Source organism: Hippopotamus amphibius, chromosome 7, assembly GCF_030028045.1.
Source record: "Hippopotamus amphibius kiboko isolate mHipAmp2 chromosome 7, mHipAmp2.hap2, whole genome shotgun sequence".
In the NCBI taxonomy this organism is placed as follows: domain Eukaryota; kingdom Metazoa; phylum Chordata; class Mammalia; order Artiodactyla; family Hippopotamidae; genus Hippopotamus; species Hippopotamus amphibius.
Genome location: NC_080192.1, coordinates 133,722,967 through 133,866,781, shown reverse-complemented (window position 1 = coordinate 133,866,781; position 143,815 = coordinate 133,722,967). Strand labels below are relative to the sequence as shown.

Sequence of the window (143,815 nt, the reverse complement as noted above, 5' to 3'; positions counted from 1 at the left end):
AAACAGCTGGACACGCTCAGGAGGGGTTGTTAAAAAATAAAAAATTTAAGAATGGCCGGTCACCTCTGCCAGCGGGGGCGGGGCGGGGGGAGTGAATTAAGACAGGACTTTTCAGTGTCTTTCTATAGAAAATAATGCTCTCTCTCTTCATCTTTCGAGCTAAAAATTAAAATAAACGGCTTTGTGCCCAGGTGATCTCTGGCCTGCCGGTCTGAGAAGTACCACTGAGGTTTCTGCTCCTTCATGAGAGGCCCTGGACCTCAGTGTTTCCATCACCAATCTGGAACCTTGGCACAAAAAGACTATGGAAGGCCCGTGGGTGTAGTGAAAATGGCCTTGAAAGGAAAGGCAGGAGGGAGGAACTTCCCTGGGTCCAATGGTTAAGACTCCATGCTTCCACTACAGGGAAAGAAAAAGGGAAGCACCCGGAGGTTCTGCGGGCAATCTGGTAGGCAGGAGAGATGGTGCCAAACGACCTTGGACCTGGAGACCAAAGATGGAGTCTTCCCCACCCAACCGCCCCAGGCAGAGGACAAGGCCAGTCCGATTGGCCAGAACTGAAAACCAAAAAGGCCTCCTGAGGTTTCTTGGTCTCTTGGGCAGTCTGCCGTGTTTCTCTTAAACGGATTAAACATTCCTGGGTCCTGGGCTTTGCAAGTAGGGACAATTGGCTGCAGCCCCTGTATTCTTCTCCACCCATCCTGCAGGTTTGCCAGTGAGCTAAGCAACCTCCTGGGTCCCCATCTTAGCCGCTCCTCCATCAGACCACTAAAAAGTGATCCCCCCCCAAACAGCACTCAGCCCTGGTTTTGCCTCTGCTCTGTACACCTGTTTGGCATCAGGCAGCTCTCCCTTTTGGGGTCTCAGTGTCCTTGGGTCTGTCTATGAGGGACAGCAGATCCTCGTCTGAGTTCTTGGGGCCTGATGCTGGGTCCCTTAGTGCCTTGGTTTCAAGGATCGTCCAACAGCATGGCACCAGGCGGGGCTCCTCCAAGGGTAAAAGGCCCTTTTAGTAGAAGACCATGAGTGTGTCTGCCAGGGGCTGGCTCATGGTCTCAAGTCAGGTCTCTAGCCCTTTGAGCCCCATATGGAGGAAAAGTAGGTCAGTTTGGAATCTTGCCTTTCTCTGCTGCACAAAATAAAGAAAATTAGGGTCAGGGAGCATTTGATGGAGTCTTTTTATATTATGAAAATCACCAGTTCACTGTTTCTTTCAAACTGAGTAAATTTGCCCCAAATCAACGTACATTTCTTTGGGCAGATTACGAAGAGGAGGGGCCTCCACACAGAGAAGGGAAGTAGAAGGTCAGGGCTTGCCTCGACCCAGCGGATTCCTGGCCTGCTTGCTTCTCCTCCCAACCCAAATTCTACAAGAAAATCCCTTCCTCCACAAAGCTCTCTCAGAGACCCATAGTACCCAGGACGGGTGCCTCCTCAGATCCCCTACGGCCCCTGGGAATGCCACGGGGGTGTCGGGCCACATGCACTGCTGTGGCCACTCCGTCTACACTATCATCAGCCCCTTCCTTGGAATCCCCCCAGACCTTCCTGAATCTGACAACTGAAGGGTTAATGTCTGGCTAAGCAGAGGGCCTCTAGCCTCCCATCTGGAGGCACTAAGGCAAGGCCTCTGTCCTGATTTGTGTTCCTAATACGGGGTATTAAATATTTTTAATATCATCCCTGTTGAGTCACTAACTGCCTTGAATGTTGCTTCCTTTTCCTGTAAGGGAAAGAAAGTTTCTGGAAGGCAGGGCCAGTGTCTCCTCCCCTCATTTCTCTCATTCTTCCCATGGACACACAGGGCCTCGTTCCGGGAGCAAGGCAAGCTGCTGCCACCGGGGTGGCAGCTGGAGGGGAGCAGGTAGGAAGAGGCCAGCAGCTGTATGTGTGTGTGGGGTGGGGGTGGGGAGGGTACCCTGGGCATGGGGCTGCCCCTCTGATACATTAGGCACTTACACTGGCACAAACATTCTCTGGGCAAGTCAACGTCGATCTATCAAAACTTAAAATGCACTTATCCGTTAACTCAGGAATTCTGCTTCAGTGAATTCACCCTTCATAAATATTTTTCACCAGTGCCCAAAGAGGCATGTCTAAATGTTCATTGATAAAGGAAAAGTGAAATAAATGTGGGTATTCCCACACCATGGAATACTATACAACACTTTTTTAAATTAAGAAGATGGTTAAGTCCTGCCATGGAACATTTTTCAAAACCTTTTCTTAGGTAAAAAGAGCAATTTAAAGAATGATCTGTATGTAGTATGGCCAAAATCTTCTTAAAACAAAAACATGTATGTAAACATAGACTGCATATGTATGTAATAAAAAAGGTCTAGGGTAGGAAAATGGAATGGGGAGTGTGAAGGCTAACTTTGTAAGTTTTCTCTATATTCTTAAGTGTTTACAATTAGAATATACATATTACTTATCTAATTTTTTAAATTAGAAGTTATTTACTGAATCAGTGAAGATGCTTTCAACCTCAGCTAATAGCTTCCCCTCAAGTATCTTGAATGATAGGACATTTCTTGCATGTACAAGGTGGCAGGATGGCGGCATTGTTTCTAGCCATCAGAGCTAAGAGAGCCACACCCAGAAACAAGGCTACCTTCTCCTAGGGTCTTTCTTAGGAGTAAGGAAATAGTTCCCTGAAGTACCCCCCATCCCCACCGCCACCCGCACCCCCCACACACTACTTTTCCCATCGCACTGACCTGAAGTAGGTCCCACGCCTTCATGAAGCCAGCACTGGCAAGGGGAGCTTGCATACCAGTGTGGGTGTAGATTAACCCTCTAGGGGTTTTGATTTGGGGGAACCAGTGCCACATCTGCTAAATATTTTGAGTTCTTAAAGAGTATCAGATGCATGTAAGGGCATTCTTCAAGATGATAGAACATTTTTCAGAGTAACTTCCCATTATGAAGCATTTTAAAAGACCGTTAATCATCTTATTGTGAACCATTTCCAACATATAATAAAAAATAATGTTTCCTTATATATGGAATCTAACAAAATGGTACAAAGGAACTCATTTACAAAACAGAAACAGAGTCACAGCTGTAGGAAACAAACTAATGGCTGCCAAGGAGGAAAAGGGTGGGGAGGGATACATTGGGAGATTGGGATTGACATATACACACACTACTATATATTAAATAGATAACTAACAAGGACCTACTGTATGTAACACAGGGAACTCTACTCAATACTCTGTAATGACCTATATGGGAAAAGTATTTAAAAAAGAGTGGATGTATATATATGTATAACTGATTCACTTTGCTGTACAACAGAAACTAACACAACATTGTAAATCGACCATACTCCAATAAAATTTTTTTAAAAAGAAAAAAAAATAATGTTCCTCAAAAAATTAAAAATAGAATTACCATATGACCTAGCAATTCCACTTTCGGATATATACCCCCAAAGGATTAAAAGCAGGGACGAGAACAGATATTTGTACACCCATGTTCACGGCAGCATTATTCCCAATAGCCAAAATGTGGAAGCAACACAGGTGTCCATTGACAGATGTATGGATAAACAAAAGGTAGTGTATACATACAATGGAGTATTATTCAGCCCTAAAAGGGAAGGAAATTTTGGTACATGCCATAACACTGATGAACCTTGGGAAGTCCAAGGTGTTATTGTTTAATGGATACTGAGTTTCACTTCCAGAAGATGAAAGAAGTTCTGTACATAGATGGTTGCACAACAGTGTGGATGTACTTAATGCCACTGAACTGTACATGCAAAATGGTTAAGATAGGGGAATTCCCTGGCAGTCCAGTGGTTGAGACTCAGTGCTTCCATGGCAAGGGGCGCAGTTTCAATCCCTGGTTGGGGAACTGAGATCCTGCCTGCTGGCAACCAAAAAAAAAAAAAAAAAAAACAGAAGCTTAAGATGGTAAATTTTGTTATGTATATTTTACAATAAAAAAGAATGCAAAAAATAAACAAATAAACCCTTCACTTGTAATCCTGAAAAAAAGAATAATGTAGTGAACGCCTGTACAGTAATAATGATATAATGAACACCCAGTAGTTTACCAAATCTTCACATGATGTCTTTTTTTCTTTTTTAATAAAATGAAACATTGTGGATTTGACTGAGTCTTCTCAATTTATGTTCTAAGATTTATCCATGTTGATACATGTGGGTCTGGGTCATTTATCTTAATTGCTGGGTTATAAGTCATTGCATGCATATGCCACATTTTATTTATCTGTGGACATGTGGTTGTTTCCAGTTTTTCAATATTACACACAGTGCCGCAGTCAATTCTTGTACCTTTCTCCTTCAGTGCATGTGAGGCTTTCTCTAGAAGTAGATAGAGCTCCTGGGCTGTAGGTATAAATATCTTCAGCTTTCTGAGGAATTGCTCTCAGCAATCTCTCTAAACAAATGTCTAAAGCTCTCCAAAGGGCTTATAGCAATTTACACACCCAGCGGCAATTACAAGAGTTTCCATTTTTCTACATTCTATGTGACTTGACATTTATTGGACCTTTTGTACTGCGCCAATCTGATGCAGGTAAAATGATATCGCATCGTCATTTTGATTTTGAATGGCTCCCTTGTTATGAAACATTTTGCCGAGACCTTTTGTTGTTGACTGTATGGGCAGATGCTACTGGTTGCTTCCCACATCTATTTTTCTCTGCTTTTTCAGTAAAAGAACCTCTAAACTTCAACTGGGCTCATGGCCACTTGTGATAAAGACTACCTTTCCCAGCATCTCTTACAACTATGTGTAGCTACACGGTTAGTGTTTTGCCAAATAGATGTGAGCAGAAGTGGTGCACCTTCAGGGAAGTGTCAAAGGGAGGAGGCATGCCCTTCTCCTTCCCTTTTCTCTTTCCTTTTGGCTGGAATGCAGACATGATGGCTGCAACTGGAGCAGTTATCTTGGACCACAAAGTGAACTTGGGAACCGAAGCGCGCATGGCAAAGGAACAGGTTAGAAGGAGCAAGGGAAGGGAATGCAGAACAGCCGATACCTTGATTTCAGCCCAGTGAAACTGATCTTGGGCTTTTGGCTTCCAGAACTGTAAGAGAATAAAAACGTGTTATTTTAAGCAGCCAAAATTGTAGTAATTTGTTACACCAGCCACAGGAAATGAATACACTGCAAAACCCTCTTTTCATCTACGGTACAGACAAGAAACACCTTGTTGGAGTGAGGGTCTGAAGTCCGTGCAGGCCTTCTGCCTCTCTCGGGGACTGCCCTTGGGGACTGGTCTCATGGGGTGGCAGGCAGACACAGCCCCAACCTCCATGGAGGCTCAGCAAGTAGCCCCTCACCCACGCCTGTTTTGGGGCTCGGCTTGAATTGGGAGACATGAAGAATGAAAGCCATGGGACATTTTTGTTTCTTCTAAGCAACTAATGTGCTCTTTCTCATAGAAAGTGAGAAAGATGTAACAGCATGTACTCTGCTTTTACTGAAACAGAACAGTGGGTGATGACTGGGTTATTACACGTGAACTGGACTTGACATCCTGCTTCTCTGTTCTCTGGTACCATCCTCACACCCCGCCCCTCACCCCCATGCTATTCGCCCCTCCCTTCTTCCCTTCCTTCCTTCCTCTGCACTGGCTTCATTGCTGCATGCGGGCTTTCTCTAGTTGCGGTGAGCGGGGGCTGCTCTTCGTTGTGGTGCACGGGCTTCTCATTGCAGCAGCTTCTCTGGTTGTGAAGCACAGGCTCTAGGCACATGAGTTTCAGCAGTTGTGGCACAAGGCTCAGTAGCTGTGGGGCACAGGTGTAGTTGCTCCGCAGCATGTGGGATCTCCCCGGACCAGGGATCGAACCCGTGTCCCCTGCATTGGCAGGCAGATTCTTCACTACTGCACCCCTAGGGAAGTCCTACGTGTCCATTTCTAATGTATAGTTTCCCTTGCATTCTTTTTTTTTTGGTGGAGGGATGGGTGGTGAAGTAGAAAAGAATAGCTTTATTGCTTTGCCGGGCAAAGGAGGCCACAGCAGGTTAATGCCTTCTAAAACTGTGTGTCCTGACCTGGAGGGGTAATGAGGAAATTTATGGCTCAAAGAAGGTGTGATCAGCTCGTGGACATTCTTCTGATTGGTTACCTTCTGTGAGTGAGGGAAGTGGGGGTCGGCATCATTCAACCTTCTGATTCCAGCCAGTCTGGGGTCTACGTGATTGCGGGCAGCAAGCAGTTATCTTCTCCCTCCCCCCCCGCCCCCATGGGGATTTCAGTATCTGCAAAACAGCTCAAAGATACTGTGATGTATATCCCTTGATGGGGAATCCCTCACCTTCTAAGTTGCCTGTGATATTTGATAGACTGTCAGCAGGGAAGAGAGAGACTAAATACTTCCTATGTAAATATCATTGGAATTTACCCGTCCAAATCACAGTATGACGTCCCCAAAGTGGTCCCCTCTGGAGACCGCGCTCATCAACTGATGCCGTTGCTACCCAATCCCATCACCCCAGGGAGGACTAAGGACTCTTTGCCTATGAGAACAACTGTTTTTGTTTTTTTTTTTTGAGGAGGGTGGCGTGTCGTTCATGTACTTGACAAATGTGTCCAAAGTAGCAGTGTTGCCCAACTCCCCGGAAATACCATCCCCAGTGCCTTCCGGGTAAATGGTGTCCTTTGGGCTTGTGCTCCCATAGTGCCCGGCCTGAATGGTGCCCCCAGAATTAGGAAATGCACCACTGCAACAGCTACAGGAGTGCCTGCCGGAACCAGCTTCCAGATACGGTTCTCAAGTTTGAGGTGGTCACAATTTTAGGGAAGAAATAGATATACACAATCATTATAAAACAAAGAAGAATGTGTCATATCAGCCTGTTTATTGACAGCTAGAGGGAAAAATGGATTCAGAATGCAGAGAAAAGTTTCCCCAAAGTTTCATGGATGGGGGCTGAGGCTTGGGGGAGGCCATTAGAACCTGACCGTAGGTGAAAAGAGGGTTTTGCAGTGTATTCATTTCCTGTGGCTGGTGTAACAAATTACTACAATTTTGGCTGCTTAAAATAACACATTTTTATTCTCTTACAGTTCTGGAAGCCAGAAGCCCAAGATCAGTTTCACTGGGCTGAAATCAAGGTATCGGCTGTTCTGCATTCCCTCAAGAAGCTCCAGGGGAGAATCTGTTCCTTACCTCTTCCTGCTGGTGGTCGCCAGCATTGCTTGGCTTGTGCCTGCCTCACTCCAGTCTGCAAGGCCCTCTCTGCTCTGTCTTAACATCGCCTTCTCATCCGTGTGTAGTGAAATCTCCCTCTTCCCTCTTATAAGCATACAGGTGGTTGATCACCTTTAGGGCCCACCTGGATAAGCTCCCCAAACTCAACATGCTCAAACTGGATCACATCTGCAAATCTGCGAAAGACTCCTCTCTCCAATTTTTTTTTTTTTTTGCCATTTAAAGTAACATTCACAAGTTCCAGGCATCAGGACGTGGCTATTTGGGGGCCATTATTCAGCCAAGGAGAGGACATTCCCGAACAAGTTCCCAGCAAAGAACAGGCAGGGAAGCAAGAAAGAGCTTCAGAGTGTTCTGGAACCGAAGGACTCTGGACTGGCCAGAGCACAGTCCAGACTCTGGACTGGCCAGAGCTCTCCCCCTGGAGAGCTAGGTCAGAGGTCAGAGAGAGACAGCCTACACTACCTTGCCACGCCCAGGCCAGAGAAGCCACCGAGCAGAGGAGGGACTCAATCAGGGTCGAGTGTTAGAAAGACCTTTTGACCCCTGCATGGAGGACGGGCTGCAGGGGAGACTGCCAGCTGGGACACAGGGAAAGGCAGCAGAGGGAGAGGACAAGCCTGCCTAGAGAGCGTGGCCTTGAAGATGGGGGAGAGGGCAGAACAGAAAACTACGGAGGAGGTAGACTGTGAGGAGGCTCTGAGATGGAAGGGGGAGAGGAAGTGTGCGTTTCTGAAAATCAGTGGTGGCACCTTTCCACCTGGTTTATGTAAATAGCCCGCCTCTGTGTGTGAAGTGGCTGCCAGGGCTGGGGCAGCGCCGGAGCTAAGGTCAGGCCATGAACCTCTCTGTGGCTGGTGACTCAGTTCTGGGTCACCTAGGGAGCAGCCTTTGTTGGAGGCTGGGACCGGAAGCTCTCCCGCAGGCAAGTGTGCCAAAGCCAGCCACGCCCGCCCAGGTGCAGCTAGGCCGATTCATCCTGAGCCACTTCCTGGGGTGGGGCCGCTTGCCCCTGGCCCACACCAGCCCGTCCCCGCTCGCTGTCACCAAAGACCTGGTGTCTGCGAAGCCACCCGGCTCTCTGACTCAGGTGGGGAAAGGGCGCTGATGCAGCTGCGCGAAGGGCCGGGGAGCAGTGGAGCTGCAGGCCAAGTCCATCCCTCCCCAAACCCCAGCTAACAATTTCCTCCGACAAATTCTTAGCACTACTTTAGCTGTGTGACCTTGAGCAAGTGATGTAACCTCTCTGTGCTGTAAGTTGCTCCTCTGTGCATTGGGGAAATACTAGTACCTACGCTGGAGAGTTGTGAGGATTGAATGAGGAAAGCACTGTGGGGGGCTGGGCAGGGTGCCCAGCACACACACGAGTGCTCCCTGCAGGTTGGTGGTGCTGGAGATGTGACAGTGGGCCTGGGAGAAGCAGATAGACTGGAGTTCGAAATTCAGCATTATAGCCCAAGCCCCATGGGACCTGGGGCAAGTTCCTTAAGTATTCTGAACTCCAGCTGTTGGGAAGATTGAATGAGAAAATGCACACACAACCTTTAGCATCTTACCTGGTACCAGGCCATGTAAATAGAAATAATAGAGAGACTTCCCTGGTGGTCCAGTGGTTAAAACTTTGCCTTTCAATGCAGGGGGTGTGAGTTCGATGCCTGCTCAGGGAGCTAAGATCCCACATGCCTCAGGGCCAAAAAACCAAAACATAAAACAGAACCAATATTGTAACATATTCAATAAAGACTTTTAAAATGGTCCACATCAAAAAAAAAAAGAAGGAAATAATAAAGTTAAGCATTCTAAAGCCTCCCAGGCGAGCCCCAGGGGTGGGCTCTGAAGAGATTCCTGAACTCACAGCAGTTGGACTGTAGAAAACATGGTGTTATGTGTGTGCAGGTGCCCGTGTGTCCATACGTGTGCACATGTGCACACACACATGAGCCTCACGTCCTGCCCCAGGTACATATGCAGGTTCACTCCACAAATAGAAAGTGACTTCGAATTCTATTTGTTGACTGAAAAAAAAAAGCACAACCTAAAAGCTGTGAGTTATGTTTTCTTCGGCAGACTTACTGAGGACTTAAGCCTGGGACACAGCCTCTCAGGTAGCTCTGAGGGACAGTTCCAAAGAGGTAAGGGAGGAGCCAGCATATATAGGAGTTCTTGCTGAGAAAAAAAAAAAAAAAATGTAGTCAGACTTCAAAAGATTACTGCCAATCATAAAAAAACCCCAGACATCTCAAGTTAATGATTTTAGTGCTTTTCTATGTATGAAAAGATGCAAGAGTCTGGGCTCATTGAAATTGTTCCTTTTATATGCACCTTAACTACATAGGGCCAGCATCCTGTTTTTCTGAATTCCCCTCAGGGTACACCATGGGGAGCGTGGGGGAATGGCTGCAGTGGCTGATGGCTTGGTGGCCATAACATCCTTTGTTCACTGAAATGGCAGGTGACATTCTTGGTCCACATTTACAGAGACAGTATTAGGCAGAGGTAGCAAACTGATAGCTTCTAGGGCTGCATTTGGCCTGTAAAAATGTTTTGTCCTCACAGGGTTTTATTTTTTTCGTAGGGGAGGTGGCGTGCCACATGGCTTTTGGGATCTGAGTTCCATGACCAGGGATTGAACCCTGGGCCCTGCAGGGAAAACGCCAAGTCTGAACCACTGGACTGCCAGGGAAGTCCCACCCTCACAGTGTTCTAAAAGAGATTTCCATACGTGATTACACATAAGAATCCAGATTTCTGCTTTCCTAGAATGAGAAGAGCTAATAACAATGGACCCACGTCTCTTCATGGCAAAGACCAGCTGAAACCTCAAGTTGTGACGGTGCCTTTCCAGCTCATCCACCAGCTCCTGGGTCTTGCGGGATTCTGAATTCCAGACTCTGGCATCAGATTGGATTTGAACTCTGGCCCTGCCTCCCTGGACAAGTCATAGGACCTCTCTAAGCCTCAGTTTCTTCATCTGTAAAATGGGTATAATAATAGTACCTTCCTCATGTGTTGCGATGTGGGTGCAATGAGATATTATATGTGAAGCACTTCCCCCCGGCCCTTAGGAAGCGTTCTATACTTTCCAGCTAGTGCTGTTATTATTGCTTCTAGTACCAGCCCATGATTTTGGGATCAAAGCTGACTTCTATGGAGACTGGGAAGAAACGTCCTTAATTTGGATAGCTTGTTTTCCCCTGGTCTCACCGCTGCCAGTTGGTAATCCCTGGGGACCACACTGTAGGAACCAGAACGCGCTCCCCAGCCCTGATATTTCTACGTGTGTGTGTGTGTGTGTGTTGACCACCCAATACTGTCCCCTCGCATCGCTCATACTTTTCACGCTTAATTGGGAAAAACACTTACTGTTGACGCAGAACCCCGTGAGCTTTCATGGGGACCGTATTTGTTTATCTCCACACCCTCCTTTTGGAATCCCGTGGTATGGAGTGCTGATAAAGCTGAAAAGAAATTCCTTTCAGTGGATCTCAGGATGATGTTTGCTTTCTGAGACAGATGGACATGCGGGCAGACAGACACTCATTCAGGATACTCAGCCCAATAGGAGCCAGGCAGTCAGGCCAGGAGAGTTTAGAGGAGGCGCCTGAGACGGTGGGCGCCTCTAATGACAAATAGGCCTTGTCTCTGCAGAGCAGAAGGGAAGGGCCCTCCAGGCAGAGGACACCACGTGAGCAAACTGGGAGGGGCCGGAAGGTGCCTTGTTTTACTGGAAACTAGCTCACTGGACCTATGCTGAGAAGGTGCAGTGGGCTGGGGTCATGGAGGGCTGTGAAAGCCAACTCTGGGTGGTTGTCCTACACCCTCAGGTGGTGGAAAGTCCTCTCTGATGAGAAGACAATTTTCCTGCCCTTCTCCTGGCCTGTCGAGGGTAGGGGAGCAGGGCAGTCTGGGCCAGCCTCCAGTCCTCTAGACAAGTCCTCTTTGCGGAGGAGACAGGCTAGGAGTGAGAGCCTGAACCTCTGCGAAAGGGTCTTTCAATTTGTCCATCTGAGACCAATTCAATCGTTCAATTATTCATTCATCAAACCCTTCCTTAGAAAATGGGCTTTATTGTTATTTTAAGGACAATGTTAATATTTGCTGATCATAGTAAATTCGGCGTCAAAGCAAATAACATAAAACTTGAAAGTTCTTTTCCTTTAGCCCACTCCTCAGAGGTAACCACTGTAAAAGTTCATTATGGATGCTTCCAGATTTTTTCCTGTGCGTACACAGTTGCATGTGTGTGTTAATATTTAGGTTAACAATATATATTGGGCCTATTTCCAAGTCAATGTATATAGATCCATCCCATTTTTAAAAAGTACAAGTAACCCAAGTATATATTCATGCTATCAAAAATTCAAACAAACAAATTCAAGCAATACAAGAAGGGTGGGATTTATTCAGACCTTTTCCTCTGTATTTACACACATAAATGGTACTTATACAAACATCTGCAACTTGTCTTTTTGACTTAATATGTCTTAGAAATGTCAGTATCTATAACCAGACTCAGTCTTGTGGCGATTCCTTCATTTGGCTATGCGTTGATCTTTTTTTTAAAATTTATTTATTGGCTGTGTTGGGTCTTCGTTGCTGTGCACGGGCTTTCTGTAGTTGCATAGAGCGGGGGCTACTCTTTGTTGCGGTGCACAGGCTTCTCATTGCAGTGGCTTCTCTTGTTGTGGAGCATGGGCTCGGCGCACGGGCTTCAGTAGTTGTGGCACATGGGCTCATCATTTGTTGTGGCCCACGGGCTCTAGAGCCACAGGCTCAGTAGTTGTGTCACACGGGCTTTGTTGCCCTGTGGCATGTGAGATCTTCCCGGACCAGGGATCAAAGCCTTGTCCCCTGCATTGGCAGGTGGATTCTTAACCACTGTGCTACCAGGGAAGCCCCTATACATTGATCTTTAATCATCTCACTTCTGTTGGGTGTTGTTAAGACCTTGCTGTCGAAAAATGCTGCCGAGTATCCTTGCATGGGCCTCTTCATGCAGGAAACAAACCTTTCCTGGGATGGAAGTGGATGGGCTGCATGGGAGGAGATTCTGAGGACTCTGTTGAATCGGTTCCCCTATAGGCTGGGCTTCCTTGTTCCTTCCCAGGGCTGTTAAAATGGCACTGAGCACCTGTTCTGAGCCAGGTCCTGGCACAGCTCTCGGCTGGTGGGAGAGGCACACCAGGGCTACAGTCTTAGGGTCCTATGATGGGGTGATTCAGGAACCATGGGGGCCCAGTACTGGGGATGGAGCAGGGCAGGGATGGCGTCCCAAGAGTTGCTGAGTAGAGTTTTGCTGGGCAGCATCCCAAGTGGGAAAAGCTGTTCCAGGTAGCGGAGGGCTCGCCTGCCAGGCCTGGAAGGGCCAGGGCCGTCTGTGCCCTGGTGAGTATTGCTGTCCCCTCAGTGCTCAGGGCCACGGGGGAGGCGAGTGGCGGGAGGTGGTGCCAAGCTAGGGAGTGCGACTGTCACGGAGGGGATTAAGCAGAGATACTTGACCTCTCTCTCTGCCCCCCCCACCCCCGTCCCCTCCCTCTCTCCCCCTCGCTCTCTCCCCCTCTTCCCCCCCTCCCCCTCCCCCACCCTTTCACGCACAAGCGCAGGGTCAAGGCTGATCCAGGAGAGTGGGGAGGGAAAGAGGCAGGGAACTCCCGCCTGCTAAGAGCCCACCATCAAGCAGGCCCTGTGTGAAGAGAGGTGTTCTTTTGCCCCCTCCCTTCTTCCTTCTTTCCTGCCCTCCTTCCTTTCTTTTTTCTAATTATTAGACTTTTTAAGAGCAGTTTAAGGTTTACAGGAAAATTGAGGAGAAAGTGTGGAGAGTTCCCATGTACTAGCCACACTCCCCATAATTTCCCCTTGGCATTAACGCCTTGCATTGTGGGAGAAGCAGGGTTTGCATCTGTTACAATTGATGAATGAATATTGATACATTATTAGTAACTAAAGTTCACAGTTTACATTAGGATTGCCTCTGGTGTTGTACATTCTATGCATTCTGTCGAATGTATTCGGTCATGTACCCACCATTATAATATCTCACAGGGGAGTTTCACTGCCTTAAAAATCCTCTCTGCTCCACCGATTCATCCCTCCCCACCACCCAACCCCTGGTAAACCCTGATCTTTTCACTCTCTCCATAGATTGGCCTTTTCTAGAATGTCATATAGTTGGAATCACACAGCAAGTGGCCTTTTCATGTTAGCGTCTTTCACCAAGTCACATGCATTTCTGGTTCCTCTCTGTCTTTTCATAACTTGAGGTCTCTTTTCTCTTTATCTCTGAATAATAGTCCGTTGTCTGGATGCATTAATTTGTGTGTACAGTCACCTACTGAAGGACATCTTGGTTGCTTCCAAGTTTTGGTCATCATGAATGAAGCTGCTATCAACATCTCTGTGTGGTTTTTGGCATGGACATAAATTTTCAACTCATTTGCGTAAATACCTAGGAGCACAATTGCTCGGTCATGTGATAAGACTTTGAATTTCATAATACACGAATACAGTCACATCGTAAAGAATCACAAAAAATCAAACAATACTACATATAACACGAAGGTTGCACCTTGGCCCCACCCCTAACCCTGCGCTTACCTTATTTTACAAATGAAGAAAGTGTGTCTCTGAGAAGTGACTTGTTCTAGAGTCCATACCAGGAAGCTGTGGAACAAACACCTGCCCTACAGGCCCTTGGAAGAGAGTCAATTGTACTGGCCTGACTGTAGGGGTGGGGGTGATGGGGGGGGGTAGCTTATCCCCTTTCCCTCCCTTTCTCCCTCCCCTTGATGCTCCCTTTATTTTTTTTTTCCCTTTTGGATAAAGTAGGGAAGAATAGCTTCATTGCTTTGCCAGGCAAAGGGGGCCACCGTGGGCTAATGCCCTCAAGACTGTGTGACCCACCCTGGAGCGGGTAGTGAGGCGTTTTATAGTCATGGTTCAAAGAGGGCATGATCAGCTCGTGGACGTTCTTCTGATGGGTAGGCGGTGAGGGAAGTGGGAGTCAGCATCCTCAACCTTCTGGTTCCAACCGGTCTGGCGTCCACATGCTTATGGGTAACATACCGTTAATTTCTCTCACCTGGTGCGGGTTTCAGTATCCAAATTCAGAGACAGACAAACAAGATCATCTTTATTCCCCAACAGAGAATGCAGCTAACTTTCCCTTATAACTGTTACCCAACTCGGATCCGGTTGATGACCACTCAAAAATTCATACCTGAGAGAGGCAGAGGTTGGTGGAAAGGGAAGTTGCTTTTAATCAGAATGTTGCCAATCTGGGGAGGTGGTGGACGCGGTGTCTCCCTAAAACCATCTCCAAAGACTCTCGATGCTCCTTTAGAACCCAGTCATCACGACGTGAGAAAACCAGGCTATAGGAAGAGGCCTCCGTGTGTGGGTGTGCTGGCTGAGAGCTGACAGCTGGCCTCAACGGCCAGACACGGGAGGGAGCTCACTGTCCTACAATTCTAGCCCGCAGCCTTCAGGCCGCCCCAGCTGACACCAAGTACAGCAGACACCCTGCTCCGCTGATTCTGGCCCACATTGCCAATCTATGTCTTTTTCTTTCTTTCTTTCTTTTTTTTTTTTTTTTTCTGGCCGTGCTGCGAGGCTTGTGGGATCTTAGTTCCCGACCAGGGATTGAACTGGGCCCTCAGCAGTGGAAGCGTGGAGTCCTCACCACTGGACTGCCAGGGAGTTCCCCAACTAATCTACTAATTAAAAAAAAGAAGGAGAAGAAGGAGGAGGAGGAGGAGGAAGAGAAGGAAGAAGAGGAAGAAGAAGAAAAAGGAGAAGAGGAAGAAGAAAAAGAAGAAGGAGGAGGAGGGGGGAGGGGGGAGGAGGAGGAGGAGGAAGAAAAAGAAATTGCAGTCCTTTTAAGTTGCTGGATTTGGGGGTGATTTGTTTCACCGCAAAAGATAAGTACAATGCATTAGAATATGACAGAATATTCCAGGCTCATCTCCTACACTTCCTACCCTAGACCTGTAATCAGCCAATGAGAAATTGCACTTGAAGACCACAGTCTGAACTATTTGGGTGAATTGAATTTATAGCCTAATTTGAGGAGAAATAACAATTTGCAACTTCAAATCTTCCAATCCAGGAATCTGCTGTGGCTAGTTAATCCATTCTTTTCTACTATCTTTCAGTGAAAATTATTTTCTTCACATTGCAAATTTCTTATTTGCTTTTTTTCATGGTTGTTTCAGAGCTTTTGTTACTAACATGAATTTTGAAAAAACTTAGCTCTTTTGGGTGTAGAGAAAAGCTAAAACTATTAGTTGTTGTATATTAACTCTTCTTGAACTCTTAATAGTCCTAATACTATTTTAGTTGATTCTCTTGGATGTTTTAGGTAAACCATTCTATCATTTTTTCCTTTCTAATACTTATACCTCTTACGCTTTTCTTTTTTTTTTTTTAATATTTATTTATTTGACTGCGCTGGGTCTTAGTTGCGGCAGGCAGAATCTAGTTCCCTGACCAGAGATCAAACCCCAGGGCACCTGCACTGGGAGCATGGGGTCTTAACCACTGGACCACCGGGGAAGTCCTCCTTACGCTTTTCTTAATGCGTTGTCTAGGGCTGCCTGCTTTACGTGGGATAGCGGTGGCGACTGTGGACATCCTTATTTGCTTCTGTCTTTAATGGGATTACTTCTAACATTTCAGCAGGAAGTTTGCTGTTTGCTTTAAGTTTTTGCTAGATACTACTTTTCAGGTTAAGGAAGTTTCTCAACATTGTCAGCTTGTTAGGAGTTTTTATCCGAAATGGGTCTTGAGCTATACACCTGAAACTAACACAACATCGTAAATCCACTATACTTCAATAAAAACCTTAAAAAAAGAAATGGGTATTGAAATTTATCAACTGCTTTTCTTACTGTTCGACATGATTAGTTTCCTCTGCTTATGTATTAAGGTACTAAATTACATTAATAAAATTTCTAATGTTCAACTATGCTGAATTCCCGCGATAAAATTCTGCTTGGTCATGAAGTATGATGACGCTGGATTTGGCTGGTTTACATATTACTTAGGAGTTGTGTATCTATACACATAAATGAAAATAGCTCATGGTTATTGTTTGTGTGTACTATCATTCTGTTTTGTTTTCAAGGTTATCATACTTTTGTAGAATAACTTGGGAAACTTTCATTTTCCATGCTCTGTAAAATTTTATATAAACTAGGAATTATATGCTCCTTGAAGATTTACAGTAGACTTGCCCCTGAAACAGTCTGGGCTTCTGCCTTTATTTGAAGGGTATATCTTTGATACCTTCTTTTTCTTTTCTTTCTTTCCTTCCTTCTTAAGCATTTTTAAGTGTACAGTTCAGCTGCATTAAGTATACACACGTTGTTGTGCAACAGATCTCTAGAACTTTTTCATCTTGCAAAACTGAAACTCTTATTCATTAAACAGCAACTTCCATTTTCCCCCCACACCCAATTCCTGGCAACCACTATTCTGTTTCTATGAGTTTATTTACAATTCCTCATTTGAGTAGAATCATACAGTAAGTCTTTTTGTGACTAGCTTATTTCACTTAGCATAATGTCCTCAAGTTTTATTCATGTTGTACCAGGTGTCAAAATTTCAAAGGCTGAATAATATTCCATTGTATGTATATACCACATTTTTTTATTCATTCATCCATCAGTGGACACTTGGAGTATGTCTACCTTTTGGCTATCGTGAATGATGCTGCTATAAACATGGGTATGCAAATCTCTGAGATCCTACTTTCTTTTGGATATATACCCAGAAGTGGGATTGCTGGATCACATGGTAATTCTATTTTTCAGTTTTTGAGGAACCGCCGTACTGTTTTCCACAGCAGCTGCAGCCTTTTACATTCCCACCAACAGTGCACGGGGTTCCAGTTTCTGTACATCCTCACTAACATGTGCTATTTTCTGTTTGATAGTAGACATTCTAATGGGCAAGGGGTAATAAAATATCTCACTGTGGTTTTGATTTGCAGTTACCTAATGGGTAGTGATGTTGAGCATCTTCTCATATGCGTGTTGGTCATTTGTAAATCATCTTTGGAGAAACGTTTCTTCATGTCCTTCACCCATTTTTAATAGGGTTGTGTTATTTCTTCTTGAGTTGTAGCTCTTTGTATATTTTGGATATTAACCCCTTATCAGATACATGGCTTGCAAATATTTTCTCCCATTCTGTAGGCTGCTTTTTCACTCTGCTGATTGTTCCCTTTGATGTAGGCATTTTAAAGTTTGATACAGTCCCATTTATCTATTTTTGCTCTTGTTTCATGTACTTGTGGTGTTACATCCAAGATATCATTGCCAAACTCAATGTAATGAAGCTTTTCCCATATGTTTTCTTCTAAGAGTTTTATAGTTTTAGGCCTTGCATTTAGGTCTTTAATCCATTTAGAGTTAATTTTTGTATATGCTGTAAGGTCAGGGTCCAACTTCATTATTTAGCATGAGGATATCCTGTTTTCCCAACACCATTTACTGAAAAGACTGTTCTTCAGATAACGCTGGAATTAAGCCAGGTCCTCCTCTTTATGCAGCTCACGTTCGCCCAGGACAGTATGTGGATGTCACGGCCAAAACTACTGGTAAATGTTTTCAAGGTGTCATGAAAAGATCAGGATTTAAAGGCCGGCCAGCTATTCAAGGTCAAACGAAAACCCACCAGGAGGCCTGGAGCTATTTCAACTGGTGATATTTGCCAGAGCCTGGCCTGGAACTAAAATGCTGGGACAACTGGGAAACAGAGAGAGGACAGCATTGGGACTGAAAGTGTGGAAGATAAGCACAAAGTGCAATATCATCTATGTAAATGGCTCTGTACCCGGACACAGAGACTGCTTAGTGAAGATCAAAGATTCTAAATTGCCTGCATACAAGGATTTCTCTAAAAATCTACCATGCTCAACATATTTCCCTGATGGAGATGAAGAGGAGATACCAGAAGATTTGTAAGATGAAGATGTGTGTCAGCCTAGGGCACCTTCTATTACGTTTGCCTGACCTCATTGTACAGGACAGAACCCCGCACATCCTGTGAATTCTGATGCGCCAGAACAATCATGTAACCAGGAATTATGTTTCCTTTTCTCAGGTACAACATACCACACTGGTTAGCTTTGTCAGGGGCATAAAATTTATCATTTATCCTCCAACTGAATTTCATTTAAGAAATTACCACACTAAAAGCAAATCAGTTAAGTAGATTGAATATGCCAAATTTAGATGGACCAGCAGTTTGCATATTAGCAAAATCTTTGTAATTTGTGGGCTTTGTTCTTTTTTTACTATGTATTTCTCAAGTTATCATACATGTTTATAAATTTAACTTCTTTTATAAAAAAAAAAAGACTTCTTTCCTCCATTGAACATACTCGGCAGTTGTATTGAAGATAATTTGACCATATATGCGAGGATTTATTTCTGCACTCTCTCTTCTAATCTATTGGTTTATATGTTTGTCTTTATGCTAGTCCCATGCTGTTTTTGTTTGTTTTCTTTTGTCTTGTTTTGATTTTTAAGATATAATTGACATATGTTAGTTTCAGATGTACAAGATAATTGCAAAATGATCACCACAATAAGTCTAGTTAACATCCAAACACTGTTTTGATTACTGTAGCTTTACAAGAAGTTTTGAAATCAGGAAATGTGAAACTTTCCTTCAACTCTGTTGTTTTGACTACCCTCTTAATTTCTTTTATGATTATTTGTCTATTCAAGTTAATTCTTTTTTTTTTTTAAGATTTATTATTTACTTATTTACTTTTGGCTGCATTTGGTCTTTGTTGCTGCATGAGGGCTTTCTCTAGTTGCGGCGAGTGGGGCCCACTCTTCATTGCCTTACTTGGGCTTCTCATTATGGTGGCTTCCCTTGTTGCAGAGCACAGGCTCTAGGCACACGGGCTTCAGTAGTTGCAGGGGGCAGGCTTCAGTGGTTGTGGCACATGGGCTCAGTACTTGTGGCTTGTGGGCTCCAGAGCGCAGGCAGGCTCAGTAGTTGTGGCGCAGGGGCTTAGTCGCTCTGCAGAGTGGGATCTTCCTGGACCAGGGATGGAACCCATGTTCCCTGCACTGGCAGGTGGATTCTTAACCACTGCACCACCAAGGAAGTCCCAGTTTTCTATTCTTCTTGAATCAATTTTTTTTTCTAGTTAGAGTTGATTTACAAGATTGTGTTAGAAAACTGATTCAGATATATATGTGTATATATATACACACACACACACATACGTATATATTTCAGATTCTTTTCCATTATAGGTTATTATAAAATATTATTTCATGTGCTATACAGTAAATCCTTATTGCTTATCTGTTTTATGCATAGTGCTTTGTTAATCCCATATTCCTAATTTATCCCTCCCCCACTCCCTTTCCCTTTTGGTAAGCATAAGTTTGTTTCCTATGCCTGTGAGTTTGTTTCTGTTTTGTATCTCAATTCATTTGCATTATTTTTTAGATTCCACACATAAGTGATATCATGTATTTGTCTTTCTCTTCAATCAATTCTTGAGCTTTATATTGCCCTAGAGAATTATCCACTTCATTTAATTTTTAACTTACAGGGAGACTTTTAATATAAATGGTCTCTTATAATTAAAAAAATAACTTTATATCCAATTACTAATGTTTGTATCTTCCATCTTTTTTTTAAATTCATATTTGCCAAAAACATGTCTAATTCATTATTGTTTTTAACTGATTGAGTCTGTTCTTTTTTGTGGGGTTTCTTAATTCCTCCTACTTTTTTGGGGTAATTATTGTTATTTTACTAAATTATTTTCTTCAGATTTTTTTGGCTAAACATTTTTCTCAATAGCCTTTGGCTCGAATCTCCCAGGTTTTGATTTTTATTTTTTTAAGTGTTTATTTATTTGGCTGTGCTGGGTCTCAGTTGTGGCGTGCAAGCTCTTAGTTGCAGCACGCGTGTGGGATCTAGTTCCCTGACCAGGGATTGGACCCAGGCCCCCTGCACTGGGGAGCTCGGAGTCTTAACCACTGTGCCACCAGGGAAGTGCCAAATCCCCCCAGGTTTCGTATAGCACTCTCACTGTAATTAATTTAGAAGTTAGCCCAAATAGTTTATCCCAGATTAGATTAGGTCTTTTACCTAGCAGTTATTAAGAATGAATGTTATCTTAAAGATTCCTAAGATATATTTCTAGTAATAGATATATTTCTAAGATACACTTTCGGCCTTTTCTAATTCTATTCAGTGAATCCTATTGCATTCCATTCAGGGAATGTATCCTGTATGATTTCTAAAGTGAATTTCAAAGAAGTAGGTGCAGGGAGGGCTCCCAAACACTCCTCCTCTCCTCTGGGTGATCCACATGCTTTCCTCCTAAGCTTTGGTGTAAGATGGCCCACCAGATGCTGAGACCCCCTGACTTTTCAAGGCTTCTTCTCATGAAAGGCTTGAGTGAGACTGAGGCGAGAGATGGGAGTTTGCAGTTGTAATGGGAATTCTTTAACTCTGTAACTCGCAGAGCGAACTTCACCCTCCCTCCTTCTGATGCTCTGCCCATCATTTAAGTGGGTCTTTTCCAGCACTGCACGTGTCACTCTGAATTTATGACCATTCCCTACTGTTAACCACAGCATTGCTTCAAGGACCTTATTCTTTGAGGTGCTCATTAAATACAACTGTAAGAACACATACATGGTAGCTGATGCCACAGCCTCAAATCCTACATCCCCGGTCCTCCTACTCATCCTAGTGTAAGTCTGTTCATTTCTCCTTTCCAGCCCAAGGCACTGCATCCAATGTTGTGCTTTTCACCCGTATTTATCTTTGAAATCTTGATTTGTCTAGATTTAAAGCTATTGAGATAGAAACTAACTTTTCCTCAGTCTTATTCTTTCCAAACAATAAACGGGACATAATCCTTTCTCAACATGATCTTCTTTGATCATGGAATGATTTGTGGGGTATTCCTCTCCACTGTACACCATTCTTTCCATAAGCCCTGTCTGGCCATGACCTAGGTTCTGGGTACACAGTAAAGACCTGGGCTTGAACCTGAAGGGAAACTCCTACTCAACTGCAGGGGCACCAGCACTGCTCCTAAAATGTCTGCTGAGGTGGGAAAATCACTTCTCCAGCAGCTCTTGACTTGCCTAGGAAGTCAGATGGCCACGTCCGTGAGGAGCTATCGGGCAGACTCTGAAGGCTGAATTCCGTGATTGGTATCAAGAGTTGGGGGAGTTGGGGGAGACCCTCAGGGTTTCTGATTCTAAATACCTACTGATTTGAGATTTTTCCCGTTTTAACTTTGTTGGGCAGGCAGATGTTGGAGGGATTGGTTTAGAAGGACAATAGGCCTATTTTTCTCAGTTAAATGCTTTCTTTGCTGTAATAAGCCAAATCGGCAGAAATTCCTGAGGAGTGTTACTGTGGCTTCCTTCACGTCACATCAGTCGGATGGACCCATTCAGAAAGCTTTTCCTCGCTTGGCTATCACTATAACTCAGCTCTCAAAGTAAGCAGGTACCCAGTAAATGGTCTAAAGCGACTCTTTTAATCACATACTCAGCAAAACATCACTATATTGGCAGACCACTCCTTCTACTGAAGCATAATCCCAGAATCAAGGGCTCCTGAACTGCTCAGTGAAAACGATGCAAGGGATGGGTGTGAGGAATGGCAAAGACCACAATCCTCAGGGGTGAGAGAGGTCTCCATCACATTGACTTTGACTTCCTTGTGTTGCCTCCGTATTGGCAGCCATACACAACAGGACAAAGCTACTATTACCTATGTTAGTACCAAGAAAAAAAAGATTAAATGTACCAAGAAAATGAATTAAAATGCTGTAAAGTTCCTTACTTGTATCTTCAGCAGTTCTTCTACTTAGTGGTTTATCTGCAACTTGAATCGAGAGCTCATTTGCAGAAACATGAGATCCAAGCCAAATGTTTTGAGGCTGCATGTAGTCAAATTAAAAACAAAAAAAACCCTTTTCAGTTAACTGTAACAGGAGGCATCAAATACTCACTGCCCCTGCATGTCACATATATTCTCATTTCATACTTACAATTTTAGGAGGTGGGTATTTTCCCCCTTGCCTACACATGAGGAAACTCGGGCTTAAAAGATGAAACTGCTTGCCTAACAACGTAAAATTAAAGGAACCTGGGCAGTCTAGTTCCAGAGTCCAAACACTGCACAATTACACTCCAATGTCTGGGAAAATCTGAATCATAATGTAGCCAATTTCTTCCTTAAACTATCAAATACAATACAGAGCTATTTAAGTTTTGGAAAATACGAGGGTGAGTCAAAAATTACCTGCACTCTGTAGAATCTACAGTTTTAATATAACCAGAGTGTGGATAATTTTTGACTTACCCTTGTATTCAGAAAGAAAAAGTTTTATGACTGGAACATAAACAAGAAATTATCTACAGGATGTGGAGGTAATAAAGTTCAACAAGTATTCAACCTAATTTTGAGCTTCCCACAGGATCTATCCTGTAACTGTAAGGTTGTTAGCATCAAAAGTACTCTCAGATCTGAGATTCTGTGGGAAGTCGAGATTATCATTCCTACTTTACAGATAGGTAACTTAGAGGCCTAAAGGGTTACCACACAGACCACATGACTCAGGGCCCAACCTAGGCTTGCCCCACTCACTCCCTCTCCCTCAGCAGTGCCTTCTAGAGGTGCTCTGCAGCCTCTTCCAACTGAGCACTATTCCTTCTCACCTGTGTCTAGAGGTGAATTTACTGAATGTTCACAGCATCCAAATCCCATCAGATATGTTAATTCAGTCCTTCAAGTCAGATGGGTAAGGTAGACACACAGTGAACACTGCTCCTTAGGACTTTCTCTGCCTTCCCCTACTCACCCACCCCCTTCAGAGAAACCACTGACATTTGGGCAAATAATGTAGAATACTACCCAGGTCACTTTAGGAACTACTTTTCTGAAGTTGATAAGCTAGGGTGGGAAGACGTGACATTTATTTCCTTTTTAGGATCTTTAATATCATCACTGTTTAAGTAGGGTAGGTGAACAACTCCAGAAGGGCTTTCAGTATGGAATAAAACCAAACCAGGATAAAATTAAAATGGAGGATAAACAACATGTATAAATAAAAATTCCTTTTCCCATCTAGCTTTATGAAGATCATCATTTTGGATTTTACCTAATTATCTGTATAGATTTAAAAAAAGTAGCTATAGAAGGGACAGGAAAATGGAAACAGTATTAGTACAGGTTGAGAATTAGGTTCTAAGTATCTTTTTATATGCATTCTCGATTCTTACACTGAGGATTTAAAAATAATTCCATCCCATAATAAAGATGAAGGCACTGAGGCTGAGATAACACACCCAAGTTCACAAGGTTTGTAAATAGTGAGGTTAACTGTAAATCCATGCCTGAACCCAAACTGTACTTTTAAGATAACAGTCTCCTGAAGTGCATGCGGAAAGGAAACAAACACCTGTGGGTAAAGATACGTGATTTAATTTAATCCTCAAAAACAACTCTGAATAAGTATGATTTTATCAATAAGGAAACAGGCTTAATAAAGTTTTGTCATATGAGGTGTGTAATCACGCTATGTAATTAGATAGATTACAAATATTAAAAGATAGGATTAACACCATCAGCGTAATCAGTGGCCCCAGACTAGCATCCATGTGATAAAGATATTTCTGTTTTCCTTAAATCAGAGTAAACCTGAATGGTCAATGTGAATTGTAATTGAGGTACAGAGGGGTATTTTATCTAGAGAAAAACACAAGACCAGGTTTATTTCATACAGTGTTATTCACACATTTTTCATTGTCTAATTTATACATAATATACAAAGAAGTGAAGATAACATTATTTCATATGAATCAATAAGAGCCAGGACTTAGACAAACTGGTCCAAAACAATCCATATCAAAAGAAGACACCCAAGAGTAAAGCCTAAGTGGTTCTGCCCAATTAAGTTTATTCTGAAATGTCGCTTTCAGATTATACCAAAACTCCATGCCATTCATTAAAAGGTGGAATCAGAGAGGTGGGCACCAAAAATGGGAGACCACAAAATTTCTAGATTAACAGATATTTTTTTCTAAAATAAGCCCTAAAATACTGGGAAGGCTGGGTTGTCAACATTGGGACAAATGGGAACATCAGGAACCCCAGACAATGGTTCAGTTTCCCAATGTGCCATATTCTCTAGGACTTGCTAAATTTGCAGAAATAATTAGCCTGTGTGAACAGAAGATACAGGATAAAGGAAAACCAGGAATTCAACAACTGTGCAAATCCAGGAACGTCTCCACCAATCTCCAACAAGGACAACGCTCATCCTGAAACCATGAGCTGATACTGGGAACAAAAGTTCAACACAGGGCCAAGACATTCTGAGGCTGGCAAAACAAAGTGGGAAAGGGTGGCAGAAAGCAGCTCTCTATGGAGGGAAAAAAGCTCTGTCACTGTGACTGGGACATGCTGATGAACAAGTGTGACTATGAAAAGGGACAGTGACAAGTGTTTAAATTTAATGGCCTCAACACGGAATGTTGGGTTAGAAAACCAGAATAACTCAACATCAAACATGAAAAAGTATGCCTGGCACCCCAAACTTTATGCCGTTATTCTTAGGTTCATGATATGAACAACTGTGTGAAAAAACCTTTATATTCAATATTGTGCTCAGAAGATTGCTTTTCTTCTGCAGACTTCTAATAAAAAAATCCCTTACAAGTTCAATTGAAAGAGATAGCATGGTTCATTAGTTTTTAGCACTAAACATAAGTGGGTCAACATAAAAGTTTTATACAAAATACTGACTTCAACAAAATACAAAGCACTTTCTTTATCTTTCAGAAACTGAATATACAAAGCAAGTTTTTTTTTCCAAAATATTTTCATAGGCAAAGGATTAAAAACGATTTTAATTATACACATATGGTCACAATTTTGCCTTAAAAAGATTGTTGGGAAATGTACATAAGGCCGCTTGTAAATGTACATCATGTTACTGTTATGTCTTATGTCCAGAGAAAAAATGTTATCATACAGATTTGCTATTACTTGGGAGTAGGCTATTCAAAAATACAGTACTCTTCTTTACAAAGAAAAAAAGTCACCTCACATTTAATAAGATGGAAAAAGCATTGGCCTCCATGGTAACCAAATATCTCAGTCCAATACTTTCTATTATGCACAATACCCTGACTTCTTGAAAGTGATCCAAATCCTAGCATGTCGATATTAACAGAGTCAACAACCATGTTATAAAACAAAATGTTTTTCACAATAATAAAAAGAAAGCTGGTTCATACTTCTGAAACCATATAAAGATAAAAAATTTTTAAAAAATCACTCTCGATTTGGAGAAATAAATTTACATTATACAACACTATATGCCAGGTCAGAGGGCAGGGACATAAATGTACACTAAAATGCAAATGTTTCCCAAAGAGATAAAACAAATTCCATTTACAGCATTAAGGTTTACAAATGTACACCTGTACAACCAAAGAAAGCATCACTACTAAATTAGCAAGTCTTTTATAATAAACATTGAAACAAGATTTGCTTTCAAAGTGTAAACTTACATCTATTACTACACACACAATGCATATATTTATAGGAAGCAAAAAAAGCTATCTGAATATGTAATCATGCTTAAATGTTGAGCTATCAAATTTTACTTTTCAGTGGCCCCTTTTCACCTCTATCTGTTTCCTACTTTCTGAATCTACTATGAAAAAGCAAAATAAAGCTCAACACTTCCTTAACATGTCCTTGTAATTCTATAAGTGAAACAATATACAAATCTCTACTCTTTCTCACCGCAAACCAAACTGAAAAGTTAAAATGGAACTTAACTTTTCGTTTAGCGTACTTAACTGGATGGAAGTGTCACCATGATTTTGTTTTTTCTATCTCTTACAACAATTACATATGTAAGTACATACAATACTTCTGTACATTGCCAGAGACATTTTAGGGCAGTATTTGTATTAAAACCACATCTACTGTAAATAATGTTAAGTTCTTTTCATTTCAAATCATTTAATTCTTTTCTTGCGGAGTTTTTATTTGCATGATAGTTTGTGAATTACCAAAATACAACTTAACTTTCTTTTTAAAATATTAATAATATTTATGCAGTTGATTGTTATTCTGTTATAAAAGGCTTCACACAAAGGACAAAAAAAAAAAATAAGGACTATATTTCTATATACATCTCTATAAACCTGTTGTGCTATGGGGTCCGCAGACCTACCAGACTGCAAGCCAGTTTATTAAAAGAATACTGTACTTTCTCCCTTAAAAACTATTTTTGTGACTTTACAAGGTAAAAATTTACAAAATATGTGACAGCATTTTTTGATACAGTTACATCATATACAGGCATTCTGTGCTTTGCCGGCAATCCAATCTGATAGGTCTCCACTCAGGGATGAATATAATTTATAGTTCACCACCCCCCACCCCCAAATATACACAAGAACCTTAAAAAATTTACAAATGGATGAATAAAGTCAATAAATAGTTTTGCTTTAAAAAAAATTTGAAGATTCATAGTTGAGTTGTGTTTTGATAATTCACAAAGGAAACGTTCCTCTCACATGGTTACATCATCTTCTCTTTTTTCTTTACAGCATTCCATTTGGTGGTCCTCCAATAGGCCCTAGATCTGGGCTATTTTTCAAATAATATTTTTCCAACTTGGCCAGTATATGCTTCCCATATGTGTATTTGCGCAAAGTAGTAATGTGAGGTCGAATCTGAAAAATAAATAACATACTTAGGAAATCTAAGTTATTTTAGTTTCTGATTTCTTAAAAAAGCACCCCCAAAGTTGGGTGATTTGGAAGAATAACTGAAATTTTAAAATTCTAATCCAAAGAAAGTTGTTTGCAAAACCAGTTTTGTTCCACTCAATCTCTCCAAACTTCTGCTCTCAAAATTGTTCAATGAATAAACAAACCACTATTCCTATACACTATTACACATGCAAATAGTAGAGGGGCTCCAAACATAACAGAGAAGCACCACAAATGAGCTATTACATTCTTATAAAGTTTACGAGCGCAGAATTCTATAACTCTAAGCAACTGGACAAAAAGTCAATACAAAGTGGAGCAAAAGGCATGAACAAGCAATCAGATGTGTGAGAGCTGATAATATATTTAAGATGTCCAATATCTCCCTAATAGGTTTAAAAATGCAAATAAGAAGAATCATATCATTATCTTTCCATTCAGACTGGCAAAGATTTTATAAATAATAGCTGGTATTGATGAGATAATGATAAAACAGGCACTCTTCTCAAATATTAGACAGATGTGCAAACTTGTACAAGATTTTTGGAGAGCAATCTGGCAGAATCTATTAAAATGTAAAATGTCCACATACTTTGTGCTAGCAATTCTACATCTAGGGATTTACCTTACAAAAACAATTACGCAAAGATGTTCATATAAAACACTGTTAAGAACAGTTTTTAAAAAATAATTGAAATGCCCTAAATATGATACTGGTTAAATAATGTAGCTGTTAAAAATAAGACTGAAAAAAATGTTATATGTATATACTTTTAAGCAGAAATATTAAATTTTTAAAAATGCAGACAATCAATAGGGCAAAAATACTACCAGTATTCTTTTTAACAGTAAGTTTTCCTGTGAAAATTAATGATTTCTTAAAAAAATCATTTGATTCTAGGAGGATAAAGAGAGAAAACACTAATTTAAAAAATCAAACCAATGTAAATTTTCTCTTTAAGAAAATTTACTAGGTTTGTGAGAAAATTTACTTAGATTTTAAAATCCATGTTCAGCCAATGTATTATGGCAAATCAAATATACCAAAATAAGATGGTGAAGGGAAAAACAATGCTAACGATAGGTAAATAGATGAGAAATTAATCTGATTTTATCGAGTTGATTACCTTAAGAATTTAATAAAAGGGCATACCACACCTACATATCTGCCTAAAGTTTTCCACTGATTTAAAATTTTTTTCTGCAGTTTTAACATTTCTGAGGAAATTAAAGCCTAGGGAAGTTAAATGAGTAGCCCGAAGTCACACAAATGGAATATTACCTTGTGCATGATTATCTTTCTCTGAGCAGGTTCAGCCATGTCAATCATCTTCTGAACTACATAGTTGGCATACTGGTCCTTCATCATGGTGTATAAGGCACTGTGAGGACCATCATTCTGGCAGCAAACTTCATCAATCAGTAAAGCTCTCTCAGCACGGGAGGCATGAGTAACACACTTTTCTACTACATTGCTAAAAAATTAACGTACATACACAAAAAATTATTTTGTTATTTTTTTATAGAAAAATTTCCATGGCTTTCGAAGGAATTTACTCAATGCATTAGAAGACAGAAGAGTCAAAATAGGGTTCTCTTGTAATTCTCTTACATTTACTTTTAAAAGAGAAATTAATATCATAGAAGAACTCATATTGGACATCTGCAAGTTTAATTACAGGCCTCTTAAAATTCAAAGGGGGGGAACTAGGTCATTAATAAGGTCTGAGGCTTTCATAAACATGCACTAAATAAAATTTGCATTTATTCACACATCTTGCAGAGAAATAATTTCCTAAATACATATTCCAAAAATGGAATATATTGATATATGGGCAAACCAACTTGTCATGGAGATTCTTTAAGAACAAGACCAACATTCTATATGTACTTTTTTGTCTCTACTAAAAAAAAAAAAAGGAAAAAGAAAAAGATTATATTCCAATGCTATAGTCTATATGCATTTCTGTGCTTACTAATAAAGGTCAGAGAGTTACAAGACTTGATCCTCGAAATTAGAAAATTATGCAATACCTGGCAAATTTGTGTTGACTCAGGGCTAAGACCTTGCCTCTGATTTCAGAAACAATTTTGCTCTTGTCTTCAGGTCGACCATGTTCCAGTACATGCTGAATAACATAATTGCCATACTGATCCTAAGTGCAGATATTAAAAAATTACTTTCCTTAAAGTCATTCCTTAAGAATAATGGTAATTCTTTAAAGAGATGTTCATCATTTTTCTAAAAATTCAATAGTACAATCAGGAGAATACAACAGGCTTTTGTCTTCCTATGTGCTTCTATAGTGTGCCAACAATAAATTATATTTCCTTTAAAAAAAAATCTGAACCATTTTCAAAAATTATATATAAATAATTTCAAAATATTAGGAAGTTTATACCTGTACCAACTGCTCTGTATGTTGGTGAAGTTCTTCTAAGATAGGTAAGGTCTGTTCTGCAGTGCAATGCTCTAGGATGCGTTGGATTACTCTGCAGCCATAAGGATGAGTTGAAAGTACAAACACCTTGAAACAATTAGACGAAATAAATTTCCATTTTGTGACATTTTTGGAAAGACAGCTTTCTGATAACATGCTGAATTAATTTAAAATAGAAGAAAAGGGAATTCACATTTACTGATAACATGCCAACTGTCATGTGGCAAAGACTGGGAAGCAGGGTACTCAATTTAGGAGCTAATGGATATTTTGTTTGTTTTTATAAACTTTCTATTTTATATTGGCTTATAGCTGATTAACAATGTTGTGATAGTTTCAGGTGCACAGCAAAGGGACTCGGCCATACATATACATGTATCCATTCTCCTCCAAACTCCCCTCCCTTCCAGGCTGCCAAATAACATCGAGCAGAATTCCCGATGTCATACAGTAGGTCCTCGTTGGTTATCCATTTTATATACAGCAGTGTGTACATATCAATTCCACACTCCCTAACTAGCCCTTCTCCCCCACCCTTCCCCTCTGGTGACTATAAATTTGTTAACAGATATTTCGATCAAAAGGAACCTAAACAGAAGATGGAAGGCATGCAATAATGACAAGAAATGGACTGTGGGGTAGGGGAAGTGCGTGTTGTAATTAGAAGCTATTAATTATTATGTATTAGTTATTAATTGATATTTATTTTGTCTTTTATTATACTGTCTTAAGTCTTCTCTTCTTCCCTCCTCTTCCTCTCCCAGGAAATTTGGAAAACATTGTTGGGCTTACAATTCTAACAGCAGTTATCTTTACTTCTTAAGAGTAATATAATTAGACTCATATTTCTACATTTTTTAACTGCAAAAAATGAAGCTATCTATTGGCTCACTCTACGAAAGAGGCAGAAATTAACACACATTCAGTATTTATCTCCTACTTTTTAATGAAAGTACTGGGTATTATCTTGTGATTTATAAAAAATGTGTTAACACTCAAATTCTAACAAATTAGAAGCCAAAAATCAATCTTACTTGTCCTTTGAAAGCATCAATGATGAACTGTAGTGACTGTGGCTGAACACATTCAATACATTTTTGTACAACATGGTTTCCATTTTGATCTTTCACACATTTGAGTACATGACCATCTAGCTCCTTTACCATTTCACTCTGAAAAAGAGAACACATTTAAATTACCTCACAAAACAACAGAAAAGGAGTAAAAGTACTGAGATGGGAACAAAAGTATACTCAAAAATTTGTTTCATTTTCATACATCAAAGTTTAAAGTTCCCATCCCCCAAAGCATAATAAACAGAAGCCACTGAAGGTGAGGATTACTAAAACATTTTACAGGAGTACAATGTAAATGATACTTGAAATATAACCTAGTGATGCTCAATGTGCTCTATTTAAGCTATCTTCACTGTGTACATCGTCCATGCAGCTTTCTCAGCTGACAACTCATAATGACTTCAGAATTCTACACTTTTTCTCTACTTAGCATATCCTTTCCCCCAAATAATAGTTATTATTATCATTATTATTTTTTGGCTGCGTTGTGCAGCATGTGGGACCCCGGTTCCCCAATGAGGGATCAAACCTTTGCTCCCTGCAGTGGAAGTGCGGAATCCTAACCACTGGGGCTGCCAGGGAACTTCCCCCAAAGAACATATTTTTGATGGCCCCTTGAGTTTATCAAGTGCACGGAAAAGGGTAAGGAACTGACTGAGCACTGATGGGCCACGTGATTTTCATGTAATATCTCAATTATGAGAAGAAATTGTTGAGCACTTTTACTCTTCTTTTTAATAATCTTATAATAAAGAACTTGATTCAAGGAATTTCCTGGCGATCCAGTCATTAGGACTCTGAGCTTCCACTGCTGGGGGCTTGGGTTCGATCCCTGGTCAGGAACTAAGATCCCACAAGCTGTGTGGTGTGGTCAAAAAAACAAAACAATGAACAAAGACGAAAAACCCTGATTCAATATAACTTTCCTTTATCATTTGCTACTTTCCTCAGAGACAGCGTCTCAGGAGATTTTAGAGCTTTGCTCATTTAATGGGCAAAAATGACATCTTTCAACTCATATATGATTACTAATAAGGTTAAACTTATTTACAGTAAGGTTTATTTATTAACTGCATTTTCTTTTAACTAACAATCTTAACATTTTCCTCATAAGTTTGTAAGACTTCATTAAATAAACACCTTAATCCTTAGGGAAAAATACAGGTAGCCACACAATAATATGTGTGCCTTAGTGCAATAAGAAATAGCATTGTGAAGAAATGGAGTACACCTAGTGTAAAGGTATTCACATTTTTTGGGGGGGGCCTTGCAGAGGGGCATGCTGGATTTTAAGTTCCCCGACCGGGAACTAACTGAACCATGTCGCCTGCAGTGGAAGCACAGAGAGCCCTAGCCACTGGACAACCAGGGAATTCCCAGTATTCACATTTGAAATCTCACCCAAAAAACTCTCAACTGTATTATGACATAACTCTAAAGGAATCCTTGAAGTCAAGGTCACACAGATGTTAGTTATAAACTAAATATGGACTAAATTACAAAATCAAATGTACTTAAGAATTCAAACAGTAGGGAATTCCCTGGTGGTCCAGAAGTTAGGACTCTGTGCTCTCACTGCTGAGGGCCTGGGTTCGATCCATGGTTGGGGAACTAAAATTCCACACGCCATGCGGAGTGGCCAAAAAAAAAAAAAAAAAAAAATTCAAACGGGGAATGTAAAACCATTATTCATGAACTGGTTCATCCGAAACTTACTCCCAATGCTTTATATTTTCAAATATTAAAGACACGTAAAATATCATTTTTTTAAAAGAAAGAATTGGAAAATTCAAGCTAAACTTGGGGAGTATAACCCAGGAAGGGCTTCTCAGAAAGCTCAGAGAACTGTTCCCAAAATATCTTTAAAGTCTCTATACCAGTCTGAGAGTTAAGAGTAGAGAAGTTCGAGGCATCTATACAAACTGTTGATCATTCTCCATTATGACACATCTTCAATGACTCTTAAAATTCGGGATTTCCTCAAGAGGAACAATGCTCTTTTCTCACAGATGTTCATGGCTGTGATTAATGTATACACAACACATACATATCCATCCATCCATATATATTACTGTTTTTAATTCTGGAATTTATTGTATGTATGTAGGTTGAGAGTCAAAGTCAATTTCTTTCCAAACTTACTAATTACCAATACTTTTTAAGAAATTATTTTCTTTACTCTTTTATATTTCATTGTAATACATAAACCAGTTACATACAAAACCGTACCTATGGGAGGTTATGAATTTCATGTTAAAAGTCTGTTTATCTCATGTGCAAACCATACTAATTCACTAGTGATGCTTCACAGTTTATTTAAAAAATCTAGTGAATTAGCAGTTATCCTCATCCCCTACTCTCCTTAATATCTTTGTCTATTTAAAATAATACTTACATCTTTCTATCCAAGAACACAGTGTATTTCCCATTTAATTTATATGTACTCTCTTTTAAAGAACTGTAAGTCTTGTTAGAGGATGCTTAGGCTACTTTTCCTGTTGAGTGAAATTTTTAAAACTTTGTATATACAATTTTTCCCCCCCTTGGCCACGCTGCGCGGCTTGTGGGATCATAGTTCCCCGACCAGGGACTGAAACTGCTCCCTTGGCAAGTAAAAGCATGGAGTCCTAACCACTGGATCACCAGGGAATTCCCTGTATATACATTTTTAACTGGCATATAGGAATGCAATTGGATTTTAAATATTTATTCTTATGACAGAAATATAAGTGCAATCCAAATAAACATTGGAAATAGTAAAATGTATTCCTGATACTACAGAAAATCAAATGAGTTAAGTGGTAGCAAAAACACCCACCACCTAGCACTCTGCTTGACATATAGTAGGTACTCAAATATTTTCATTCAGAAATGAAAAGATGTTGAAGAAAATGAATAGAGGACAAAGATCTGTTGTATAGCTCTCAATTAATTATATACTGCTTGAGATAGATTTTTAAAAATATTTTAGTCTGTGGAAATATTTAACATTTCACTCCAAGGTTATTGTAAGATAAAATGTAAAAATTGGATAAAATAATACAAAAATTTTGTCTTAACTTACAATTACCTGCTGGTCAGATGAAATTGACTCTAATGCTTTCTGAATAACACGGCAGCCATACATCTGCAATGCTAAGGGTAGAACATGACCACGAATCCGAGTAGCCAGGGCTAATTTTTGATCCAAACTCCCAAACTGAGAAAAAAAAAAAAGACTATAATATTACTTTATTAAACTTGAATAACCCACTGTTTGCAGTCTATTGAATCTATTTTTAAAATATCATATTTGGCAAGTATGCAGGGAGAGGGCATTTAGGTAAAAGTTAATTAAGATAGACCCACAGATGCTTAAAATAACAATATTACTTTTTAGTGGGTAAGTCATTCTATTGTTTCCTTTTTAAAACTAACATATTAACTACCTCTTATTCTTCTAAAGTAAACCTCTTCACTCTACATTTTAAACAAACAACATCCCCACTATTTCTAATAAAATGAATTTCTTAGCCATACATTCAGACCAGGTAATTCTCAACTATATTCTGACTGTGGAGGAAATCTGTTAACTCAAGCTACAACATAGATGTTTAGTTATAAACTAAAAAATTTGCTAAATTACAAAATAAATGACACCTAACAAATCCACATAAAGACTGTACTACTATTCATTAATTTCTTCATATAAGACTCCTAACGCTTTATATTTTCAAATATTTCAAATATATTTCAAATATTAATCAGGATTGGTATTAAATTTCTCATTTAATGTTAGACCATACACTTAAAAAATAAATACCATAAAACATGGCATTTTAACCATTTTTAATTCAGTGGCATTGACTATATTCTCACCATGTGCAATCACCACCACAATCTGATTCCAAGTCTTTTCCATTGCTCTAAACAGAAACACTGTACTCATTAAGCAATAACCCCCTACTCCCCCTCTTACCCCTACCCATCTATAAGTAGACTAGGAAACCTTAGTCGACTTTATGTCTCTACGAATTTGCATATTCTATTTCACATAAATGGAGTCCTATAATGTTTCTCCTTTTGTATCCTGCTTATTCCACTTAGTTTTATCCATGTGTAAGCACGTACCGAAGCTTCATTCCTTCTTATGGCTAAACAATATTCTATTGCATGTATACACCACATTTTGTTTATACATTCATCTGTTGGGCATTTAGATTGTTTCCACCTTTTGGCTATTATAAATAATGCTGAAATGAACACTGGTATTTAAGTCCTTGTTTTCAATCCTTCTGGGTATATACCTAGAATGGAATTACTGGGTTATATAGTAATTTTATGTTTACTTTTTTGAGGAACTGCCAAACTGTTTTCTACAGTGGCTGCGCCATTTTACATTCCCACCAACAGTGTACAAGGGTTCTCATTTCTCCACATCTTTACCAACATTTGTTATTTTCTATTTTTTAAATTACAGCCATCCTACTAGATGTAAAGTAGACTCTCCTTGTGGTTTTGATTTGCATTTCTCTAATGACTAAAGGTGCTGAGTTTCTTTTTATATGCTATTGCACATTTGAAGATCTCCTACTGAGAAATGTCTGTTCAAGTCCTTTGTCCATTTTTTAATTGAGCTTTTTGTTGTTGAGTTTCAGGAGTTTTTCATATATTCTGGGTATAAAACCTTTATCAGATACATGATCTGTAAATATTTTCTCCCAAGCTCATATATTTTTACATGAAAATAAACTCACCCAACTTTCAGAGCTTTTCTAAGCATTAAGCATATACAAACATGCATGTGTGCTTACCTCAAAAAATTTCTGTATAACATAGTTGCCAAAAACATCTGTCATTAGTTGATAGGCTGCTTGTAGAATTTCATTAAATACCATCTGTCGCTCAGCTGGAGTAGCTCTCTCTAGCTTTTGCTGTATGAATCTATGTGGGAAAAATTTTAATGCCGTGACAGTATATTGATAATAAGCTCCTGCAAAATCTGTTTCTGACTCGAGTATTACAACAGCCCAACATATATCCACATAAATAAAATCATTTCCAGAAATAGTACTAATACATTTTATACAATTTAAAATAAAAAGAACAAAAGTTATGAAGCATTTCTTTGTTAACATCTTAATTTAAAATAAATTCTAGTTAGACTGGCAAAAAATCTGGACATGAAGATGTTTAATGCTTCCTATTTCTGGTTGTATTATAATCAATGAAAAAAACTACAAAGATATTACTGGTTATTCATTTATTTTTAATAATCATACTATTACTAAGTATTTTTAGAACATAATAAAAGAAAGTCTTAGAAATAAAATTCATCAAACACAATTTAATTCCTAACTAAGCCAGCCACTGTGGACTTCCCTGGTGGTCCAGCGGTTATGACTCTGTGCTCCTAATGCAGGGGGCATGGGTTCCATCCCTGGTCAGGGAAGATCCCACATGTTGCATGGCCAGGCCAAAAAAAAAAGCGCTAGCCATTGTGAGTAACACAGGTCTATTTGCTACTCTTAAGGAAATTTCAACCACAGGGAGGTAAAATTTGTATGCAACCATGCAATCAAAAACTACTTAAAAAAGTTTCAGATTTACTTTAAAACTATAAAAAGACACCTCGAATTTAATAAATGTGTTGGAACTCTACTATCATCCTTTCTGTATTATCTTGAGAACACTAATTTGAATGTACCTCAAGCATTACAGTACACGTATTCTGTTTAATGTAAAGGAACACAAAGCATTTAACTTCGTTTTAAACATTTTTTTAGACAAAGCATACATCAGGAACGCAAGTCCAATAAATGTAATTTGGAGCATTATTTTCAAAAAGAAATTTAAAGAAATTAAGTGTATTCGGTCACTGTAGTAAAAATAATCCAGTAAAAGGGCACTGCTATATTTTTATTATAGAAAACTGAAGAACCATAAAAAATGAATTAAAAACCTGTATTTTTATAGTTTGTCCTAACATGAAAGAAAAATCCATACTGGATATTTATTTTTTAAACAATTCCAACTTTTATAAAGGTTAAATAATTCCAGTCAAGAAAAATTTTGGCTCTTTCAAACGCAAAAATGCAGTGGAAAGTATCATAAAAGCATAATCACCTACCTAGAACCATGCTGGTCTTGAGAAAACTCAACTATGTGTCCAATCAAGTCTCTAAGTTGAAGGTTTGGGAAGCGGTTGTTTCTGAAATCTTCCAATAATCTACTTCGGCCAGAAGGCATAATATCAGACCTATTATACCGAAGCCGAGAAGGAGGAAAGAGCTGGCTGCTGGAGCTAAATAGACTGGAAGTGCCTGAAGCACTTCGATATTTTGCTTCTGCTCCAGGTGCTGCAGAGATATATCGACCACTACCATTTGTCAGTCCTCCTACAACAAAGCAGCTGTGGTCAGCAAACATTTTTAACAAAGTTATTCCTCAAATAAAAGTCACAAACTAAAAAGTCAGTCAATAAGAAATATTCACCCCACTAACTCCTCTATGGTATAACAGAAAATTAAAGTTGAAAGGGAAATCTCACACATTTATGCAATGTGTGTGGTATAATGTATGGGGGGGAAAGAGACTAGAAAACATGGGAAAAATAAACCTGTATTTGTTCTTGGCAGTTTAGTTTAAAAACAACTGTCCTACACAAAACCTGTATTTGTTCTTAGAAGCTTTAGTTTAAAACATAATTATAACAACTGATGTCATAAATGCTAGCATCAATACCAGAATACTGAAACCAACAAAATTTTTAGTATTAACATGCAAGTTACAAACAGCTAGCAAACTCAGATTTTAAGCCACTAAAATAGTTTGACTGAAATTTACTCACAATGTTAATAGAACACCAACAACTACATATGTACTTTTTTGGAATATGTAAACATTCATTAAGTCATATATACTTGTATGTAAAGAAAAATGATTTCTTAGTTAATCTGATTAAATTTCAAATTTAAAACCCCCACAATATCAGATAATAAAGCCAAATTACACACTATTTAAATTCTCTTATTTAAAAAATACTCTCCATAAAATACTATTGTTTTACCGACAAGAAATAGTAGCAGTATTAAACATAGTTATTATTCCTAGAGCTTTACTGTTGATCATTAAACAAATGAATAAAAAAGCCTCTAATTTATATCCCATTCCAAAGAAGAATACCAAAGGGCAGTTGATAAAAACAAAAATAAACATAAGTAGGTAAATGTTCTTATTACAAATAACCATTTAAAAGTACTTGACAGTGTCCTTTTAAAAAAGAAAAATGTATAGAAAATTGTAAAATGCAGACTTAGTAGTTCAGATAAACAAAACCCACTGCCAGCTATATACTACTGTATATCACTTCTACTTAGATTAGTGCTGTATGTACAATCAGGCCACAGGGTATAGATGGTGCCAAGGACACACTGTCAGTGCAAAGTTATAGAGAGGCATTAAAGGCCAAAAAGAGTTACAGGGACAAGGAGCAGTAAAAGAGTTATAATCCTGGAGAGTGAAGTGGGTTAGAATATTCCTCTTTTCACTTTCAGTCCCCACTGCCCTAGCTTCATTAAATTTCCCATCATCCAGTATATTATGCACATTTATTAGTTACTTGCATCCTCAGCCCCATCTCCAATCTAAGTGCCATAGAATTATATTCACCTACATGCGAGATACCTGGTACCTAAAACAATCTCTCATAGTGAGTACACAAATATTTATGAATATTTAATGTAATATCAACTGCCTAAGGTCTAGTTCTGTAATATCTTTCTTAAAAGTGTGTAATCTTAACAAGCCATATTTTATACACCAAAGTCATTAACATCAAATTCTCATGTTCATTCCAGCTCTACACAAACTCATGCTCATGTATAAAAAGTCTAAAAAAAACAAAAGAATTCAGTGTTTTAATACTATCTCGATCTCTTCACTACTGTTAATCCTTCTAGTCCCCTATTTTTACTTCTATTCATAGTACCATCAACTGTTCACAGCAATAAATGATCATGTAGCCCATTCAAGTCTCTAACAATTCTTCAACCTTTTTGTAGGGTAGGGGTGCTCTGCTTATCATCCACTTAGATGTCATTTTATGTGAAAAACCTACAGCATCCTGCTAAAGTGCCTCCTCTAAATTCTGCAGCTTACTTTTCAAGTCATTATTCCAAACCTACTTTTCACACAAATTTCCTAATAGTACCCTAATTGTTCACTTCTCTCCTTATTCGTTACTACTTCGGCACCACTGCTTACCATTATCTGAAACAATAAAAAGGTAATTCTACCTTTTTATTCTTAATGCATTAAAGATTTCAATACCAAATCCAAAATACATACTTAGCCCAGAAAATTACAATTTTATTTGGTACCTTCCGAGTAGTCCTATCAATATCCAACAGGAATTCCTCCCGCGTCTAGATATTTCTTGATTATATTCTATCAGCTCCTAATACACCAAACTCCTGATGCACTCTTGAACAACTTAAAATGTGTGATAATGCCAAACTGCCTTGTGTTTTAAAAATCTTGGAATTTCAGTTCTAGACTAATTATAATTAGCACTTTCATTTATGAAGTTGAAAATTTAATTTCACAAAGGGCCAGGATACCATTGTTTCCTTAAAAATTAAATAAGCATTTCAACTCAATATAAAATATACATTAAACATTTAAAATTTGGTTGCTTTTAGGGAATTCCCTTGCAGTCCAGTGGTTAGGACTCCTTGCTTTCACTGCCTAGGGCCTGGGTTCAATCCCTGGTCAGGGAAATAAGATCCCACAAGCCACGAGTCAAAAACAAAACAAAGCAAAAAAACCAAAAACAAACAAAAAAAACAAACCCAAACAAACCCCCAAAACAGGTTGTTTTTAAACACTGAAAGCATGTCATCCAAAACCTACTTTGGGATTGTGGGACATTTTACAAAATTGGCCTATACCTTTCAAAAATGTTGAGGTCATAAAAGACAGAAATAGTTCAAGATTAAGAAAAGTCATGACAAATAAATGTCATGTGTGAGCCCCCAAATCAATCTCCCTCTCTGCCCCAACGTGCCCCCCAAGCCTGGCCTATCTTATAAAGAACATCAATGAGATGGCAAAGTTTGAATAAAGTCAGCTGACTGGAAAGTAGTACTGTTAAATTTCCTGACTTTAATAAAAGAATGTCCTTATTTTCAGGACAGCACACTGATACGTTTATGAGTAAGGGACATTATGTCTGCAACTTCCTTTCAAAAATATCAGGAAAAAAAAATGGGTGTGAAGGGACAGGCAAATGCAGAGACAGGGAGAAAGGAGAGGGAAAGAATGATAAAGCAAATCCAGTTACATAACACTGGGAGAATCTGGGAGAGGGATAAGCTGGATTTTTTTTTTAAACTGTTAATGACTTTCTCTCAAGTCTGAAATTATTTCAAAATTAGTTAAAGACAAACATACAAATTGGTCTCCTATATTCATACCATTGCTACTGGTCACGTAAAAGCAGATGTGTTCTGGGTCTTCCCTGGTGGTGTAGTGGTTAAGAATCTGCCTGTCAATGGGGACACAGGTTTGAGCCTTCGTCCGGGAAGATCCCACGTGCAGCGAAGCAACTAAGCCGTGCGCCACAATTAATGAGGCTGCGCTCTAGAGTCCGCAAGCCACAGCTACTGAAGCCCTTGTACCACAGCTACTGAAGCCTGCGTGCCTAGAGCCCCACGCTCCGCAAGAGAGGCTACCGCAATGAGAAGCCTAAGCACTGCAACGAAGAGTAGGCAATGAAGAGTAGCCTCTTGTTAGCGGCAACTAGAGGAAGCTTGCACACAGCAACAAAGACCCAACACAGCCATAAATAAATAAATAAATAAATGAATAAATAAATAGGTAGGTAGGTAGATAAGTAAATAAATTAAAAAAATAAAAATAATAAAAGCAGATGTGTTCTGCACCAAATGTGTTAAAGGGACAACAGTCCCTTCAATTTACCACTGACCTCATCCCTATCATCTATCATTTCTTAATCACTAGCTTAAGAGTGTATGGGACATGGAGATCTGTACTATAATTTCACAGATGAAGTCACTATGGTCCAAAAGTGATGTGACATGCAGCTAGGCAGCTAGGACTTCTAGGCCAGAGCTTATCACAATGTAGTATGCTGCCCCTTATATGCTATTTACATAGGTATCTATCAAGTTCATTCAATGAAGGCAAATGCCTAATAACTACCCTAATAAAAATAATATGATTTTATAAGTTTTCATTAATTTCTGTGAGAAGTCCATTGTTTTAGAATCCCTCCCTACTAAATACCAGAAATCAAAAAGATCTTAAAATACTGGGAAAAACACAGGGGAGAAAAATATATAACAACTGAAACCACCATAAAATAAATCTCACAAATTTTTTCTTTTCATTATTTTTCACCTCCCAGGGATCTGGGACTCCTGAACTTATTCTTTTATTTACTTCTTCTATTTTTTAAAAAATACAGATTCTTGAATCTTTCCCGGTGGATAGTAATTAAAAAAAAAAACACAAAAGTCTACCTGAATTTTATTCTGATAAAGGTCTGGAGGCTAATGAACTTGAATCAAGATAAATTAAGGTTTCATTTTAGAGCAGGCTGTCAGCGACTAATTTCAAATAAAAATGGTAATCCGAGTGGATTCCGGGTCCTGAAAAGGGTACAACTACATATAGGCCACTAAGACAGAGTCCATTTCAGAAGGCGAGGCTCTGGAAATCTCAAGAATGATAAGATGACAATGAAAGATGACTAGTTAGTAGGAGTAGGTAAAGAATAAATAATAAAGAATGCATAGCTGGAAAAGTCTAAAATGAGGATGGCCTATTTCACTTTTAAAGTATTACCTTTAGTTACTTCTAACCCACAGCCCATCCACTTAGTACTTTCAGTTCATTATTTTTTTCTCTGACTGCTTTTCAAGAGAAGTATACAGAACATTCAGAGTGGACTGTAACAACCATGGACAATCTGACTTATTAGTACACTTATCTGAATGTTGCTAGGCTTTAGCAGGAAAAAGACTTAAGAGCAGTGCTTCTCAACATGCACATAAATCACTTTGGGATACTGGTTTCACATTTCTGACAACACACATCAGTCAAGACCTCCACCCTGAGTTCCGGTGTCTTAAACAGGTTTTAGGTGTTCAACATAATCAGTTTCTTCACCTACTTTAGAAAGCCCATTCAATGACTTAATATTCATATAGTTGATATTATACACTAGATCCTAAGGGTCCATGGCATGCATTATTTTGTTGAGTACCAGAAAGGCAACTACCTGTGAGCCTAACTCAACCCAGGACATGAACATTAATATGGACTTATTATCATCCTGTACACAGTAACTCTAAAGAGGGAGCTACCCCTTATTGAGCATTCTTTACTGGACACTGAGATAGTGAACTCTATAGAAAATGTACTGAACTGTGTTCCCCAAAAGTTTGTCTTAAGCCACTGAGCTGTGGGAATTTGCCACAGCAGCCCTAGGAAATGCATACAGATTTTGGTACCAAGAATGAGGTGCTACTATAACAAATACCTAAAAATGTGGGAGTGGCACTGGAATAGGATAATGAGTAGAGGATAGAAGAATTTTGAGGTGCATAATAGAAAAAGCTCAGGTAGCCTTGAATAGATGCTTGGTAGAAACATGGATATTAAAGGCAGTTCTGGTGAGGGCTCAAACAGATATGAGGAGCACAATAAAGAAAGCTTGGAGAATACATACATCATCACGAATAATGTTGGTGGAAATACAAATGCTAAAGATGTTCCAAGTGAGGTTTCAGAAGGAAACGAGAAACATGTTACTGGAAACTGAAGGAAAGGCAACCTTTGTTATAGAGTGACAGAAAACTTGGCTGAAATGTGTAATGTTGGGTGGAAAGCAGAATTTTGTATGGGATATTAAACTTAGGAGATTTCCAAGCAAAGTACTGAAGGTGTGGCTTGGTTTCTCCTCGTTGCTTATGATACGATAAGAGAAAAGAGAGATAATTTGAAGAAGGAACTGTTAAGCAAAAGAAAAACCAGCACATCATGATATGAAAAAAATCTCAGCTTATCTAGTTTAAGTGCTGAGAAAACAGCCAGTGGGTGTGGCTAGACATTTCTTTGACATTAATGGAAGACCAACAATGTTTCTGAGAATTTCTATCAGCAGAAACACCGCTGGCCCGGACTAAGAGGAAAGAGATGGGACAAAATGAAGAATGACTCTCAGGGCAGAGCCACAAATGCAGAGGCCAGAAGGGTGGAGCTACTGCCCCAGAAGATCCAGAGGTCAGAGTAGCTAGCCACAGATGATTATTCTCAGGCCTTGAAACAACAGAATTCACTCTGCTGGCTTTCAGACTTGCTTTAATTAGTAACTCCTTTCTTCCTTCCAATTTCTGCCTTTTGCAAATGACAATGTCCAACCTATGCCTGTCCCATGATTGTATCTTGGAGGCAGATAACTTATTTTCTAGGTTTCACAGGTCCAAAGATGGAGGAATTCTGCCCTAGGATGGACCATATTCAGAATCTCACCTGATTTAGAAAATGAGATTTGGGATTTTTGGAATGGTTTAAGACTCTTGGGGATGCTGGAATGGGATGAATGTATTTTGCATGTGGGCCAAAAATGAATTTTGGGGGACCAGAGTACAGACTGTACTGGGCTGAACTGGGTCTCCCCAAAAGATATGTTCAAGTCTTAACTCCTGGTACTTGTAGATTTGACTTTATTTGAAAATAAGGTCTTTGCATATGTAATCAAGTTAAAATGAGGTGTCATGCTGGAGTAGGTTGGGCTCTCATCCAATGACTGGTGTCCTTATAAGAGAAGGAAAATTACGACAGACACATAGGGGGAATGCCAGGTAATGATGGAGGCGGAGACTGGAGTGCTGTGTCTACAAGCCAAAGAATGTTAAGGATTATCAGCAACCACCAGCAGCCAAAAAGAGGCTTGTGCTCACAGCCTTCAAAGGGAGTATGGTCCTGCTGACACCTGAATTTGAATTCTCACCTTCAGAACTGTGAGACAATAAGTCTGTTTCAAGCCACTTAGCTGTAGTAGTTTGTAACTGCAGCCTTAGAACACTGATATATAATGCTATCTTAACAACACTCTGAGACAAAGATATTATCTCTATTTTACTTATGACACAATAGGCTTAGCGAAGCTAAATCCTTAATAAATCCTTATTCAAGGATGCATAGCTAATAATGACTGAGGTTTTTTTTATCTATTATATCTGAATAATTCACTTAAAGCTTTCAGTTATATTCTGCTATACCTCATGAAGAACATTTAAAGCCATATACCATTCTTAAATCTGGGATATGCTTGAGGTTACATGGGAGAATAAACCATGTGAGTTTAACTATAAAATTTAACTATATATCTGTCATATAAAGACATAAAATTTTTACTGGGGAGAAACCAAGGCTTCAATGAACTTAAAAACCAACATAATTCTAGTTAAAAGTATAATCGTCCACCCAACATAATTCTAGTTAAAAGTACAATCTTCCACATCATCGTAACAGACTAATATAAAAAGCAAAAAGCATAAATACGTCAAGCATGCTACCGTAAATCTGTACATTTTATGACAATATGTAAGCAAACAACATCAGGTGCAAACTACAAACCAAAATAAAAATCTGTTGTTTCCATTTCTATTTCTTGTAATTTTTTTCTAAAAGCAGCTAAGTAATTAACCGAACTTCTGGCATTTAGAGCTTAAACTTTTTAAAAACATAAAGGTAAGAGGGAGACCATCTTCACAGAAGATATTTAATGATCTTCCCTCATTTATCAAAGAGCATTTAAACAGACTTTTTTAACATATGAACTATGTAGCTCAGACTAGTATTATATCTCATTTCTATCTCTACTCATCTAGCCAATTTCCATTATTCCATCAAAAAGGCTTGTATGATTTCAAGAACTGCCCGAATCTTACATCTTTAGTGAAAATTTAACTACCTTTGTGATTACTGAACATGAGGACACTCTAAAAACTTACCCCTACCCCAAACCAAAAAAACAACATACACATGCAAAAATAAAAACTCACAACTGAATGTCATAAAAATTTTCAAAGTACAAAATTCTACAGAGTATGATCTTAACACATTGACAGGAGAACACACTGACTACCAGTCAAATAATGCTCTAATGGAGAAATCCATGTAGGATGTAAAATAATGTTTTTAAACAAGAAAGCAGCCAGTGTCCAAAAATAAATTTGTCACTAAAACAGAAAGAAACAAAGCCACTCAAATTAAATTACTCAAACATTGTGTTGAGATCTGAATACAGTTAACAACATGGAGGTTAGGAACATCAACCCCCACCTCACCAAAGTATATGTATAAATTATGACTCCCCCCCCGAACTTATATACTAATAGCCAGCCTACTGTTGACCGGAAGCCTTACCAGTAACATATAAAGTCGATTAACACATGTTTCATGCTATATACATATATAATTTTATGCATTTGTGATATACCTTTTTAATTTTTCGATATTTCTATGCAGTTTGTCTGCAAATTTTTTTTTGGGGGGGGGGGGGACAAACTACATATATGTGGACCCGGGTTCAAACCTGTGTTGCTCAAGGGTTAACTGCACTCTTAAAGCTGTGGAGAATGGTCTCAGCTTTCTTGTTTCTAATCTAGTGGGGAGAAAAAACCCAGAAACAACTAATATAATCTAGTCTGTGGTTAATTTGGTACAAAAAAAAAAAAAACCATAAAGGAAAGATAATAATTCTAATGGAGAGAATCACTATACTAAATAAAGTACAATAAGGCAACAGCATTACAATCATTATACTGAAACTGCTGGTTTACGTGTCTGTAGTCACCACAAAAAAATCAAACTTGATGATCGTGGGCAGAATGATGTTTCCTTCGACAGTGTCTCTCAAGTGAAGCACAATCTGGCATGTAGGTATTTGACATTGGTTGAATAAATTAAGTGAATTAAGTAAAATAAATTAAGTAAAAATTTTGATCAGATCCCAAAACTCTTAAATGGAGGCCAATAAAACTACACATAAAAGATAAACATAAAATGGGCATTAGTTTCAGTATAAATTAAGCTTGTTACTATTCTATTTAGAATATCATGTAAAGGTGCATATCTGATCAGTTTTACTTTAAAAATTAGTAATAAAATATTTTAAGAGATGCTTGAAGAAAAAAGTACTTAATTTAGATTAGAAGTCATTTGCAGGGCTTCCCTGGTGGCGCAGTGGTTGGGAATCCACCTGCCAATGCGGGGGACACGAGTTCGATCCCTAGGGCAGGAAGATCCCACATGCTGCGGAGCAACTAGACTCATGTACCACAATTACTGAGCCCACGTACCACAACTACTGCAGCCCTCGAGCCTAGAACCCATGCTCTGCAACAAGAGAAGCCACTGCCATGAGAAATCCATGCACCACAATGAATAACTAATGCAGCCAAAAATAAAATAAATAATAAAAATAAATCTTAAAAAAAAAAAGTCAACTGCAGGCAAGTGAAAAATGCCAGTATACTGACATTCAAACTCACTTTCCCCATCAACTCACAATAGGCTAAGTTATATTTGACCACAACTTTATAAAAAATTCACAAAAATTCTAAATTTAGGATATAGAAAAAGATCCTTTATTTATTTAGAATGATAGTAGACAGAAATAAAAACATTCTTTGAGAAGCAGTGTGACATCTTGGAATGAACCACACAGACCTGGGCTCAAAATTGTTCCTTACTAATTTATGACTATAAAGCAAGTTACTTGATTGCTTTGAGAATAAAGTTTTATCTGTGTGTGTGTGTGTGTGTGTGTGTGTGTGTGTGTAGTGTGAAGAACTGAAGTTAATTTCTCCCCATTTGGATATTCAATTGCTCCAGTCCAACTTACTGAAAAAACCATCCTTCCCAAATATATCAGAGTGACACTGTGGCCACAAATCAGGTAACTAAACAAGCAGGTCTATTTCTGGATCCTCTAGTTCTAGCAATCTATTTCTCTACTCTTGTGCCAATACCACAATTTTAGTTACTGTAGTTTTAATAAAGTTTGATATCTGCCAAAGTTATTAAATTCTAAATTTGTTCTTCAAGACTGTCTTCACTACTCTTGGCTCTGTTTTTCAATTTACATTAAAATAAGCCAGTTTGTCAATTTCTTTCAAAAGCCTGAAAAGTTCTTACTGAGATTGTGCTAAATCTATACATCAATTAGAAGACAGTTGGTATCTTTATAATACTGAGTCTTTCAAACCACAAACATGATGTGTCCTCTCATTTATTTGTCTTTAACTTCAGTCAGTGCTTTATAGTTTACAGTGTAAAGATCTTGCCCTTCTTCCAATGGACTTATTCCTGGTTAAGGAAACAGTCTCACGTAAAAATATTCTAAACATATAAGTCAATTTTCAATATTATCCCATGAGACCCATGCTGCTTTCATTTTTAAAGGTTATTTGGCTAAAGCTGCAGGTCTCTCATGAAGCACATCTGCCTATATTTTAAGAGTTAGTTTTTTGATCCTATGTTTACTTAATGTACATTATTTAGTGTATAAACAGTGCAGTGATGTGAGTTAAGTTCTTGGTGAATTCTTGATAGATTAAAATAATTTTTAAGGCACATGAAGACTTATTGATATCAGTTAAGAAGGAAAAGGTAGAGAAACAATTGAGGAGCTGTAATGCAAATATGAAGCAACGTAGAGCCAATGAATAAAAAGTAAAATAACCAACTGACAGTAGATAAAGATATACAGAATTATCGTCAACAACATTAAAGGCTCCAATTTGCAAAATACATACCAGGGAAAAAAGTATTTAAAAACATATACAATAAGAGATGAAACATTTCTGTTTTTTATCATCCCACAAGCTTTTTTTCAAAAGCTTAAAATATGCAATGGCAAGCAAACTTCACGTCAGTGGAAGGAAAGAAGGTAGGAAGGAAAAAATCCATCAGAGAGATGATGGGGGACAAGATCAAAGGCTCATATAACACACTGGGGATCCAGGAATAATGAGTTAAAAAGAAGTGTGAACTGGAATAACGTCTTATATAAACTCTGAATTGTTCCAAGGTGTCTTTCTCCACATGAGTGCTACTGGAAATTTCAGTGGGATAATTCTTTTTAAAATGAGAAGTTTAGCATCTGGCTGCTGGGTATTTAATGTTAACAGAATCTCCAATCATCATGACAAGCAAAAACTATTGTCACACATTCACCTCCTCATTCTAGGTATTGTAAACAAGTACTCCAAGTGATTCTGATATGGTAAAACACTGAATCGGATCATCAAGTATTTTTTAGTCTCAAATCTAAGATTATCTTAACTGAATTAACTGGTGAAAACATTTTCAGTCATGAGAAACACAAAGTCATAGACAACATTGTTAAAGGGTAATGAATAAACCATAAGGGCAAAAATTAATCACTGTGACCCCAACCCAAACTAAGACCAATGAACTAAGACCAATGTATACAGAAGTGAGACATAAAATAAAATAATAAATTCTTCCATACAAGTAATAGTATTAGAATTTCTTCACAATGTATTTCATACTTCACAACAAATAAATGACTTTTAGACACACCAATGGGTTGAAGCAGTGCTTTCATTTACCCCATCATGAACTCCTGTAAATAATACTCTGTTGAGAGCTGAATATGTTGTCCTATCTATTCAGCTCTATATTGCCCAACATATTTGGTCCCTGAGTTGCCTGCCTTATGAGAAACACATATTCTTATTTCATACAGTAGATAATATATTTGGACTTCAAAAACGTCTAGACAAGAGCTTTTCTATAAATCTCAAGAATAACTGAGAAAGAAAAGAAGAAGATTACTAGTAATCTTCTTAATAGAAGTCTAGTAATCTTACACACACATTTTAAAAACACATAACCTATGCCATTATGAGGTAAAATGTGAGAGGCTGATAAGAAATATTGTTATTGATATATTTTATAAAATTGTTCAGCTCATTACAGAAGAGCAGAACAGAAAAAGAAAAGATAGTATCAGGAGTAGGAACAGTGTTCTAGCTTCAATTCTGTCATTTACTGGTTTGGGTAAGTCTCTTGGGCTCTTATGACCTGTAATTGTCTCATCTTTAGTGGGTGTGTCATTCAGCCAGTCTATGTTAACAATTAGGATGAAATGAAATAATGAATATGAAGGTGCTCTAGAAAACTCTCAAATGTTACTCAGTTACAGGGAACTTTCTACTTAAAGGATACGAGTGCTCTCAATGAAAACTTCAAAATAATTTATATTGTTTTCTGCTTTAAGGACCACATATGAAACTCAGAAAAACTGCACATAGTCTTGCAACCAATTTGGCCATACTTGTTTTAATTCTTAAGCATCTCATTCTAAGAGAAGTGGATAACCAAATCTTCCGAAAGTCAACAATTTCATTAGATAAACTGCTAAACAGGAAAATGGCCCTAAAAGTTAATATTAGCCTGTCTACATTTCATATAAAATTTTCTGTGACTAGGAGAGAAGATAGGTTATAAAGTTTTTTTAAATACAAGTTAAAGCACTATTTGATTACTGAATACATGACATTAAGGAATCTTCAAAACTGATAGCCACCTTTGAATTAACTAATTTCACTGAGTTCAAAGCTGGAATTAGACTTTTTAGTACCTTTTCCTTAAGAAAAAAATAAGCCAGTTCAAATACGAAGAGGTACAAGGGAAAAAGTCATTAGTTTGTCAAACCCTAAGTTAAATAAAAATACTGAATACTACTTTATACCAAGAAGTTCCATATCAATCTAATTATTATGAGCATAAAGATTAAATAAGAAATCGCTAACATATTGTAAACATTTACTCAAAGAAGAAAAAGAAAGGAAACAAGGAAGGAAAGAACCAGTTAGCTAGCTCCAGGTAGATGAATACAATAATACTGGAAATACTTAATCTTCTTTTACTACGAGTAAAAGATCTCAAAATAAGAGAATAATTTAAAAAACAACTACGGGTAGAAGACTTTTCCCCCCAACTCTATAAATCAATATAACATGAGAAAATAATTCTCTCAATATTCAATGCTGAACTTGAAGCCCAGAATTTGACAAAGCTCTTTGCATTTCAAGATAAAAACCACTAATCTTAAAGTTGTTCTCTTTCCTTGTTCTTTTCCACTTGTTTCTCTGACCAGTATTTTAAGTGCTGCTTTAACAAATTGTAGTCAATGTGGGAACCAATCTGAATGGAGTCAAAATGGCCAAAGACAGTAACATTTTAGGATCAAGAAAAGGTATAAAAAGTGTTACATCCCAGATAGTTGAAACATATCAACTATCCTAAAATCTATCATTTTACTCTACAGGGAACAATGATGATTTAAACACAAAAACAAAAAAACCCTGCGAGTCACCTTTGGAAGTTGTTGCTAAGCTGTTAGGTGGATTTGGCTGACAACCTCACAATGGGAATAACCAGACATGTCTCCCGATATGGTGCAGCAGAAATACAGAACCAAATAACAAAGCAAACAAACAACCAGATCGAACCCCTAAATTTAATTCTATTTTACAGGAAATTCAGAGAAAAGAGGAACATGTTAAATACCACCATGGGGAAGAAATCATCAAAGTCAAGAATGTGGGATATTCAACAGGACAAAATTTCTTCAACAAATAAATGTAAAGAAAAAAAAAAGGATGCGGAAATGGTTCCATATTAAAAGACATATCAAACAAAAGACAGACCTCATTTGAACCCTGATGCAAACACAACAACTGTAAAAGGACATTTAAGTTAATTAGGGAAATTAGAGTAATGAGAATTTATAAATTTAAAAGGTATGATAATGATATTGTGGCTATAATTGTTTTTAAAAAAGGAATCTCTATCTCTTAGAAATTTCATACTAGAACATGGAAGATAAAATTACTTTTTCATGTTTCTGACTTGAATATATTTAAAAAGTAACAAGGTTGCAAATCTTAAAAATATTTTAGGTTATAAAAAATGAACAACCAAAATCTATCGGTTGAAATACTTGTTCTTCAATCACAAAGTGACTACTAGTTATCCTGCTAAAAATATTTAAGTTGATCAAAAGACAGCTATTTTAAAAAATGAAACATCTTTGTTGGAAAGCCAGAAGCGCACAGCGTTGCTATTCACTTTTTCTGTGAATCAAGTAGCTGGCACGAGCAAAGGCACAGGTGGTTTTAAAAAAAAAAAATAAAGTTACCTGTTTCATCCAATATTTTAAGAATGCAGATATCCAGACCTACCAGTAACTATAATGGTTACGTGTCTTAAAAATCTCAGAAGAAAATCAGCTGAAACTAATTAATGAAACTGAGAACTTATCCCTATTTTACTATATTCTTAATATGTGAGCAGAGTAAGATTATTTTTTAAGTGGCTATGCAAATTCGTTTTCATAGGTATTTTATAAATCAGCAGCCTTGATAACATGATTCATGAAGAAACCCACTACAGGGATATACAATTTAAAATACATATATTTTTATATCAGAGAGCATTTAAGTCACATTGTGATTCAATGTCATGCAAGTGGAGGATAGATTATTTCCATCAACACCATGCAAAGAGCAAATTTATGAAATCTACTGAATTATTTTCAACTTGGCAGGGTCTATTCCTTGTTAACAAACAAGGTTGTTAGTTATAAGACGACTAAAGCTAAAAGAAACTGTGGAATCACAAAAGAAAATAACCTACAGACAATTTCAATAAGAGGTGTATTTAAATACTAGATTTCAAGGTGAAGCTAAACTAAGGAGTTTAGCTTAAACTATGGGTACAAAAGTATCAGGCTACAATGTAGAACTACTGGCCCATACGATGATTACTTCTCATAACTGACTAGAATTCCTTCTATAAGCATCTATATGCCTGGGTTGTTTATAGTTAAAAAAAAAATCTAGATTGCTATTTAGAGATATCTAAAAAGTCATTTATAATCCACTTTCTAAGCAAACTATGTAGAATATTTAATGCCACTTATACAGGCACTAAAGCACAACATAAGCAGTAACAGTTGACAGAAATCTGATCTGAAAGTTACCTATGAAAAAAATGACAAGACATGACAAATATAATCTTAACAAATAAAACACAAAATTACTATGAAAGGTCTATTCTTAGGTTTGTTCTGTTTCAAATTTTGGTGTCAATTTCAAAGCTTCAAAGGCATGTTTTATATGGGAGTGGTAGAAGTGGGTCTGAATAGAAATAATAAAAATCAGGAATTGAGTAGCTCCTGTGACTAAGAAGAGATAAATGAAGGAAGGTGGTAGGCTAAAAACTGGCAAGTTTACACAAATAGTGTTGCAAAGCAGATCTTAAGACCCCAAATAAATTAACTGGTTGTATATAGTCAATATTCCCAAAAGAGCAAAGGCCCAGAATTTGGGGTGGAGGACCAGTCTTTAAAAAAGAAAGCTAGCCACTGTGTAATAACATAAATCTAAATGATGATCACTATAAAATATTCCTTTGTTACACGGACACTTACCACATTACTGAGCTTTAGGAAAAAATAGCTAAAGCCTTATGATGGGGGTGGGGGGTCAAACATAATCACTAACTTATATCTGCTTACAAAAGCAACATTACTTTTCAAATCACAAGCTGATTTAAAACTTCCCAAGAACATAAAAATCAGCAATAGAATCCCTCAGTTTTAGTTGAAATGACTAGAATTACAAAAATCCAAAATCTAATTTTAACAAAATACTTTCTTTGAAGAGAAAGGGATTCATATACAGCCTCTGAAATTCAAAAACCCTTCAAAATATACTGTTACTACATGGCTAAATACTTCCTGAAGAGGGAAAAAGGTCACCACCAATTCAAACAATCTTGGGGTGGGGGCAATTTTAATATACAGATACGAATCAAAGTTCCAAATGTTCCAACTTCAAGGGTACAACAAGCCTATAACATTTTTTTCTTAAACAGCATGTTCAAAAAGAGAAGTACATGGACCAAACCCCATACATTATAAGATTCTCTAACTCACAAACACACTCATTTTATATACCCTGATATAACCCTTTGGTAAAATAGCCATTCAAAGGCCAAAGCAGAAACCATCATACTAAACTAAATTATTTAAAATTCAATAACTATGTGACTTATGTTTTGCTTTTGGTGTGCACAAACTTTTGATCGTGAAATTTCTTTCACTATCATGTATAAATAATTGACTTTTCAGATGATCTAAAACACACACAAATCAAAAGCACAGACAAGAAAAAACACAGCACTGTATTTCATAAAAGGAACATACGATACAATAGGGGTCTTTACCTTACTGTACATTAGACCCTCACTTTGAATTTTCACAAAAGTAGAACTTTTTCAAAAGGCTATTATCTAAAAGCAAAAGCAATTTGGCATGTTTTATTCAACATTAAATATTTTACACATATTATAAAACACACACACAAACACACTTACATGTATACATACAAATAAAAAGGGTTTTGGTTTTTTTTTTTACCTAAATGCAAACTGGATGAGGATCCATGTGATGAAAGTGATGGCGGTGGCGTAAGTGAATGTCCTGGAGTTTGGCTTGGCAGAGGCATGCCTATTGGACTTGGAGAGGAGGAAAATCCCAGACTATTGTAAAATGGTTGCCCTATGGGTGCTAGGCTGCTACTAGATCTTTTGTACAAGTCAGAGCTAGTAGATAGAGACTCTCTCCTTGTGGCACTACTACTTGCAGAACTGCCAACTGAAGAAGAAATAAAAAAAACCCTAATTACATACAGTGTTAACTGAATAAAACCTATCCCCAACTCTTGCTGGGAAATAACAGAAGTGATCACAATAATTATTTTTAGAAACATTATAGAGAAGATAATTACTGTGATAACTATATATACTAACTTATTAATCATAAAAGGGTATAAATGCACCCCAAGAAAATAACCAAATATTTAAGAGCAGTCAGATGTTCATTATTTCACACATATTTACCATTGACACATTATGATTACTGTGCTTTAATACCCTGGTATGATTTATAAACCCTGAAATTGTAAGTTGTCCGCTTCAGGATATGTTAGAGATTAAATTCCAGTAAGTTTAAATTTTGGTAGTATCCTAATCTCTGGAACCAAGTTCTTAGACTTCAACCCAATGCCAAGAAAAGATTATACTGATAAACAGAATATTAATACATTTCCCTCGCCATTCACATTTGATTTGGCTTCCAGCTTATGTTCAAACCATACTCCTTTAAGTTCATATTGGCCCGAATATTAGTCAGCTGTGAAATAAAGATGGCAGCTTACTTCTCAGTACTTTTCACACTACATTCTCCCTATCTTTCAACAACTAAATTACAATATATGTATGGAAAAAAATCAAACTTTCTCTCATTACTGTTATCAACCAAAGACATGTGTTCACTTACCCCTCAGGATCGTCCATTCCTAAGATTCTATTTCTGGTCTCATGAACCCCTTACTCAGGTAAAGACTAATCAGCCTTTGTTTTCTTATATGGTATACAATTATATCACCTCCCTTACTGTACTATATACCGATTTTTTTGTTTGTTTTTCACTTAATCCCCAATGTTAACCTTCTAGTCCTTTTTTTCTTTTGTGCTTCATAAAATCATAAAAGAATGGTAGGTTCATATTACAATGTAGCTATGCATGCTCAGAAGAGCAACCCAAGCTCTGGCTGTTAATCAACATATTTTGGATAATCAAATTCTTTACCAAGTGTTTAAAAGGGTTGTCCAAAACTCCCAATTCATAAGTCTCACTTAGAGCCCGTATTTTGAAGTATGTTTTTTTACTATTTCTAAACCTTTTTAAACTGAAGTCTTTTACATCCAAAATAATTTCATATTACACTTCTTAACCTGTCAAGGTTTTTAAGAACAAGCTCTATATTCGGACCAATATGGTAATTCTTTTCAAGAGAATTTTAAAGTTTCTATTAGGTCGTGGTTTTCTAATAGCAAGTCAATTATATATAGGTCACAGGGATACAGATTAAAGAGAAAATTAAGCAGAGCACGTGATGGTAGACCAAGTTAAGCTTATTAATACAGATAGGAAACTTAATTACATTGTTTTACCAAATAAAAAATTCTATAAAGGAAAAATACCAGGCTCACACTACTGTATTAAGCAAAATATTATATAAACAGTATCAACCTTTTTAAACCAGTGAGTGCAGTTTCTGACTGATCATGTTTTATTGAAATTCTCACTTTTTAAGATATATTACAGGGAAATACTAAATAACTATATGCAATTTTAATAGCAAAAAATAAACACCATTGTAAGAATGGTTTTGGCAAAATTGTCAATGTATGCTACATTAACTATGCTAATTTAAAAGGACACTGTCAAAGTGATTTTTCTAAAACATGGCTACATTTAAAATTCCTATTTATTTCAGAAAACAATTTAACTGACAAAGAAAAAGACAACAGCTCTCTAATGAGAGCAGCAGCACTATCATTCCCCTGGCAAATAATCAAAGAAACCATAGTTTTGACACATGCAATATTATTTTCCTCTAAAAAGGAAAAGCCAAGCCAAACATTTAAAAGTAATTCAGAAATAGCTTTACTTTAAACATAACAAGCTGGCTCTTTGAATTTTACTATATGCCTAAATTATCTGCAACAGTATGACTATAAAATATAAAACAAAGTGTACCTAAAATATCTAAGAGGCTAGACAGACAGTGGAGTCACTAATCATTTATCAACTGTGGATAAAATGTTAAGTTACAAACTTTCAATTGTAAAAGAACATTCTAAATAATGGGTCATAGAAATAGTGATTTAACTACTATATTACAATGGATATGCTTCCTGGAGAGCTGACTTATAAACTGGGGTATTTAACACTGCTAAGCATTAATAATGTCATCATATGGGTAAGAGAATGACGTTACTGTGTGTGTACATGAGCACATAAACATATTATATTTTAGATTTCATCTAGGTATGGAATTGCCATAATGTGAAACGGCAATGGGTAGACTTTGAAGAGAACGTAAGTGCAGCACTTGAATCAACACTCATGAAATGTCCAAGAGGAGGAAGATGATAAGTTATTTACTGGTATTTAGGGGTGGCAATCGTTAATGTTCTCTGAAGCAAGGTAAAACAGAGGTCCCTCAGACTGGAAACCAGAATGGAGTAAGCAATGCTCATAAATAAGGGAGGAATGAAGACGATCAGTTTTGGGGAAAGAGGCACCTGCAGGGGACAACTACAGAGAACAGAATGTTCACGACTAACCAGTTCCTGAATGCAGGGGGAAGGGTCTTTACAACTAAGAGACAAATGGGAACTTGGGGGTCCTACACATCTATACCAGACCATCAGTGACATTTTATCAGAAAAGGGAACACGAGATTTGTCAAGTCTTTTCTCTATTTTTCCTCGACTATTTAGAGTCTACAATCTATAGAAACTAGTTATTTCCACAAAGCTTTTTTTTTTTTTAAGTTATATATATGCTCTTTTGATTTTCTTCAGTAATCTAGGATTATTTGGGGAAAATGTTTGTCAATTGTGTTGGAAACAAAAATGAAAAAATGAGCCTATGGGAGCGCTTGGGCTAGAGACAAAAACACTTAAGCTCCAAAAGGAATGAAAAAAATCAAACAGGAAAATTAAGACTCAGTAGTCTCTATGTTCACTAGGTATTTCCTCAGAAGTTCCCGTGTCCATTCTTGAGGCAATTTTGTATCAGGCAAATATATTTCCCTTTGTATTTCATTATTACAAAAAAGCATTCTGCACCTAAAAGTTTATAGCTATCCTAGACCATCTCTGTTATAAATATGAATGTTGAAAAACTTCAGAAGATACTTTCTTAGAAAATTGGCAAGCATAGTTAGTAATGACTGGCATGTGTTAGTTCTGCCATTCTTCACATCAGAAAAGAATATAATTTAATGTGGTGGGAAAACAGATGAGAACTAGATTTTAAAACTCAAGGACACCAGAGAAATAAAAAAAATCTCTTGAGGTGTGAATAAATGGCCCTACCCCTCATAAAGAAAAGGCTGTTAACTGTACCAAGAGAATGAGAGTAAGCTGTTTTTTCCCTAATGATTCTTGAATACTCTGGAAACACCAGAGACTGATAATACAATGTGTGTCAACAGGGTGTCAATGTGGGCCTCTTCTGATTTCAGTTTTTCCTCAGTGACAAAATCAGTTTGTGTGGGTAAATTATTTATTTTGTGAAGCTATTTAAAATTTGGATTTCTTAAATATTATATATAAAACTAGGATATGAGGGGAAAAAGTCTTTTTAAATGAATTTTTAGTGATAATGGCTACACTGTTTAAAATAAAGATAGGCATACTTAGGGGCTTCTGTTTAGAATATTCCATTATATTTTATTTTTATATACTATGCCAAATAAAGACCATAAACAACAATTAGCATTTAATAAGAATAAATCATCTTATGAGCACATAAAAATAATTATTACTTTAAAACACCAGAAACTTAAAGATGGCAAAATATTTACTTCCTCAAACATTAATATCATAGAAAAAGGGAAGAGCTAGTAATTAGCATAATATATATTATCCCAAACAAACCTTACTAAAACAAAAATTACAGTAATATAATTCTTAAAGCCAGGGGAAAATGTATTATATTTGAGTAAAGGATGGGCTGCTGAAAATGTGTTAAACATTCATAAATGTTGCAGGAGGTGGTTTTTCATCTACAAAACTAAACCAATAAACCAGTATCTTATTCCTGTCCTTTCTATACTACAAGCTATTATTATTTATATTTATATTAAAAACAAATACATATACCTCATGTCCACTTAGCAGAGTACACTCAACTTAAAAAGACACTTACCTGATGAACCAAATCCAGTGAGGGCTGAGCCTATAGCAGCACCCAAAGAGCTACTGCTTCCAAAGCCAAGAGATGTACCTCCAGGTTGGCCAGGTCCGTGAGAAAATAAAGAACTGCTCTGGGAGCTATTAGTCAAAGAAGTGCTCCCATAAAATGAATTAGACTGCAGATTAGTGCTTGGCTGCTGCTGCTGCTGCTGCTGCGGTGGTGGCTGAGTGCCAATTGGCCGGAACAGACCATTTGTGCTGCCTGTGAGACTATTTGCAGTTCCTCCAGCTGCTGCTGCCGCTGCTGTAAAATAAATTTCAGACTCTTCTTAAAACTACCCAGAAAACCATTTTCTATTTTTAAAATATCTCAAACAACACCAGAAAAACATTATCCCTGAAAATGTCAGTTACACTTACCAGCTTGTGCTGCTGCTGAACTAATTAAAACAGGTGTTGGAGCCATTAATCGAACTGGAGCTCCAAGGCCAGTTCTTGCTCCAGGGCCAACCACTAAGGCACCAGTCTGATCATAATAGGCAGCTGGAGTTAGTACTTGATAGCCTAGATAATATTAAAATAAATGTTTGCCAATGAAAACATTTATTATAGAAAACTTGTATTTATTTTCTCCTGCATTTGTGTTTTTATCAACCAGAAAACACAGCTATTTATACTGTTAATGTAAAACTGCTAGTTACCATATAAAAAGCAAACACATATGAGAAGGTATTACTAAATGTATGAAAATGTAATAAAGCATAAGTATTTTTTCACCCTAAATTTTAACAGAGATGCCTCTCACTTATGGACCACAAAACGATGAGATATATTCCTTGATATTGAAACTATAGGTAAATCAAGGGCTGATGCTTGAAAATTATTACCATTTAGTCAGTGCTCCTGAGAGGAGAATGGATAGAATGACTAAGGGAAGAAAACTGTAAGATTTATTACGCAATAAATTTAGCAGATTTCTAAGCCAAATGCCTCATTACCAGCATTCCCTTAGATTTTCATTAGTAAGCAGCCCTTTAAAAATTAAATCATGATATAAACAGATAAAACCACATGGTTTAACAGTCAACTTGTAAAGGTTTTCAAGCTGGAGTGTGAATAAAAATAACATAGGCATTAGTTTTATTAACAGCCTTGACCACAAGGCAGGTGACAATTTGCATTATTCAGAATTACGCGTGAGTGAAGTTTCTCTCTTCACAGACCTTCTCAGTTGGGATTCCTCATCTGAACCACAGAACAGAAAATGACTATTTTGAACAGAAAAGTGACTATTTTGCCAATTTTCTCAACAAAGACCACTCAAGTGCATAATAAGGACCACTCAAGATGCATGGGAGAGAACTGTAAATGTATATATGTGTGTGTGTGTATATATGTGTATATATATATATACACACACACACACACAGAGGATATATATATTTAAGGCAATAGGGCTTATTCTCTCCCAGAAGTCAGGTTGAGAAAGGCTGTATACAGTAACAAAGACTCAGGCTCAAAAGTCTGAGGATCACTTCCAAAAATGTACTGGCAACCTCAGATACTTTTAAAGACTACCTTCCCCACTAAGACCAAAACTTTCACATGCAAAGGCTGTTTTAATTAAGTGCAGTAATTCTGCTTCACAATTACTGTTTGATTAATACAATGGATATGAATTAGGAGGACCAGCCAAGTGAAGAGAAGCACAGGGCAAAACCTAGGAGGGAATATAGAGCTTTCAAGCCCTCTCCTTCCTCATGAAATGAACATGATAAACTTGAGATTATTAGATATTCAACTGTAACTGTCACATAGGATATGCAAGTCTAGAGTTTAGAAGAGAGATTCAGGCTGGAATTATAAATATGGGAGTGGTCAAAATAAGGATGGTATAAGCTGAAAAGGATGAAATCACCAAGAAAATAAAAGGGCAGGGCCTATGGCCTGAGGGTACTTCACATTAAGAGGTTGGAGAGAGGAGGAACCAGGGAAGAGACTGAGAGGAATTAGCCAGTAAGGAAGAAAGAAAATTCAAATAATGTGGTCTCTTGGAGGCCAAAGAAAAAAGAATTTTTGTTAATTTCTTTTTTTAAAACCTTCATTCATTCATTTATTTATGGCTGCGTCAGGTCTTAGTTGTGGCCTGCAGGCTTCTCTCTAGTTGTGGTGCATGGGCTCCAGAGCACGTGGGCTCTGTAGTTGTAGCACACGGGCTCTCTAGTTGTGGCCCAGGGTGCTCAGTAGTTGCGGTGCATGGGTTTAGTTGTCCCAAGGCATGTGGGATCTTAGTTTCCTGACCAGGGATCAAACCCACATCCCCTGCATTGGAAGGCAGACTCTTAACCAACTGGACCACCAGGGAAATCCCAAAAGAAAAAAGAATCTGAATAAAGACTAAGTGACCAACAATGTCAAATGCTGCTAAAAGCCAGAGTTGAGAACCTGACCAATGAATTTAGCAACATGGAAGTCACTCTGGTAAGGATGGAAGCCAAACTGTGGTGTATTCAATAAAGAATGGAAGAACCATAAATAAGTACAGAAATGCTTTTGAAGAGTTTTGCTGTAAAAATGACCAGAGGGGAGCTACAGAAAGGGTGCTAAGAGTAATTTTTTTCTTAACCAGAAAATGTACTTGGTTAGCAGAGCATGATACTTCTGAAGTGTTTAAAAATTGTATTGTTATTGTGAAATAAAACATATAAAAAGTACAAAAAACAAAAGTACATTATAATGACTACAACACAAAAAAGTACAACTGCCATCCAAGTCAAGAAATAGAAAACTGCCCGGCACCACCTCTCGAAAGTCCCTCCTTTATCACAATCTTCTCTTTCCCTTAGAGTTACACTTGTGTAACTCCCATAAATGCCTCTCTCTAAACAATCATTTGGCTTGAATTATTTAAAAATTATGTACGATTCATCCATGTGTTTATATACAGACCTTCTAGTTCCCATCTTCATTACTGCATAGCACCTCACTGGACAAACGCCACAATTAATTTATCCATCCTACATTTACACTGTTACCAGTTTGGGGCCACTGCCAACAGTACTGCCATGAATACTTCTGTACAAGTATGCTGGTGTGTTGTATATACACATTTCTCTAATCTGATATCTAGTTGACACCCTGAGTCAAAGGGTATGTATGTTTTCAAACTGGTAAATAATGCCAAACTGCCTTCAAAGTGGTTGTGCAAATTTACACACTCACCACCTTGGTATTAGAGCTCCCATTGCTCTATGACTTTAATAATACTTGATGTTGTCAGACTTTTAAAAACTGGCCAATCTGAAAGATAGGCAGAAGCATTCTGCTGTGGTTTTGTAAGGAGGCTGAGCATCTTTTCATATGCTAATTGGGCATCTGGATTTCCCCTTGGGGAATAGCTGTTCAAATCTCTTTCACCCATTTTCCTATTGGGCTGCCTTTTCTTATTGATTTATAATTCTTTATGCATGTTGGATTCAAGTGTTTCTCCGTTTTAATGTATTGCTAGTATCTTCTTCCATTCTTAGCCTGACCTGTCATTCTCCTTGCGGTGACTTTTGAAGTAACGGGTTCAAATTTATTATTTCCTTAATTTTCACAACAAAATTTCCCTATATTATCTTCTAATAGCTTTAAAATTCCACCTTTTTACACTTCAGTCCAAATGGAGTTGAGTACTGAACACAGGGTAAGGCAGGGGTTCAATTTGTTGCCCCCAAAAACCAATTTTCTTCATTTCATCTTATTTATAACACAAGTCATTCCTCCTTACTGCTTTTTGCTGTTTTCTTTGCTATTAATTAGGTGTCTATTTCCTTTGGAATCTCACTTTTGGGGTATCTATTCTGTTCCATTGGTCTGTCTCTCCATGCAGTAATTCAATCACAGCTTTAAAGTAAATCTTACTCTATAGAGTGTAAGTCAGAATAGAGCAAGTCCTTCTATTTATTTTTGTTCTTTAAAAGCGTTTTGGCTAATATCGACTCTTTGAATTTTCATTAAATTTTAGTATCGGCTGCCAAAAAGAAACACAGGAAGAATCCAATGGGATTTTTTATTGGAAATGCACTAAAACTACAGGTTGACATGGGGAGAACTGGCATGTTTAAAACACTGAGTTGCCCAATGGTATCTGTTTATTTAGGTCTCCTTTAATGCCTAAACAAAGCTATTCCCCATAGGAATAGTGCACATTTTTTGTTAGATTTATTCCTAGGTACTTCTACTGCTGTAAATAATACTCTTCAAATTTTTCATTTCAAAACACTATGTTGGGAGTTCCATGGCGGTCCAGTGGTTAGCACTCCATGCTTTCACTGCTGTGGGCTTGAGTTCAATCCCTGAGTGCAGAACTAAGATCCCACAAGCCACACAGCGTGGCAAAAAAAAAAAAAAAAAAAAAAAAGGCTGTTGGTTAACAGAAAATTTTTAACCTGATTTTTATATACAAAAACCTTAACAAAAACATATTAGTTTTAATACTTAATCTGCAGATTCAGTTAATATGATCATTTTTCTGCAAATGACAGTTGTGTTTCTCTCTTTACAGAACTTTTTCATTTGATTAGAATTTCTCTCGTGTTATAGCACTGGCTAGGATCTTTAATATAATGTTGAAGAGAAATATCATTAGCAGAAATCCTTGTCTTATTCCCAGTCTTAGATGGAAAACTTTCAAATATTTCCTATAAATATGAAGTTTGTCATCCTTGGGAAGTGGGGTGGGGTGTTTAATTCCCTCCCAACTCCCCAGCATATTAAAGATGTTATCTTCTGGTTCATATTTGTTAGAGGTTTTTTTTTTTTTAAGCCAACGTATAAATTTATTATGCTTTTCCTGCATCTTTTGAGAAGTTCTTATGATTACTATCTTTCAATCGTTTAATGTGTCAAATTACACTGTGTGATTTACTAATGCCCATCTTGCATTCTTGGGACAAAAGCAACTTGTTCATGATATATTATCCTGCTAGATTCTTGCTAGATCTGGTTTGCTAATATTTGAGGATTTCTAAATCCATATTCATTAGTCTGATTAGCCTACAATTTTTCTTTTCTGCACTGTCTGACAGGTCTTAATATCAAGATTATGTTAGCACCATAAAATGGCATGGGGAAAACACCCTCTTTTTCTCTAGAATTTTAAAAATTGGAATTTTTGGAATTATTTCTTCCTTGAATGCCTGGTATCATTCACCACTGAAGTTGTGTTAGCCTGGAATTTTCTTGGAAGATTTTTGATTACTCAATTGATTTAATGGTAATGAACTTCAAATTTTCTATATATCCTTGAGTCTGGTTGCATTTTTCTACATATTTGTCCATTTTGTCTACAATTGCCAATTTCTTACATGAGATTGGATCCTAACATCCTCTTATGATTCAATTTTCTGATATTGAAAATTGAATACCTTTTTTTTTTGGATGAAACTCTCTACCTTTTTTTTTTTGGATGAAACTCTCAGAGGTTTATCAATTTTATTAGTCTTTTCAAAGAAGTAACTTTTGGGATAACCCTTTCAACTGTATGTTTGTCTTATACTGCATCCACATCAGTTTCTATCTTCATTATTTGGCTTCCTTCTACAATTCTTTGGGTTTATTCTCTCCCTTTTATGGTTCCCAGATAGAAACTTATTTTCTAATGTGCATTCAAGCCTATGTACTCATGCCATTTGCAGCAATATGAATCGACCTAGAGATTATCATACAAAGTGAAGTAAGCCAGACAAAGACAACTATCATATGATATTGTTTATATGTGGAATCTAAAAAAAAAAAAAAAGATACAAATGAATTTATGTACAAAACAGGAATAGACCCACAGACATAGAAAACAAATTTATGGTTACCAAAAGGGAAGTGGGGGAATAAATTAGACAAGTTTTGGATTAACATATACACACTACTATATATATAGTAGATAACCAACAAGGACCTACTCAATAGCACAGGGAACTATACTCGATATTTTATAATAACCTATGAGGGGAAAGAATCTGAAAAAGTCAGTTTATATATATATAAACTGACTCTACTGTACACCTGAAACTAACAACACTGTAAATCAACTATACTTCAATTAAAAAAAAAGCCTATATACTCCTCTTCTGTTTTGTTTTCAAGTGTAGCCTACAAGTTTAAATATGCAGCATTTTCATAATCATTCAGTTAAAAAGTTTCTAATTTTTATTGTATTATCTTTTTGTTACTTAGCTTGATAAAACAGAAGGGATTAAAAAAGAAGAAATGGTTCCCACACTTAAGAATTATACAACTTGTAGAGAAGGTAATGTACTATATTCTTAATTCTAAGGTGTCATTCATTTTCAGACATGACATTGATCAAATAACTTCCCTTATGGAGAAATACATAATTCTTCCACTTTAATTTTCAGACACTTTCTACCTCCAAACATGGTAAAATAAGCAAATTAAGAAAACAAATCACAAATAGCTAGATGAAATGCAAGGCAGACAGAAGTACTAAAGAAAGGAGCAAGCTGTGTGTCACAAGAATGGCACAGGAGGAATGATTATTATTATTTTTCTTTTTTTCTGCCGTGCCACTCGGTGTGTAGGATTTTAGTTCCTCGACCAGGAATTGAACCTACATCACCTGCACTGAAGTGCTACATCTTAATCACTGGACCACCATGGAAGTCCCAGGAGGAATAATTATTAATGAACAAGCACTGGGAAAGATTTGGGAAGGCTTCATGGAAAGGGTCAAATTAAAAGATGTAAAGGAAAGTTAATCACTAAGTACAAAGCAAGGCTTTAAAAAAGGAAAATGTAAAACTATACATTCCAATTTTGCTTAAAAATTTCTAGAAGAGTATTCTAAACTAAAAATATTAGCTAGGACTAAAGGCATAGAAGGGTGTTTGTGGAACAGTATCTGGTCTAGCGTGTTAAAGCATAGGACCAGGACACTACTGATTAGATTAAAAGGTATCAGTAGTTTGGAGCTACATTAATGACAATGTTAAGAACCAGAATGGTATAAACTAACCTGGATTTTTGACAGGTAACTGAGAGGAGAATAAAAAGATGAAATAACAGAAGAGAATGGAGGCAGACAGAGTTAGTGGGAGGATATAGGAGAGGCTGAACAAGAATAGCAGAGATGAAAAGAAGTGAACATGAGATAATCAAGAATTGGCAAGTCAGTGAATGCAGAGCACAGAAGAAAACTAAGAGTTAAAGATCACACTGAGGATGAAGCCAAAAATTTCTGGCTCCAGGGGATAGTGCGGGAAATAGTGAAGTTGGGTAAACAATAAGATAAGCAAATTTAGGAGAGGAGAGTTCATTTTTGGACATTTTCAGTTTAAGGAGTGGCAGGAACATACACATGGTAATATCTTGTACAAAGGTAGACATGTGTTAAGTGTTGAGAAGAGAATCCAAGATACAGATGTAAACTCACTGGTTTACTGGTATTGGCATGATAGGTGAAAAGATAAAAGTAGTTAAGACTCTCCCACAGAAAAAATATAAAATACCTCTATTTTTCCAATACTAAAACTGCGGTTCAAAGATGAAAGTAACTTGGCCAAGGTCGCACAATTAAGTAGCAGAGCAATATAGCAGATCTGACTCCAAAGCATCTAGTCACTAAGCCAAACTGTCTTTTACGTTTAAGTGACATACAGAGGAAAGGGAGACTGACAAAAAGCAGTAAGAAAGATAGGAAAGCCAGGAGAGTAAAATATCACACAAATGTAGTAGAGAGGAGCTGCAGAAAGCTGGGCATATAACAAAGTTGTATAACACAATAAAGAATTAAGAAAAATAAGGATGGAGGAGAGAAGTCATACTTTGGCACTGAGTTACATTAGAGCTACTAAAAAGGAATCATGGAGGCAGGGCTCAAAAGAAGTGTGGGACAGAATATAAATTCTGAAAGGTAAGCAGACTAGTATTGCAGTTATAGAAAAGGAGGTGGCAGAGGGAGAAAGACTGAAAGGAGAGACTAATAAACAATGGATGGCATATATAATCAAGCAGAAGGAGTGACAGTCTATAATCAATATAGTACAAGGAACAGGGATTTGATGGATGAGAAGTGAAGGACAGAAGGTGGAAAAGCTAAGGACTGTATGAGATTTGAAGAAATAAACATTAATTTTCTTAAGCAAGCTTTTGTATTAGCACATAAAACTTTGTAACTATTTGAATAAGGGAGAATTATTTCATCACAGTCCTGGGCAGAATACAGTACAGAAGGTATCAGAGAAAGGCTTTTCAGTGAGGGAATCATGTGAAGTCAACAAGTCACTTAGGTACACACATTATTTCTAGTAATGCCCTTTTTATGAGAATGTTTTTTACACTTATAGTTGTAAAGGGAGTAAATGTTGTGGCTCAGAAGGTTAGGTAAAACAATCTGTTTTTTTCCTAAAAGTTTTACCTGCTTTTAATTTGCTCATCACTCCAAAGATACTGCCAATTGTTTTTAGATATAGTGTAAAAAGTGGTTTTCTTTTAGGATTACCACGTAGAGTTCATTGATAAATGAAACAAAACCAAAAAAGCAATAAGGAGCTTTCTTATAGAATGAAAAGAAGTGAACATAAAAATAAATTGAGAAGACCAAAGTTGATAAAATTCACAGCAAAATACCTTGATGTTTTTAGTAAATAAGAACATGAGTTGAATATGAGGAAGAGGAGCAAAGGCATGTATACGAAATGAATAATAGGACCAGCACCAAAATTCTAAAAAGATAAGCAATAGTTAAAGGGAGAAGCAAATACACACAGGCCAGAAGCATTCTCTTCAATCCAAGTCCTACTTAGAATCTAGTAAGACAGTACTGTTGTACTCCGTGACTCTTCTCCCTTTTCTATTTATAGCTAAAACTCAAGAGGGACCCAGAATGGTCTTAGCAATGGCTGCCATAAACTCCCAGCTCAGTTCTTTTCAGTCCTGTTCCAAGTCACTCCACATGCCTACAACTTCAGCTTCATAGTCCATTTCACAAAGGGCTGCTTTTTCCAGGGTCTCTCATCTACAGCAGCTCTGGGACAGTAGCTTCCATGAAGCAAGTATACAGCTTGGGTAAAAAAGGAAAATAATGAGAATGCTCCCATTCTATTATCATCTGTGCTTCAGGGACAGCAATACTAACATCCTTTTTTCATCCAGTGGGCTAAACAAGACGATAAACTCAGACCTTAAAATTTCAGAGAGAATAGAATGAATGTAATTGATATAGAAATCCTCAAAACAATATACAGAAATATTTAGTAGCATGTAAAAAAAAAAACTCCTCAATCACGTAAGTCAGGATCATTTCCAATGCATTAAACACATCTCCTAAATGATATGAATAGAAAATTTACTTTCAGTAAATGGTAAATTAATGGAAACTGGAACACGTATTTCATTAATAAGTATAGTTGACTCTTGAACAACACAGGGGTTAGGGGCACTGACACTCTGTGTAATTGAAAATCTGCTTATAACTTTATAGTCAGCCTTCCATATCCACTATTTTGAACCCTCAGAATTGAACCAACCATAGATTGTATAGTACTATAGTACATGTTTACTGAAAAATCCACATATAAGTGGACCCACGCAGTTCAAACCTGTGGTTGTTCAAGGGTCAGCTGTAATCTATATAGTTAAAGGAGTAACTAGCATATACTAAAAGTGAAAAGATAGCATGCTTAAGAGTGAGACTTCAGGAATGGAGAGAAATGAAGGAACAGAATGGGAAGTGATGCATTATCTACGGATATTCAAAAGTAGCCTTTAAATTTCATTTTAAAAACATAACAAGTGCTGCTTTATTAGCTTAAGAAAAATACCTTCCTTCCATCTTCCACTATTATTAAAGTAGTAATTCTGTATTTAGTTTCACACAAATTTACTTCATGAAAAATGTATTTTGTTGGTCTTTTCTAAAAGGTGTACTGTGGCAGTGGGCAGAAAATTTTAGTAAATACTGATCCCATAGGTTACAAATACCAATAAGTTAAAATACTATAAATGTGCTAAACAAGACTGAACTATGTTCTAAATGGAAAAACGTTAATTAGCTGTACACTTCTCAAAATTAAATGACTAAATATCCTTGTAAGGCAGGAATGGCAAATAGGTTTTGTCTTACATGTACCAAATGGTTTTGTTTCTTAAAGCACTGCATTAAGAATTCTGGGCTACACTCCATTGGCAAGATGCTATGATTTACACCATAGAGACTAAGAAAAAAATGTTTTTGAGAATCCTAATACATATTTGCCATCCGTCATTAAGTCTCACAAACAATACTGATTTCAATTACTGGCACCTGAGTTCTAAATAATTTATTGCAGGGTAGGCAAGATTTTAAAGACAGTTCTTGATTTTTCTCACCCCTCAGTGTGAGAATCTACATTTAACATTTTAAATCTATTCAAATTTCCACAATTAACCAACTATATACCTGGCATGCCGGTAGCAAGACCCTGACCAAAAGCCAAAGTTGGATTTGCTGCTGCAAGTGATTCAGCTTGCTGCCCTTGCTGGCCCTGATTGGGAGTAAGAGGGCGCTGACCTGCTCCAGCACGGAGAACCTACAAAGGACAAATGATTTCCTTAAAAATGAAATTATAAAATAACAGATAAATTTATCTTGGACAACTTTGTATATATCACACATAGCCTTTGGATATTCTGTGAACATATTTATATTAAATGAAATGTCAATTTACCATAAAAAAAAAAATTACTTAACATCAAAAACATAATCTATTAAGCAACAAGGAGATTCCAGAAGGTGTTCAGGAAAAATTATTTCTAGTATTTGTGTTCTTTAACTTACCAAAGTAGTAGTAAAATGAGAGCGATATATTTGGAGGGTGAGGGGGGAATGGCAAAATCTTAGATGAAGACAAAAGTTTTAAATTTTATTATTTTCTAAGACTGAAAGCTATAATTAAGTATGATTATTCAATTAGTCTGGTATGAGACTGAGGTGCAGGGTGAAAACTTCAAATTGAACCAAGTTTTAAGAATTCAGAAGCCTTTAATAAGAGTAAAAAGCTGCTTTTTACTGTAAAACCTTAGGGTGAAAAAAAGTAACACAAGATTTCATCAAAAAGTGTGAAAACTCGTAAGGCTGGTCAAGATTTACTACTTTGTAATATGTAGTTGTTGTAGTGATTATACATGAGTGTGATACACATTAATTTCACAAAGGTAAATACTTAAACAATTTAGGACAAGCGGGATTCATCTTTAGTCCATCTGTGTGAGTAAGCATCACACACAAGTATATGTAACGTTTAGGCAATGTGATATTTTTATTTGCCCGAAGAAGCTACAGATTTAAAAAGAATCTATTAAATCGTGCTGTGGTATAATCTATAAGGACTGAGTCAAAGGACAGCTTTAACAGAACATCAATATAGTTTAAAAGAAAATTCAACTGCCAAGTAACAAACACTATACTAATCATAAAGTTGCTTCTATGATATAAATATGATAAATCTGACAACCAGAATTCTGGCATTTTTATCATAATTTTTCTTTTACACATTTATAAAAATAGTTCCAGAAAAGTGGCTGAAATTAAAAAAAAAAAAATCTTCAAGATAAACATTTTCTTTATTAAGAAATTAAATCCAATAACCTTTAGTGAAAATATTTCATCTTTCCTTGCTTAAAAACAAAGTACCAGGATGGATGATGCCTTAGAGGACTGGGACGGGAAGGGTGGGAGGGAGTCGAGGGAGGGAGGGAATACGGGGATATGTGTATAAATACAGATGATTGAACTTGGTGTACCTCAAAAATAAATAAGTAAATAAATAAATAAATAAATAAATAAAATGAGAAAAAAAAAACACAAAAAACCAAAGTACCCAATAATCTTTTTCTGGTCAGAAATTAAGTTAATATTTAAAATAGTAATTTAAATATCCAGAAGAAAATGAAATGACAATTACTTTGATAGAAACATTATGAGCACACTTAAAGAAGTGATGAAAAGGAAAGGTTCATATAATTACAATGAGAGGAAAAAAAAAACCACACAATCAATACTTGTATACCAACTGTATGATAGGTACTATGCTACACACTGGGGGAAAAAAAGACCAAAAGCCAAAAAATAGATCTTGTACGCAGGAGCTCATACAATTTCAAAGACTCTTGAGGTAAAATGTAATGAAGGTAGGCCTATACCTGTTGCTGTCCAGGCTGAGCTTGTGATGCTGCTTGCTGACTTGCTGTGTTGTTTGCCGCAGCTGCAGCTTGCTGCTGAAATAAATTGGCTGGATACACCCCCCACGGAACACCATAATACTGAGGTGGAACCACTGCCGGACCTAAACCCCACATCCCACCCCCCCAAAAAAAAAAAAAAAGTCACTACATTTTATAGATAAATAAGGTCAGTTACCGTTAGATAAAAAAGGGACAGTGTGTAAGACATAGAGAGCAGATGTCCTTACAATCTTCTATCCACACACAGCTAACTGCTTTCCCTTTTCCCTTTTCCTCAATTCTAGTAGAGAAGAAGTCTCACTGAGGTATGGATTATTAAAAAAAGAAGTATTCAGAGGTGACAGCAGTGGTCTTAATGAAAAGATGTGAACTACACTCAAGAGGAACAATGAATTGACAGGACACAACCATCTATTCAACATGTACTGAATGCTAGTTTATGCATTTGATACTGGCAAATAGGAACATCAGACACCATAAAACTAAGATTTTCTATACTCAGTTTATCATTTTCTTTAAAAAGGAATTTTTAAAAATTTAAAACAAAACATTTTGGGCTTTTAATTTGTAACATATTGGGTTGGCCAAAAGGTTCATTCAGTTTTTCCCATAAGCACTTGTCTTTTAACTTCATTTGAAACAATTTTGTTAGATTGTATGTGACAGCTGTCACATCAGCATGCATTTAAAAACAGACATCAAAACTGGTGAATTTTTGTGTAGCCATTTTAATACTGAAGATGGAAGAAAAAAAGCAACATTTTCAGCAATTATTATTTCAAAAAAGGTAAAAATGCAACTGAAATGCAAAAAAAAAGATTTGTGCAGTGTATGGAGAAGGTGCTGGTACTGACAGAATGTGTCAAAAGTGGTTTGCAAAGTTCCGTGCTAGAGATTTCTCGCTGGATGATGCTCCACAGTTAGGTAGACCAGTTGAAGTTGACAGTGATCAAATTGAGACACCAATGTTATACCACATGGGAGATAGCCAAAATATCCAAATCAAGCATTGAAAACCATTTGCATCAGCTTGGTTATGTGAATCACTTTGAAAGTGGAAAAAAAAATCTTGACCATATTTCCACAAGCGATTCTCTACTGAAACATAATGAAAACATACCATTTTTAAAACAAATTGTGACAGGGGATGAAAAGTGGATACTGTACAATAATGTGGAACTGAAGAAATCGTGGGGCAAGCGAAATGAACCAGCACCAACCACACCAAAGGCCGGTCTTCATCCAAAGGCGGCGATGTTATGTGTATGCTGGGATTGTAAGGGAGTCTATTATGAGCTCCTTCCAGAAAACCAAACAATTAGTTCGAACAAGTACTGCTCCCAATTAGACAAACTGAAAGCAGCATTCAACGAAAAGTGTCCAGAATTAGTCAAAAGAAAACGCATAATCTTCCATCAGGATAACACAAGACCATATGTTTCTTTGATGACCAGGCAAAAACTGTTACAGTTTGGCTGGGAAGTTCTGATTCATCTGCCCTATTCATCAGACATTGCACATTCAGATTTCCATTTATTTCGGTCTTAACAAAATTCTCTTAATGGAAAAAATTTCAACCCCCTGGAAGACTGTAAAAGGCACCTGGAACAGTTCTTTGCTCAAAAAAGATAAAAAATTTTGGGAAGACAGAATTATGAAGTTGCCTGAAAAATGACAGAAGGTGAATATGTTGTTCAATAAAGTTCTTGGTGAAAATGAAAAATGTCTTTTACGTTTACTTAAAAACTGAAGGCATTTTTTGGCCAACCCAACATAACATAAAACCGGGGAACACTTTGGTGCTAAGCTTGCTATAACTGTATTTTAATTGTAAACTGTGAATTTTAAAATATTCTTTATATCTGAACAGAATTAGTTATAATTCTCACAAAGCAATTGAAAAATCACATAAAAACACATGAAACATCAGTGTTTATGTGGTTAGGAAAATGGAACTAGTGAGTTAGGAAAGAACTATGTAATATAATCATAGAGGGATACAGATATAAGAAAGCAAACCAGGAAAAACAGAATGAATTCTTGTTCTATTCTACTTTAATCAAGATAAAGTTTGATTTCTGGATAGTAAATAGTATCACGCAAAATAAGCCCCACCATTAAACTAATAATTAAGATGTCATGTTTCCTGACTGATGTAACAAACATGTCCTAAATTCCACTGATATGATCTCAGTATACCTAATTTGTATATTTTAGAAAGTCAAACTCTTGGTTTCACTTTGTTCTGGAAGAAAATAAAGCCCAATGTAACTAACTGAACCACTAAAATGAAAAGCTTTAAAAAGTTTAAAGGTAAAATATATTTCTAAAGATAGTTTAAGCACAATCTACAATGAAGACTCTTAAAACACAGAAAAGGACTCACTGTCAAAACCAAAGAATCAGACATCCATCCAGAACCTCTCTGTCCAAAAGTAGCCAGAAAAAAAAGTCATCTGTGGCTAAACAATTAAAAGTTGGACAGCCTGAATTGAGATGTACTGTAAGTATGTAATACACACAGGATTCTGAAGACTCAGCATTAAAAAAAATAATAATATAGTATCTTAATAATTTTAAAAATACTGATTACATGACATACTGGGCTAAATCTAACATACTGAAATTAATTTCACCTGTTTTTTTACTTTTATGATATGGTTACTAGAAAAATCTAAGTTGCATTATCTGGCTCACGTTCTACTTCTACTGGAGAGTGCTGATCTTAGAAAGCCTAAGTAAGTCCAGAATGCCAGGAATCCTTATCTCAAAACTAATGACCTCTTAAAGTTGCTTCTTTCAATTCCACAGATTAATGATTCTCCGCATGTACGATATACTACCACTTTACATACTAACATTCAGTTAAATGGTACCAGGAAAGCTCATATCCTTATGGAATCATATGCAGATCTATACCCAAAACTACTCAATGTGACAGGTTAATTTCAGTCTGCTAATAACTAAGATATCAAATAAGAATTTGAAATTAACATTTTTTTCACATTTTAAAGGCTTGAGTGTAAAAAAACAACACCTAGGAAAAGTAATTGTTCTGCAGTCATGATAAAAAATAACTATCAGAAGTGGACTTTAATTGATCAGTGATAATTCAGTGAACTTATGAGTGACAGCTTAAAGTTATAAAAAGTTAGCCAATCTACAGACTCAACCCAAGGAACACACTTCTATGGTTGACATTTCCCTGTTCCTGCCTTGGTAACCAACATAAATCATGCTTAAGGCTAATTCATTCCTGTCTCTGTAACTAACTCAATGTAAAACCACCTTCCCCCCAAATCCTACAGAAGATCAGCAAATCACTTTGCTCAGGAAGACTGTGCCTAACCAGTACACAATTCTCCCTTACTTAAATAAAAAATAAATACAGTTTGGTTTAAAAAAGTTTTTTTCCCATCTTTACTGTAATAAAATTGATATGTGACATTGTGTACTTTTGGTTTTTACTTCAGATTTTCAGTGGTGGTTACCAGGCTTTGACAGTTATTAATAAGTTCTTTCCAACTCAATCCCACCTTTTTGTCCCTCAGCTTGCCTGCACATTTTAACACAGCTAATTAAATTTTACTTTTTAGATACTCATTCCCTCAAGACTGCTGAACCTCTTTACCTTGTACTATCCCTGACCTGGGTATTTATAGCAGCCACCCCCAGTTTATTTTCTGAGAAGTAACTTTATTTGCATTGTCTCTGTGGGTAATGGGATAAGCCACAAGAATAAAGATTTGTGGTTGCTAATGTTAGATTTTTCAAACTACAAAACTAAAATGTAGACCAACTATGTATAGAAGGAAAAGACTTATCAGACTTAGGTTTTCTCCTGTAGCATTACAGTTGAAAAATTAACTCTCTGGAAACTTCATTCTGGATAAATGTTTCAATTTTTCCTAGGAACTTCAAATTGCCCAAATAGACAAAAATAAAGCTTATCACAAAATTAAAACTAAATCCATAACAAGCAACAAGTATGAACAATAAGTTACCTGCTAATGTTGCTGCTGCAGCCAATCCTGCTGCAGTATACGGATCAGTCCCTGGAGGAGCAGCACTAATAATATATGGATTTGGCACAAATGCAGCTGGAGCAAGGCCTGCTGAGAATACACCAGCTGTATTTTAAAGGGGGAGAAATAATAAATAAAAACATATGTATGATTTTCTTCATTAGGTAAAAAAAAATTTCTATTCTGAAATTAGGGTTGGGGCGGGGAGGGTATAATGATTCTAATTCTTACTATGTGACCTTGGGCATGTAACACAATCTGACTCTGGGGCTCTTTGTTTATGAAACAGGTGTATCACCAGTGATTTCTGTTAGAATTAAATATAAATGACTGTATGGTACTAGCACATAACAGGCACACAGTGTATGTTTAGAGCTAGAATTACTATTGTTCAATAGTGGTTTTTCATTCAATCTTTATTAAGCCATACTATACGCTAGGGATTCAACACTGAGGAAGTCAGATATGATCTGCCCTCACAAATCACTCCATCTAGTGAAAAAATAAACAAGTAAATTGACAATTAGAGTATAGTGTTTAAGTGCTATATGAGCACAGAGAGGAGGAATATCCCATGAGCTTTTGGTAGGATGGAGTGGGGTTGTGGTGAATAAGATAAAACTGGAGCTGTAATCAGAATGAAGACTCATGAAGAGCTTCCTGGGTCATGTTAAGTAGTTTGGACTTTACCCTGAAAGTAAAAGGAAAACAATGAAGAGTTTTAAGTGGGAGAGAAAACCCACTTCTGAGTCTAATATATACCAGTATAGATCTGGTAAAGGCTAAGAAAGATTTAAAAATATTCATTTGCAGTACTCATCAGAGAAAGAAGTAAGCTGCTGGTATTGAGCAGGAATCAGTATGTAGACCTTTTACCATAAGGTACTAAAAATTACTTTGAAAATGTACTGCTAGAGCTTCCTCTTCTGGAAAATAACTGTGACAAGTACAAGGTAGGGAAATAATTAAAGAGAATGTGTTTGAAGTTGAAGGAGCTCAAAAAGGTTCAAGTTCAGAAGATGAAGGTAAGGGGATATGGGTACAAAAGCAGGTAGACTTAAAGCGACTTTTAAAAAAGTATTCAAAAGGAGCATTTATCTTAAAATCTAGGCCTTAAAATCAAGATTCAGAAACTTAATTCTAACTATATTATAGTGGCTTTCACATTTTTCGACTGTGACCCACAATGTAAAATATAATTCACAAGGACCTATCCACACACACACAAGCCACAAACAAAAATCTCAAAAAAAAAAAATCCTTATGAAGTTCCAATGTATTCCATTTTCTATTTAATTTTTCTCTTTATTAATTTCCAAATTATTTAATTTTAAGAAATGTTGGCCACAACCTACAACACTGATTTCATGCCCAGGTGTAACATGGCCGTTTGAAAAATCTGCTTTTAACAAAAGAAATAAGAATTAAACAGAGAGCTCAATAAAATCCTTGCACTATTTAAAAAATCATTTGCTCAAAGTTACTTTCTTAGCTATGCCCTTAGGTCAAAGGTTTCAAGATTTGCCTCTGGTTCCTCTATAATTATCTTTATGACAAGAATAAAGATGTACTGATATCCATGTTCTACTCTTCTAACTACAAATCAAAAAGTTAGGACCTTATTTTATATTCTATATTTTTATGATTAAAAAAGATTGCTTTTAAAACTCAAATACTAATGAAGTATATAAAGTGGAAAGCCAAAGTCCTCATGTAATCTTTACTGACAGTTGGTTTAGAGCCTTCTAAAATTTTTTTCAATTTTAGAAATTATTTTGATATAGCTCTCTCCATATTTGTATTACAAGGCAGATAAAAAGCAGGAAGGTTTCAAATTTTTGACATCAAACCATATGCTTGTGTGTGTACACATAAATATGTATATGTTTGCATGTATACATACCTACGTATGTATACATACCTAAATCTATGCATTTACATATGCACATATGTATAAATACATATCCTTCTAAATTTCTTAATGAATATATATACACACATACTCATTTTATATCATAGAGTATAATGGTACTTTAATATGCTTTTTTCACTTGCCAATTAACCACAGATCCCCTTCTATATCAACAGATACCTATCTAGTTCATTGTTTTTGGTAGTGGTGGTAGGGAATTGAGCTGCTGAGCCCTGGCCCTTGGCAATGAAAGCTAAGTCCTAACCACTAGACCACCAAGGAATTTCCTAGTTCATTTTTTTTAAAATAGCTGCATAGTTTTGTATCCCACTACATAGAAGGAATATGATTTAATCAGTCTACATATTTAGATGATTCACAACTTTTTGCTATAAATAATGCTGCTATTCTTCTTTAAGTATATTACCATTATATCCTTATAAAAATTCACTTAAATGGACAAATATATATAAATTCTTGATCCACATTTCCAGATTACCCTCCAGGAAAGTTTTACCAATTTATATTACTGCCATGAGTATAAGAGAACACCACTTACACTCCCACTGAAATAGGATATTATTAAACTTTTTAAAGTTGTCAATGTGATAAGTAAAATAAAGGATTAAAATTTTTTGGATTTAATCTATGGTTCTTTGGCTATCAAAGAGACAAAACATATCAAATCTTTATACCTTTATTTTTCTCACTAAAATTTTTTAACCCATTAGGAATATGACCCAATTATCTCCAAGTTATTCTCCAAAGATATTCCTTTATAATTAATTTGCAACGTCAGGGTTAAAAATCACCCTACCACTGCACCCCAAACACACACACCCCCATTTCAGAGTGTTCTTGTTTACTGATCTACTTGTGTATTTCTAGGCCAATGTCACACTGTTTTAACTGCTGTGGATAATGATTGTTTTGAAACATGGTTGCGTATGTCCATCTCTCATTTTAGTGTTCTATTAACTTTCTGGTTTCACTTTCCTGAGATAAACATCAAAAGCAAACTTTCAAGTTCAAAAAAAAAGTCCTGTTGAGATTCTAATCAATATATTAAATTCACAATTTAATTAAGGAGAATTGACATCTTTATAGTAATGAGCTTCCCCCAAAGGGCACGTGCCCCCATTTATTTAAGCCTTCAGAAGAAGTTTACAGTTTTCTTTACATAGGCCTTGCACTAATTTAGTTACTCCCTACTCCACTTCACATCCTGATTACTATGTGTTATACTTCACTGTTCTAAGAGATTTCCTCAGTTTTATCTTCTGGTTCATTTCCTCCTAGGTGACAGCTAGTAAATTATGCAGCCCACTTATGTCTTTTTATTTACAAGGTTCTGAAATGGTCTGTTTTCACATCAGTTTGTTGTTTTAAGACCTCTGATCTTTGATGGCTTAAGTCCTTCATCTCTTAATATTTTAAATAAATATTTTACAGTTCTTTTCAGAACTTTAAAGTTCTCTTATTTCTATATCTTGGGTGTAAACTATATGTCATATGACTACCTTCTGCCTGTTCTTTCTTGTTTGCACTGTAAAATTTCTGTTTTAGACACTATCTTATATAAGAGATTCTCTTAGCCCTACTCATCCCAATTCCTACTACACACCATAAGGTGACATCTCCAAATTATGTCTTTATTAGTGACTTGGGGCTCTAACCCTCCGACCCCAATCCTGGCAATAGGCAGGCCCTCTGTTAATTTCTCCTTCTTGCAGCTCTCTGCAGGCCTCATAGTTCACTTCCAATTTATTCCTATGGATCACCTCTCAATTTCCTATCCTACAGAAATTTCCCAGCCATTAAAACAACCCCACCTTCTTCTTTTCTTCTCTCTCCCCCTTTTGAGTGTGGATGTATATTTTAAAACATAAAATATATTGTATCTATCACCTCTTTCTGGTCCAGTCCATGGGCCGAGTTCTAGCCCGCTATCTATTTTTGTATGAATTAGCTAAGAATAGTTTAAACATTTTTAAATGGTTGGAAATAATAATTTGTAACAAATGAAAATAATACAAAATTCAAATAACAGTGTCCATAGTAAAGTTTAATAGAACACAGGTGTACTCATTTATGTATTGTCTATGACTGCTTTGTGCTATAACAGCAGAGTTGACTGAAACCATATGGCTTGCAAAATTTAAAATATTTACTATCTGGGACTTTATGGAAAAAGTTTGTCAACTCCCACTCTAGAACATGCATTGTCCGTTAGGGCAGGTATCATCACATATAGCTACTGAGGAGTTAAAATGTGACTAGTCTAAAGTGAGATCTGCCAGAAGTGGGAAAATGCACACCTGATTTCAAAGACTTTATACGAAGAGAATTTAAAATTTCTTATCAGTAAGCTTTATACTGATTACATTTGAAATGATATTTTGGATATAATGGGTTAAATAAAATATTATTCAAATTAATTTCATCTTCTTTCTTTTTACTTTTTAAAATGTGGCTACTAAAGAATTTTAAATTCTCTGTGGCACATATTATATTTCTTTTGGGACAGTGCTGTTCTAAATGAACTATCAGCCAGTTAAGAGATGATTCAGCAAACCTGGATAAAAGGACTAATGATCAACTCTCTTTCTCTCTCTGTGGAACAAAGATGAAAAGATGGGATCAATTTTGGTAAGTTATGTTTTCTTAGAAATTTCCATTTTATTCAGGTTTTCAAATTTATGAGCATGCTTTCCCAGATGGGTTCACAAAGAAGTTCTAAGTTCTGCCAAATCTTTAAAGATCATATAAGACCAAATATAATTGAAAATACTCCAAGGCATTAAAAAAAAAGGAACATTTCTAAATTATTTTTATGTAGCAAGTATATTGATATCAAAATCTAACAACAAATGCAAAAATGTACACACACAAACTTAAAGACTAACTTCATTATCTGTAGATTAAAAAATCCTAAATAAAACATTAGCAAATTAAAAGCAAATTAAAAGAGCTCATTAAAATAATTATATACAATTCTTTTACATTTTAAGGACAAAGGAATAATTCAATTATCATAAAATATCATTCATAAAATTAATAAATACTAATCAAGAGCATTCATAGATAACAATTTAAAGATATAATGATGAACGATAGGAAGCCATTTACAATGACAGCAAGAGATAAAATACCAAAGAACAAACTTATCGAGAAATATACAAACTTACATGAGAAAAACTTTAAAGCAATCATAAACAACACAGAAGCAGACTTGAACAAAATTAAAGATACACTAGGTCCTGGATAAGAATACTTAATGTTATAAAGATGTTGATTTTCCTAAGTTAAGACTTTAACCTGATCTGGAAGTAAATAAGAGGATTCTAAAGTTCATACAAAAAAGCAAATAAGAACCAAAAATTTAAAACTCCCAAAAGGAAGAGCAATAATGGGTATCCTAGCCTGCCACATATAAATCATACCATAACGTGTCAAGAAATAATATGTGTTGTACTGACCCATGAGTAGACAGGAATCGGTGTTTCTAACAATGAGTAAGAAGGACCATGTACAAGGATGAAGGAGGCTGAAGGAAAGTGGAAAAGACAGGTCCAGAGTGCATGCTGCTATTAGAAGTTATCTAGAAATGTGCTGTCATCTTTGATTAAAACCAAAAATAAAATTCGGGACCTGGAAAGACTTCTTGGATTGACACAGAACAACACAAAGTTAAGGGAACAGAATACCAACTTAGTACATCCCATCCCTTGCCCCCAAACATACTGATGCTGAGAGTGTTCACAACTTTTCCAATCAGGAAATAAAACAAGGTCAGCCGAAATCAGGTATAAAAAAGGTTCCACGCATCTACACACATAACAAAATGATATAAATACACACACACACATTTACCAATGTCACATACCTGGCTTTGGTACCGTACTATAATTATGTTAAGATGTGGTCACGTAGGGAAAACTGGGTGGGGAGTCTCTTTGTACTCTCCTTGCAATCTCATATGAATCAGTAATTATTTCAAAACAAGTCAAAACCCCCCCAAAAATCAAAAACCAAAACACAAAAACCCCCAACACAAAAAACAAGTACTAATGCCTGAAGTCTACCCGTAACATATGTAATTATAATAATTCACATTATAGTAAAGACTAAAGGTCAGGGACTTCCCTGGTGGCACAGTGGTTTAAGAATCTGCCTGCCAATGCAGGGGACATGGATTTTGAGCCCTGATCTGGGAAGATCCCACACGCCATGGAGCAACTAAGCCTGTGCGCCACAACTTCTGAGCCTGCACTTTAGAGCCCGCATGCCACAAATTCTGAGGCCACGTGCCACAACGGCTGAAGCCTGCGTGCCTCGAGCCCGTGCTCCACAAGAGAAGCCACTGCAATGAGAAGCCTGTACACCACAGTGAAGATAGTCCCCCCAACCACCACCTCCACTAGAGAAAGTCCGCACGCAGCAACAAAGACCCAACGCAGCCAAAAAGAAAAATAATAATAATAAAAAAAGACTAAAGGTCAAAGACTAAATAGCTTAATGAAGAAAGAAAAGAAATTTTCTTGGGATTCCTACTTCCAATACACTTTAAAAATAAACATTCTGACTTGATATGAACACTCATAAGTACACCTGAATTTCCAAGTGTTTGACACTTTCGACTTCACACAGAAAAAAACTTATGTGCTGGGACTTCCCTGGTGGTCCAGTGGTTAGGACTTTGCCTTCCAGTGCAGGGGGTGCCAGTTCAATCCCTGGTCAGGGCTCTAAGATCCCACTAAGATCCCACATGCCTCATGGCCAAAACAAAAAACACCCCAAAACATAAAACAGAAGCAATACTGTAACGAATTCAATACAGACTTTAAAAATGGTCCACATCAAAAAAAACTTTAAAAACAAACTTATGTGCTAACAGCTTTTATTAAGCTATAGACTTTTATTTCCCAAGGATACAAGTAAAAAGCCAAATTGTTCTTCCCTAGTTAATCTATCTCTTGCCATGTAATCTACTACTGTCTTATCTCAGTGAGATGTTTCAAAAAGTAATGAATTAACACCAATAAATATGAAAGGAACACTCTAAACACTTTAACACAAGACTTTCTAACAGTGTAACCAAAATGGTAACTTATAAAGACTCACCTATATGTGGCTGCTGAGCTGTGGCTAACGCATACTGCTGCTGTTGAGCTGCAGTTAACTGCTGAACTGTTAGCGCATTAGTCCTCTGAAAGAGCTATTAAGAAAAACATTTAATATAAAGATTAGTCTCAAAGTATTTCATTTTTGTTTAGAAAGTTAAGAACAGAATATTATAAATACATATTTGAATTATTTTCTCAACTACAAGGACATTTTATTCAATAAAACATTAAATGTTCAAGAACACACCTACTATTTATGTCAATGCCTCACAGCACTTCAGGCTATACTGGTACGTAAGAGGAACTTCTTTAAGAGAGAGGCATGTTTTACCTGCTGCTGGGAATTGTAGTCAAAAAGGCCTACAGTAGCTCCTGAAGAGTCCATTGGTACCTGATTACCAGGATAGTCAAACTGTAAGGAATCCAGACCAACTTGTTCCATGGCATCCAGATTCTGAGTTTCAGGATTTGAAAATTCTTCAACAAGTGGTTTATTAGCTGTAGGATTAGGAAGAGGCCCCAATCCTTCTGGGGGATTAGTACTGGGGCCCAGGCGCTCAACTACTTCAGTTGGAGAGGCTTGACGACTTCCAGGAGTACGACTATGTACAGAAAACAGAAATGAGTAAAAGTAACAAGTATGTCAAAAGGTGAAATAGGAAAGTAGGAAAATCATGAAAAACAAATGGCTGTAAAATACAAAGGGCAAATTAGGCACCCTAGGTCACTAACCATTCTACTTTATCACTTTTTTTTCTGTTTAATCTAGCTTCCTCTTAAGAGCTGACATAGCTCCATTTTTTAAATATTATTAGTGACCATTGTCCCTAATTTGAATAGCATAAAGATATAACTCAATTTTACAGATAAGGAAATTGGCCAATATCATGATTTTGGCTTACACTACCCGAAGCTTTTGTCTCAAGTCATATACAAAATAAATTGTAGGTATGAATTGCAGACTATCAAGTGACAAATATGGGAAGGCTCAAAACCAAAACCCACCTACCATACTTCCATCCTGTCCACCAGGACATAATTGCCCTAACATCTTGCTCAATATTTCAGGGGGGAAAAAAAAAAAACTGGCCATAAAGAATCATATGGACTTCATGATTTAAGGGTGTAAAATATAGACTACAACTTTCAGAAAAGGGCGGTGAACCAAGAGAGAAAGCTAATCCTGACTCTAAATATTATTTTGAGCAAATCACTTCATTTTCCAGGCCTCAGTTTCCTTACTGAGACTAAGAGGGGACCTTGTGATTTCAAATAATAAGAACAAAAAGACCATCTGTGAAAACCCTCTCTGAGCTCTCCAAAAATCATCTTTACCATACTAAATTGTTTCAGTTTCAATCATCATAAATAGAAATGGATAACATATTTATCAAAAATTAAGTATGCACATCAATGAAAAGTATAATTCTACACACAAAAAAGGCAACTTTCTCCACTAACTAACCTTAATTTTCTGAAGAAATTTATTAACATTTATTAAATTTTAAGCACTGACTCTTCTCTTTTTATCAACATCCTTCACAGTCTAAACTTTATTTTCTCTTTACTTCTTGACATAGCTGATCCTCCTTTAGTCTCTTTCCTTCTATAGAAATATTTTATATGATTCTTTTCCTCACAAGAAATAAATTTGTTCTGAGGAACCATCAGTTCGTAGTATTTTCAAATATAAGTACATTAAATAAATGCCAATAACTATTTACCTGGCTTTCAATGTCAGTTGTTACACCTACATAACTGCCCCCAACTTCAGGTGCTTCGCATTGGGATAAATTCGCTAACATGTACAGAACGTTTCACAAAGCAATTGCTTCAGTACAAGAATTGTTTTCCAGGTATTTAGGAGGACTTACATTTTATTTCAAAATTAACCATTGACCATGCAACATTAGAAGAAATGCCAAACTCCTTTCCCTTTATCCACACCTAATTTTTCATGTGAATAATTCCAAGGCTTGTTTTTCATTCAGAATATATGGGAAGAAAAAAATAAAACTGAAAGGATCTTCTTTAAAATGAGCCAACTTAAAAAAAGAAAACCTGCTATAGTTGTTTCATTCCTTTCACTTCTACTCCAATAATATATATATATGTTGATGATGTATCAGTTAATGTGCATAATAATTATATGCCACCATAGTGACAATGTGACCACAGCTTGAAATGTTTTCATACTGCTGAGGACAATATTGTATCTGGAACATTTTATAAACAATTTTAAATACATACCCCAAACTTAACGGAATGTAATTAGAATGCTACTGAATGTAAAGTTCATATTAATATGGAGAAGTACAACCTTTCTATACTTCTCTAACACAGCATACAAAACAACTCTAATGTAGCAAAAAGTAGAGGATACAACAGAAAAAGTCATTATTCTATGAGTGGTGCTATTTTCTTGCTATAGTTAATGGTGTATTAACACTTCAATTATAAATGTATACTCTGAAGGGTTTACAATCAACTCAGTTTTAAATGCATGCCCCTGACTAAAACACAGATTAAGTAACAGCAAAAGAGCAAAATCAGAATAAGGTTCTAAAACAAACTGAATAGCATTAACTTCTTGCCAAAAGAGGTTTACTGGTTTTGGATGCTTTTTTGCATTTAGAACATTGTTACTCTGCTTTTGATAATTAAAGGCAATAAACATAAACATGTACCTACAACTAAATGATATTCCATGGTTCACAAGATTGCAAAGAAACAGCTTATTTTCAGATATAGGCCCCAAAGCATCTGACTACTGAAGTATAAAGTATAGGAAATCAGTATGAAGAAACAACTCCCTAAAATTTAGATAAATGTGCACCGCCTAATCTAAATTCAAAGGCTAGAAGAAAAGAAATAATTAACTGCCACAAAGAGACACAAGAAACCTATAACTGAACTTAAATCCTAAACTTAAACTTTTGGAAGTCTCTAATGTATTCCCCCCTTTCTAATTTCAGGAATATTAAGTATTAGCACAAACTGAGAGTAAAAGGGGGGATAGGAGATATAACACAGAGATAGAAGGAAGAGGAGACACTACAGAAAGGTGCTCAAGAGCAAACCCAAGAAAAATTTGCCAAGAAAAATTATAGATTAAACCTAAAATTCACTAGATTTTAGCAGGAGGAAAACAATTAAAATTTAGTCTAACATATTAGCAGAAAGGTAACAGCAGCTTCTAACATTACTCCTTCAATGGAATGCATTGTTTTAGAGACCTTTGAAGAATTATTTTTTTTAAAAATGGCACATAATCATTAACTAATATTCCTTACAAAAATTTTTAAATCTTCCTCCAGATTAGTACAAGATACAAAGGAAAATAAAAATACCAAAATTGGAAAAATGTCTAAATCAGTCACATCAGCTAGTAGCAATAATCCCTAAAGAGATATGCTTTTCTTCTTGAGAAAAGTTAAAATCTTACTTAAAATCTTTGCAATCGGCATCCATTCCATTTGGCAAACCTCTGCCATTTACTTTAGAATCATCATCATCTCCTTGTTTAAGATCTCTGTTTTGGTCCTCCTCAAATGGAGAAGCCTTGCCTTTTTGATCTCCTTTCTCAGGTCCATCTGTTTCAGCATCTCTAGTGCCCTGAGGAAAAAGAATCTGTTTGATTCTGAATATTTAATAGAACACACAAAAAAGGCACCATAAGGTGACCTAAAACTACACTATAGTGCATGTAATCAATAAAAACAATGAATCTTATTTTAATTTCGTTGTCAACTAATTTATAAAAGGCCAAAAAAACTGAGTACAAACCAGTGATTTATAACAGAAGGGCTAAGGCAACCTTAACTATAGCGGTGCTGGAAAAGCAGTAACACCACAAATGAGATGAAGATTCTACTTAATGCATAGATGATTTTGTTTTTTTACTTTCATATAAAATACTACCACAAATAAGCAATTTTAATCTTACAAATTTTGTTTTTTAATGGGTTTTTTTTTTTTTGGTAACATGGTTAAGATTACAAACATTCCCAGTGGTTCTAACATTTCACGTATTTCAAGAAGTGGCCAAGGGAAGAAAACAAGAGTACCCATAGCTACAAAATTTCTTTTAGTTCTAGGAAGGGTCAGAAAAAGAAACTGACTTAAAGACAACCAAATAACCATCCAGCAATTTTAAAATATTTCTTTATTCAAAATACTTACAAAAGTTCCCTTCCTAAATCGAGAATCCAATTTATCAGCAGGAGAAGAACTTAATACATATTCTACCATGCTCACACCAAGGCCTCCACTTTCTGATCGCGGAGACAATATTGCATTTACTTCACTGTTTCCATGAAAACCCTGTCCAGATCTTCTCTGTACCATAATAGGCTGGGACATTGAATGGTCTATTTGGAAGAAAGAATACAATTACAAATTTGTACTTTTAAGCAAACCAAAATGTATTTACATAAATTAATATATGAAAGTAAGAAAAATCAGCATATTGTTTTATTTTGAATATTACTGTAATCTTTATAAAAAGGTCTTCAATCTGTTGAGACTCACTGGCCTGGGCACATTTCTTGAGAATACAGATTAAGAAAGCCATTTGGTAAAAAGCAGGTAAAAGCCTGTGTGAAGAACAGTCAAACCTGAAGTCAACGGAGACAGAAACCAACTTGAAGTCTCCACTGCCTATAAGCATCTTATTAAAAAGTTCTAAACAATTCAAAACAAAAAACTTTATAGAGATAAAACCTGAAATAAAAATAACTCCTCCAAAAATAACTCCTCTCCTCCGCAGAGGCACTTCTCAAGCTCACAGTTACATACTAGACAGATTCAGAACATATGGCTGTACTGCTATAAACACAAATGACTAAGTTTGGAAAAACCAGTAATATCACAGAATTTTCTATTCTTGGTATAAAAACTAAGTATCACTTAAAGATTTTTTAAAAATCCCTTCTAGTCTAAAAGTTTTTTAAACAAATTCATCCATCTGGTACGAATACTTTTTCTACATATTTTTGTGACAAAAAGAAAAAGCAATACTTAAGATCTGAAAGCAAAATAAAGAAAGAAAATACAAACAATAAAACATTTGAGGCAAGATTCATAGATTTGCAGGAAAAAATTTTAAAAAGGAACCAATTTTTATTTATCTCTGATGGCTCATACATGAACATGTATAAGAGTAAATATTAGGCATCATCCTTGAAGGGGTGAACTATCATAGAGGTATACTCACTCATCATTTTATTAACTGAAGTAATTTTTAAATGACTGGTACTTTTGTTAAACTATATTAAAACATTTCCCTATCAGTACCTTTATCCACGAGAGACTAGTCATTATATTTTTTCACTCAATCATTCACCCATTCATTCACAGTTTAAATGCTGATTTACTGTCTCTCCCATGCTAGGCACTGTGCTATGTATGGGGAATCCAAGAACAAAACATGACAGTACTTGACCTTCAAAGAGATTATAGGTTTAACAGGAGGCAATCATAATAGAGTAAAAGCTATTCAATAAAAATAATTCAGGATACTATGGGGAACAGAAAGAAAGGGTATCTATCAATTCTTCCCAGTCTTCGAGTGAATCCCAAGGAGTTATATGAAGAGTAGAGAGCAAACAGGTGAAAATGGGTGGAAAGAGCATTTCGGTTAGAGAAACCAGTATGTTCAAAGGCCTAAAAGTGCCAGGAGAACACAATGAAATTAACAATCACAAGTAATTTCATTCAGCTGAGAAGGAAATATGTGTATGATAAAATCTCCTGTAGTCATGGAAAGAATCATAGAATGACAATTCCTTTAGGAGAAGGAATATGTTATTCATATTTGTACAGCTTGGCATTCAATAAATGTTTGTTCAGTAAACAAAATAATCCATTCATTTCTATTTTTCTCATTTTTCCTGGTAAAGACTAATATTCAACTTCAAAATTGTATCCATACAACTAAAAAAGTTAAATTGGAAGAGGGAGTGATACAAGGAATTAATTAAAATTATAAACTTGACACTAAAAAGATATATCAGGAATATATAAACAGTTGCTTAAATGTTTTATTACTGGTACTAGCTGTCCTTCAAATATAACACACCAAAAATATTTCCCTACCATCCATCTTGAAAATACCTCTCATTGCCATGTTGTATGCAAGATGTTTTGCTTCAGAATGCTTCAAAAAATATTTGCTTCTGGTAAATAAAGCAATTAACCATTCAACTTTCAAAGCAAAAATCAAAACATGTCTATCAACCAAGTGTTTCAAGCACATTATTTTAGCAAAGAAAGTGCTTTTGTGGGAAAAATGAATCCTAGTGCAAATAACTGAATAATTTAAATTATGAGTCCAATCTATATAGGTTAATACAAATCTAGAAAAAAAAAATACCTTAAGGGCAGGGATCGATCATATATCTCATTTATCTTTGTATTCTCCAGATCTGGCATATTATACTACATGTTGTTTGAGCTCAAAGAAAATTCCTAGTATTTTAGTCTAATTTAGTAGTTAGCAAAAGTTTTCAATCTTTTTCAATTTTGACTATAAAACAGTACAAATCACTAAAATTTTCTAGCTTTTCCTTTTTAACAATTATTTTACTGTTAAGAACAAAATTTAAAACTATAAAGGACTTAAAAATCTTTTTAATAATTTGGAGAATAAAAAAGTACCTGGTAATTTACTCAAAATTTAAGGTTAATCTGATAATTATCATCCAAAAATTTGTTTTTATATTACTTTAATCATTTTGTATAGCTTTAGTAAGCTGCATTAAACTTATTTACAAAGAGAAAACTTATTTGTAAAATGCATGTTGAAAGTTCCATGTGTACATCTCAAATTTTACTAATCAGAAACATTTAAAAATATAATCAATACTATTTTAAGAATATAACTATGCTCTTTAATTTACCAATAAATACTGTCACCCCTGTCAGTTACACTACTTATATCCCAGTTCCTTTTCTCTTAAGAGTTTCTTGGACCTTAGTCTCTCTTCACTACTTATGCATATCAAAAACATTCAAAGTCTGCTCCCCTTCTGGGAATTCTACCTTACTAAGGGGGTTTACTTCTTTTGTGGGTGTGGCTAATGTCTAATAAAGCTCAAATGAGCTGCAATTAGATAACATAGTCACGTCCATTCATACAATTCAAGCTTAAAAATTCCTATGGTTAAATTAATGTGTCCTCCATTTTAATTGAAATTCAGAATTTTATAATCAGTTTAACTTCAAATAAAACTTCTTAATAAAATCTTATTCCGACAAACATTTCTAATCAATAAGTGGACCATTAGATATGGGTTATTTTACATAAGAAATGCACATTATAAGAATACATGAAATCCTCAAAGATATCACGAAGTTTCTCCAAATATTGTCCAAGGGCGGCAAGGTTAAAAAAAAATTCAAGTATTCAATAAATTCAGAATGCCCACACGTACACCGATAACTTACGAGAAGTTCCCCACGCAGTCTCTCTCCACTCATCATCCCCAAGAAATATGCCTTTTTGTCCATCTTTTGTTGAATCATCAGGTTCCCAAAATTTTTTGGTAGGCAAAAGCTATTAGGAAGGGAAAAAATATTACATTTAAATTTTATTCTAACTACAAAGAGCTAAAACATAGAGGAAAGTAAACTTACCACCGATAGGCACAAGTTAGTTTTCAATGCTAATGAAAATTCAGAGTGACCTATTTCCTACTTTGTCTAGTTAATAATAACTCCCCACTTATGCTTGGATACTGGCTCTAATAATTCTAGACCAGACTTTTCTACATTTTTCAAATGGTTTTACTGTCATGTGGTATTTTTAATAAATTTTTTCAAAAGACTCACTAAACTTCTTAATACAGATAATACAATAAAAATATCTATGCAAATGATTAAAATTTTTCCTTTACTTCCAAGTACTGCCCTTGGATCACCTCCTATCCTACAGCTTCAACGATAGAAAATTTTCATTCTTACTTCACAATTCAATGGAGATGAACTTCACAATTCTTCCTAGGTCCTAAATACTACTGATCCCAAATCAGGAAGTTACGGATGGTGGAAGAGACACATAGAAAAGACCCTTAAATACTTTTTGAGATAACAATCTCAAAGCCCTGTGCCCTATCCTGTATAATCACACACACAGCATACAAAATTGTGTTGATATAACCATTCGATAATTATTCAAAATGTACATTTTGTCATTTCCTAATGAGACTTTAATGTTCATCCACATCTCTCCTCTCTACCTTTCCTGACACTCAGAGGAGGCCGACTGGGGATATGCTTGTTTGAAAAGAACAGACTGGTTTCTAAAACATGCATTTGACATTTAAGTAAGCACTTGTAAGACATCCATCCCTCTCAGCCCATAATTAGGTCCTCATAATTAAACCTGTATACACTTCTATTACTACACTTATCACACTAAATTACCTGTGTTTGCCTCAAGGGTCTGGTGACCTTATCTTTAGAGAGCTCACAAATATAAACCAACCATAATAAAATGAACTTTGTGAAACCTGAACTGGATCTGAGAGATAAGATTGTGTGTGTGTGCTGGGGGTTTAAAGTGTGAATGGAAGGTGGGGAGGACACAAGAAATTATGAACAAAGGCACAACTTGAGAAAATGCATAGTTTTGTAGAATAGGGTGTGAGACGGAGGAACAGATGTGGAAGTTTATGCTGTTAAAGCTACCTAGGCAAATTAGGAGGAACCTCAAAGACATGCTAAAGAAATATCAATAGTATATTATTACACTGAAGCAACAGGGACTCAAGAGTGGAAGGCAAGAGCAACATTTTGTTTCAGAAAACAATTCAAGTTGCAAGTTCAAAGAATAACGGATATTCTAGACTAGAGGCAAAGAAGTCCTTAAGGATAATTACAACAGAGCCAAGAGGACAAGAATTGAAACAAGGTACTGGTAGAAAGAACTGAAAAAACAAAACGGATTTCAGAGACATTCAGGAGAGTCAATAAGATATGAATAAAAATAACGGAAGGCTTGGGACTTCCCTGGTGGTCCAGTAGCTAAGACTGCGCTCCCAATGCATGGGGGTCGGGTTCGATCCCTGGTCTGGAAACTAGATCCCACATGCTGCAACTAAGAGTTTGAGTGTCACAACTAAACGATTCCGCATGCAGCAACTAAAAAATTCCACACGCAGCACTGAAGATCCTGCGTGCCACAACCAAGACCTGGCGCAGCCAAATAAATAATTTTTTTTTAAAAAAAGGGGGAGGCTGATAAAAAGAATAAAACTTTAAAATCTGGGTAACGAGGTAATTAATAGTAATATTGACCAAAACAGGAAAAAAAAAAAAAAAACCAGGATAAGCAGCTTTGGAGGAAAGCAGGGAGGGAATTCAATTTGGGCGTATCCCTAGGATCTTTTGCTAAACTATTGTTAATTTTAAAGGAAACTAACTTCTGCTATTTAAAAAAAGAAAACTCTTTGTATGTTAGGATCTTCCTTAGCTGCAAATGATTTGTATTTAAAGTAGAGACTTTTATTTATATATTTATTTATTTATATTATTTTTAAAGATCTGCTTATTTATTTATTTTGGCCACACTGCATGCCTTGCAGGATCCTAGTTCCCTGACCAGGGATTAAACCTGTGTCCCCTGTAGTAGAAGGGCTGAGCCCTAACCACTAGACCGCCAGGGAATTCCCTAAAGTATAGACATTTTAAACAATAACCTGCTCCAACAAAGATCACAGTAAAATACAACCTCTGTTGTTGTGATTTTTAAAAATCTCACTATAAAAGTTTCATGTAAATATCCAAACAAAATGTAAAGTTGATAATACAATACTAAAACACTGTACTTGATATATTTAAATAACTGAACATTTATTCATAGTAAAACCCAAGTTAATCCCTTTAAAGTACTGTATAAATAAGCCATTTCAGGCAGAAGGAAATGGTTCTTGAGAGAATAATGCTTTTATCCCATAAGTTCACAAAGAAAAATGTTTTAATATCAAAATAAAGATAATAAGGAATCAAAAATGAAGCTGTAACAACTTAGAAGTATTTATTACAGACATAGAAGTGGCTGAAACAAACTAATCTTCTGAGGTAGTAGAAATGATAGAATCTTTTTGAGGAGACTATTCCAGTCTTTTGGGATAAGATACCATGTAGTGCAGTAGTAGTTCACTGCTTTCACACCCAAACTTTAAAACTGGGGGGTTGTCTATGTCAAGCACTTATCCAGTGTGGCTACTTTAGGCCAAGCACTGTGCTATACGTCTCTTCATTTTGCAAACATTTATAAATTATCTTGGACAGGCAAACAATTTAGCAGTTAATAAAATTAACACTATTTCTAACAAAGACCTTTACCACCATTCTAGAAACAGCTGTGACAGTGTAGACACAGATTTCAAAAATTTTTAGAGAAACTACTGGCTTGTGACCATGAATTAAGCGAAAATGGACTAAACATAGGGGAAAGCAACAATTCACGATAGAACAGAACAGTTAAAAAAAAAAAAGATTAAGTGGTGTAATGGTTGGAATAGCAATAAAAATAGTGTTTTGCCCCTGGAGACTCTTTTACTATAGTAGAAATGGGAGAAAACAAAAACAAGGGATAAAAGATCTTATTATTTGTAAAACATATTATCCAATAATGCTTCATATTAGTTCCCTCATTCACATAAGCTCTAAACCAAGGTCAAGCAACTCAGTATTTCTTGTCAACCTACTTCTCTGCCCTTCCAACTCAGAAATGATTGGGTGGACATACAAATTCATCCCCCCCCCGCTATCCACCATTTTATTAGTTCTTTCCTTCAAGAAGCACTTATGGCTTGCCCTTTCCATCTCCAAAGAATTCAGTCAACATCCTAGTACACTGCCTCAAAATATATAACAAATACAATTCCTGCTAGAATTTATACTATGAGGTGCACTTACACTTCAGATTTTTCTAATACAATTATTATGTAAAATCATCAAACCAACCAAATTAATATAATACTAAGAATTAAAAGAACTTGAAGCCTCTATGTCTACATTATAGTGTTCATGTAACATCCAAACTGAGACACTTTTGAGAAAGGGGGTACTATTAACTATTATGCCATGATAACACGTATCTGGACTGTCTGGGCAAATTAGGATGTAAGGTGACTCTATTTACAATGGAAGTTCATAAAAGATAGGCATAGATGCTAATAACTAAGTGTGCAGAAAACAAAAGCCACAAGGCAACTCCAGAATGGTGCTTTCCCAGACTAATATTTTCTGTTAATGAAAGATATCAATACTTAATATTTTCAAATCATACTACTTCCCTAAATCTTCTACATTCCCAATATCCCTTAATATCACCAGCAAATATCGTCAGATGTCATCACTACCAATGGGAAGCAGTACTGTAATCGTCAAGGCACTCCAGAGTTCTAACTGCTGTTCAAGCACTGTTACATGGTATTGGGCCAGTTAATAACTGTTCTGAGCCTCAGTTTCTTCATCTGTAGAGTAAGGATATAATAAAGCTACTGTTATAGTGTTTCTGTGAGGCTAGAATGAAATAAGTGGACTATTTAGAATAGCATCTAGCATGTGGCAAACATAAATATTACATATCTTCACTACTAAAAGTGTGACTCCTTTAATACTATAAAACATGAGTAACACACTGGCCAGCAACATTTAACTGGCTGATTATTTCAAATGATTATAATAGTACTCATTAAAAAAACCTTGTCTATAGCTGTTTGCCTTCTTTATTTGAGTATCCTAGGGGGACTGTGAAACTACACTACTTATATCAACAAAAAACAGCTGCCTAATAAAGTCACATTTTGCATAAGGAAACAGAATCAGAGGTTAAACAAACTGTCCAAGATTACATATAAGATTATATATAGCCAGTAAGTGGCAGCATTAGGAGTTGAACCCATTAACTGTTTAATCCTAAAGCCCATTTTCTTTACACTTAACTACCACAGAAGATGGTTCTTTCCAATCATAGTCTAGTTCATCAATATTTCTAAAAATATTCAGTTATTAGACCACAACTAGCCATAACAAAAAAAATACAACAGTTTAAGATGTTATCATGATATTCAGACCACATGATGTGGTATTCATTAGAGTGGATAAAGTTCAAGATAGAATGTCTAAGACAGACATAACTATAATCAGCTATTTAAAACAGCTGGCTTCCATTCCCATTATCCCTAACAGTTCAGATCAGAGATAGAGCATTTGGGAGATATATGTGATTCATACAAAAGGCTATTCTTATTACTACCTTCAAAGAAGTCAGTCTATCTCAAGGTCATATAGCACTAGTGATAGATCTGAGAGAAAACAGAAGTCTCCTTACTCTTCTCTCCAGTACATTTTCCACTTCACCATACTACCTGGGATCTTAGTACATAAATTTTCTCTAATGTTTTCTTTAAATATTACTGTGTCAGACAAGAAAGGAGGGAGCTTCATCATAACTAAACTATGAAAATACTCCCCCAAAACACATTAACTCAGTAATTAAAAGTTCTAGATTCCCTAAAAAAGTTCAGGCAGGAGCCTCTTTTTCCTTATTTAAAAGTGTATGGGTGTGTATATATACATATCCACACAGAAAGTTCCTGTTTAATTTTTATATATAAAAATAAATAGGCATGTGTCTCTGCAGTATAGTTTTTAAACACCATACTGATGAAGCTGAGTTCAACCTCCTATGGGTTAGTTTTGCTCTTTTTAAGCCATGTGACATAATACAAATTGATAGGCCTTTTGACAAAAATGAGCTATGAAAAAAATTGGAAAGGATGAGTTTATGAATGAATAAAAACCTGTTCCAATTTTGGATTAACAACTAGAAGAAACTGGCCTTCTGATGATGAGTCAGTAAAAGCTTTCAAGATCTATATAACCCAGTACATTTGAAAATTATGTAATGCAGTGCTTTGTACATCACAGATTTACAACTTAAGACATAATAAGTAAAGCTTTATTTTTAAAGTAGAAGTCAAGATAGGGCAATATATTAGAAAAGTATGTCACATTAAAAAAAAACAAGCAATTTTAGAAAACTCAAGCGCCAGAAACTCAAGGCTGCTTTTAGGTTATTAAAATGAATGAATTCTGGGATAAAACAAAAAACCTCACCTGTCAGGAAAGGAGGAGAAGACTGGTGAGAGAGAGACAGGCAAAGAAGGAAATCCCAGAAGGTTCCCTGCTGCCTGTGAGATGAGGAAAGATAGAAAGGCTTGTGGGAGAGAGAACCCAGAGACAGAAACCTCAACAGGTTTCTTAGCTATCTCTTAGAGGTAACAGAATTAGTTGGTAAACTGTTAAGAAAAAAACTTAATTAGTGAATAACAGCTTATTTAAAAATACATTTTTAATAGATGAAAGTCACAGAAGCACTGACCTGCTGCTACCTGCCAAACTAGATAGCCTAACCCTAGCTACTTTTATTCTGCATTTCTGACAGTTCCATTAAGAAAAGTCCAGATTTAAGCTTAGATCATTTAACATACGATTCAACCCAGCCGCTGTTCTCCAAAAACCTCAAATACCCCTCCCTCCAACCCCCAAATAACGAAACTTTCTCAACTACTTTTCTGATCATGAAATTTTTTGAAAAACTGCAAAGATGTCTTTGGGTTTATCAAATACTACTTAGAAAGGGAGGGGGGGAAGAGCCAATTTGTAAATACATACACAATGTAGATTTGGAAAGTAAAGTGTCATGGGGTCTAAGAAGAATTAAGCTTAAGGGTTTGACTTCACTTGGTCTTAAAAAAAAAAATCAAGTTTGTCACAGAGTAAGCTGAAACACTGTTCAAACCTGCTTTTAAGATATGTTATTCTGCTTTCTAAAGACCAAAAAAAAAAAAAAAAAAAAGGTAACAGGGAAAAAAACAAAAGCCCTTTTCAACTGCTTCTTTTTATTCACCCATAGTGTAAATAATGCCTAAGCAGCCACTGCACTGCAGTGAAGCTGCAAGGTTTTTTTTTAACTAAAAAATTATTCCCTCTCAAATTTTCTTAGGGCCCAGACTTTTACCTTAAGCGCTGGACTAACAAGTTTATGTTGGCAATACTTATGCTTAAGCACCTTAACTCACCCTTAAATCAGTCCTCTGAAAATGACAAACTCTTTGGAAAACGCTGTTCTGAAGAAGGGGAGGGTTAGCTAGCTGCAGGGTGCCCTCTTGTGGCCCAGAGGAGTGACTGGACTCTTTTTCTGCATCTGAAGAGCACAGCAGTGGATGGAGTGAGTCTCATGAAGGTCTACCAAAGTAAAATAATCTCCAGGAGCAAGCAGTTAATTACACATCTTAGGTCTGTTCATGGTTATTTTCTATTATCAAAGTCCACACTATGTTAGTACTACAGAACATGACAAAATAAAAATGTGACCACAAGGGTTTTCATAATCAATAAAAGTTTTCTAAATATTCATTAGGTATATGGAAAACTAAGTATTTTTGATGCCTTAAATTATGTAATGGTGAGGTTAAATGGAATACCCCAATGAAAATCATAGATTAACAGGACTGATAAAATCCATTCAAAATTTCAGAGTACCCACTGTGTGCTAGTCATTCAAAGCTAACAATCTACAGAAGACTAATATAAAACAAACTGTAACCAGTATTATATTAAAAGTATGTACAAAGATCCATAAGAAGTCAGACGAGGAAGTAATTAATCACTGCAGATAGCAATGGGACAACAGATAGAGTCTTTTTCAGTAGAGTCCTGCAGAGGATTAGAAGTTTATTAAGCAAACAATGAACAAGCAGAAATTTTTGTAAGAGAGAATAGTGAACAATTAAGTGTGGCTAAGCAAACATAGCATACATATATAAAACAGCAGGACAAAGATTAAGGAAGCCTCTTCAGATCAAAGTAATTATGGTCCATTACCAAAATATAAGACATTATCTAACCAGGTGAATCAACTAGACACAATCTCACTGAAATTACTAAAAGTTAAAAAAAAAAAGGCTGAAAATCCCATAACTATAGATTTTAAAAGTCACGTCATTTGGAAGATATATATAAACACTTTCCAAGAAGATGTATGGTTAAAAAACAAGTCTCAATGGCTCATATAATCAAACTGAGGCATACATTCTTAGTGTTGATAAATATTTACCTCTCCCATTCCCCGAGATTCTAATGCAAGAGCTTGAAAATCATGATTCATTTCATCCACAGATCAAACCTGTTGAATAACAAAAACAAATATTAGTTGAAAGAACAATCTGAACAACAGACTGCATCAACTATTTCTATATTACATTGCTGCTATTACTGATGTTATAGCATGAGCTGAGACAGACAAGAATCCATTTCTCTAGAAAGACAGGTTTTCCTAAATAGAGCACCACAGCAATCTACACTAAAATCTGTGGGAAAACCTGGGGACAAGGGTTCTTGAATTGTTCCGTGTGCCAAAAAAAACCCTACTAGTTTCTTAAGCAAAAGAATAGATGAGAAGTAAAGAATAGAAGAGGTGAGCTCAAGTACTAAAATACATGTATCTTCTCTTTTTTTTTTTGGCCGTGCCACACAGCATGTAGGATCTTAGTTCCCAGACCAGGGACTGAACCCCCACCCCCTGCAGTGGAAGCGCAGAGTCTTAACCACTAGACTGCCAGGGAAATCCCAACAGTTGCTTTCTTTTTAAAAAAATGTTGTAGTTCCTATTACAAAATTATTACTTTGCACTACTTCTTTCAGTTAAGATTTCTCAGAATTTCATTATTTGTAGACCTTACACCAATGGTAAAAAAAAAATTTTAAGTGGTGATCCAGTTCTACCTCAAAGCAACAAATAATCAGCTGTGAGAGTAATTATAATATTCAGAGGTTTCCTTAAGAATAATTCCTTTCCCTACAATAATCAAAACAGCATGGAAATGGCACAAACACACAGACCAATGGAACAGAATAGAGAGCCCAGAAATAAACCCATGCACTTATGGTCAATTAATTTACAACAAAGGAGGCAAGGGTACATAAGGAAAGAAGACAGTCTCTCCAACAAGTGGCGCTGGGAAAACTGCACAGTTGCATGTATTATAAAACAGTAAGATTAGAACATTATCTCACGCCGTATTAAAAAATAAGCTCAAAATGGATTAAAGACCTAAAAGTAAGACTTCAAACCATAAAACTCTTAGAAGAGGACACAGGCAGAACACTGACATAAAGCGCAGCAATATTTTTTGGATCTGTCTCCTAAGACAAAGTAAAAGCAAAAATAAACAAATGGGACCTAATTAAACTTAACTTAAATTAAAAGCTTTGCGTAGCAAAAGAAATCACTGACAAACTGAAAAGACAACCAACAAAATAGGAGAAAATATTTGCAAATGATAATGTCTGACAAAGGGTTAATATCAAAAATAAACAGCTCATTCAACTCAACACACACACACACACACACACACACACACACACACCCCAAACAAAAAATGGGCAGAAGACCTGAATAGACATTTTTCCAAAGAAGAAATACAGATGGCTAACAGGCACATGAAAAGATGCTGAACATCACTAATTGTTAGAAAAATGGAAATCAAAACGAGATATCACCTCACAACTATCAGAATGGCTATCATCAAAAAAATCTACAAATAACAAGTGTTGGAGAGGATGTGGAGAAAAGGGAACCCTTTGCACACTGTTGGTGGAAATGTAAATTGGTACAGCCCCTATGGAAACAGTATGGAGGCTTCTCGAAACACTAAAAATAGAACCATCATATGATTCAGCAATTTCACTCCAGGGCATCTAACTAGAAAACACTAATTCGAAAAGATACTTGCACCTCAATGTTCACAGAAGTACTATTTACAATAGCCAAGATATGGAAGCAATGCAAATGCCCATAAACAGACAAATGGACAAAGATGATGTGGTATTTACATACAATGGAATTAACCATAAAAGAACAAAATTCTGCCACTTGTAGCAATGTGGATATGCACAGAGACTATTACGCTTAGTGAAACAAGTCAGAGAAAGTACTGTATGATATCACTTATATGTGGAATCTAAAAAAATAATACAAATGAGTGTACATGCAAAACAGAAACAGACTCACAGACACAGAAAACAAAGTATTGGTTACCAAAGGGGGGTGTGTGCAAATTTGGGGGATGAGATTAAGGGATACAAACTACTATGTGTAAAGTAGATAAGCAACAAAGATATACTGTATAGCACAGGGAATTATAGCCATTATCTTCTAATAACTTTCAGTGGAGCATAATTTGTAAAAATAATGAATTACTATGCTATACACTTAAAACCAATATTGACATTAATACTGTAAATCAACCATACTCCAATTTAAAAAAAGAATAATTATTTTCCCTTCTCCTCAAACTAAAACATATTTTTCTACTTTTCCATTTCTAATCAAGAGTTTAAATTGCTTTTTACCTTTCATGTGACAATGTGTTCTTGAGTCATAGGCTCTTTGCCTCCTAGTGTTAAGTACTGCTGGAGAAGCCATTCAAAACTGAAGTCACTACAAATTCATAGCCTTCAAACTTTTGGGCCTTACAATATAACCCTATTTATTATCTTCCCCAGCCAGTTCTCTCTACAATTTCATAGTATTTGATATTACAAAGTACTTCCTCATTTCCTATAATACTGTTCTCTGTTGTTAGGCTTTCTCTTACAATTCTTTTTACTTTCCTATGTGTCTAGTTGCTTCTTCTCAGGCTTCTTCACAGACTCCTATCTGTCTACTCAACTCTTAAATGTTAGTGTTCCTAAGAATTCTATCCTCTATCCCAAGCAATCTCATCCACTCTCAGTGCTTTGAGGCCTATATGGTATATGCATAGGACCTCACTCCTATTTATATTTAATAGTTTGTATTTATAAACCAAATCTCTTTCCTCTTCAGTATTCCCAATTATCTCCTTCCTCTCATTCTCCTGAGGTACCATAGGAAATTCCAACCTATTCTTTATTCTCCACTTCTAAATTAATTCTTTCCTTTCTTACACCAATATCCAATCACTAAAGTCAACCTCCTACCTCACTTAAATCTATTCATTTTCCAGTTCTCTGGTCAGACCACCACTATCTCTTACCACCATCACCTCCTGTAATCTTCTACCTTTCCATCCTACGATCTAATCTCCAAAACGTAATTAGGCCATTTTTCTAAATTGTACTCTGATCATATGCCTCCCATATTTTAATCCTTGTCTTCTCCTTAATGTGGCTTACAGGGGGACAGAACTGGATTCAAATTATAGTTCTGACAGGTAGTGGTTCTACAACTCTGGACAACTAATCTAAATTATTTTTTCTCAACTTCCTCATGGAAAACAGCAGCAGAAGCTTCCAGATAGTATGCTGTGAAAACTGAGTTAGGCAATGTAAAACAATTAAAATAGGGTTGGGTACATAAGCATTCAAAAGTTAGTTATTAGAAAAAGCTCTTCAATCTTTTCATCAAATGGCACTTGAACTGGATGTCCACATGCAAGAAAATGAACCTTAACACACACCATGATATAAAAATTAACTCAAAATGGATTATACACCTAAATGCAACACCTGACATTATAAAACTTCTAGGAAAACAGCAAAGCTGTGTGACCTTGTGTTTGGTAGTGAGGTTTCAGATCAACATCAAAAGCAGAGCCCACAGGGATTTCTCCAGGGGCACAGCGGTTAAGAATCTGCCTTCCAGGGCTTCCTAGGTGGCGCAGTGGTTAAGAATCCGCCTGCCAATGCAGAGGTCACGGGTTCGATCCCAGCTCCAGGAAGATCCCACATGCCGCGGAGCAACTAAGCCCGTGTGCCAAAAAAAAAAAAAAAAGAATCTGCCTTCCAATGCAGGGGACACAGGTTCAATTCCCTGGTCTGGGAAGATTCCACATGCTGTGGAGCAACTAAGCCGGTGTGCCACAACTACTGAAGCCCACATGCCTAAAGCCCATGCTCCACAATAAGAGAAGCCACTGGAATGGGAAGCCTGCACACCACAACGAGGAGTAGCCCCTGCCCCTCGGCAACTAGAGAAAGCCCACGTGCAGCAATGAACACCCAACACAGCCAATAAATAAATAAATAAATAAATAAATAAATAAATAAGTAAATAAAATGGGTGAAAAAATTTAAACAGATACTACATCAAAGATAGCAAATAAGCTATTTTCTCTTGCTAGAAGAACTAGATTCATTAACAGTTCTCATAAAGTGATAATTTCATTCATCCTTCCATTAATTCAGTAAGCTTCTACTGGGCATCTTCAATGTTTAAGATTTTACAGAGAAAAAAATGAATTAAAAATGGTCACTGTTCTCAAAGAGTTTAAACCAGTCTAACACGTTTCCTGGTAATAGGAGGAGTAGCTCCTATCAAGCCAAACCCTCCTGCACATAACTATAAACTCTGGACAAAATATAAAAACAACTTGAAGGCAATAGAAAACAACTAACAAACTGGAGGAGAGTCTACAAGTAAATTCTGCACATAAATTCTTCTCAGATTTTTAAATAATCCCTAAATTGCATATGTGTAGGGCTGATTCCAAGCAGCCCAATTACAGCTAAAAGGACTAAGCAGAAAGATCTGCTGCTGACCTCCACAGATGTCACAGGAATTTGGAGTTTGAGTTCCATGAGAAAAAAACAAACCAATATTCACCATAGAAACATAACAGAATCTAGAGTATTTTCAGTGTGTCAATCACAGAGACTGGAACACAATCCAAAATTACTAGACATATATATATATATATAAACAGGAAAGTGTAACCTAGACCAAAGGAAAAAAATCAATTAATAAAGACCAACTCCAAGAAGACCTAGAGGTTAGAATTAGCTAAGATCTTAAAGTAACTATTATAACTGTGCTCAAAGATGAAAGGAGAAATATGCTAATAAATGAAAAAATTAAAAATTCCAGCAAAGAAAAAAGCCAAACTATAAATAATCAAATGGAAATTCTAAAACTGAAAAATATCTTTATAAAACTTCACTGGATGCACTTAACAGTAAGTTGGAGATAAAAAGTGAATTTGAACACAGATCAATAGGGATTCCCAATTCGATAAGGAAAGAATGAGGTGGAAAAATTATTTGAAGAAACAATGACCAGAAATCCCCCTAAAACTTGATGAAAGCAAAATTTACAAATTCAAGATGCTCGGGGAACCCCAGGCAAGATAAATAGGAAAGGCAAAAACAAGACCCCCACATCCACACACACCATAATAAAAGTGCTGAAAACCAAAAAGAAAATCCTGAAAGCAGCTAGAGGAAGGGGAAAAATGATGAGTGACCACTGACTTTGCTCTAGAAACAATGGGGACCAGAATAAAAGACTGACTTCAGAGGGCTGAAAGAAGAAAAAATGCTAACCTAGAATTTTTATTTGGTGGAAACATCCTTCAAGAATAAAGGCTGAAAGGCAGAAACACACAGATGGGGGGGGGGGGGGCGGCGACACATGAATTGGGAGATTGGGATTGCCATATATACATTACTAATAAGAAAAAAAGTATCAAATTGTATGCTTTAAATATATGCAGTTTATTGTATGTCAATTGTATCTCAATAAAAGTTCTTAAAGAAAAAAAAATAAAGGCTAAAAGGCATTTTTAGATAAAAAGAAAATAAAATTTGTTAAACAGACTCCCACCTCAGAAAATCCCTTAAAAAAATTCTTAGGTTGGGACTTCCCTGGTGGTGCAGTGGTTAAGAATCTGCCTGTCAATGCAGGTGACACAGGTTTGAGCCCTGGTGTGGAAGATCCCACATGCCACAGAGCAACTAAGCCCACGCACCACAACTACTGAGCCTGTGCTCTAGAGCCTGCATGCCACAGTCACTGAAGCCCACTCACCTAGAGCCCACGCTCCGCAACAAAAGAAGCCACCTCAATGAGAAGCCTGTGCACCACAATGAAGAGTAGCCCCTGCCCCGCGGCAACTAGAGAAAGCCCACGCACAGCAATGAACACCCAACACAGCCAATAAATTAATTAATTTAAAAAATTCTTAGGCTAAAGGGAAAGGGTACCAGATGGAGACTCAGATCAGGAAGGAATTAAGAGCACCAGAAATGCTAAGTACGAGGGTGAGTTAAAAATTATCTACACTCCGGTTATAGTAAAACTTCTGTTGGCTGCACTGTCCTATCAGCACTTTCCGTTCAAGGCTACTGACTCCCCAGTCACTGCTGTGCAGGTGTGAACGTGTTACATCGGTTCATTTGTAACTGCGGTAAGAGCAAACATGGATGCCCCATTTCTGATCTGCACAAAAGAAAAGCAGCGTGCAGTGATTTGTTTTTTGTGGTTGCAGGGTGTGCACGTCTGCACACTTCTGCCCACACTGTCAACACTGCAAAAACTTCATTTTGAGGTGTTAAAGCATCCTCCCTATAGTCCTGATCTTGTTCCATTGGACCTTCGCCTGTTTGGTCCCCTGAAAGCAGCCCTAGGAGGACAAAGATTCACTTCTGATGAAGTGAAGACAGTGGTGCATTCGTGGCTTGCAGCTCAGCCTAAAATATTTTTAATGAGGGAATTCAAAAGCTTGTTGAGAGATGGACAAAGTGTACTGAAAAACAAGGAGATTATGTCAAAAAATGATGTATTTGTCTTTTCTAAGTTAATTAAAATAAATTCTACAGCCAGAGTGCAGATAATTTTTGACTCACCCACGTACGTGCTTAAGTACAAAGGACTATTTTTTCCTCTTAATTTCTTCAAAATATATATGCCCATTTAAAGCAAAAATTTCATTATGGGTTTGATAACTTTATACGTAGATGAACAAATTTACATGTACAACCAATACCTACTATAATAAATATCTCTAGCCATACCATCATGACACTTAGGGATTTAAAGTAAAACCCAGTTTGAGATCAAAACATTCTTTTATCACACAACAAAAAGCAGGGAATTAAATTCCCTGAGGGCTGGCAACTACTTAACATAGCATTGACACTGTATTTACAACTGTTTACAAAGCATTTACATTGTATTACGTATGTTATCTAGAAATGATTTAAAGGATACCCTAGTATGCACCCAGGTTATATGCAAATACTGCACCATTTCATACAAGGAACTTGAACATCCTCAGTTTTGGCATTGGGCTGGAACCAATGTCCTGCAGATACTGAGGAACAACTGTATATCCATAAATATATATAAATTTTTATACATATCTATTTTGGAGGGGCCCCCAATTATCTGACAAGTAAAGGAATCTTGGTCCAAATGTGTCTTACACTTCTCAGTCATGCAATCAAAATTACACATCTTACTATGACACAATTCATTTTAATGTTTAGTGTGGTCTGCTCAAACCACCTTTAATTTCCATTACTTCTTTAAAATTTCCTAAATTTTGGCAGGGTCCACTTTCTTTTTCTATAAGTACTTCACAGGATCTCCATATTGCCCTAGATTTGATATCCTTTATATTCTTTTTCTTAGATGATTTACATTTGTGATTTCACTTTCTCTTAAACCTTATATTTTATAGACCTTGTATTTTCTAGATCTCCCATCCCATTACAGCCTCAACTTCTTCCAAGCATCAACTGTTTACCAAACCTAATAGCCAATCATCTGAAAGCTTTGAGATACTGCCGACATGTTATCAGGAATCATGTATTGATATTTTCAATCACCTAAAGAGGTGTTCTTCTAATTTGTTAAGAATGCTTCAAATTTAAATCCTACCAACTTGATATAATTTTGACTTCATAATTCAATTTATGAACATACATTAAATGATATTAAGCCCTGAAGTCTGGGCTCAACACACAAAGATCATATTAATTACAGTTATTTAAAAAAAATCTTCCATGTGACATCTTACTTACTTTTATCCTCTGAGGACAGATTGTCCTTATTAAGATAATTATTCCACTAGGGCCAAAAACATAAGATTCTTATTATTTACGAAGGAAATAGTTCTAAAATGGATTCATTATTCTGCAATCCTAAAAAAGAGTTGACAAATTTTATACATAAGATAATGTGGTAGAGTACAAATAGCATGACTTAGATTCAGAATATAAGAATTCCAAGTTTTAACTTTTGTCAGTTGTCTAACCTTTAAATCTTACTTATCTGTTGTGAAGATCAAACAAGATAATGTATCCAAAAGTGTTTTGTGAGCAAGTAATAAAAAGTGCTCAACAAATAACAAGTTATTATTAAGAGCATCTTTACATACTACTCCAGAAAGAACTGATACTTTCTAAAACTCTTGGGGTGCTCAATGTTTGTGTCTCTTGTACACTTCTGTTAGTACTTCAGCCTCCTGCCTTGTTGTCAGGTTAAGTATCACCTGACTCGAACATGACAGTATCACTTCTGACCTTTCTAATTAGGTTGCTTGTAATCTGCAGTAATCTGTAGCATCAGATAAGTATGGTAAGAGTAAACATGCTCTAAGAAGGAAACTACCTCTAACAAACACAAAAACACATTCTAAAGTTACAATCCTTTCTTAGGAAAGCAATTTGGCATCATATATATAGGTTTACATCTTGTGACCCAGTCTTCCTTTGAAAATCAATCCTAAGAAGAAAACCTAAATATAAAAGTTTTATGCTGAAAGATGTTTGTGGTAGTGTTGCTTGTAGATCCTGAAATTACAAGCTGCATAACTGTCTCACAATAGTTAAGTGGTATAACATCTGTAAAATACGGTGTAACTATTAATATTTGAGTTTATATGAAAATGCTTATAATTGCAATGTTAAGGAAGAACAAAAGGAAATAAACCCAATATCTATAGTCCTTAAGTGATCAGAGCATGCCAATTTTTTCCATAAATTTTTATTTTATTATAGTAAATCTGTATAATCTATGAATGAGAAAAAGAAGATTTTCATTAAAAAAAAAAAAAAAGGAAAAGAATGACAGACTTAAGAAATCTTCTCAGGAGTAAAAGCACCAGAGCTTTCCCAAAGTCCCCTTTTTGCTTACTTCCAGGTTTTCATCTGTGGTCCAAATAGATGAGGTCAAAAGTTAAAGAAACTCTGGGTAAATGAGAGAGGTCTCTTAGCTCTATGGATTCACATACTTTTGTAGTGAATCATGCTCTAGTGCAGGGGTCAACAAACTTTTTCTCTAAAGGGCAGAACAGTATATATTTTAGGCTTTACAGGCCATACGGCCCCTCAACTTCTCAACTATGCATTTGTAGCACAAAAGCAGCCACAGACAATAAGAAAATGAATGAGCACGGCTGCGTTCTAATAAAACTTTATTTATGAACAGTGATGTCTGAATTCCATATTTTTTATGTCACAAAATATTATTTTTCTTTTGATTTTTCCCCAACCATTAAAAATTCTAAAAGCCAATCCTAGAGAGCAGCTCAAACAAAAACAGGTGGTGGGCCAGATATGGCCTATATGCCAAAGTTTGCTGACCTCTGCTCGAGTTCATTTAACTCTCGACTGCTTCACAAAAAATCAAATGCAGATAATTCACTCAAAATCGAGCAAACCCAAAGTTAAGCATCAGGGCTTTGCTTTCAACCTTTTCACTTATATTCTCACCATGCACATTTTTTATTTTAATAATGAATGAGAATTTCAGGTTACATTTAAATGGAAGTCATTTTATCGTTTCTTTCAATGACCAGCGTGGGTCAGAGGGAAAAAGACAAAACAAAACCCACAAAAAAGACTCAAGCTCAGCTTTTCAGCTTAGGGTGTTATTATTTTTTTCAATCATGAGAAAGAGAATGGAGGAGAAAGTGGGCAAAACAATGGAATAGAAAAAAATAAACTTTCAATTCTTCTGCAATAACCTGCATATTAATAACAATGAAACTGCAGGGGTGGGGGTCACACATATGCTACTAAGGAGGATTCCAAAACTTTTGCAAAATGCCAAACATTATGTCAAACCACTATGTCCTATGCAGCTACAAATGCTGGTATCATCCGACAGGAAGGGAAAAGAATCTGGACATAATTTAACAACTTTCCCCTGCGTAGTAAGATCTAAGGGAGAAAGAGAACCACCTCTTCTTTCAACAAGCAATGGAGTATCTAGCTATCAGTTATATACTATTGAACTATATTTCCTTGAAAAAAATGTATCCAAGAATTACAGCACACACTATACTGCTTGCAGTTGTAAAGTCTGTCTTCAATTTTTTTGGTCTGCATTATTAAGCCATGAAGCTTGCCAAAATTATTTCCTTAAACAATGAGAATTTGCTAACATAGAAAATACATAATAGAAACTTTTCTATGGCCAAGACCCTGTGTAATCTTGAGGTAAATCTAAATTAAAAAGTTATAGTTTTTGAGGTTATGATTCTTTGTTTCCTAGCAAGAGTGTCTTATTAAGTTCTAAAATTTAACAGTATTAGCTAATTTTTCTGTAGACAGCATTATTACTAGTTATATGAGAAAAATAAAGTACCTCAAATAACAACTTGGTTAAGTTTTGTGAGTTTTCATATTTACAAAGGCATAATCCAAAAGGTTTACAAATAGTTTGTGTAATGAACTAAGAATATGCATTATTTTCTCAGGTAACATCTGATCCAATTCCTTAACATATGCCCACACCATAAAAAATAGGTTGGGGGACAAAAACCATTTTAAGCTACAATAAATGGTATTAAAGCACCAGCACATAATACCAATCACATTTTCACAGTATTATAATTAGTTCTGTTTTAAAGCCATAGTAGTAATTAAACTCTGAAGTTAAAGGGATTAGAAACCGTGTCTTAGCCGCCAAAATGCTCAATATATATTGAATGAAAAAATATATATTTTACGAAATGTAAATTCAGACCACGAAATCATCTAATATCTGGATAGTGACTGTTTATAAATACCTTCACATATATTAACACACAACGTTCATTTTAATAGAGACATGAACAAGGCTCTTCCTCAGACTTTTTGTACAACTGAAAACATTTACCAACATAAAGTGAGTGCAACTTCCCACTGGCCCTACTTCTCCAAACCTCTAATACCTTGAGGCTATTGCTACTTCGTGCATCAATTACAAAAACAACAAAATTACATAAAAACTGGGACTTCCCTGGTGGTCCAGTGGGTAAGACTCCGAGCTCCCAACGGAGGGAGCCCAGGTGCGATCCGGTGAACTAGATCCTACATGCGTGTCCCAACTAAAGAGTCCTTGCACCACAACTAAGACCCAAAATAGCCAAAATAAATAAATGAATATTAAAAACAAATTACACGAAAACTTGATGGATTCACATAAGTCAATACACACAAAGAATAACTTAAGCTGCTTAAAAAATATTCTTAGTAGTCAAATTCCTTGGACTGTTTTTAATGAACATAATCACTGAGCATTAGTGGTATCCACAGAAACAGGTGCTAAAGTCCTTAAGAATACCTTCGTCTCTTCAGCATAGTAAATCACTTTTGCAAATTTTCCAACAAAATCAATTTGCTTAGCAATGCCTTTTCTTATCCATATGACAAAGGTAAACCTAAATCCAGGTTTAATTATTTCTGGTAGACCATTAGCCTTCACAGATTTAATATTAGAAGTCTCTAGGAATCACCATCAACACCTAGTAATTTGTTATTTTTCTGGGGGTACAAATTGAGTCATACACTTTTCTAGTGGTGTTGAACAAGTCACCTAGGTGGTGGTTGAACCAAGAGCCATAAATATTTTTTTGGATATTTGCTATTCATTTGTCCGTATACTCCATGGGGGAATTACATACTTGTTTTACTAGCATTAAGAACAGTACTGTATAACTGACTCGACTATATTAAGGAAAAGTCAAATTTTACGTTTTGAATAAAGCTTGGCAGAAAATGTATTATCAGTATACAGACTCCCAGAAACTAGAAGTCTTCAGAGACTCTAGCTCAAATCCTCTAAGATTAGAAATTAAGATTGTTTCAGCATCGCCATGAAGACATTAAATTCACCAAATATTTATGTGCAAGAATACTTTACCTCTGAGGCTCAATCTCAGATATCATATTCTCAAGAAGGCAAAATAGGGTAAATATATACTTACATATTTGCAAATATAAGGCGAGGTATTTTTTCCTTAGAATTCTCTCAAAGGAGAATCACCACATTTGAGTCCTTACAAAGTCTCTTGTTTTACAAGGCATTCTCTCAATTGGTTTAGTTTAAGAAATAAAATACTGCTTACGGAAATATTTTTTTTTTGAGAAACAAAACACTGCTTAGAGAAGCTCTATACACTAAAAGAGCCTCAATCAATGCTGGTTTTTGATGCTTATATATATTACCTGAGAGAAGTAGGTCAAATAACTTAGGTGGAAATGAATATAACTATTAGATAACAGAAAGCGGCTCTAATGAGTCCAAGATACGTACGAAATACCCACAATATATTATGAAATGAGTTCCCCCAAAAGCAGTGTTTCTAAATTAATGTTCTTAAATGTAATTTAATATGCATCATCCTAAAAGTGGAACAAGCAGATATCATATGCCTCATGACATAATGTAGTACGAAACAGCACCACCACTGATGAAGAATTATTACCTAAAAAAACAAAAACAAAAAAACTCCACTAAACATTAACCTAATAAAGCTGCTAGACCTAAGTACTGATTTATCAGAAATATGACAGAGAGAGACCAAAGTCAATAGATAACACAAGGAAGCAACTGCCCAATCCAGAATATGGAAAAAAGAAAAAATTCACCTCATTTCACTATCAATGAATTTTTAAAAGAAGAGGAAAGAGGGAGGACTATTATATACACCACAAGGCTTAAATGTCAAATATAGTGTACAAACCTTGCTTGAATCATTACTGTAATAAACCAACTATAAAAAAGAATTTTGAAAAAATCAGGGACATCTGGATATAGAATGGGTATTAGAAAATACTAAGGAATTTTGTTAGCTGTGATAATAGCAAGAAGACTGCATTTTTAAATACGTTCTCTTCAGTAAGAGAATTTATGCTTAAACTGGCTATTGTCTGGGATTAGCTTTGAAATACTTTAAAAAAGTAAAATATGGGTATAAAGATTTCGCACGATGTTGAATATGGATGATAGATCTCCAAGGGTGTACTGTACTATTCTACTTCTGTTTGAAAACTTCCATAATGAGTTTAACAAAATAATAATATGACAAGCAGCCATGTGAAGCAGCAGGTGGTATTTAAGCTGAGCCCTGAAGGATAGGTACCAATTTGGACACCCCCCCACCCACCCACACACACTTTTAAACAAAATATTTATAAACTGCAGCTTGTAAAGGGGATTCCTCTCCACAAGATTAACTGACTTAGGATCCAAGCTGTTGTTTAAACCTAACATCACTTACTGTTTCCTCAACAATATTTTTGACAAGTAGTATATGAAATTAAAAAAAAAAAAAGATTTTCAAATGAGCATAAACCTCTCTGGACTAATTTCTATCAGATACCATCCCCCAAAGAGAACAACAGAAATTATTGAGCACTTGATTTTATGCCAGAGATCATACTAGGCACATCATATTTAATTCTCTCTACAATTCAGCAAGGTAGGTACTGTACTACTACTTTACAAATAAGGAAATTCTGGTCAATTTCCCTACCTTAATAGACAAAGCTACTAAAATGGTAGATGATTCAATACTATCAAGACTCCAAAAGCTCCATGCTCTTTTCCATACCAACCAAGCATAAACTATCACTCTTTTCCCCAATCTTCCTTTTGCTAAACTATTCCAGTCCCCTGGACAGCTCCTTGCCATTTATTTATCTCTTTATGTGCGAATCCTACAAATCCCTTAAAGTCTGGCTCAAATGCCACTTTCTCCACTAAAACCTCCCCAAAGTAATCTTTTCCTCATTTCTCAAAGCATTTAATTTGTATTTTTCAATGTATTAATATCATTGTATCCATCAGACTTTAAAACTTCTCTAAATCAAAATTATGATAGAAAAAACGTGATATAATAGAAAAAACCCACAATTTTGCATACTTTCTCGTTGTGCCAGTGTTCTGTGAAATGTTAACAGTCATGAGGGAGGAGACCAAGAGAATGATACTAAATACTGTAACAGGGAGGGAGGGAAAATGATAAAATTATCAACTAAACACCCATTAAAAAGCATGAGATGGATATATTTATGTATATGTGGGAAAATTCTAAGATACTAAGTGAAAAGGCATGGTGAAAAACAATGTTTCTATAATTCCACTTTTGTAAAAACAGGACACAAGCATACATATGTATGTGCACATGGAAAACAATTGGGAGTGACAACCATTAACAGTGGTCACATCAGGAAAATTGTATGCGTGCTTATCTTATATTTTACAGATCTATACTATGAGTATTTCTCATTTGTTACTTACATTTTAAAAATATTTAAAAGATATATGTGCTAAAAATCACTGAAGTTAGCTCAGAAATCAATGGTTTTATATGGTAGAACTCAAATATATATACACCTATACATAAGAGAGGTATCATGACTTATAAAGAAACATAACAGAAAAACATCTTTTCAATAAATTAAGTATCACTTAAAAGAAAAATACTCTCTGGAATTCCCTGGTGGTCCAGTGGTTAGGACTCAGTGCTTTCACTGCCATGGGCCCAGGTTCAATCCCGCCCCTTATCTGTAAACTTCTACGGGTTTATAAGATGTTATAAAGGAATTTACATGTATACCAATACCTACTATAGTAACTATCTCTAGCTACACCTTCATGACACTTTGGGTTAAAAAAAATCCAAATTTTAGATCTAAATATTCTATCATCATCCGGTTTAAAGGAATTGCGCTTGTGGTTAGCACTTAGTTTTTTTAATCTGTTAGTTCTACCTTACTCTTTGATATACTCCTCCAAAGTGTTAAAAAAAAATGAAGCCAACCAAATCATACATTTAAACTCAATATATTTGACAATATGCTATAATAAATGTGACTTTCAAAGTATTTCAAAGTTCTTTGTTTGCTTTGTAAGTATTCTTTGACAAAAGGTTAGGGAAGAAGAGGTGAACTGGTTTAAAAAAAAATTTACCATTACTGGGACATCCACAGTGGCTCACTGGTTAAGAATCTGCCGGTCAATGCAGGGGACACAGGTTTGATCCCTCTTCCGGGAAGATCCCACATGCCGCGGAGCAACTAAGCCCATGCACCGCAGCTACTGAGGCTGTGCTCTGGAGCCCACAAGCCACAACTACTGAAGCCCATACGCCTTCTCCACAAGAGAAGCCACAGCAATGAGGAGGAACAAAGAGTTGCCCCACTAGGGGCAACTAGGGGAAACCTGCGCACAGCAACAAAGACCCAATGCAGCCATAAATAAAGAAATAAAGAAATATTTTACCATTACTCCTACCACTCAAGACTATCACTGATCTGAATTCAGAAAATCCCAATAGAAGCCAAGATACTCTAGTTCTAGGTTATGTTTCATTCCTAACAGCAATGTGAATCAATAAGATTAATCACCACAGGACACTAACTCCAAGTTTGTTGCCCTGAAAGTTTAATTACCTGGGGTAAAATACACCACATTAAGATTTGGGATGGATCAAAGATGTGCCTTTCTTAGTACACAGAGTGAGGACCTGTTAATTGATCCTTGGGAAACTAAATGTGCTAACATTTTGGAAACTCTTCACTTACCCCTCAGGGATATTAGCACCTCAATTTTAAGGTCACTGGTTCTCAAATTCTCACAGTGCATCAGAATCTAGATAGGAGATTTGAAAACTACAAACACTCAGATCTCACCTATCTAAGACTTATTTAAATTAGTCTGGGCAGGCAGAAAGGCATAGATTTTTATTTGTATTTTTTAAGCTCTCCAGGTAATGCTTCTCTGTGCAGACAGGATTGAGACCCTTATAGACACCATACCACCTATAGTGAAGGGATATATTCACAAGCACTCTAATGGTTTTCCAACTAAAAAATTTTATAATCATTCATCATGGTGTAATAGAAACAGAAACCAGAACCAAAAGATCTGGAGTATGGTACCATGTTTGCCTCTAACTCGCTGAATGAACTCTGACCACTTGAACTCTCTGGTTCTGTTTCCCCATTTGCAAATGAGAATAACAGTGCTTCCCCCATAAGGTTATTGTGAAGACTAAATTAGATAATATGTGAAATTGCAATATAAGTCCTTTCTAGAGTATTAACTCACCATAATGAGTGAATGTATTTTTTTCTGTTTAAGACTCAATATATAATTCTCTGACACAGTAACTTCTCTTCTGGTAATTTACCTTACATAAACAACAGCAATGACATAAAAGAATGAACTGAATAATAATATTTACTGCAGCATTGCTTGCAGGGCTTCAAAAATAGAGAGTGAGGGACTTCCCCGGTGGTCCAGGGCTTAAGACTCTGCCTTCCAATGCAAAAATAGAGAATGAACAACCTAAACTCAACAAAAATGGGTTAGCAAAATAAAAAGTCATACACTAAACATTACAAATTATTAACATGAATGTTATATGTACTAATACAATAAAATGTCCATGATATTAAATAAAAATACCAAGTTGCCTAAAGTGTGTAACCTGATTCCAGCTTTGTTTAACAAAAGAAGAGGGGCAATATATATGTTTGTGTGGAGTATGAAAAAACAGGGTAGGAAGGGGGTACTGTTGGCTTCATCTTTTTACATTTCTGTGTTGTAAGGCTCGCTGACGTTAGCAAAATAAAGGGTTTTTTTTTAAGCTCCTGTATTAATACAGTTTAAACGCATTACAGTTTAGACGCTTTATTGCATAATAGAGTATGAGCAATCTTGTGCTATTTTCAGTTCATTTTAGTACTAGATTGAATGCCCAGCTACAGAAGACTTGCAGCAAATGGCTGTCTATAGTAATTTTCAATTGTTACACATTTTCAATTAGAATCAATATAGCACCAAGGAGAAATAACTTAAGAAATGTTAACTAGGTTGTAACAGAGAACTAAAGGAAATCATTTGAATTCATGGTCTGAGACAACTGGAAAAAGTAAAAACCATTTTAAGCAGCAGACTTCAGTGCTGCTTTTAAAAGAATTTCTCCTTCAGACAAAAATTTTCCAAAGTGTGTTCCTTAATCACTAACGTACAGTGTTCTTTAAAATAAGAGGTTCCTTGTCCAATACATTTAGGGTGTGCTATTCCCCAGCACCCACTTGTTCTTTTACAAGCTGAGCACATGGTCATTCTGGAATTCATTCTCTGTGATATTAGCATAGTAAAGGCTCTGAGAAGTCCCACAATTAAAACTGCTTAACTGGGAATTCCCTGGCAGTCCAGTTATTACAACCCCCCCTTCACTGCTGAGGGCCTGGGTTCCATACCTGGTTGGGGAACTAAGATCCCACAAGCCTCACATTGTGCAGCCTAAAGTACATACATACATACATACATACATACACCTGTTCAACTTTAACTCAGTATTATTGTAACTTTCTGTAAACATGTTAACACAAAATAGAAGCAGTTATTTCTAGTCATTTCCAAGAAAAAGAAAACTGAATGAGTTATCTATTTCAACTTTCTTGAACTTTCGTCTAGGAAAAGCCATAACCTATGACATATGACAGTTGAAAGTTTTTTTAAACGTTTAGTTTATAAGGCCTATCAAGATAGTCTACAAAAAATATGAGCAGTACAAGTCTTTGAATTAGATAAATATGAGGAAATCTTTTAGATGATGAGTATGAACTGTGATTTTTTTTTTAAGTTCCTCAAATATTCAAGAACAAGCCTAGAGTTGGCGATCTGTTTCCCAATGACTTTAAAGTGAGATGACCAAACCAATTTCCTAAAGATACAGAAGTTTAAAAAAAAATCTAAGTTGTTGCTTAGAAAACAACAAAAAACCAAACACCTAAACTACAGTGTCTGAAAACAGAAATCAAATCTAAGTCAGTTTCAAGTACTAAATTATATACCCAAAAAAAGTGTCTACGGTAGAAAATCTTGAGTATAATCTAAATGAAATTTACTCTTTATTCATTTAAACAAAAATTTTTGGAAGAAGGCACACCAAATAACTCATAGGAAATGCACATAATAAAACAAAAACTAATCTTAGGAAAATAAGCAAATATTAAATAACAAAAAGAGTAAGTAAACTCTAACTTCTGAAGACACAAATATGGGGGGAGGACACAGTACATTACATAAAATTCTCATTTATCCAATTCCTTGCAGACAACCTTATTTCTAACATTAAACCTTAAAAGAAATTTCTTACATGGGGTATTATAGAGAACACAGAGTTGTAATCGAAAATATACCGAACGACTCTCTTAGTAGATGCAAGGTTTCATAATCTCATTTTTTAGAGTCAATCCCTGAAGGAAAGTCATGTGTCTAACTCCTCTAACACAATCCAGGGACAGTGATTCACAGTAATTACGTTAAGGGTTCCTGGACAATATGGTCTAAATCTTCCCAAGATACAATCTTAGATCTCCAAAGTCTTCTTCAAAATTGTTTGAAATAAAAAAGGCCCTTAAATCTAGTGGGCCCCTACTTACACCTCCAGTCAAATCTTTTCAATTCTCCTTGGTACCTCCACTTTAAGCTCTGCCATTCTCCCCTATCTGGGTCACTATACATAATAATCCCTCTGGTTAAATGCCATTTCACCCATCTATTGACTAAATTAACTTTTCTAAGTATTTTTTATAGTCAACTTTACCTCTTCTGGAAAGCTTTTCCTGACCCCCTGCAGTGTCTACCTCCCTGAGTCCACAGCACTTTTGTAACCACCTCGGTGGCACTTAGTGTACTGCACTGTGTTAACATGAATTTAATCATCTTCCTCTCCACTATAAACATAAGCTTATAGTTATAGTAAAACTATAAGAACAGGGGTCACTATACCATCAACACCTAAGGACAGTCTGGTACATGACAGGCCTGCAAACCTCAAAAAATGAATTTAAGTTTCTGATAGTCAGAAATGATATAACTTAGAATATCCAGAGCGACAAACGGACTGAATGTCAAATAATACTTTATGAGTATATTCTCAACTCGTCTTAGGATAAAAACCAGCAAACAGTTTATCTTTGGCAAGATCCTCAAGTACTCCTATTTTTGCTAGTGTAGGAGCCACATGATTTAGAGATTAAATGAAGGCACCTTTGGATGAAAAGCAATCAATTATATTTCAACTGCAAGGTGGTCCACAAAAACATCTATAGGCAAAACCTGGAGCCATCAACCCCTCCACACTTCAAATCTTAATTCTGTTTATGTTGAATAGGTTTTAAATGAGTCAGGTTTTGCCACAGAATATGTAAATTTTTCATTTAATCATGCTAAAAGTGCTAACAAAATACTACATAGTTGTTAAATAAATGACCTGGTCAACAAAATGGAAGACACAAGCACCTCCTTCCTGTATACAATTCTTTGTTGGTAAGTAACAAAATCATTCAACATAGTCCATATAGTCTCTACCAACAATTTGCCTCATTTGACTGCTTAGCAAAGACCTATACTTAAGAGTCAGCCTGCCTCTACCATTTATTTACCTTCTTTTAATGTCAGAACAAATAAAACCATCTTATACAGTTAGTTAAGACTATCTCCCACTGATCCCTAATAAGCCTTTCAGAAACAGTGCCTAAAATCAGAAATTACCACTTTGAGATCTAGTACTTGCTACTCTTGACATAAAATGTCCAGTAAAACAGGAACCACAGATTTCTCTAATACCAGTCTCTCTACATACTTTTTTTGGAGGGGACTAAAAAAAAAAAAAAGTACCCCCCCTCCCCCATACTACTTTTTACGTATTCTGGCAGTCACCTACAGGTTTTATTCTCCCAGGCAGGTATTGTAGTGTCACTTTATGGTCAATTTCACCAAATCCCTTCTAGGAAGCACATTTTTGGAGATTTTTGTGGTCCAAATACACTTATCACCTACGCAGGTGAAAATGACTGCCTTTTTTCTCTGTCCCATTTGCAGTCAAAGTATTCTGACATCCTATCCCTTCTCCCTTCACACTTCTTCCCCTTTTGTATTTGGTAGCTAGTGAAATTCTGGAGTATGTATATAAGGTGTACACAATCTGGATGCTTTCTAGTACTCTAAAATCCTTTCTCTCTCCATAACAGTAAGAGAATAAGAAGTGAAAATCTGTGATATGTAAACTGAAAATGGATGGGATTACAGAAGCTATATTTGCAGAGGTGGTATATACTAAAGAAACTTTTTGCCAACATGCTTGAGTAACCATCCTTTTTAAATTCTTTAATGCGCTTTAGAAAAATATGAGTCAGGCAAGGGCCAAATAAAACTTTTCATTTAAAAAAAGTCAATGAAAGAAAACTTTCTGCAATTTCGTTAAGAATTAAATTGACCCTCTGTGGGAATTTCCTGGAGGTCCAGTGGTTAGGACTCAGTGCTTTCACTGCTGTGGGCCCAGGGTTCAATCCCTGGTTGGGGAAGTAAGACCCCTGAAAGCCTTGCAGCATGCTCTGCGCCCCCCCGCCCCCCCCCGCCACCAAAAGACCCTTTGGAAGGTGACACTTGTGTTCAATTAGGCAAGCCTTAATTTTTCATTTGTAAATAAGTTTGATCTTTTTAGTTACTGAAAGGAAAAGTCACTAAAGGAAAAAATACTATTAAACATGTCTCTAAGCATACTGCTACGTGAAAATCTGAGAAGAAAAAGCACATACCATGCACCTACCTATGTAATAATTCTATAGTGTTTCACTGGAAAAGTGTGAAAACAGTATTTCTCTGTAAATTCATTTCTTTCCACTACAAAAGCAATAATTTTTAAATAAAAAATGACTTCTATCTACATTGCTAAATATAAAAATCACTATCCAATATTAGCTTCTAAATGATAGGGTTTGAAGAAAGCTTTTTCCTATCACATCAGAATTCAGGAGTGAGAGACATAGGAGTTAGACTGATGGTAATCCAAATAGCTCCTTTATTACTGGAAAGCATAATCTAGACCTAGACCAACACGCTCCCTAACACCATACCCCATAATTATCCTAACCCAGGCAAAGGTAGCACTGGACAACCATGGTGGTCCTCCAGAAAGGGACAGAGTCTAACCCTGGTAGTCTCAAGAAGAAGCAAAGTGCTTTCTGCAGGGGGCAGACTCCCAAAGACTCCCATAGTTCATCAGTTCCTTCTTATAAACTCATCAAAGGGAAGAGTGAGAAGGTGGGACAACAGGAGCAAGTCAAACTATTTTTATGCTTTCTTAAGAACAGCAAAAAATCTAATATGTCACAAACCAATTTACACTATTATAAGTACAATTATTACCTTAATCACACCTGTCAGTAAAATGGCCTTAAACTGTGAATGCAAGTTAGACAAAGCCATTTAAGGTACAAACATTCAGATGTTTAAAATACGTATCCACAAGTCTTAAAAACATAAGAAAATACAGAATATTTTCCTATCTTAGAAACCCAACAAATTCAAAGGTCACTGAGTTAGAAAGTACAAAGAACTTGAGTCCAGGAGACAGAACCAACCCCCACTTAAAATTATGAAGATCCTATCTGTATCTATATAAAGGGGACAGTCTGGTCACTGAGAAGACGGGGTTTGGATGTCACACCTGGCCCAAATCTCTGATAACTTGTTAACTAGTATAAGTACCTACACAGGAAGATAAATTATCTTCCAACACCAGAAAGACTTATAGACAAGTATGGAAGGTTTAAGAAAAACAAAATCCTAATATCTGTATCTGTATCAAGACTGCATTAGTTGGCTTATATACTTGTAATGCCTAAGAAAAACTGGCCTATTAAAATGACAACCTTGTAAGACCAATTTAAATATGGCAGTAATTAATTTAGACTTTTAAAAAAGCTGAAATCTTATTAATATCAGAACATCTAAGAGATCTTCAGACTCAAATTAAGAAAACCAGGTATTAAAATTAAACAGTTTAAATTGTTTGAAGATATTTAAGTTTGTTAATCGCAAATCTAACTCGAAGATAAAAGAGACTTGTGCAAGTAACAAAAACGAACTTTACAAAAAACAACTTTAAAAGCTTAAGAACCAGCATTCTGAAATATAACTAATTTTTTAAAAATATGGCTTACTTCATATAAAAATCGCCCTCAATGACACCAAAAGACAATTCTAAATAACTTAATTTCACCAAAAATTGGCCTTTTAAAGACATTCTGGAAATAAGGGAAATGCCAGCAACTATTTAGGAAGACTGTGCACATAAAGCAAATCATTTTTTAAAAGCAGGATATTAAAAAACTAAGAACAGAAACTTAGCCAATTAAAACTATCTCTGTGTTTTTAACCGGATTCCTAGCCAGAAATCCTTAAATCATCCTCCAATGCTCCAGGTCACATGGTGAAGAGTCACCTGTTAAACACGAATCCAAGCAGCAAACAAGCTTTCAAAATTCTTAGGTAACACCCTTTATTAAAATTTTCTTGATTTACAATACCTTTACAAGTATTACACTTCTCTCAAGCATTTAAAAGCATTTTTCTAATAACTGCTTTCCCCAAAAACCCTCACCCCAAAAAACCTGTCACCAGTTTTCTTAAATTAAAATCTCACTAAGTACTAAATCCAGATTTTAACACGATTGTCTTATTATACCTAACACGTCCGCAATTCCCATCCCACTCAGGTGTTTAAATACGTGCTAGAATGAAAAGCCAAGAAAAGTCGGTTTTCCCTAGCTATGTTCTCAGAAGTAACACTAACGTTTACACGCGTGTTTGGGCGTAAAACTTTAACAATGTATTTCCCCCAAATGTGGCCCAGTTCGGATACAAAAAGATTGCTACAATGTTTCAAGCCCCTAATCTCTTCTTTGGTTTTAATGTACACATTTCCCTGAGTATCGAAATCTGTCCCGGTAACAAAAACACAGTATTCCTTACTAATGACACCTAACACACACACCGAACCCGAGTCGCCGTTTCTTGCACACCCACACCTGTCTCCCGGAAGCTCTCCCCGGGCACACGCGGGCCCTCCAGCATTCCCGCACTTGTTTCCATAAATCCACTCCCTCCTCTTCGCCCGCTGCCAAGTCGCACGCTCCTCCGGATCCACCCGGCCTCTCCCCTCACCCCCGTTCCCAGCCCCAGCGCCGGGCGGGCGGACAGCTGGGTCTCTAAGCCCAAGCGCGCCGAAACCAGGGAAGAGGCGGCTGGGCCCCGCGGCGCCGCGACGCCGAGGCGCGGGGAGGGAAGGGAGCCGGAGAGCCGAGAGCACCCCCCCCCCACCGCCCCGCGCGGCGCACGCCCCCTTCCGGCACCCCTCCCCCTGCATTGTGCGAGCGGGCCCCAGGCCGCAACCTTCCCGGCCAGCCCGCGGGCCCCGTCCGCCCTCCCGCCGGCGGGCTGTCCCCGCCGAGGCCGCCACACAAAGCCCGGGGAGCCAGCGCCGCGGCGCCAGAGCACGGGGAGAGGGTGCAAGCGCGACTGACTTACGGGGCTGCTGCGGCCGCGCTGCCTCAGCCGGGGACACCGACCGTTGGGCACACGGCGGCGTCGCTCTTGGCCGTCCTCCCCTCCTCCTCCGCCTTCGGTGGCGGCAATATCTTCTTTCTCCACCTACCTCCCTCCCCCCCACCCCACCTCCTCCTTCTCCTCCCCCTCCTCCTCCGAACCACCGAAGTACCGAGGGTGAGACACAGAGACTCACAACAACATGGCTGCCACCGCCGCCTCCCCTCCCCTCCCCTCCCCCCCGCCCACCGGGTGCGCGCAAGGCACTCCGGGAGGAAAGGGAGGGGGAGCGCTCACCGAGGCGCCGCTCCTCTCAGGGGCTTCCGACGTTTCTCCCGCGCTCCGGGCGCCGGCTGGCGGGATCTCTGCGCGTGCGCACGCTCTCTGCGCTCGCTTCGGCCGCCGCTCCGGCGTGTGCTCCCCTGCCCTCCCTTTGCAGGCTCGCCGCTGCTTCTGGGCTCGGCTGCGGCGCCAGGCGGGTACGCGCGCCGGGTTCGGGCGGCGCGGGCGTGGCGTTTCCGAACGCTGCTTGCGTCTGTGTCTTCCCGCGTGGGGCCTCGTCTTCCGAATTCGCTCACCCTCCGCTTCCTGCCCCGTAGCTCATTGTTCTCCCACAGCTGCCTCTGCGGGTGTCAGTGCCCCCGACCGCGGTGTGCTCCTGGCACTTGGCTTTCGGGATGCTGGCACTCACAAGAGCCGGACAGCAATCCAGGCCTTTAGGTTTCACCCTTACCCTCTCCCCGAAGCAAGACGGTGGAGACACAAGTTGGGTGGAAGAGTGAACCCCTTAAGTGGACTGTCATTCTCTTAGTCGTTGCTCAGCGGATGGGCAAGTGGAGCCAGCTCAGCGGATTGCCGCCCACCCCACCCCACCTTCCATGCTTGGCCCAGTAAACACAAAGGAAACTCAGGTGGTTCTCCTGCTAGGCCTGCGATTCTCACTCGCGATTGCTTCCCGGGTCTGGATTTCTGTAGCAGCCTCTAAATTAGCCTTCCTGTATTAGGTCTCACTACCTCCGGTCAGTTCTGGTCCCTGCCATCTAACGAGAAAATCTGATTCCTGGCATTCATCTTCAGCTTCAGCTTCATGCTTTCCGTTACCCACACCGCATTTCCCAAGAGTGTTCTGTTCAATGCTAATAGGTGTCCCTATAAAAAATGTCCTATAATCAAGTAAGTAAATATGTACACTAGGATGTACATATCTTGCCTGCTTTTTCCTTTCCCGCCATTGAGCTGATAATAGCAAAGAGTCTTTATGTACAGTTGCTTAGTCCGGGTAAAAATAGGTGCAGCCGTCGGAGGCCCTCCCTCAGAATTCGGAATTGAGACTCAAGAGACCCCAGTCTCCCCCTAAGAAGTCTCTTAAACCTGGGATCTCTGGGCTGATTTGTCCCACTGTGTGGATAGGAAACCCATAGAGACGAGTGGACTTCAGAGAGAAGAGGACATTCTGACAATGTTTCTCTTCCCCTTTGTTGCTGAACCTTGTTGCCTGGCCTCTTGGATTCTGAAACAAATGTCTTGATTCATATAATAAAATCTACTTTTTTGCTTAAGCCAGGTAGAGTTTTTGTTACAACCAAGACTTCTAACGAAAAGCCATGTGTATACCATAGTTATTATTTATTTAGTGCTTATAGGATGCAAGCACTAAAGCATATTCCTTGTTTCATTTAATATATCCATAAGCAGGGTGCTTTACTGGCATGGCACGTGACCTGTGCAGTTCCACAAAGCCTCAAGCTTTAGAAGCCTTCCGCAGTTGGTTTAATACCTTGTTGTTGCCATCTAGAAAGTCTTAGTTTTTGGAAAAGAGAGTACCCTGGTTTTCATTTTGTACTGGGCTCTGCAAGTTATATAGCCCGTCTGATCTATGAGGTATTATCACTGTTTAACAAAAGGCTTCTCTACTACCAGACTGCTTAGCACCTTTAAAATCAACATATGCTTTGCAAATATCGAAGCGAGGGACATGGTATACAACATTTCCCAAACAAATTTAACTCTAGAAGACTTTTTTCCATGGTAAATCTCTTAGAGGTTTTGTGTTCTGCAAAACACGGATCAAAGCCCAGCCTTTCAGTGATCTGACTGCCTATCTCCGGCTCCTGAGCAGTTTCTTGCCTCTGTACCTTCACATATGCTTTGCAATCTGGCCTTGCTCATTAAGCACCTTCTGACCATAATTGGCTTCTCTTGTAGATTTACCTACAGGGAAAGAATGCATGCCTCAGCTACTATAAATATCAGGTGTGCTTGATATTTAAGGTGGACATTGTAAATGTCATTGACATCGTTGCCTGACAGCTATTTTAATCACCTGGGAGCTTATTGCAAATGCAGAATCTTGGCCTTGCGCCGGACTTAATGAATCACAATCTGCATTTTAACAAGATTCCCAGGCAGTTCTTCCACACAATAAAGTTTAAGAAGCATTGATGATCCAGTCACAATAATTCCATCTCACTTAATAGGAACTGTTTCTGTAATGGGTGTGTCATCCATTTTGAGCCAATGAGACACAAAGGTGCCAACTCAGAGCATCTGGGTGGTGGGCAGGAGAGCCTGTCTCTCTCTCCTTCTGGAGATAAAAAAGACAACAAGAACGTGTGTTGCCTCAGTTCCTGCTGTCAGGCATCTTATGACCACAAGGGAACCTAGGCTGTGGTCCAGTAGCATACCCAGAGTATTCATTCTCCCATTCTTGAGTAACGAACAAGCCCAGTGGATGTTCCCGTGGGAAGCAGGAGGCATAGGATGGAATGAGTGCCCTAGACTTTCTAGCAACATGCATTGCACCTTCGGAATGTGTCTATATGACCTGTTGAGACAGGTGGTTCTCAACCAGAGTTGCATATCAGAATCACCCAGGCAACATTTTAAAGATACCAATTGCGAGACCCCATCCCAGGATTTGTATTTAATGAGTCTGGGCAGAAATCTGGACACTGATGTTTTTAAAAAGCTCCTCAGTGGTTATACTGTGTAGCCACTGAGAACCACCAGCTTAGACAGATCACATCTTACAGCATAATGCCATTCCAATATTCCCTATGCAAATGTCCCCTTCCCACTGGGACTGCTCAAGAAACTTCTTGGAAACTCCATTTTATAACTTTGTCATTTATATAAAAATAATTTAAGCCTTTTATAAAATCTTCAAGAAGTAAAAGTTCAAATCACCTCAACTTTAATATCACAGAAATACTACAAATACCCATAATGGTGAACACCATTATTACATAGATAGATACAGATAAAAGGATAGGTAGAGAGCTACATAGAGTGACCGAAACAGGAAAAGGCTCAACTTGCACGTGCTGTTTTCTGTTGATGTTTTTTACAGATTTATTTTATTATTTACTTATTTTATTTTTGGCTGTGTTGAGTCTTTGTTGCTGCACACGGGCTTTCTTTCACAACTAGAGTTGTGGAGAGCGAGAGCTATTCTTCGTTGTGGTGCATTGGCTGCTCATTGTGGTGGCTTCTCTTGTTGCAGAGCATGGGCTCTAGGTGCTTGGGCTTAAGTAGTTGCAGTGCATGGGCTCAGTAGTTGTGGCTTGCAGCCTCTAGAGAGCAGGCTCAGTAGTTGTGGCGCACGGGCTTAATTATTCTGCAGCATGTGGGATCTTCCCGGCCCAGGGCTCGAACCCCTGTGCCCTGCATTGGCAGGCAGATTCTTAACCACTGCACCACCAGGGAAGCCCATACATGCTGTTTTTAAAGTACAGTGTTGAATTGTCTTACTTGAATTTAACAAAAGAAATAAATGAAGGAAATAGTCAGCTTCATGTTTCTTCATTGCAGGAGAAATTGACTCCTAAAGGGTTTCTCAAAGGTTAAACACAATTATAAAAATCGTTAGTAGGACAGAGTTCAAACTAGGTGCTTCAATATTGGTCAGTTCTGAGTTCCCTGCTATGAAAGATAGATCTGAACACTTTCACTTCCTTCTACTTCTTTCTTGTACTTCCTAATTTTTTGCTCATATTATTTTTCATTTTGTCAGGGTTTATAACATTTACATTCTATTTTAATCCATCATTTCATATTGATTTGTCTTAATTTCAGTATTTAAATGTATTTTTATTTATTTTTTATTGAAGTATTGTGTTAGTTTCTGGTGTACAGCAAAGTGACTCAGATGTAGATACATATATATATGTATCCTTTTCAGATTCTTTTCCATTATAGTATATTTCAAGATACCAAATATAATTCCCTGTGCTATACAGTAGGACCTTGTTGTTTATCTATTTTATATATAGTAGCACGTATCTGCTAATCATAAACTCTTAATTTATCCCTCTGCACCACCTCTGTTTCCCCTTTGGTAACTGTAAGTTTCTTTTCTATGTCTATGAGTCTATTTCTCTTTTGTAAATAAGTTCATTTGTATCTTTTTTTTAGATTCCACATATAAGTGACATCATGATATTTGTCTTTGACTTACTTCACTTAGTTTGATAATCTCTAGGTCCATCCATGTTGCTGCAAATGGCAATATTTTATTCTTTTTTTATGGTTGAGTAATATTCCATTGTGTATATCTTCTTTATCCATTCATCTGTTGATAGACACTTAGATTTCTTCCATGTTCTGTCTGTTGTATATAGTGCTCCTATGAACATTGGGGTGCAGGTATCTTTTTGAATTAGAGTTTTCTCCGAATATATGCCCGGAGTGGGATTGCCGGATCATATGGTAACTCTACTTTTAGTTTTTTGAGAACCCTCCATAGTGTTCTCCTTAGTGGCTGCCCCAATTTACATTCCCACCAACAGTGTAAGAGGGTTCCCTTTTCTCCACACCCTTTCCAGCTAAATGTATTTTTTGTTTATTGCTTCTTCATTTCTGACTTCATTTTAATTTGGTTATATGCATTTCATCATGTCTCAGCCTCTACATGGGTTACAAACCTCCGGCAACAATCATTCCCTAGATCCCAATTCTGTGGGTTAGTCAGCTGGGCTGCATTCAACTGGGAGTTTCATCTGGTCTCTCCTGGGTTCATGTATGCATTGCAGTTGGCTGGTGGTTTGGCAGGGGGCTTTGGCTCCGGACTGGCGGTCAGCCAAGACCTTTTGTAGCCCCTCCAGCAGGCTTGTTCAGGCCTGTTCATGTGGTGGCAGAGAGGGAAATTGGAAGCTGCAATGTCCCCTGAGGCCTAGGCTCGGACCTCATACAGTGTTCCCTTCCATTACAAGTCATTGGCCAAAGTGTCCAATCATAAGGCCAGTATGGATTTAAAAAGAAACATACTTTATCTTTTGATGACAGAAGCTTCAAAGAATTTGTGTCCACTTGCAGTCTTTCATGAGAGCTTCATCTTCCCTAAGTTATTTCATGCTTGAAAATGCCTTCCTGTTTTATTTAAACTCAAGCAATAACTATTCTCGGGGCTTGCTGTTTTTCCTCTCAGGACTTTGTGAACATTGCTTTTAGGGAAAAGTCTTATGGAAAATCGGAGGCTGATTTGATTTTAACCTATTTAAGATTTTTTTCTCTACTTTTGAACTTCAGTATCTTAACCACACTATGTCTCACTGTCAATCAGTCTCTAACAGATTTTCCTGGTATTAAAATATAACCTTGATATTTGAAAATTAAGCGTTTTTTAAAATAAGTAATTTCAGGGAAATTTTTCTGTATAGTAGCTCTGAATATTTTTTTCTCTGAACTTTGATAGATTCTCTACTTCAGGGACAATGACTATTCTTATTTGAAACATTTTGTGCAACCACTATGGTAAAGCTAATGAAAAGATACTATTCAAAAGAATTTTTTTTTTTTTTTTTTTTTGCCACGCTGTGCAGCTTGTGGGATCTTAGTTCCCCGGCCAGGGATCAAACGCGCACCCCCTACAGTGGAAGCCGCTGGACTGCCAGGGAATTCTGTAAAAAGAATTTTGGGGGGGGGGGGGAAGAGAACTTTTGTCCCCCACGTGTATCATCTCCTTACTAATTGCTTTAATATCTTCGTCTTTTTCTTGAGAATTCACTATATTTGAATCAAGCCTTTTCACTGAACTATTAATTCAGTTTTCAGCCACATTGTACAATGGTACAATATCACAGTGCTGTTTTGGTTTCAATGTTTCCTCAGCCCTCCAAACTTCCTTTTTATCTCATTTTGATGTGTTACTCTCATCTGTACTAATTATTAATCTACTGTCTTTCAGCTCCAAACTTTGTGATGCTTAGGTTGGGTTTCTGCAAACACTTCTTTACCAGCTGGCTCCTGGGTAGATTGCCAGTTGTGGGCACTTGGAGAGAGATTAGAAGGCAGAAGAAAGAAGCTTCTTGCCCCTTCCAAGTTGCATGCAATTCCTGTCAAAATGATCTCAAAAGGGCACTTCAGCCCAACTGTAACAGTTGGTTCTAGTTTCTAACTTCTGTTCACACTCCCAGAACTAGCCTGATGGTACCCCCTCAGAGGAGTAAGCACTGGCTGGGCAGGGCCCCTCCTGAGACAGAGATCTAAGGCCCAGTTCCTGGGGCCTCTTTTCTAAACTCCTGAGGTAGGAACAACTGGGATATACCCTCCAAAGAGGTCCAAGTCCCAAGTATTTATAACTTCGTGCTACCTCACTTACACTTTCACCTCTTGAATGCCAGTTAACACAATTCCCTGTGTTAAATTCTCTCTGTTAAAATAACTAATGTGGTCTCTATTTTCCTGACTGGACCTGCATTGAGACATCATCTTCTGGAACTTTTCTTTCTTTCTTTCTTCCTTTCTTCCTTCCTTTCTTTCTTTTCTTTCTTTCTTTCTTTTTCTTTCTTTCTTTCTTTCTTTCTTTCTTTCTTTCTTTCTTTCTTTCTTTCTTTCTTTCTTTCCTTTCTTTCTTTCTTTCTTTCTTTCTTTCTTTCTTTCTTTCTTTTTCTTTCTTTCTTTCTTTCAAGATTTTTTTGATGTGGACCATTTTTTAAGTCTTTACTGAATTTCTTACAACATTGCTTCTGTTTTATGTTTTATTTTTTTGGCCACAATGCATGTGGGATCCTAGCTCCCTGACCAGGGAGCAAACTGGTACCCCCTGCACTGGAAGATGAAGTCTTAAGCACTGGACAGCCAGGGAAGTCCCTGGAACTAATTTTTTTTTGAAGTCATATTATTAAAGTATATTATAGCATAAGAATTTGCAGAAAATGTGGCTGTTTCTTTTCTTTCTTTTTCTTTTTTTAACTCTTTTCACATGCCTTCATTGTCAAATTTTCCTGCATCTTATTTTTTGCTTAAATGAGTCTCTTTTTGGACAACTTTGCTGGCTCTTATTTTTAAAACAGAATCATTGAGGTATGACTTACAGGCCATACATGTTGTTCATTTAATGTGTACAATTCAGTGGGTTTTAGTTTATCCACAGATATATGCAACCATCAGCACAGTCAAATTTAGAATATTTTCATCACTTTAAAAAGAAAACAGAGTTTAGAGGAGCACTCTAAGAAGATGATGGATTAGAAGGACATGTGCTTACTCCCTCTTGTGAGAGCACTGGAATCACAACTAACTGCTGAACAATCATTAAGAGGAAGACACTGTAACTCACCAAAAAGGATACCCTATATCCAAAGACAAAGGAGAAGCCACAGTGAGATGGTAGGAGGGGTGCAACTGAGATAAAATCAAATCCCATAACTGCTGGGTGGGCAACTCACAAACTGGAGAACAATTATACCACAGAAGTCCACTAACTGCAGTGAAGGTTCTGAGCCCCATGTCAGCTTTCCCAACCTGGGGGTCTGGCAATGGGAGGAGGAATCCCCAAAGAATCAGACTTTGAAGGCCAGCACGATTTGATTGCAGGACTTCCACAGGACTGGGAGAAACAGAGACTCCACTCTTGGAGGGCACACACAACATAGTGTGCACACCAGGACCCAGGGGGAAGGAGCAGTGACCTCATAGGAGACTGAACCAGACCTACCTGGTAGTGTTGGAGGGTCTCCTGCAGAGGCAGGGGTTGGCTGCAGCTTGCCTTGGGGACAAGGACACTGGCAGCAAAAGTTCTGGGAAGTACTCATTGGCATGAGTCTGCTCTCAGCCCTGCCAAATAGCCTGTAGGCTCCAGTTCTGGGTCACCTCAGGCCAAATAACAGCCCCACCCATTAGCAGACAAGCAGATTAAAGTTTTAAAGTTTTACTGAGCTCTACCCACCAGAGCAACACCCAGCTCTACTCACCACCAGGCCCTCCCATCAGGAAGCCTGCACAAGCCTCTTAGATAGCATCCTCCACCAGAGGGCAGACAGCAGTAGCAAGAAGAACTATAATCCTGCAGCCTGCAGAACAAAAACCACAATCACAGAAAGATAGATAAAATGAAAAGGCAGAGAACTTTGTGCCAGATGAAGGAACAACATAAAACCTCAGAAAAACAATGAAATGAAGTAGAAATAGGCAACCTTCCAGAAAAAGAATTCAGAATAATGATAGTGAAGATGATCCAGGACCTCAGAAAAAGACTGGATGCAAAGATTGAAAAGATGCAAGAAATTTTTAACAAAGACCTAGAAGAATTAAAGAACAAAAAAACAGAGATAAGCAATAAAATAACTGAAATGAAAAATACACTAGAAGGAACCAATAGCAGAATAACCGAGGCAGAAGAATGGATAAGTGACCTGGAAGATGGAATGGTGGAAATCACTGCTGCGGAACAGAATAAAGAAAAAAGAATGAAAAGAACTGAAGACAGCCTAAGAGAGCTCTGGGACAATATTAAATGTAACAACATTCACGTTACAGGGGTCCCAGAAGGAGAAGAGAGAGAAAGGACCTGAGAAAATATTTGAAGAGATTATACTTGAAAACTTCCCTAACATGGGAAAGGAAATAGCCACCCAAGTCCAGGAAGTGCAGAGAGTCTCAGGCAGGATAAACCCAAGGAGAAATTGACAAGACACATAGTAATCAAATTGACAAAAATTAAAGACAAAGAAAAAGTGTTAAAAGCAACAAGAGAAAAATGACAAATAACATACAAGGGAACTCCCACAAGGGTAACAGCTGATTTCTCAGCAGAAACTCTGCAAGCCAGAAGGGAGTAGCATGATATATTTAAAGTGGTAAAAGGGAAGAACCTACAACCAAGAATACTCTACCCAGCAAGGATCTCATTCAGAGTCAACAGAGAGATCAAAAGATGTACAGACAAGCAAAAGTTAAGAGAATTCAGCACTACCAAACCAGCCCTACAACAAATGCTAAAGGAACTTCTCTAAGTGGAAAACACAAGAGAAGACAACGACCTACAAAAACAAACCCAAACAATTAAGAAAATGCTAATAGGAACATACATATGATAATTACCTTGAATGTAAATGGATTAAATGTTCCAACCAAAAGACACAGACTGCCACAATGGATACAAAAATAAGATCCATATATGTGCTGCCTCCAAGAGACCCACTTCAGACCTAGGGACACATACAGACTGAAAGTGAGGGGATGGAAAAACATATTCCATGCAAATGGAAATCAAAAGAAAACTGGAGTAGCAATACTCATATCAGATAAAGTAGATTTTAAAATAGAGAACATTGTAAGAGATAAGGAAGGACTACATAATGATCAAGGGATCAATCCAAGAAGAAGCTATAACAATTATAAATATATATGCACCCAATATAGGAGCACCTCAATACATAAGGCAAACGCTAACAACTATAAAAGAGGAAATCGAGAGTAACACAATAATAGTGGGGGACTTTAACACCCCACTTACACCAATGGACAGATCATCCAGACAGAAAATAAATAAGGACACACAAGCTTTAAATGACACAATAGACCAGATAGATTTAATTGATATTTATAGGACATTCCATTCGAAAAGAGCAGATTACACTTTCTTCTCAAGTGCACATGGAACATTCTCCGGGATAGATCATATCTTGGGTCACAAATCAAGCCTTGGTAAATTTAAGAAGATTGACATTGTATCAAGCTTCTTTTCTGACCACAATACTATGAGATTAGAAATCAATTTCAGGAAAAAAACTGTAAAAAAACACATGGAGGCTAAACAATACACTACTAAATAACCAAGAGATTACTGAAGAAATCAAAGAGGAAATCAAAAAATACCTAGAGATAAATAACAAGGAAAACACGATAATCCAAAACCTATGGGGTGCAGCAAAAGCAGTTCTAAGAGGGAAGTTTATAACAATACAATCCTACCTCAAGAAACAAGAAAAAAACCAAATAAACAATCTAACCTTACTCCTAAAGAAACTAGAGAAAGAAGAACAAACAAAACCCAAAATTGGTATAAGGAAAGAAATCATAAAGATCAGAGCAGATATAAATGAAATAGAAACAAAGAAAGCAATAGCAAAGATCAATAAAACTAAAAGCTGGCTCCTGGAGAAGATAAACAGAATTGATAAAACTTTACCAGACTTATCAAAAAAAAGAGGGAGAGGACTCAAATCAATAAAATTAGAAATGAAACAGGGCATCATAAGAGACTACTACAAACAACTATATGCCAATAAAATAGATAACCTGAAATAAATGGACAAATTCATAGAAAGGTTTAACCTTGCAAGACTGAATCAGGAAGAAATAGAAAATATGAACAGACCAATCACAAGTAATGAAATTGAAACTGTGATTAAAAATCTTTCAACAAACAAAAGTCCAGGATCAGATGGCTTCACAGGTGAATTCTATCAAACATTTTGAGAAGAACTGACACCCATCCTTCTCAAACTCTTCCAAAAATTTGCAGAGGAAGGAGCACTCCCAAACTCATCCTATGAGGCCACCATCACCCTGATATCAAAACTAGACAAAGATACTACAAAATGAGAAAATTACAGATGAATATCACTGTTAAAAATAGATGCAAAAGTCCTCAACAAAATACTAGCTAACAGAATCCAACAACACATTAAGAGGATCATACACTATGATCAAGTGGGATTTATCACAGGGAAGCAAGGATTCTTCAATATACACAAATCAATCAATGCGATACACCATACTAACAAATTGAAGAATAAAAGCCATATGATCATCTCAATAGATGGAGAAAAAGCTTTTGACAAAATTCAACACCCATTTATGATAAAAACTCTCCAGAAGGTGGGCATAGAGGGAACCTACCTCAACATAATAAAGGCCATATACAACAAACCCATGGCAAACATCATTCTCAATGGTGAAAAACTGAAAGCATTCCCTCTAAGGTCAGGAACAAGACAAGGATGTCCACTCTCGCCACTACTATTCAACATAGGTTTGGAAGTCCTTGCCACAGCAATCAGAGAAGAAAAAGAAATAAAAGGAATCCAAACTGGAAAGAAGAAGCAAAACTGTCACTGCTTGCAGGTGACTTGATACTATACATAGAAAATCCTAAAGATACTACCAGAAAACTACTAGAGGTAATCAATGAATTCGGTAAAGTTGCAGGATACAAAATTAACACACAGAAATCTCTTGCATTCCTATACACTAACAACAAAAGATCTGAAAGAGAAATTAAGGAAACAATCCCATTAACCATTGCAGCAAAAAGAATAAAATACCTAAGAATAAACCTACCTGAGGAGGTAAAAGACCTGTACTCAGAAAACTATAAGACGCTGATCAAAGATGGCACAAACAGATGGAGAGATATACCATGTTCTTGGATTGGAAGAATCAATATTGCAAAAATGACTATACTACCCAAAGCAATCTACAGATTCAATGCAACCCTATCAAGTTACTAATATCATTTTTACAGAACTAGAACAAAAAATGCTAAAATTTGTATGGAGAGAAAACCCCCCCTGAATAGCCAAAGCAATCTTGAGGGAAAAAAAACAAAAAAATGAAAAAACAGCACTGAAGGAATCAGACTTCCTGACTTCAGACTATACTACAAACTTATGGTAGTCAAGACAATATGGTACTGGCACAAAAACAGAAATATAGATCAATGAAACAGGGTAGAAAGCCCAGAGATGAACCCATGCACCTATGGTCAACTAATCCATGACAAAGGAGGCAAGGGTATACAATGGAGAAAAGACAGCCTCTTCAATAAGTTGTGCTGGGAAAACTGGACAGCTACATGTAAAAGAATGAAATTAGTACCCTCCCTAACACTATACACAAAAATAAACTCAAAGTGGATTAAAGACCTAAATGTGAGGCCAGACACTACAAAACTCTTAGAGGAAAACATAAGAAGAATACTCTGCCATAAATCACAGCAAGATCTTTTTTGACCCACCTCCTAGAGTAATGGAAATAAAAAAAATAAATAAACAAATGGGGGACTTCCTAGGTGGCACAGTGGTTAAGAATCTTCCTGCCAATGCAGGGGACATGGGTTCCATCCCTGTTCCAGGAAGATCCCATGTGCCGCAGAGCAACTAAGCCCCTGCGCCACAACTATTGAACCTTTGCTCTAGAGCCTGTGAGCCACAACTATTGAGCCTGTGTGCAGCAACTACCGAAGCCCATGTGCCTAGAGCCTGTGGTCTGCAAGAAGAGAAGCCATGGCAATGAGGAGCTTGCACACCACAATGAAGAGTAGCCCCTGCTCTCCACAGCTAAAGCCTGTGTGCAGCTGCGAAGACCTAATGCAACCAATAAATAGATAAATAAATAAATTTATTAAAACAAAACAAAACAAAACAAAAAACAAATGGGACCTAACGAAACCTAAAAGCTTTTGCACAACAAAGGAAACTATAAACAAAAAGAAAAGACAACCCTCAGAATGGCAGAAAATATTTGCACATGAATCAGCAAAGGATTAACCTCCAAAATATATAAACAGTTCTTCAACTCAATATAAAACCAACAACCAACCCTATCAAAAAATGGGCAGAAGACCTAAATAGGCATTTCTCCAAAGAAGACATACAGATGGCCAACAAACACATGAAAAGATGCTCAAAGTCACTAATCATTAGAGAAATGCAAGTCAAAGCTGCAATGAGGTATCACCTCACACCAGTTAGGATGGGCATTATTAGAAAATCTACAAACAATAAATGCTGCACAGGGTGTGGAGGAAAGGGAACCCTCCTACACTGTTGGTGGGAATGTAAATTGATACAGCCACTGTGGAGAATGGTATGGAGTTTCCTTAAAAGCCTAAAAATAGAATTACCAAATGACCCAGCAATCCCACTACTGGGCATATACCCAGAGAACACCATAATTCAAAAAGACATATGCACCCCAGTGTTCATTGCAGCACTATTTTTTTTATATATAAATTTATTTACTTATTTTATTGGCTGTGTTGGATCTTCGTTGCTGCACACAGGCTTTCTCTAGTTGCGGCGAGTGGGGGCTACTCTTCGTTGTGGTGTGTGGGCTTCTCATTGTGGTGGCCTTTCTTGTTGTAGAGCATGGGCTCCAGGCGCGTGGGCTTCAGTAGTTGCAGCACATGGGCTCAACAGTTGTGGCTCACAGGCTCTAGAGCACAGTCTCAATAGCTGCAGCTCATGGGCCTAGTTGCTCCACAGCATGTGGTATCCTCCTGGGGCAGGGCTCAAACCTGTGTCCCCTGCATTGGCAGGTGGATTTGCACCCACGGTGCCACCTAGGAAGTCCCATTGCAGCACTATTTACAATTGCCAGGTCATGGAACCAACCTAAATGTCCATTGACCGATGAATGCATAAAGATGATGTGGTACATATATACAATGTAATATTAGCCATGAAAAGGAACAAAATTGGATCATTTGTAGAGACATGGATGGACTTAGAGACTGTCATACAGAGTGAAGGAAGTCAGAAAGAGAAAAACAAATATGGTATATTAACACATATATGTGGAATCTAGGAAAATGGTGCAGATCAACTGGTTTGCAAGGCAGAAATAGAGACACAGTTGTAGAGAACAAACATATGGACACCAAAGGGGGAAAGTGTGTGTGTGGCGGGGGGAGGTTGGGGTGGGATGAACTGGGGGATTGGGATTACCATATATACATTAATACGTATTAAACAGATGACTAATAAGAAAAAAATACCAAATTGTATATTTTAAATATGTGCAGTTCATTGTGTCAATTATATCTCAATAAAACTGTTTTTAAAAGAAAAAAAAAGAAAAGAAAACATACCCTAAGGCTATCACTCTACTGTCCCTGATAACTCCTAGTCCTAAGCAATCACTAATTTACTTTTTTTCTGTGTAGATAATTTGCCTATTCTGGACATTTTATATAAATGGAATCATATTAGATGTGGGTTTTTGGTGACTGGCTTCTTTCACTTAGCATAAGGTCTCAAGGGGCATCTAAGGGATGGCATGTATCCATATATTTCTTTCCTTTTTCTGGCCAAATAGTATGCCATTGCACAGATATACCACATTTTGTTTATCCATTCAATTGATAGACATTTGGATTGTTTCCACCTTGTGGCTTTTATGAGCACTGCTGTGAACATTCATGTACAAGTTTTTGTGAGGAGTGCTTTTGTTCTTTGCTTGTAGTTTCTTTCAGAGCAGATTTGCTGTCTTTTGTGTGATGTATTCATCCCCGCCCCCCACCCGCCTTGTAGTATGTTTGCCTAATGGAAAGGCCACTTTTATTTTCCTGCTACTCAAGGTCACCGTGGGCAGACCTGGCATGCTTTCTTTCTGCTTTGAGCGACTGGCAGTAAAATCTCTGATAGCGTTCTCATTCATCTGGGACCAATGTGTCTTCCCTTCAAAGCATTAGTTTGACTGCTGGGTATAGTTTGGAGCCACTTTTCCGTAGCCCGAGAAAACCATGGTAGGAAAGGGAAGAGCTTAGTCCACACTAAGTTGATTTCTTACTGGATTACCTAGATTTTGGTCACTCAGTAGAGATTCTTTTGAATGTTCTTTGCCAAGGGCCATGACCCCCGTCAAAGGTCTGTTCCACTCCCCTGAGCTTCAGCTTGTTGTGTCAACTAAGAGTGTCCTGCAGATGGCAAACTATGGTGACATCCACTTGGCTTCCTGGCTTGTCCCATCATAGCAGTGCCGTCTGTTAGGGTCCTATCTTACTATTAAAGTGAAGCAAGAGCCCTGACCAGCCTGTGCATAGCGGCCATAAGCCTCCTTCCCCTTCTAGAACAGAGCTTGATTTCTTAAGGTATTGTATATTTGTAGAGGCTTGGTTTATAACAATTTTCCATTTTCAAAATTACGAGGAGAAATTTTTCTTAGATGTTCTTAGCCTGGTGAGTTTCCGTAACATGGAATAATCCCTTGTTCTCAGAGGGAAACATCCGGTCTCAAGTATAGCATTGCTCCAAAGCTTTTACTTCCAATCTTAAAGTGGTTTCCACAATTTCCTTCTGTGATTTTGGTGGTATGAACACATGGCTTGAATTCCACTCCGTTACCCTAAAGCCTGTACAAAATAAAGACCCCCGCTGTTAGCTAAACCCTGATGACCACTGCTCTTCCATGGCAGACAATTAAATAATGCGGATCTGGGCTGTGGTATGGTTTGCATTCTGGGAACAGTTGTTCTAGCCTGGACAAGCTGTGGTGGCTGTGGGTTTATTTGTTTGTGTTCTCTAAATGTTTGTTCCTAAATCCAGGGCTGTTTTGATCTTATACATTCCCTTGCCCCTGAAGGAGAGGCGACTGAATGTTAGAGGCAGAACCAGAGACATTTCCCTGAATATAAACATGCCTGAACAGGGTGAGGTTCTCCCAGCTTTTTATGCTTTCTCAGGGGGAAAACCCTGGCCATTTGGGCACAGTGGAGAGTAATGGTTTCCTTGGCTTGAAATAAGAAAAGTAGGTCCTAGAGACCAGGAGATCTATGACTTTGTCCAATGTCTCTGACCAAGGCAAGGGCAAAACTGGAACAAGAGACTGTACCATCTCAGACACGCCAAACTTCCATAATTCTCAAAATCTGACTTGCATACCATTGCGGTGATTTCTGAGGCTGTGAGGTGAGTCAAGGTGTCAAATTATACTCATAAATTTAAAAATAAATCACCATCAGTCCATGTCTAGGAAAATCTGCTAGTATCTTCTGCTTTATAGACTGCCAGGGATGGAGATTTTGAAAGTAGGTTGTATTTTCTCATTTTGACATTAGAGATGCATTCCCATGAGAAAAAATATATACAAAATATTATTGGAAACTTCCTAATCGTGTAGCCGGCTCACTGTGAAACTGTGGTTTATAATAAAATATGTGTATTTGGTCATAGGCCCCGTTCCTGGCACAGGACTCCTAAAAACCTTGGAACTTTCTATGTGAAAAGAGAAACAAAGGTGTCTCTTGCTATTCATAACAAGTCTCTTTCAACGGCACCTGAGTTTATGTTAAGGAGGTGACTTTTGGAAAATCTCTCAGGATGGGGACTGGTTGCCAGGGGAACCGACGGGGTAATTAAAAGACTGGAACTCTCAGCCCCACCCCTTAACCTCCAGCAGAGCAAGGAGGGGCTGGAGATTGAGTTCAGTCACCAACTCCAACAATCATGTCTACAAATGAAGCCTCCAAAAGCCCTTAACAACTGGAGTTCAGAGAGCTTCTGGGTTGGTGAACATGTGGGAGTGCCAGGAAGATGGCACATGTGGAGAGGGCATGGAAACCCTGCACCCCTTTCCTGGTGCCTTGTCCTATGCGTCTCTGGCATCTAGCTGTTCTGAGTGGTATTCCTTTATAGTAAACCGGTAATCCAGATTACCGGTTTACTATAAGTAAGTAAGCCATTTTCCTGACTTCTGTAAGCCTCTCTAGCAAACTACAGAAACCAAGAAAGTCATTGTGGGAAGCTGGGAACCTCTGATTTACACCCAGTAGGTCAGAAGCACAGGTGACAATCCAGACTTATGATTGGCATTTGAAGTAGGGAAGGGTGTGGCAAGTCTCCTGGGACTGGACCTTAACCTGTGGGGTCTGCTCTAACCTCAGGTAGATAGTATCAGAATTGAATTGAATTATTAGACACTCAGTTAATTTCCACAGAGAACTGGAGAACTGCTGGGTGTGGGACCTGCCGTCGCCCCCATCCCCCTACATATTTGGTGTCAAGAAGTGAAATATTGAGAGTAGCAGAGGAAAAAAAGTTTTTTCCATTCGTTGGTACATAGAGGAATCAAAGAGTTTTTCCAATTCACTTACCCTCAGTGTTCATGGTCCCCCATGTGCTGTATGTATCAAAGGGGCTTTACAATATCCCTCCCATCACTGATGCTCACAGAAAAGGCTGATCCTAGAAAGAAAACAGCATTGCCAGGAAAACCCAGCTGCCCAGTTGTGTAGTCTTCTTGGGTTAACAAGTAGAGCCAACATTCAGCATTTTATGGAGCATATTAGAGAGAAGCAAGTCCTCCTTTGAAATGCAGACATAAGCAAAGACTAAGAATTCTTGCCCATGAATAGTAACAAATGGTTTGAAGGAAAAGGTAAACATCCCAGAGCAAACTGTACCATGTGGGACAATCTCAGCTTGGGTCCCACAAAGTTGGACATGGAGGAAACCTGAGGGGAAGAAACTGTTCTCTTGGCCACACTGGTTACACCAGATTTTCACCAGCTTCTAAGTGAGGAGGAACTGGAGCCCAAGATCAGAACCTTCTTCCCAACATTTATAATTCATCGTCCATGAGGATTCAAAGTAAACGGACTGTGGTTCTCATTCCAGGGTGTGTGCTCCTCTTTCTCCACTAATCCTTTTGGTGTCTACCCATAGTCCCACGTAAAACCTCGAGATTTTGCTATAGATGATATCAGAGCTGGGTGAATCTTGGACTATTCAAGTCAAAATCCAGTACATTCATTGGTCAAAACAAGATGAGTAACTGCTCTTTCAGCCTCCTGCTTTAACGAGATTCTGTCTGAGTGTACTGTATGGTACATGCATCTCATGATGCACACTTGCAGTGTCACCCTCCACGTGTGCTGTGTGCTAACCTGAGTCCGCACCACATGCCCACCATCGGTGTCCTGTCTTCACTCTGCCCCTTGTGCCCTTACATGCCCATCAGCACCTTCGAAGGGTCACCATCTTTAGACTACTAAGTCCAGGTCCTTGGCATGTCCTGATTTTCATTTCCTTTTCAGAGAAACACAAGATCCTAGGGTGGAAAGCACTTCCTCATGGTAGCTTCATTCTTCCTCTTTGCTCAGATCAACAGTCTGAGTCATCCCTGGAGTCATCTTTGACTTTTTCTCTAATGCCACACATGCAATCCATCAGAGAATCCTGTTGGCTCTGCCTTGATACATACTCAGATTCCACCCCCTTCTTAGTATTTCCACCACAACCACTAATCACTGTGGTCTCAGCTACCATCATCCCTCAGCTGGATTATTGCGAAGCCTCGTCTCCCTACTGCCACCCTTGCCCAGCTTTAGTTTATTCTGCACCCAGCAGCAAGTGTGTCCTGTTTATAACTCAAGTCAGCTCATGTCTCTGCTCCACTCAGACCCTTTAATAGCTGCCTGTGTCACTTGGAATAAATCCAGAATCTTTACCATGACACTCGTGATCTGGCTCCTAGCTACCTCTCAAATCTACTCCTCTCACCCTCATTTAAGCCACAATGGATGCTGGGCTGTTCCTAAAACACACCAAATTCTCTTGCTTCAGGGTCTTTGTGTTTTTAATTCCTCTGCCTGGACCATTTCTTCCTGGATACACACACACCTCATTTCCTCCAGGTTCAAATTCACTTTATCTGGAAGATCTCTGAAGGCACTTCCTTAGATCACACACACACACACACACACAAACAGAGGCACTCATGACTCATGTTCTTTGTAGCCATTCTGTATCCCTGTACTCTGATTGATTTTTCTTCTTGGCATACAGCACCATCCCAATAATTATTTGTTTATTTATGATCTGTCTTCCCACACCAAAATGAAACTCCGTGAGGGCAAGGACTTTGTTGTGTTCAGGGCTGGACCCCAGCTCCTAGGATAGCACCTGACATGGAGAAGGTACAGGAGAAATATGTGTGGAGTGAATGAATGAACTCCTCATGGCAGGTGTCTACTCACACATGTCTAAACATCTCTGGGGAAAAAGCTTGGATAGGGATTTCATCCAGACCCTCTGAAGAGACGCGGTCAAGGGGGGCGCTGTCTGGCTCTGCTTTTGTTCTCATCGCAGCTGGCACTTGTCCCAGGAAAGTGAGGTTGAGGTGTGGGAGGACTGACTTTGTGAGGTGTTTACGCCACTGTTTAGGAGTGCAGGCCCCGTGAAATGGAGCCATCTGAACCTGCCTGACAGGAGTGAGGACAGGATTCTGCCCAGACTTGTCAAAATTCTGCCCAAACTAGAGAATCTTGGGGGCTTCCCAAGTCCTGATTCTGTCCATGCCAAGTGAGACCTGCAGAGAGGGTGCTGAGACAGTCCCAGAGGTCTTGCTAAGGGCCAGGGACCAGGGACTGAGACAGTGAAGGAACGGGGCACCGTCCCAATACACAAAGGAGATAGAAGCTGCCACCTGTTTTGCCATGAAACCAGCAGCTACAAGTAAGCAGTCTTACTGTCAGTCATCCATTCACATGGTGAATATTTCCTGAGTATGTGCTACATGCAGAGCGCGATTTCAAGCCTTAGAGGACTGTCCTAGGAACCGAACATTCTGGAATATGGACCACAGGGCCACAGGGAGGCGTTGAAGTTGGCTGAGGAGAGTGCCCAGATCCCCTTCATGTCCCAGACTGCCATCAGTCTCCCCTTTCTTTTGTCAGGGTGGCAGCTGAGGTATCACGGGCTGCCTTTCCACCCCTGCAGGGGTCTGTGCTGCCTGGGTCACTGAGGCTGCTGGTGACCCAGGGGGGCACTGGGCAGCCTCTGGAGGTCCCTACCTCTGCTGCTCGCCACGGGGGCCCCTCAGCCCCTCCTCCTAACTGCTCTAACTCCCTGAGGGATGGAGAGTCGTCCCCATCACGGGCGGCCCTGTGCTCCCGACCCGGAGCTCCACCTGCTGATGGACCCTCCTCTCGCTGCCCGAGAGCCCGGCCGGGGGCCCTGGCTTTGTGTTTTGCTGGGGGCAAGGAAGACTGTGCCTGGAGCCAGTACAGACAATGGAAGAAGGTGTGTTTCTCCAGGGCAGGGTGTTTGTGGGTGCTGGCCAAGTGGGTGAGGACGTCTCAGGGAGAGACGGGGGAGGCCCGACTTATAAACCAGTCAGCCACGTTGGGAGTTTAGAGTGGAGCCCAGGTACTAAGCCAGTCGTGACCCAGGCAGAGGTGTCCCCCTCTGGCTGCCTCAGGGCCTGGAGGGCGATGGAATACTTCTTACCCAGGCTCTCCAGCAGGGCGTGACAGCCCTGAGGGCTTACAGGCTGGCCTCACCCATTCGGCCTCAGGCACAGGGGCCTCAGGAGCCGGCTCAGACGTCTATAGGACTTCTGGGAGTAGCAGGACTTCTGTGCTAAGTGTCTTCTCCCTGGCAGCTGGAGGGGGTGTAAACACTTGGGGGGACATGTGCAACAGCCGGTGAAGCTAAGAACATGCAATGCAGATGCGATCTGGTTTCCAGAATCTGACACTCCCTGCCTGGCCCATGCAACCCATGCTGAGTGCTGGGATGACCAGCCCTGTGGGGCTGGGGCTGTCCTCACACCTAGAACCATGGCAGTACTTTGGGTCATCTCTGGGGATGCTTCCAGGACTGCTGTTCTCTGACTCAAGAGAGGACAGCTCTCTCTACTGGGCTTTTAGTTAATTAATTAATTAATTTATTTATTTTTAAATTTTTATTTTTTTATTTTTTTTAATGTGCAGATGTGGTTTTTTCTGTTTTGTTTTGTTGTTGTTGTTTTTTAAGCTCTTTATTGGAATATAATTGCTTTACACTCTTGTGCCAGTTTTTGAGATACACCAAAGTGAATCAGCTGTATTTATACATATATCCCCATATCCCCTCCCTCCCATGACTCCCTCCCGCCCTCCCTATCCTGGCCCTCTAAGTCATCACCCATCATCGAGTTGATCTCCCTATGTTATGCAGCAACTTCCTACTAGGTATCTATTTTACTTTTGGTAGTGTATATATGTCAATGCTACTCTCTCACTTCATCCCAGCTTCCCCTTACTGGGCTTTTAGGCTTTTCTGTTTCTCTACAAGAACACTCTGAGCTCTGAGCACAGCACTTTGTATATTTCAGGGCATGTCTATACTGGTTCTTCAGAGAGAACCCAGACCCACTGCAGGCCTGGCCAGATGTTGGCAACTGCAGAGTCTGGGCACCAGGGATGTGCCTGAACCTCAGTTCTCCAGGCAGGGGACTCTAGTGAGTGACGGGAAGGGTAAACCACAAACAGCAAAGCCTCCCGAGGGCCTCAAAATACCTGAGGGGAGGTGGTACTGAATGGGCTTCTACCTCAGAAAGAGGAAGGAAGGTGGGGGGTAGAGGAGGATCTCATGATTGTTAAAAACTTGATGACTTATGGGAATTCCCTGGTGGTCCAGTGGTTAGAACTCAGTGCTTTCACTGCCATGGGCCCAGGTTCAATCCCTGGTTGGGAAACTAAGATGCCACAAGCTGAGTGAGTGGAGCCACTGAAAATGTAAAAAGTAAAATAAAATAAAAATAAAATGAAGTAAAATAAAATAAAATTAGATTGTTTTTTTTTTAATGGCCTTATCTGACAGCCAGAGATTGCTGAGGTCTGAGCATTTGGGTGAAACAAGCAGGGATGCTCCAGGGCTAGGGTGGTAAAGTATTCCACAAAAGCAGGGACATTTCTTCCTGGAGACCCACACCTCCGGCACCTCGGGCAGCAGCTTTGACACAGGGGAGAGAGCATCATTCTTGGGAGCCGTGGCATTTGCACGAGGGACGCTGGTGCTGAGGCAGAGAAGATCCTGGGCCGGGACCTCGGAGGAGAGGAGCGGGCAGGAGGGAGAAGAGGGCGAAGGAGGTCCATGCTCACTGGTTTGTGAGCACACGTGGGACACCACCTGAGAGCTCCTCAAAATGCTGAAGAAATCTGCAGGGCCCTGGAGCCCAATGTGGGCAAGTGGGAACAAGAGGAGAAATCTGACTTATTGAATTTGCATCCACAGGTGGAGCGGATGGGAGACTTTTGGGTTATACCTTCAAGGTTCCCGTGCGCACTTAGGCCTGGTGTTTCACAGAGTGGAAAGCAGTCTGTGAGGCTCAGGGTAAACCACAATGTCTAAAGCAGAGTGTCCTGGCCGTGAGGTGCTGCTCTTTATCCCCCGAACCCACTGCTGGGAGCGGGGCCTGCCTCCTTGCCCGAGTGATGACCACGCGGCAACGGCTTCACGGAGACCTCCGCGGCAGCTGCAGGGTGCTTGGGCCTGACAGGTGGTTGATGGCTGGGGAGGACAGGGTCAGGTCACTCACAGCCAACGGGCCTCAGCCGCCCCAGTCCTCTCAGACCAAGAACCCCCAGAGCTGGCTCCTTCCCCTCCCCCATTATTTTCTTGGCAGTGCTAGGTTCTAACCTTACTTTCTACCCGCCTCTTCAGGTCTCGCTGACGTAGGGGGTCACATCCCATCTTCCCTCAGGTTTATGGGTCCCAGAAGACTCCTGAGTCTTTGGGGTTGAAAGGGGAGTATGTTTTTTATACTTTAATAAATTCTCACCAGAGGGGTCTTAAAATTTTCTGGCTTCTAGCCTCAGACACCAGATAATTTCCCTTTCTTGCTGATGGCATTCCATCCCTCATTTCCCATCTCTTTTCTTCTTTCCCCATCTTTGCTACCCTCTCTCTGTTACTTCCCATGCGTAAGACCCCATGGGTGCCGGTTGGAAGAGAACCACGCCACCTCTTCTTCTGACCTCTGTCTGATAGGCTTTGTGGAGAAGGTTTAGGTGGGCATGGGACCCCTGGGGAATTCTACTCTACTGGGGAGTCTCTGTGGCACTTTACCTGTTTATGAAGCTTCTTCATTACAGGAGATAGCAACTGGTCATCATCGTGCTGCAGTAATGCCCATTGGGGCACACTTCCTCATTTGCTTCCCCTACTCTGGACACCACCATCCGGACCACAATTAGCAGCTGAGTTCACTTAACTTGCTTACGTGCGACTCCAGAGCCCTGCAGACTTGACTTACATGAATTAAGAAGGATTCTTCAACTAAGAATTTTATTTATAAAAGAACTATTTTTTTGATTATCTGAGACAATTGAAAACAACGAAAATAACTCACCCAGTTCACCAGCACTGAATTATACAATGGTCACAAATTCTGTAGAGCTGCGCTGTCTGGTGTGGTAGCTGCTAGCCACGTGGGCCTATTTAAATATTTTAATTAATTAAATTTAAGTAAAATTAAAAACTCAGATCCTCAGTGGCACTAGCACATTTCAAATGCTCAATAGCTACATGTAACTAGTGCTGCTATATTAGTGCAGATAGAGAACACTTCCACCATGGCAGAGAAAATTTATTACTGCTCTGTTCTAGAATCATCCAAACTGTGAAATTGCTGAAACCCTTATCCAGGTGTGACTGATGCAAACATCTCTGCCCACTCCTGTCCATATCTTCCTCATCATTAATTCTGACTCTTTCTTGTCTGTGACCCTCACTCCGTAGTGTCTGACCCAGAAGGAGTACCTCTTGATACCTTTGCTGATCTTCCCATTACAAAGAATTCTATCTTTCCATCTGCGATTGCTTAGAGTTTATATTTTAAGTGCAAAATCCTCTTCAACTAGCTCTACACCAATGGCTTTAGAGAGTGAATCCTAGGAGCGTGCATGAAAATCTCTCCTTTCTGGAACATGGCTGAGTTGTCCTGGGAACATGTATCCTGTGTTTACACAAGTCTGAGTCAGTAAGGTGCCAGATACAGAGCCTAGGGCAGGAACCAAGGTCTTCAGAGTCCACTGCTTGTCCTTTGGTTCAAACGCCCTTGGGCTGCTGTAATCATTAACTCTTACAGGGGGCTCAGAGCATCTGCTTCTGATAAACTGTAGGCAGCTACTACTGAAGTCCTGAGTTGGGGAGAAGAAATGGGACTGAGAGGGTGGCAGGCAAGAGCCTGGGGGCAGGGCACTGGGGAAGGAGGGAAACTGACCTGCAGTGCAGCATCCCTGATCTGTTCTGGCACCTTCGTGTCTCCCTACTTGTGTTGGTCCATGGACAGCCCTGGGGCCAGTCCCATGGTCTGAGCAGCTGGTGGTCTCCTGGTTGTGCTGGGCACCGTATGCTATGCTGAGCTGGGCACCCGGGTTCCTGAGTCCAGGAGCGGGAGGTGTTCTACACTGATATCTTCCCTGCCCGTGGCTCCTTGCCTGCCTTTCTTTTTTTTTTTTTGGCACACGGGCTTAGTTGCTCCGCGGCATGTGGGATCTTCCTGGAGCTGGGATCGAACCCGTGACCTCTGCATTGGCAGGCGGATTCTTAACCACTGCGCCACCTAGGAAGCCCCTTGCCTGCCTTTCTTGTCACCTACACATTGGCCCTGATAACCTGCTACCTCTGAGCTTTGCTAAGTATGCTTGGCCCTTTAACCCTGGCTCCTCCTCATGGCCCCAGGCCCTGGTCAGGCCTCAACATGTGACGGCTGGACTGCCTCCCATCCGGTGCTGGGGCCATTCTCACGCTGCTTGGGCTCAACACCCTGTGCTGAGCTGTCCCACCACACAGAAGCCCTCCTCACCCACTTAGGCTCCAACACAGACCTTCACCTCCCCCTACTCGGGCTGTGACACCCTTCGCAAGCCAGCTGAACCCCACGTGGCACCCTCCTTAGGCTTC

General features: G+C 37.8%; 1 protein-coding gene and 1 pseudogene across 9 annotated transcripts; one reads left to right on the top strand and one right to left on the bottom strand.

The window, feature by feature from the left end:
* The first annotated feature begins 16,912 nt into the window (after window positions 1-16,912).
* LOC130857695 (39S ribosomal protein L3, mitochondrial-like) lies at window positions 16,913-18,205 on the top strand (annotated as a pseudogene).
* A 5,460-nt stretch (window positions 18,206-23,665) lies between these two features.
* PUM2 (pumilio RNA binding family member 2) lies at window positions 23,666-119,276 on the bottom strand. Of its 9 annotated transcripts, XM_057740463.1 has the most exons (23): window positions 119,121-119,255; window positions 95,811-95,879; window positions 94,774-94,898; window positions 92,047-92,160; window positions 88,111-88,232; window positions 84,860-85,047; window positions 84,123-84,292; window positions 81,009-81,279; window positions 80,676-80,769; window positions 73,619-73,744; window positions 69,573-69,715; window positions 67,831-67,960; window positions 57,813-57,956; window positions 57,406-57,696; window positions 53,038-53,274; window positions 36,616-36,883; window positions 35,300-35,429; window positions 33,571-33,705; window positions 30,465-30,602; window positions 29,392-29,517; window positions 29,024-29,145; window positions 28,272-28,464; window positions 23,666-26,950 (listed from the first exon to the last, which is right to left on the bottom strand). In XM_057740463.1, the coding sequence occupies exons 5-23, from the start codon at window positions 88,199-88,201 to the stop codon at window positions 26,819-26,821; spliced, it is 3,129 nt and encodes a 1,042-aa protein (XP_057596446.1). In that variant the 5' UTR covers window positions 88,202-88,232; window positions 92,047-92,160; window positions 94,774-94,898; window positions 95,811-95,879; window positions 119,121-119,255; the 3' UTR covers window positions 23,666-26,818. The 9 variants fall into 9 exon arrangements, with proteins under 9 accessions (XP_057596446.1, XP_057596441.1, XP_057596447.1 ...); XM_057740458.1 differs by lacking the exons at window positions 92,047-92,160; window positions 94,774-94,898 and adding an exon at window positions 103,538-103,657 and having other exon boundaries at window positions 88,124-88,232; window positions 119,121-119,258; XM_057740464.1 differs by lacking the exon at window positions 92,047-92,160 and having other exon boundaries at window positions 88,124-88,232; window positions 119,121-119,254.
* Window positions 119,277-143,815: the final 24,539 nt, after the last annotated feature.

What these genes read in the sequence shown, in the direction of transcription:
- PUM2 (XM_057740457.1), bottom strand. Translation starts at nt 95,861, where the DNA reads ATGAATCATGATTTTCAAGCTCTTGCATTAGAATCTCGGGGAATGGGA. An exon ending in AGCTCAGCAGCCACATATAG is followed by an intron (nt 73,745 to 80,675) that starts GTGAGTCTTTAT and finishes TTTAAAATACAG; the next exon opens with CTGGTGTATTCTCAGCAGGC. An exon ending in CACTGGATTTGGTTCATCAG is followed by an intron (nt 53,275 to 57,405) that starts GTAAGTGTCTTT and finishes TTTCTTCTTCAG; the next exon opens with TTGGCAGTTCTGCAAGTAGT.